The sequence below is a fragment of the Quercus lobata genome, chromosome 4 (genome assembly GCF_001633185.2).
Source record: "Quercus lobata isolate SW786 chromosome 4, ValleyOak3.0 Primary Assembly, whole genome shotgun sequence".
NCBI classification, from domain to species: domain Eukaryota; kingdom Viridiplantae; phylum Streptophyta; class Magnoliopsida; order Fagales; family Fagaceae; genus Quercus; species Quercus lobata.
In genome coordinates, this window is record NC_044907.1 from 83,419,524 (window position 1) to 83,563,702 (window position 144,179).

The 144,179-nt window shown below is 34.7% G+C and overlaps 1 protein-coding gene and 1 pseudogene across 1 annotated transcript; one reads left to right on the forward strand and one right to left on the reverse strand.

Annotated features, from left to right (window-relative positions):
* Nucleotides 1-14,846: 14,846 nt before the first annotated feature.
* On the forward strand, nucleotides 14,847-67,648 carry LOC115985964 (annotated as a pseudogene).
* Nucleotides 67,649-132,328: 64,680 nt separating this feature from the next.
* LOC115985965 lies at nucleotides 132,329-133,012 on the reverse strand. The gene has a single exon (XM_031108846.1). The coding sequence runs from the start codon at nucleotides 133,010-133,012 to the stop codon at nucleotides 132,329-132,331; it is 684 nt and encodes a 227-aa protein (XP_030964706.1).
* Nucleotides 133,013-144,179: the final 11,167 nt, after the last annotated feature.

Sequence of the window (144,179 nt, forward strand, 5' to 3'; positions counted from 1 at the left end):
GCTTGGTTTTTGAAGCATTAAATAAGTAACAAACTTGTAAGAATAAAAAAGGGTAGAATTGTAGACACCTCATTTTGCACCAGGTTAATAAACTTTAGTTCTGGTCCCAATGATCTTGACATGTTTACAAAAGGCAATTGAAGTTATTTAGATAGTTTGAAAGTGACCTAAAAACAATTTAGATCTACCATCCATGCGTAAGATGAAAAGTTTGTCAAATTTAGCAATTTTAGTTTCAATCGCGCTAGTTGTGAAAGTTAGTAAAATTGTTGACCCAATTGTAGCAATGAAATGGAAATAATTACCAAATGGTAGCCAATGAAGTACCTCTATGATGCAGGACAAAAATAAAAGACCAAGAAAATTACAGGATAAACCTAAGAAACAGTACTTAAGTTGCTTGGAATCAGCACCAAGCTAAACCCTTAGGAATTAGCACCTAAGGACCCTTAGGAATCAACCATTGAGTCCCTTCAAATACTAATCCCTATCTAATCTCAAATCTAATCCGTATCCGAATAAAAGTCTACAATTATCCAATTTATTATAAGATAAATACAAAAATTTGAAAATATAAAATCTAACCCATGCGATGCATGGGAAAATTACTGAAAATGAAATCTAATGAATGCTAAGTAATTTTGCAAAATTCCATTTAAATTAAAAGACAAATATTAGTGAATGTTGTTATTTTTAGCTGTTTGTGCTACATCTGGAGTTTCGTATCTAAGATTCTAAGTTACTACAATAATACTTGTGGCAAATGAAGCTCGCAATATAAGTATATTACTTTAGGCCAAAACTTATATTATCTTCAAGCTCCCCTTAGCCTTACAAAGTTCCTAACAAAATTTCTTTTGTATTGAATTTGATTTTAAAGGACGAATTCAAAATTAGTTGAATTAAACCTCACAAATTAGGGAAAAAAAAAATAACATTACAACATTGTAGTTGATTAATATACAAATAAACTACAAATTTGATATGATAAATCACTATTAGTAATTTAGAAAAAAAAAATTAATGTTGTTACCCATTTAACCTAAAAATTTCTATATTCTAAAGTTGTCAAACACCTGTTAACAAATAGCTATTGATATAAAATATTCAATAATTCCTCCAATACTGCAAGTTGTTCATGCTGTAAAAAATTTGAGAGAATAACACAGCAAGCATCTTAAATTATTTCTTGCTTGGATCCTACAAAACAATATATATATATATATATATATATATATATAGAGGGACAATCAATCAAAGAGACAACCAATTATGATATTGATGGTGGCAAAGTAAAAGATTAAAAAAACTGAAGAAGCAAGTGGTTTGGCTAACATACCAGGTAGTTCATTTATATCAAAAGACATAAAAATCTTACAATCGAATAGAATCCATCTTAAAAGTAAATAAATACATGTGATACAATCAGATAAATAAAAGGTTTGTCAAGATGATCAAGTTTGGCAATGAAGAAGACACAACAGCTATTGTTAAGTGTAATCTTTATCCTAAACTTGTGATAATGATGAAGATGCAACAACTGCTAACTATGCAAATCTAGCATAATCTTATTTTGATTCAACTATAGTAAAAATGATGATAATTACCATAAAAAATTATATATATATAAAAAAATCTTTTATGATATAGCACATCAAGGGGAATAAATAATAAATAAACCTATGAACTAAGCAAATTTCAAGCACACATAAACAGAAGTAGAATACCCACTAAAGTGTTTCATTTCCTTAGACAATGTGGCTCAAGTCACAGCAAGCCCTGAAAAGAAAAACTATGAAGATAAAAAAGACATTGTGGCACTTCACACCAAAGGTTGGGTAATAATGATAATATTTACTCCATCTATCCCAATTTGTTATTTAATTCAAACATTACTCCAAAATAAAGGAGAAATAATATGTATGCCTTTATAGAGATATTTTATTTAATGTTAGCTCCTGTAGAGTTTCTCTTTCTCTCATACTGTAAGGCAAGATAATGCTGTTGCACATGCTTTAGCCTAAAGAACAAGACTTTCTTTTACTTTACTAGTTTGGATGGAGACTATTCCATCAGCCATTGATGCTTTTCTTTTTGCTGATTTTCTTGCTTTTTAATCAAATTTCAAGCATGGTCTTTTTCCTTTTAAAAAAAAAAAAAAAACATTGAATGCATAAATAAACAGAAAAATTTGTGTCTTGTGACTTCTTTTGTTATTCTTTTAATGATAAAATGATAAACTTACCTTAATATAGACGTGGAACACCATGAACTTCTTCTGACATATGCTTATGCAAATTTGCAATAGTACTTAAATTTTAAAATTAGTATACATTTTTTTAATTAAGATATAAATATGTGGATGAATTTAAAATTGATCAATACAAAAATATAATTGATCGAATGCTCTACATTATATCATCAAGAATATCCTATTTACTTTTTTTCACTTGAGCTAGATTAATACGTAATATTGCATACTAAACCAAATTAAATAAATTCAATACCACCAAAATAAAATAAGGACAATGAAGTGCTAAATTTTTTTTTTTCTATTTCTTTGTTGTATATTTGATGTTCTGCACAAAACCCGATATTTCTCTTTTGCTACAAAGGACATAAGTTTCGGTTCTACATAGACACTTATAGCAAAGGATATTCATACCAACTAGTTCATGAGAATATCATCAACTCCAATTATTATTAGTATTTGAGAATACCAACATTTCTTCCCATCCAAACTCTATTAGAAATTAGTATAATAATTTCCATCAGACTATATATTCATGTTGGAACATATATTGAGTTTGTAAAAATTGAGCAAATCCACCTTAAATAGAGGCCCAAGAATGCCAACATTAAGAACTTCTGATATGTAACTACCAACTTTTGTGGGATTCACCATGCTAAAGAACTTAATAACATATCACCAATAAATTTTAATTATTTCAACCAACCCAAACAAATAAAGAGAGCAATAAAAATTGCCACCAATAGCTATGAGTTGCAATACAAATTTTGGTCACCAATAGCAATGAGTTGCAATACAAATTTTTGGTAATTCACACCACACTTGAGTTATACTAATGCAACAACAATACAAATTTCCAATGTCAACAATACTCTACATGAACTGTTTAGCCTCTCTTATTAAACAGTATCTACATAAATTGGTCAACCTCTCTCATTAGACAATATCTACGCAAACTGTTCAGCCTCTCTCACTTGTAGTTTCTACTTCAGTAAACAATTCTTTTCCAATGTCAAGGATACTCTACATATATCATCCACTTTGGAGCCTAATATTCTTTTGGTTACCTAAACTATTCGGCCAACAAGGGAATCTCCTTCCAAAGCAATAGGCGTGTAATTGCTTTATTTATATCCATGTGATGGCCAAGAGTACAATCAAAGCTAATAGAAGGGATTTTAAATCGATTTCAATGATGAATGAGGGATTCACTTAAATGAGGAGATTAAGAAAAAAAAAGTATCATGTCTTGAGTATAGTATTGAATTTTAAACTCTATAATTCAATTTGCTAACTACTAAAACACTTTAGCAAATTGAAAATGCGCAGGCACGGATTACACCATTCAATTGAATTTTTGCAGGCATGGATACTGCTAAAACTCTATCACATGGATACTACTAAAACTCTATTACACTGATTGCACAATATAAACCAATAATGTTACCGTCTCAAACATTAAAAAAATAATAATAATTAAAAAAAAAAAAAAACAAATCAATTTTAAACATAGAAACAAACAATCATGTATTAGTACAAATACTTAACCTAAATACATAAAAACTCATATATGACCCACAACACAAAAGATGTAGTAACAAAATTAAAAAAAAAAAACAACAACAACAATAAAAAAGAGCAATACTATTAATCTAATCCTTACATTGAACTACTATGTAGGACAGTCACAAGAATAGAGTTCAAGAGCAACTGGGATTTAGAGATACTTGAATTGAATCATCCAACCTTTTAGTATTAATATAATGTGAGGAGAGGAAGAGATGAAGAAGTTAGAAAGCCAAAGTCTGGCTTTAGGAACTAAAGGGTTACTGTCTGAAATTGTAACCGTGAAACACAAAGGGTTGCCATCTAAAATTGTAACCGTGTAAGAGATAAGGTTGAGAATTATTTTCTTTTTATTAGTATTTTTAAATTTAGGAAAACTATTTTTAAATTGAATTAATATAGTGTGAAGAGAGAAAGAGATGGAGTTAGAAAGCCAAAGTATGGCTTTGGGAAGCTAAAAGGTTGCAGTTTGAGATTGTAACCATGGAGCACAAGGGGTTGCCATTTAAAATTGTAAACGTGTAATAGATAGGGTTGGGAATTATTTTCTTTTTACTAGCATTTTTAAATTTATGAAAACTATTTTTAAATTGTAGGAAAAATTCAAGAAAAAAAAATGGTAATGACATGGCTGTTGATGTGGCTCAACTTGAGCATAGGAACATTAAATGCTATGATTTAGCTTTTAGTAATAATAGATAGGAAAACTATTTTTAAATATTAGGACATATTCAAGAAAAAAAATGGTAATGACATAGTTGCTGATGTGGCTCACCCTGAGTGTAGCAATATTAAATACTATACTTCACCTTTTAGTAATATATAAATTTTTACTAGTATTTTTAAATTTATGAAAAGTATTTTTAAATTGTAGGACAAATTCAAGAAAAAAAATGGTAATGACATGGCTGTTGATATGGCTCAACTTGAGCATAGGAACATTAAATGCTGTTATTTAGCTTTTAGTAATAATAGATAGGAAAACTATTTTTAAATAGTAGGACATATTTAAGACAAAAAATGGTAATGACATAGCTGTTGATGTGGCTCAACATGAGTGTAGCAATATTAAATACTACGCTTCACCTTTTAGTAATATATAAATTAGAGGAATTGGCATGTCAACAATTTTGACTTCATCAAGCTTTGGATCTTCTTTCATGGTAGAGGATTCTTCAAGTATAGAAGCTTCTTGCTGTTTAGACTCTATAGTAGACTCTAGATGCTTGAAGGTTGAGGATGTGGTTGACACTTACACCTCATTGTCAACATCAAGTTCTGGTGGTACTTGATCTCCCTTCATTTGAGTTGCCAAGTCTTCAAACAGTTTTCATTAGATTTCCTAAGTCTTGGCGTACGGCAGATATTTCATGAACTTGTCCTTTGATTTTGAAAATCACTATAACTAGTCGTGGCCCTGCGCATTGCGCATGGTAATCCATTTAGGGTGGTCTCATTAAGTCTATTTGTTTGAAAATTGGACTAATTTAATTAAGAATAACGTATTTTATATTCATATTTTCATTTGATATAGGAAAAATCACAAATGTAATATATAATTTTTGTTGTATCAAAATGAAAACAATACAATTTTTCCTAAAAATTCAAAAGTTAAGTGAGCAAAAATATTCAATTTTTTTATAAAACTTATTTATAACATTTTGTATATCATTAAAAAGTATATAAATTTAGTAATTATTCTTTTAGGTTTTCTTAAAAAAAATTATCAAACCCAATTTCTTCTACCCTACACACCAAAAAATATATCTAAAAAATTAATAAAACTCAACAAAACTACAATTTAAAATAAAAATAAATAAAGGGAAAAATAAAACTCACATTGTAACCAAACTTCTTCCCAATATGTAAAACATATCAAATGTGATGTAATCAAGCCAATATCAAACGCACAATCAAATTCAAAACATTTAATAAGGTTTTAAAGTTACACAATAGAAATATGTGGTTGATTCTAAGCAAAAGTGCTGGTTGTAGCTTTATATGTAATGATTTTAAAATTTTTTTTCGTTAATAATATTAAAAAAAAATAGAAATGTAAAAATAAATCAATAAACCAAGACTACAATTCCAACGGAGTAAAAAGTAGAGAAAATTTTTTGACAAAAATAAGCAGTGTTGTGTAAATATTTTCATAATCTAATCCAATATGTGAATAATAAATAGATAAACAAACACCGCTTATAGAGCTAGAACTGGAAAATAGAGAGATAAATATAACAACATACAAAAACTAATTCTAATTGAACTCAAATACTAATCCCTATCTAATCTCAAATCTAATCCCTATTAGATAAATATAAAAATCTGAAAATATAAAATCTGAAATAATTTTGGTTTTGCTCCTGCATCACACTGGCTAGCGTGCGAATCATATTTAGCATGGTCAAAAAGAATTTACAAAGAATGGAAAAATGTATCAAAATTACAGCATGCCTTTGACTTGATTTCCATCATTTTGTTGGAGATGGTAGTGACCCTTATTTGCCCAGTGCATGATCCTACTACTACCTTATAAATCAGTTTATTCTTTGTAATCTTACCTGATATTTTGCTAGGTTGATCAATCTCATAAAAATTAAGCAAATGCTCTAAAGGTTAGAAAATGGCGTGGATTGGGACAAGAATGTCTCACAACCATGTGCAAAAATGCTATGGCATGCGTGTGGGTGCCTTCTCTTCCTAGTGGTTCTGTTTTCTTTCTACTTATATTTGACAGTTTAGGAAAGTACACCACATTCATAATACCACACACCTTTCTAGCAAGGCAATTGATATATAGGAAATAATGTGGAAGACTCTTTTGCAACAACCTCTCGTAGTATGACATACTTCTTCTTTTTCTTTTCCTTTTTTTCTAACTAAAATGCAAATTACACTCTCTAATTAAGTCCTTTAAATTTTAAATTTATTCAATTTAGGCATTTCATTAAAAATTTAGGCATTTATGTGAGATTTATTTTTTTAAAAAATCCATTTTCATTAGTTAATTGTTTTCTTAACGAAAATTTTTATTCAAATTAGACTAAAGGTCTTAATTGAATAAATTTGAAACTTAGAGAACTCAATTAAACGAAAGTAAAGTCAAAAGACTAAAATGATTTTCAGTAAAACTTTGAGGGTGCAATTTACATTTGAGAGAGAGAGAGAGAGAGATGCTACAACTGCGAGCCAAATTAGTAAGAAGAGTATGCAAAATTGTTGACTACAAAACCAAAAAGAATATAATTGCCCATACTAACAAGAAGAATGCATAGCCATAGTATTTTTCTTGATATCATTTTTTAAGGAAAAATAAAATTAGAGATTATTTTTATATGATGCGTTGAACTAGTTACAAATTTGAATTATTAGGGATTTTTAATTTTTTGTTTTGAATAGGCTTTTTGGTTAATAATTTGTTAGTTTGTTATTGTTTGGTCTAGTCTTGTTTTTGTTTGCGGCTATTTTTTTGGTTATTTGTGTTTATTTTTATTGTTGTTATTTAAGGGTTTTTTTTTTTCTTTTTTGGTTAAGTCGTTAAGGATTATTTTTTGGGGCTGGAATTATCTTATAAGGCAAGCTATTATTGGTGAGTAAAAACATGATATAAGTATTGGATCTAAATTAGAATTAGTGATAGCATACCACAAAAGATTTCTTGTGAAATTATTCTGAAAATGTTGTGGATGTAGCATTAGTATTATTATTTTTAAACATAAATTCTTGCAATACTCAAGTTAGGGTCTTCAGTTGTACTTTTCTCAGTAGCTTGACTCGCACTTACAACTAATATCATTCATTGTTCTCTACATCTCTCTCTCTCTCTCTCTCTCTCACATCATTTTAGACTCTCAATCATTTTATTACTCTTATCGTAGGATTTTAAATTGATAGGCCAAAAACGTATTGATCCCTTGTGATAAATTAATTGATTAATTAGCTAAGTTTATTAATTAATCAAATTAACATGCAATATATGTGGCAGTACAAACAAATCACCAATTAAATTAAGTATGCAGTGGAAATGAAATTGACACGGTGATTTGTTTACGAATGGGGAAAACCTACACAACAAAAACCTCACCTGGTGATTTTAACGTCACCACCCTCGAGAATTCACTACAATTATGAAAACAAGCAGTTACAAGTAAAGAAATTCCAATATCTTATATCAATCTACAGTTGAACCCTTACCCCAATAACCAATTGGACTTGTTTTATAGTGACAATCTCTCATTTTCAATGCACAGCTCCCAGTACGTGACTAACTAATTGCACGGATTCCAGTGTGCGACTTAATCACCAACTTGAGAAAGATGTTGGCTGCAAAGTTCTTCAGTTCTTCAACATGATGAAGATCATGAAGTTGCTTTGTCACAAAACCCTATGGTATACAAACATAGCAGCTTCTTCAAAAGAATGAAGAATTAGGGCAAAACTAGGTTTCCGGTTACACTTCTTCACACTTATGGAATTGTGCTCTTGTGCAATTGTGTGTAACTTTTTTCTGCCCTTAAAATAATCCTTACATATGTTTAGGGTTGTGAGAAAAGAAAGCCCAAACATACATTCATGGATTGGATGAAAATCAGCTTGAAAAATTGAACTTCATAAGTCTCGACAAATACCCTATCTGTCGAGCAATTGTCGAGCCTCGGGCTAAAACAGCTCTCTTTAAACCTCGATAGATGCTAGCTGTCGAACTAGCTGTCAAGCTTTGATGAACAACACTTTCTCACTTGATTCTTGGACAGACTTACATGACTTTAACACTTGAACTTGAAACCTTGTTTCTTGAAGTATTAAACACATCCTATATCTACCCAATTAAGTAAAGTGTGTTCTATCAAAGGATTAGCCAATTAAATAAAAATATTGACATATGTTCCTAACATTGAATCACATATGTCCTAAACATCTCCCCCTTTGGCAATCCGTGACAAAACCACAACAAACAAATGAGATATGAGAGAAGTCATAAAACACTCAACTCATATTCACTTGTTGAATACAATAAAATCTATCCTAACAGAAACTCTTGAAAAACTTTGCAAGAAGAGAGTTTATGGCAAGTGAACTTTGACAACCTGTATTTCTAAAATACTTTAAACAAAAATCATCAAGGTATCTTAGTGTGAAACAAAAATAATAGATTGCATACTGTAACGCTCGCCTCACTTAAATTACTTTTGGAGTAAAATTGATGAATTACTTAATTTATTTTGAAGGTGATATTATTGTAATATCTACAAAGAAAATAAATAAAAGAAGATGTAAAATTTTTTTTTTCATAAACCTCGACAGATGCCCTATCTGTCGAGCTGCTGTTAAGCCATGGGGCTGAACAACTCTTCAAGCTCAATAGATGGCTAGCTATCGAGCTTTAATGACAAGCACTTTTCAGTTTGAATCTTAGACAGACTTGCATGGCTTCAACACTTGATCTTGAAATAAAGTTTCTTGAAGTATTAAACACATCCTAAATCTACCCAAATACAAGTAAAGTGCATTTTGTCAAAAGATTAGCCAAATACATAAAATAGTGACATATGTTCGTAACAAGTGAATCACATATGTCCTAACATTATTCACCAAAGCTCCTCCACTAGCTGCATCAATCATGCTCCTATCAGTGGGTAGAAGGTGCTCATAGAAATGTTGGATAAGTAGCTGCTCACTACATTGATGATGGGGGCAACTTGCTCATAATTACTTGAAACGTTCCCAATATTCATGTCGGGACTCTCCATTGTGCTGCCTTACTCCACAAATTTCTTTTTGAATGTTGGGCATCTTTGAAGTTAGGAAATATTTCTCCAAAAACAACCTCTTCATCTTGTTCCATGTTTTAATACTCCTAAAGGGTAGATAATAGAGCCAATCCTTAGCCAAATCCTTTAAAGAAAACGGAAAGGCTCTTAATTTAATTTGATCTTTAGTCACCCCCATAGGTTTCATACTTATGCACACCATGTGAATCTCCTTTAGATGCTTGTGAGGATCTTCACTTGCAAGGCCATGAAGAGTGGGCAAGAGATGTATTAATCCAGATTTTAATTCAAAAGTAGTAGTAGCATCTAAAGTAGGGAACTTTATGCATAATGGTTGTTGATTCAAATCAAGGGCGGCAAGCTCTTTCAAAGTTTGATTTCCAGCCATAACTTCCTCCTTTTCTAAATCAGAATTGCCAACAAATAGGGAATCAAAAGCTAGATTGTGCTCCTCAAAATTTCTTCGAGCTTTCTTGCTTAACCTACACAAAGTTCTCTCTATTTCTGGATCGTACTACAAATCACCTTGATTAGAAGATCGAGTTACAGTCATAAACAATCAAGCAAACTTGAATAAACCATGAAAAACAAATCAGGAAAAATCTAGAGTAATGAAAATAAATAAATTAAAATTCTATGCTAAAACACAAACAATCAAAGTGAATTTTATTTATTTTTTCTGAAAAGTTCAGGAATGAAATAAGGATCACAAGAAGAACAAAAATCAATTAGAATCACTCCCTGGCAGTGGCGCCAAAATTTGGCGTGCTGTTGCAGGCAACAAAAAATAAAACTTATACTCCTAAAAACACATGTAGTGGTGTGAGTAAGGATTGTTCCCACGGAGAGTGTCTAGCCTAGTTTTATGTTACATGAACGAGAGGGGGGGGGGGGTTTAAGTATAACAAAATTTTTTAAGAAAAACAACTAAGGAACAATTCAAATTAAAATATAAAAATCAATCAAAAGAACAAATCTTGGTCTAAGTCAACATCCACCATTAGAATATTATAATTGATCATCAATGCAAGCATATATCAATTCACACTTTGAATATTCACTATTGGAACTATTTTCCTATTTCTCCTTAGTCGCATTTAATTAGAAAACAAGGGATCTAATTAACCCTAACTACGAAACAACCCAAGACAAGCGCTAAAAGTTTAATGTAGTAGCAACCTTAAGAATTAGAGAGATCGATGAAGCTAAACAACACAAGCACAAGCAATTGCATTTAATTTAGTTGAGCATTCTTCCTAAGATCTAATAATTTTTGATGTAGCAAATCATTAAATCTTGGTTGCTTCACAAATTAGAGAGATTAAACAATTACGGATTTGATATCTAACCTAGCAATGGATTGCAATGAATAATAAACTAGTAGGCCTCCTAGTAATTAAACGAGACAATCATGAAAATAGGCATAGAAGAACATCTGATATTCAAAGCATAAATTGAACAATAAAAACAAATTAGATCTCACAATTTTATTGATTTCAAGGCTTCAATTTCCTTCGACCAAGGATAAAAGTTTAGCCAAGCAGGGTCATGATGAAAACTCAAAGGAGAAGTTAGAGAAGAGGGTAGAGAGAGGCGTGTCTCAAGTCTCTGATTTCTTCTCTCCCTTTTACACATTAATTCCCCCTTTTCCAAGCTTACAAGATCACCTAAAAATATTCTAAATATTATCCTAAAATAACAACATCCAAATCGAACTAATTAAAGAAAAAATAAATAAAATAAAGTCCTAATATAACTAGGAAAGTGGTGTCTTCATCTAGAAATTTCGTGCACTAGTGAAAATAAACTGAATCAAAACTGCATATTAGAATTGCAGGCTAAGGAACATTTTTGAACGTCAGCAGTGCAGGTGCAACAATTTCAAGCCCAATTTCAACCTTGATGAAGCTAGTATCTCTCAAAAATAAAAACATGAAAGTTATAGAGATGTATCTTGGCATTCCATAGCATCTTGAATCATCTCAATCGGAGCTTTGATGAGAGAGTTATGCTGAGATTACCAAGCAATGTCAAAACTGTCCAGAATCGCCTAATTAGCTTCGTTTTGCACTTAATGCCTCCATTTGCTTCCTAAATCAAAATATAAGAATAATGAGTACATTTAGGCACCAAATGATTATATAAGACTAAACATGAAGGGAGAAAAATATGACATTTAGCATTCTCATCAGCAACCTATAGAGCTTCTCATACTTCTCAAAAACCTTGTATAGCTTAGCATAAGCAGTGTGGATGTCATCCTGATCATCCATCTTCTCAAACTTTGATTCCATCATCACTTCTTCCTCATCAACTTCATCTACTTTTCCCTCAGTAGACTCAACAGTAGCTGTAAAAGCACTTACAATCCCTTCTTGGTCATCGGAATCTACTTCTTGTTCTGAATCACATAAGGAGGCAACTAGGGCTTTGCTTTTGCCAATGGATTTGAGGTATGTATGACACTCTTGCTTCATATATTCAAATCCATGACACCTATAGCACTTTGGTATAGCAGGAACACCATTGCCTTAACCAACATCCTTAGATTCTCTCTTGCCCTTGTCTTACGACTTATATTGAGAGAAAGCAATCTGTTTGCGATCCTTATCACCAGCTTTGACATTTACATTTTTAATGAACTTTTTGAATTTTCTAGTGATATATGACTTTAGCTTGGTAGCCTCATCATCAGATGACTCATCATTGTCATCATTCTTGGTCTTCAAGGCCATGGTCTTGCCTTTGACACCTTTGCCAACCCTTGCTAACCCTATTTCATAGGTTTACAAGTTCCCAATCAGTTCAGTCAAAGGAATAAAGTCAAGGTCCTTTGATTCTTCAATGGTAGTAATCGTGGCATGGAATCTCTCTGGAAGAGATCTAAGGATCTTCCTAACAATCTTAGGCTTTAGAATATGTTTTCCAAGATTGAATGCTGATTCACTATGTCCCTCAGCTTGGCATAAAATTCATCAAACGATTCATCCTCTTCCATCCTAATTTCATCAAAATTGGTAGTGAGCCTTTAAAACTTAGAATTCTAAATAGTTAAGGATTGCCAAAAAGCTCTCATGCGTACTTTCCAGTATGCATAGTTAGTACCATCAAATCAAGGAGGAATAATAAAACATTTCCACGATCCATAACAATAGGGGTCAAAGGATCACACAACAAAGATTATGTTAGTTTCTAATACTTTAGGAACTAATGTATTAGAACTTCAATTTGTATATGTTGGCAAACCATGATCAAAACATTTAGTCTAGGTTTAGACTTGCTCAAAGTCTGTTTTAATATAAGTTTGGAATCGAGTAATTACAGGAAATTACTGTTCAATTTTAGCAAGGCTTAATCGATCGAAGAATAGACTCGATCAATTGAGAATCGTGGATTAAAAATTTTCTACAATATTTCTAAACACAACCCAAGCCCATATGAAGTGTAGGGTTAAGTGTTTCACTCCTAGTATAAAAAGAAAAAAACCTAGCTACGTTTTAGAGGTCTTTGGTGTGTTGTGTGTTTAATCTTTTGTAAGATCTGAGAGGTGTTTACCTCATAACACATGCATAGTTCTACCAAGATCAAGATTCACATCAAGAATTGGTAGGTGATTCAGTTGCTGCATAAAGAACTTTCAAGAAGATCTAAAACCTTTGAGTGGAGTCTCAAAGTCATAATCAGGAGAACTTGTGGTTGCTGTAGATCAAGGAAAGAAGTAGTTTGTGAACTCAGAGCTATCACATGATTGTGGTAGTAAGTTTTCTGCACGAGGTAGCAATAAGATATTAGTGGTCTAAGTCTTATTGTACAAACTTCAATTCTTTCATAGTGGATCTGTTTTTACCTTGAGAATAGCTAGGTTAAATCCTCCCTAGGTTTTTTACCGGTTTGGTTTTCCTGGGTCATTAGATCTTTGTGTTCTTTACTTTCCACATTATATCTATTTTGCACATATTTGTTTAACCTAGATTTGAATAACAAACTTGTTAATCAACTTGGCTTAATATTAAGTTAAACATATTGTGTTAAGGGGTCTAAAACCTAACAAGTGGTATCAGAGTAGGTTAGATCCTGTGTTAGATTTCTTGATCTAAGAGTTGATCCTTGACGGCTATTGTCATGGAACATGGTCACTCTCTTGTGATCCCTCCACACTTTGATGGGAATAATTATGCCTATTGGAAGGTTAGGATGAAAACCTTCTTGAAATCTATAGTTGAGAGAGTGTGGAACTCTGTTGAATATGGATGGGAGAAACCGACTATTCCTATTAGTGAGTGGTCAACATCTCAAAAAGAAGCAGCCGCTTTTAATGGCAAAGCTATGAATGCTATTTTTAATGTTGTTTCTATGGAGGAATTTAGGAGAATCTCAAATGTTGAGGTTGCTCATATTGCTTGGAAAATTCTCTAAACTATGCATGGAGGCATAAAAGCAGTTAAAATAAACAAGTTGCAGTAGTTAACAACTAGGTTTGAAAGCATTAGGATGTTTGAGGATGAAAGTTTTGATGAATTCTATGCTAAACTAAATGATATTATTAATTCCGCATATAATTTGGGTGAAATTTATGATCAGCCTAAGATTGTTAAGAAGATTCTTAGATCCTTAGCTGAGGACTTTAGACCCAAAGTAACTACCATTACTGAAAGTAAGGATGTGGACTACATCCCTGTTGATGAACTTATAGGATCTCTACAATCCTATGAGTTAGACCTACCCAAAACAAACAAATCCAAATCAATGGCTCTTAAGTCAGTTGATGATGTTGATGATAATGAATTCGATGATGAACTCTATTTTACAGAGATTGCATATCTTTCGAAGAACTTTAAAAACTTTCTCAAGAATAACAATAGAAGGGCAAGAGGTAGAAACAATGCTGAACCTAAGAACTCTAAGAAAAATGAACCAACTAAAATCAATAATACTGAAAATTTAAAAGAAAAAGTTGGTCAATGTTCTAGTAATTCTCTAAGTCAACAATGTTTTGGTTGTCAAGGGTTGTGAAATCAGAAAGTCCAACATTCTTGAGAACAAAGGGTAAAGCTATGGCTATAACCCTTAGTGATAGTGAAGTTTCTGATCATGAGTTTGGAAGCGATGAAGATGGAAACTTTTTTGTTTTCACAGCTACTACTGTAGTTAATGAAAGTGTTTTGGTTGAAGAGAACCCTTTTAATGGAGAACTCTCTGATAGTGCTAACTTGCAAGAATCTTAAAACAAGCTATGCAAGGTTGCTGCAAAGGATGCAATGAGTGTGGATTTAGGGCTAAAGAAAATAGCCACTCTTGAACAAGAAAAGAAAAACTTGTTGCTAAATTTGCTTGATGCTAATGAATTGGTAAATAAGGTGAAGGCTGAAAATATCACGCTACTTGATAGAATTAAGAATCTAGAACTAGAGTTGACTGTTGCTAGGGAACAATCAAATAGGTTTGCTAGTTCTAAAATTGATCACATGTTGAGTATTTAGAAATCTCTCTTAGACAAATTAGGTTTAGGTTTTGTTGATAGCATCTCTGTGTCTGAGATAGAAGTTGTTAAGCCAAAAGAAGAAGTTTTTGCTCCTAAGAAGATTAGGGGTATCTTAAAGAGTCTAAGCCTAAGAGTCCTAACTTCCCAAGGATAAGAAGCATGATAAACCTTTGTGGGTTTGTCATTTTTGTGGAAAAGCTGGGCATACTTGCCTAAACTATTTTAAGTTGCAAGCTGTTAAGCGAACAAATAAGCAAAAAGCACTTGTGCCTTAAGCACAAAATCCTATGGTACTTATTGGTGAATTGGTAAAGGTTTTAAACCTTTATATCAATGCTGGAGTTGCTCATCATGCTAATCTGAATAATAACTCCAAAACCAAAGTTGCATCTAAGAGGTTATGGATACAAAAGGCTCAATCTAATTGAGTCTTTCTAACATGGTCCTTGTGCTTCATCTCAAAATCCTTTGTGACCATTTTCTTGATTTCTTGTTTTCTTTTGTTTCTAGGATTTGCATTGCATTACCTTCATGCATTGCATATTATGTTGTTTTTTGTTTTAATAAAATAAAATAAAAAATGGAAAGAGGAATGTGGAAGAATGTTTTTTATTTATTTATTACATATCATGGATGTGTAGTTAAGGTTGGCCATATTATCTTTGCATAACATGCCTATGTACCTTGGTTAGCTTGGACAAGCTTATTTTTCTGCACTTTGCTGGTTCTAGGTATGTAGTGCATGTTGTGTGTGAGTTGTTTATAATTTTTGATCACATGATCTTGATTTTGAAGTAACATGCTTTTTATTGTAAGGAATAAAAAATGGCATAAATAACCATCTCACTACTTTTTACTAGCCAATCATGAACACCTTAGTGCATGTCATAAGACTTTGTGCTCGAGAAAGTGTAGCACATGCACAAAAAGAAAATAAGGTGTAGCCTTAAAATAAAATTGAAAAAACAAAAAACAAAACAAAACAGAGAAAGAAATAAAAAAGAAAAATATATGTATAAAATAAGGTTAAATAAAAAATGCATAATTGCAAGCTTGTTTTCTAGGAGATGTGGAAGTTATATGATGTAACTCTTTAGGTGATAGTCACTTTCAAATTTATGTGATGAATAATGTAGAAATTGTGATTGATTACTATCTACATATCACCTCACATGTATCTCTTGTTGTTACTAGCTGCACACACTTCACAAGTTATTTTTTGCTAAACTTAGTACATGAAATTGTGTGTGAATTTGGTTTAGCCATCCAAGATTATATATTCTATGATTTTGATACAAAATATGTTCTAGGGTTGAAAATTTGGGGGTAAAAATTTTAAAAATCTTGTTTTTGAAGTTCTGGGTTGAGAATTAATGTTTTTGAAAAACTTTTAAACCCATTCTCATGCATTCCATTCATGAAATTATTTTGGTTGAATGGTTTCTGCATAATCTTCAATAGTTTTTCAAAAAATTCAATTTTCCAGAATTTCAATGGATCGAATGTGTTTTTTGACCAATTGAAAATCCCTTGATTTTTTAAAAAACTTGGCCTCGGGTTGGTTCAATTGATCCTCGATTGGTACTCAATAAATCAAATCTGTTTTATTCAGATTTTGACTTATTCAATCCATTTTTTGACCGATCAAAATATTAAATTTTTTTAAAAGGGGCTCTCTATCTGGTATGATTCATACCCAATCGGTACTCGACCGATCGAGTTTCGAAAAGAAAGAAAAATAAAAAGATTCTCAACACGTGTTCTTATTTTTTTTGAGAAACTCTTTTCTTTTCATCCTTTTCTCTCTCGACCGATCCAATCCAAGAAGCTTTTTGTAAATCTTTAAGGGTTTTTGTCCTAAAGTGTGGGTAAGACCTAAATACCCTTCCTTTTTCAATTTATTTACATCTTTCATGCATTTTCTTCATTTTTTTCGAACTAAGAATTTTTGGGGATTTTGATTTTCTGGTTGTTTTTAGTCAAATTTGATCAATGGGTTTTTGTTCTTAGATGATATATACATGATTCCCATGCATTAATTTGATAAATTTTGTGATTTAAAAAGAATTGGAAATTCTAGGGCTTGAAATTTTGCAAAATTGGAGGTTTTGTTCAATTAAGCTTAAATTGATGAAATTGACTTGTAAAATTGATTGATTAAACCATTATATGATGTTTTCTAACTAGTAAAATGTTTAATTGATCCATTTGATTTGGTTTTGAAAAGTGAGTTTTTTCAATATTTGGGGTTTTAGGTTAAAACTCTTTTGTTCAAGTCAATTGCCAGTAAATTTGGTATAATTGAACAATTTTTTGTGCATTAGAGCATGCATCATTTGTGCATTAATTACATACATCATATAGTTTGTCACTTGTTAATATACATTGTGCTCTAACCCTTTCTAATGTAGTCTTCCCTTGGTTTTTGTGTTTTGCGTTTTGTTTTTATTTTCCTTTCTACTCTTAGAGTCATGGTTAAGAAAACTAGAGCAAAGAAAAAGACTACCTCTTCCTCCTCTTCTGACTTTGAATGGTCTAGATTTCAGTTTAAGTATAATCAAGAAGCCTATAAGAAATTGAACATTTTTAGGTTTGTTTGGGCTAAGAGAAAAGTTATCCTAGATGAGGTTAATCCTGAAATTCATAGGAACTTTAAGAGTCAAGGTTGGTTACCTCTTTAGGATGTTGAGCATCCTCCTCCAGCTGCATTGATTAGAGAGTTTTATTCAAACCTCTCTATTCACTTTGATTGCTCCAATATTCACTATGTGAAGACTTGGATAAAGGGTGAAGAATTTTTCATTACCCATGAGGTAGTGGCTATAGCTCTCAATGTACCTTTGGTACAACAGCCTGTGTATCCTTACACAGAGTTTCCTTGCATGGATGGCATTATGTCACTTCTTACTGGTACTACCATTAGTTGGGGTACTGATCCTAGGATTACCAAACATAAGCTTACTGAGCTCAATCATTTGTTCTTTAGAATTTCTTGTCATAGCATCTGGCCTATCTCTCATATACATACCATTCCCATTGAGAGATGTGTGTTTTTGTACGTTGTCATCATTGATGCTCCTATTAGTTTTCCTACTCTTTTCATTTATTCTCTTGTAGAGGTTCATAGGAGTAGTGCTAAGTCTCATGTTTTGTTTTTCCCAATTTTAATTCATAGGATTCTTTTAGATTTAGGTTTAGAGGACTTCCCCACTTCAGAGCCAGTTCATATCATTGCTCCTATAGGTGCCACCTTTCTTAGGCAAAGGGCTGCTCAGTTAAAAGCTAGCTCTAAACGCCCTAGAGTTGAGTCATTTATAGGTGATGCATCTAGAGGCCCTCCTACTGGCAATCCTACTGCTGAGGATTTTATGGACCCCACTACTGTCGTGGATCCTCCACTATCTACATTTTCATCTTCTTCTATGCGTACCTTGCTGGAGGCGTGTCTCACAATTCAAGTGGCACATGGACAATTTTTTTTTTTTTTTGGATTTGCTTAATGAGGTTGTAGCCTTACAAGTAGATTTAGCTAATGCTAGAGGTGCTTCTCCATCGGCTCCACCCTCGAATCAGTCATGATTGCCCTTTGGCAATACGTCACAAAAAGGGGGAGTGCCTATTAATAAGGGGAGATAGGTTTTTTTTTTGTTTTTTTTTTTGGGATAGATCTGTTTTTGGTTGTAGATTGTATTTAGGGGGATATATTTTGATGATGTGATTGTACATGTTAGGGGTAGACACGTTTTTATATTTTTTACATGCTTTTGTATTTTTTTCATGTTCTTATTTTATTTATGTTCTTGTTTCACAAACTATGATACATTGGTTATGATTTATATTATGAGGTTATTCATGGTATATGTCTTTCATTTTATGTTTTGTGAAAACAAGAAATTTATTTTGGTTTACTAGTATTTTTCACACATGCATTTATGGTTTGTTTAGTGTTTCAGGAATTTACAGGTTAATTCATTCGAAGTTGCTGTCTACGCTTGCAACTGATAGGTAGTTAGTTAGTTTGAATTGTATTTTGAGCAAAAATGTGTAATTGGGCTATTTTTACTTTGAGCATTTTATTTCATGTAATGTGTTTTGTCACGGATTGCCGAAAGGGGGGATTGGTATGTTCTAAGACATTAGGAACTGATGTATTAGAACTTCAATTTGTATATGTTAGCAAACCATTATCAAAACATTTAGTCTAGGTTTAGACTTGCTCAAAGTTTGTTTTAATGTAAGTTTGGAATCGAGTAATTGCAAAAAAATTACTGTTCAATTTTTGCAAGTCTTGATCGATCAAAGAATAGACTCGATCGATCGAGAATTGTGGATTAGAAATTTTATGCAGAATTTCTAAATGTTGCCCAAGCCCATATGACGTGTAGGGTTAAGTGTTTCACTCCTAGTATAAAAGGAAAAATCCTAGCTACATTTTAGAGGTCTTTGGTGTGTTGTATGTTTAATCTTTTGTGAGATCTGAGAGGTGTTTACCTCATAACACATGCATAGTTCTACCATGACCAAGATTCACATCAAGAATTGGTAGGTGATTCAGTTGCTACATAAAGAACTTTCAATAAGATCTAAAACATTTGAGTGGAGTCTCAAAGTCCCAAGTAGGAGAAATTGTGGTTGCTCAGATCAAGAAGTAGTCCGTGGACTTGGAGCTGTCATGTAGTCATGGTAGTAAGTTTTCTACACGAGGCAGCAATAGGATATTAGGTATCTAAGTCTTATTATACAAACTTCAATTCTTTCATAATAGATTTGTTTTTATCTTGAGGATAGTTAGGTTAAATCCTCCCCAGGTTTTTTACTGGTTTGGTTTTCTTGGGTCATCAGATTTTTGTGTTCTTTACTTTCCGCATTATATTTGTTTTACACATATTTGTTTAACCTAGATTTGATTAACAAACTTGTTAATCAACTTCGCTTAATATTAGGTTAAACATATTGTGTTAAGGTGTTTAAAACCTAATAGATTAAATCCTAATTAGAGTGTGCCTGCTTTGATACCACTTGTTGGGTTAAAATAGCTTGACCCTAGTTAATTAATTCAATTACCCAAATTGTTTAATTAGGTTCAATCGCATGCGAATTGTGAAGGCACCAACAAATCACCAAAAATACTAAATACTGTAGAAAATAAATTAGACATGCTAATTTGTTGACAAATGGGGAAAACCTCGCAAGGCAAAAATCCCATTGGGTGATTTTAAGGTCACTACTCCCAAGAATCCACTAATTAACAATCAAGCGGTTACAAGTATAAGGAATCTTACCAACTACCCTAGCCTATCTCTAAATACCAACCTACAATTGAACTTTTGCTCCGATACCCAATTGGACTTGATCTTGTAATAGCCTTCTTTCCTTTGATGCATAAATCTTTAATTTATGACTAACCCTTTGCACGGATCCCAAGTATCTGGCTAACTCCAACAACTTGAACAGATATTTTTGGCTACAAAGTTCTTCACTTCATCAACAATGAAGATCTGGAAGCACTCGGTTACAAAACCCTATGCCGTACAAACGCAGTAGCTTCATACAAAGAAAATAAGTCTCTTGTTCTCTGTATCCATGTGACGGCCCTTAAAATAAGTCTTATATATGTTTAGGGCTGTGAGAAAAGAAACCCTATACAAATACATAAGACAGGGCCAAATTTTAGATCTGGAAGTTCTAAAATCTTAGTTCTCAATAGATCAAGCTTCTGTCGAGCTATCTATCGAGCTTCACATTAAGTCTTGATAGTAGGCATCTGTCAAGCTATCTGTCAAGACTTAGTGAACAGCTTTTCTTCACTTGTTTCTTGGACCAATCTTCATGTCTTTAATACTTGAATTGAACAACATGTTTCTTGAAGTAGTAAACCCATCTTAGATCTACCCAATTACAAGTAAAGTGCATTTTGTCAAAGGATTAACCAATTACAATAAATTATGACTCTAACAAATCTCATGGAAACTAGTAACCTCATACTTTTAGGTTAACCAACCATGTTGCAACTCAAAGTAGATTCAAGAACCCTTTTCCTCACACTTTTACCAAAGTAGAAACATATAGGAGATTGATTAAACAACTTTACTAACATCTCACTACGCTTGACCTAACAAACCAGTGCATATGTTTTAGGCTTTTAGATTTCAAATAAACCTAAATTACTTGATTCCTAATTAAAGTCTCGTGCGTATACATGCATTGCGAGTGTCCTACCTTTTTTTCATTTTTAATTTCTTTTATAATTATTTACTATTTTAAAATTAATTAATTAAAATTATAATAATCTATATATAATATAAAACTGAAGCCTTTGACTTTTTTTTTTCTTTACTTCATAAAAGTTTTCCCTATAGAATTTGGAGCTCTCACATTTTTCCACTTCAGCAATATGGTAAATCCATAATAGCTTGCCACATTGGCACAGTAAATCCATTGTCCAACCTCCACCCTTTTGTTAAGGTAGTAGAGGTGATTGACCAAGAGAGTGATTTCACTAAAATTAAAATTAAAATAAATATTTTTTTTGAGTGACTAACGTGTAAGGAACTAAGAGTCTATTGTAATTTTTTTTAATTAAAAAGAAAATCAATTAGCCAATAACTATAACATTTGCGGATTTTAGTCAATTCAAGTAGTAAAATATTTATCATTGAATAAAATATACAGGGTTTGAATCTCACACATAATAAAAAACTATTTAGTGTTTTGAATTGACGGTAGTGAAAAGTCATCATAGAACGAATTTCATAATTTGAAAAATTACATTGTATTAAAAAAAGTAAAAAATAAAAATAACTTCATAATGTGAAAAATGAATTTCACTATTTGAAAGGTAATTGGGACTAATTAAAAGTGTTATACTAGCTATTTGATGCGAATATTGTGAATTTGCATTTTAGACATTAAAATAAGGTATTTCTCATCTGCAAATCCACATGCTGGAAAACGAAATGTGATGCGATTCTTTGAATTTTCACCTTAGACATTCAAATGAGATATTAATAAATATGGATTTTTTTAAAAACGAATTGATAGGCCAAAAACGAATTGACCCCTTGTAATAAATTAACCAATTATTTTAACCAAGTGAATTAATTAAGTTAATTAACATGCAAATGCGTGGTAGCACAAATAAATCACCAAATAACTAATTACACAACGGAAAATAAATAACACGGTGATTTGTTTACGAATGGGGAAAACCTAACGGTAAAAACCTCATTGAGTGATTTTCAGGTTACCACTCCCGAAACTCCACTATTATCACAACAAGCGGTTACAAGTAAAGGAATCCCAAGTACCTTACCAACCTACAATTGAACCCTTACCCCAATACCCAATTGGACTTGTTCTGTAGTGATAATTCCTCCTTTCGATGCATGGCTCCCAAGTACGTGACTTCAATCACCAACTAAGAAGGTTGTTGGCTGCAAATTTCTTCAGTTTATTCACACGATGAAGATCAAGAAGATGCTTGGTCACAAAACTCTACGGTGCACATACAAAGTAACTTCTTCAAGAGAAAGAGATGAACTAGGGCAAGAACTTCATCTCTAGTCACAATTTGCTTGAACAGAGTTTACTCAAGCTTGTGCAACTTGTGAACTCTTTGACAGCCCTTAAAACAATCCTTTTATATGTCTAGGGTTAGGAGAAAAGAAGGCCTAAGGACACATCTACGGATCCAAAGAAAAATAGATCAGAAAATCTGTTTTTGTCAACCTCGACAGATAGAAGCTATTAAGCATCTGTCGAGCTAGCTGTTGAGCCACGGGACTAAATCAGCTTCTTAAACCTTGACACATGCTAACTGTCGAGCTTTAGTAACTCTGCACTTTCAGCTTGTTTTCTTGGACAGACTTGAAGGCTTTAACACTTGATCTTGAAACATGGTTTCTTGAAGTATTTAAACACATCCTAAATCTACCCAAATACAAGTATAGTGCATGTTGTCAAAGGATTAGCCAATTACATAAAATATTGACATATGTTCCTAATAAGTGAATCACATATGTCCTAATAATCTCCCTCTTTGGCAATCCATGACAAAACCACAACAAACAAATAAATATATGAGAGAAATCATAAATTACTCAACTCATATTCACTTGTTGAGTACAATAAAATCTATCCTAATACAAACTCTTGAAAAATTTGCAAGAAGAGAGTTTATGGCAAGTAGACTTTGACAACCTATATTTCTGAAACACTTTAAACAAAACTCATCAAGGTATCTTTGTGTGAAACAAAAATAATAGATTGCATACACGTAATAAGAAGCATATGCATAAAAAGAGAAAAGAACCAACACATGTAAGTGTAGGTGAAAGAAACATACATCCACATTTAAAGAGAATAAGTACAATGTATGTCAAAAAAAAAAATGGTCACAAGACCTAAAGTACAAGAACAATGTATCTATAAAAGAAAGAAAAGAAAAGATACATAAAATCCTCAGTACATACCTCATATCAACACTCCCCCTAACAAAATGTCCTATTCTAACTCTCCCCCTATGTATGACTACTCTCATATCAAAACTACTCCCCCATTTTGTCACGAATGACAAATGGTAAGAGTGTCAAGTAGACATCTCATCGGTAGAGCTAGCATCTCCATCATCATCATCCAAAGCATCATTATCATCACCATCATCATCATCCTTAGAATTAGAAGTCACAAGAGGAGGTGGTGGAAGAGAAGCCTCAAAAGTATAACCACCCATGGATGCCTGTCGCCATGCAATACGACTAACACAAATGTTCACTTGATACAACTCCATAGAAAGTGTATCTAGGTGAGCATCCATGCACCGCAACTGCGCCATGATGTCTCCTAAAGTCATATCACCCGAAGAAGAGGATGGAGTGGATATGGATTGAGCAGATCGAGATGGAGTCAGACGGGTGGAAGGTGCTGAATCTGTCGGTCACAACCTAAACTGAGCCTCGCTATATTTAACGGTAGCGTAATCTATGGCACACATGAAGGTGAAAGGGTTGGACGCTGGAAGAGTGACAGAAAAATGGCGTAAGATCCTTGCGATAGCAGAAGGAAAGATGAGCTTATCACGAGACGCCGAATCTAGATGAACATCTATGATGGAAAGAATAAAATGAGAAGGGAAAACAATCGTAAGATGCTCAAGAAGGGACAACAGAAATTGAGCACGAGGCTCGGTGATAGAATTATAATGGGAGAGAGGATGTAGTACAAAGGTCATCACCATGTTCAAAAACCATGGGCCTTTTACAAAGGTCGAATAGTAAGTGACCTGGTGCTCACCCCACTAGGAAGGATGCTCACAAAAAGCTGATTCGAGCTCATCCTTGGACACAATCCGCAAACGCTCATAAATAGGATAGTCAGGAAACTTTACGCAAGGAACCCTAAGCACATCTGCAACAAGCTGCGGTGTGACAGGAATGTGCGTACCTCGAACGTGATGAAGAAAAGAGGTACTAAATGATCAATCCCATGCATGTTAGAATAAAACTCCTAGATAAGCACGAGAGGACAAGTGACCGAGACGTCACACAGTGACTCCCATTCTCGACTGTGTGGGAAGGTCGACGTCGGTGAAATCCGCTAGAATGACTTGGCATTCATAATGAATGCCCCGTCTAGAAAAGTTCTCCGAGAATGCCTTATGGGCATCATCATCATGGAACCGAAGAGAGAAAGGTGCAGAATCAGAAGACGAAGAGGCACCAGAATGAAGTGGGTTCTTGGCCAGAGTGGACCTACGCTTAGGTGCCATAGACACAACTAACATAAATAGAATAGAGAGGGGGAAGAAAGAAACAATTAGAAAAGCTCCAAAATAGTTCAAATAACAAGTATATTGAAAAGTAGAGAACGTATGCATGGGAAATGCATGAACATATGAAATGCAAAAGAAATTGTATCATGGGCTCAGCCCAATCCAATTCTACCAGCACACAATCAATCACACACATCTAAAATACATGATAATACTGTTATTATGCTAATGTGATGCAATGCATGAGATTTTAAACTCATTTAAGTAAAAACCCATCCCAAAATTTCAACAAACACTCATCAATTTTGAAAAACCCCCCAAAATTTTCAAAATCCCCAAAATCTAGGTTTCAAAACATGAAATGCATGTAAATGAAGGAGATTAGAAGCTTACCAAGTGAAGGAAAAATTGAAAAAGCTTGAAGAAACCTTGAGGAAGAATATTGGAGTGAGTGAGAGAGGTTTGGGAGATGAAAAGACAGAGGTATTGAGAGAGAGATCGATAAAAATGAGTTGCGGATCGCACAAGGAGAATATATAGACCATCAGTAAATCTCGACAGATGAAGGTGTCGAGAGGTATCGAGAAATTTGTTAAGGTAGGTGTCGAGGAAAAGGCCATTGACAGATGCAAGTGTCAAGCATGTGTCGAGGAACAAACCACCATATTAAGAACAGAAGCTCGATCAATCGACCTAGCTGTCAAGAAGCTATTGAGGAGACAAGAACTTTCTCGATCGATCCACCAGGTGTTGAGGAGGCATCGAGATTGTGATTAAAAAAAAAAAAAAAAAAAAAAAAAAAAAAAACCTTGGAAGCTCGACAGATAGCCAGGTGTGAGGAGGTGCCGAAGAGCTGTCGAGCAAGCTTTTAAAAATATTTTTTCGAGAAGAGAAAAACACAGATATGAATGCAATCAAACATGCAACACAACCAATGATCCAAACACCATATAAACCTATCAAAATCATCTCTCAATAGCAATTTTAAGCACATGGATCCCAAAAAAATACACACACACACTAAACAAGTATAACCAACTTTTATATTTCAAAAAACAAGTCAAGATAGTTTAGTGAGCATACATTAACACATGTAAAACCTTGTGATGGCCAAATCACATTGTACTTGCGCATGTATCAAGAGTAGTAAAGAATATTACGTGTTACGTGTGAAAAAACATCGCAAGATTGCATAAGTGTATACATGTTATGACGATTTGAGATATGAGAAAATCACTTTAACTCACACACAGTCGTAACTGCTTGATGGGGACTATCACCTTTGAAGTACATCCTATAACTCTCATATCTCCTAGAATGTACGCTTGCAATAATATTTAAAGTATTTTTTATCTTTTTACTTTTTATTTTCTTTGCATATTATTCTTTTAAGCAAATCATGCATGGGCATAAGAGATAGAAAAGAAATACCCAATGATGGAAAGCATTTGACATTCCAATTTTGCTATGCCAAAGCCCACAAATGTCATTGACACTGCACTTTTGCTATGCCAAAGCATGTAGGTGTCATATTATGATTGGCGGCCAACAATGGTGAGATAGTTATTTATGCCTTTCTCTTAGGGTTTTTTAGTCATTCCCATTAAAAAGAGTGATACGAGTGTTAAGTACAAGAGATAACTTAATCTTACTCATCACAAACAAGAGCTACAAAACTCATTTGCTTAGCTGTGCATAGAGATGCTCATCTAAGTTACAAAAGATACAAAGTTTAGAAAATTTTGTTTCAATGGCCATCCAAGGTACACAAGTACCAATATACACATAACACACTATTTTTGTATTTTTCTGATTTTTCAATTTCAAATTTTTTTTATATGAAAAACAAAACAAAACAAAACAGAAAAAAAAAAAAAAAAAACATGTTAAATAAAGCAGAGCATAAAAACTAGACTGACACAAAACTTGAAAGCAAAACACACAAGTAATGCACACACAAAAACAAAAAGAGAGAAAGAGAAAAAGTGATAGAATCACTTGGACCCATTTTCCTGCCACACCCTGGAAGAACCTTTCCTTTGATTAAACCCTTGAACCGGTGATGAGGGGGAAGAATTAAAACCGTTCAAGTTCGAAAGGAACTTGAGGGCTTTGAGAAGATCTCCTAGGGGAGCAAGAAAGGATTGGAGCTGATTCTGGCTTCCAGATGCTATCATGTCGTTGCTCTGTTGAGTGGCAAGCCACTTATAGTAATTTGGTCGACTATGACCGGAAATTCCACAATGATAACAGAGATGCTGCTTCTTTTGTTTAGGCTTTTGAGAGTTAGACTTCTTAGCCCTAGGGTTCTTAGCTTCCTTCTTCTCAAGCTTAGGGGGTGCTCCTAAGATAGATTTACCCTTGTCTAAGTTCTCACTAGCTAATTCAGCTTTAATCTCATTGTTCTTAATTATAACATTATTAGCAAGAGGAACAAAAATAGTAGTACTAGTAGAAGCATAGCCTAAACCTGTTCAATCCAAAGTAGATTTCTTAATGCTGAGCATTTCGTCAAGCTTCGCACCTGAAGTCCTTTCCAATTAAGCTCTGACTTGAAACAACTCCACTTCAAGCTTCTTGGTCTTCTTAGCCAAGAAATATTTCTCGAACCTCAGTGCTTCAATAGTCTGATTAGCCTCATCAAACTTTATGGACAACTCCTCACGGTCAAGCTCCACATCATTGAGCTTCTTGGTGGTTACCCTATACAGTTTCTCATACTTCTCAGGAAAAAGCTTATATAGTTTCTCATAGGCTGTATGGATGTCATCTTGATCATCCATTTTCTCAAACTTGGATTCTACCAATTCCTCTTCTTCAACCACATCTTCAACAATCCCATCAGTAGGATTAACAGTGGCAGTGAAGGCATTCAAGATTCTGTCATCCTCATTGTCAGAATCATCCTCAGGCTCGGTGTCACTCAAGGTAGCAACAAGTGCCTTGCTCTTCCCAACGCTCTTGAGAAAAGTAGGACACACGTGTTTCATGTGACCGAAGCCTTAACACCGAAAACACTTAGGTCCTGCGGAAATAGTGTACTGACTGCCATCCCTTGCATCCATCTTCCCTTTATCTTGGCTCTTGAACTGAGAATAACTGGATTGCCTACGATTGTTGTCGAAGCCCTTTCCATTGGCGTTCTTTATAAACTTCTTGAACTGCTTGGTGATGTAGGACTTCATCTTAGAATCTTCATCATCTGAAGACTTGTCTGTCTCACTGCTTTTGGCCTTCAGTGCCATGCTCTTTCCTTTACCCATCTTGCCAATCCTAGTTAAACCTAGCTCGTAGGTCTGTAGATTTCAAACCAATTCTGTCAAAGGAATCTTGTCAATATCCTTTGATTTCTCGATTGTCGTAATCTCGGTATGGAATCTTTCGAGTAGAGATCTAAGCACTTTTCTCACAATCTTGGGTTCAGGAATGGTTTCCCTAAGATTAAAAGCAGAGTTCACTATGTCCTTTAGCTTGGCATAGAACTCATCAAATGACTCATCCTCCTCTATCTTAATCTCTTCAAAGCTTGTAGTGAGCCTCTGTAGCATTGAATCCTTAACAGCCTTTGTTCCCTCATAGTTAATTAGCATATAAATACGTAGTAGCACAAACAAATCACCAAATAACTATTTATGCAGTGGAAAATAAATAACAAGGTGATTTGTTTACGAATGGGGAAAACCTAATGGTAAAAACCCCACCGGATGATTTTCAGGTCACCACTCTCGAAACTCTACTATAATCACAACAAGCAGTTACAAGTAAAGGAATCCCAATTACCTTACCAACCTACAGTTAAACCCTTAACCCAATACCAAATTGGACTTGTTCTGTAGTGACAATTCCTCCTTTCGATGCACAGCTCCCAATTACGTGACTAACCAATTGTACGGATCCTAGTACACAACTTCAGTCACCAACTAAGAAGGTTATTGGCTGCAAAGTTCTTTAGTTCATTTACACGATGAAATTCAAGAAGATGCTTGGTCACAAAATCCTACGGTGCACATACACAGCAACTTCTTCAAGAGAAAGAGATGAACTAGGGCAAGAACTTCATCTCCGGTCACAATTTTCTTGAATAGAGTTTGCTCAATACTTGTGCAACTTGTGAACTCTTTGACGGCCCTTAAAACAATCCTTTTATATTCTAGGGTTAGGAGAAAAGAAGGCCCAAACACACATCTACAGATCCAAAAAAAAAAATTAGATCAGAAATTCTGTTTTTGTAAACCTTGACAGATAGAAGTTGTCAAGTATCTATCGAGCTAGTTGTCAAGCCATAGGGCTGAAACAACTTCTTAAACCTCGACATATGCTACTTGTCGAGCTTTAGTAACTCTGTACTTTCAGCTTGTCTTCTTGGATAGACTTGAAGGCTTCAATACTTGATCTTAAAACATGGTTTCTTGAAGTATTTAAAGACATCCTAAATCTACCAAAATACAAGTGAAGTGCGTTTTGTCAAAAGATTAGTCAATTACATAAAATATTGACATATGTTCCTAATAAGTGAATCACATATGTCCTAACACAAATCAACTTTGTAAGGTTGAATTTAATCAACCATCTTGTTGGTTTTATTCCGTGCCAAATTTTCTTGTATTTCAGCAATTAGTAACCCTGTATTTAGGTGGGATTCTTGTAAGGGTAGTGAGTGAGATAGTGTGAAGAAATGCTTAAGAGTGTGCAAGAGAAACAAGGACTCGTGACTAGATCTAGCTGGTGACTTGCGGCTGTAAGCCACTAGAAGTTGTACACGTGCCAGGCATACCAAAAGTTGAAGCACCATGCTAGCTAGAGCACTACAGGACAAAATAGGACAACTGGCCGTTTAGTTACCTCGCGGCTGGAACTCACGACTCAGTCAAGCCGCGAGGTTAAGCCACGAGCCAACCCTGTTTTGAAAAACCTGACTCTTCACATTCCATTCTCACCCTAGTATAAATACCCCTTATACCCACGAAAGAAAGAGAGCTTCCAGAGATAATTTTGAGAGAGAAACCCTAGAAAAAAACAAGATTGATTCATCCCCAATCTTCATTAAGAGACTCTTCAAATTCCTCAACGCTCTTCCTCTCCATTGTTAAATCCTTGAAAGGATTATTACCAAAACCTTTTCTCACCATATCCATTTCTATGAGAGGGTTGTTTGGTACTTTAGAAAGCAGTTAGGAAGGAACCAATTTCACATTAGTTGATGCTATGATCAAGTAGCGGAATCCGGGAAGTTAAAAAAGAAATAGGTTCGGCACAACCTCGTTGGATCAAGAAGCTTGGAGGGCTTAGGTACACTGGGTATATTAGGCTTGGAGGATTTATTGTTGTTCATGTAACCTAACTACATTTTCTAGTGGATTCCTTACTGCTTGGAGGGCGACGGAGGAGAGGTTTTACGCCGAGGGCTTTGGTTTCCTCTTCGATAACACATCGTGTGTTGTCCTTGTGTTTGCATCTATCTTCCCTTAATCTTTGCCATTTAATTTCTGCTGTGGGTGTGATTTTATTTGGTTTAGATTGTTTATCAATTCTGTATTAAGCTTATTCATGTTTCGCACACTTATTGTTTGTCATAAAGCTTGAATTGGTAATTTTGTTATTGGGGGTATAAATGTTCATAGTGTTTTATACACTATTTGAACTTTCAAACTTCAAGGTCTATGAAAAACACCTGGACATTACTTCCCTACAGCCAGAGCATATTGGGCCAGAGATTAAGATTGCCACCTTGAAACCTGGATGAGTGGTATAAATAATTTTTTTACTATATCTCCCAAAAAAAAATTAAATAAATATATCAATTTTTGCCCCAAAATTGGGGGCCGTTTTCTAGTAAGAGGCCCTAGTGAAAGGGGGGGGGGGGAGTTTTGCTGTGTGTTGTCGGTGACTAATTTTTTGCTTTAGTTTCCTATCTTGTTTGTTAATAGATTTGTGGATTTGACCAGTTTTGTAATAGCCGAAAAAAAAAATTTTAAAGGAAGGGTATTTAAGTAAATCTTTATTGGGGTCAATTTTATAATTTATAGTTATAAGGGAGTTCTTAGAAAATAATGTTGAAACCCTAACTATATGTAAGCTTATTAAGAGTCAACGTATATGGAGAGATATTTTGAGAAAGGAGACTACTCAAAGGACTGAAGTAGAGAAGGATTGACAATACTCTTGAGGTAAGAGCTTAAGAAATTTTATTCTTTTGTCAAATTTAGACTTTATGAGATATTAGAATATTTTCTTATGCGAGTATTCTGGCCAACAGTGAGACTTTCTTTAGCCATGGCCACATGGGTGTGTTCTACGAAATTTTCTGGAAGGGTATTTAAGTAAGTCTTTTGTGGGGTCAATTTTATAATTTATAGTTATAAGGGAGTTCTTAGAAAATAAGGTTGAAACCCTAACTATATGTAAGCTTATTAAGAGTCAACGTATATGGAGAGATATTTTGAGAAAGGAGACTACTCAAAGGACTGAAGTAGAGAAGGATTGACAATACTCTTGAGGTAAGAACTTAAGAAATTTTATTCTTTTGTCAAATTTAGACTTTATGAGGTATTAGAATATTTTCTTATGTGAGTATTCTGGCCAACAGTGAGACTTTCTTTAGCCATGGCCGTATGGGTGTGTTCTACGAAATTTCTTAAAGGAACTGAATCGGATTGATGGAGGAAAAAAAAATGCTTGACGAAAGGAAGGAACACCAAGTTCTTTCTAATATATTATTATTTGTTTATTTATTGGGTAGGGAAAGAATAGAGTTTCAATAAAAGCTTGTGTCAGAGATTTATCCTCATGCCAAAAGAAAACTAGAGGCGGCAGTGGTAGTAGGAAAAAAGAAAAAAAAAAGAAAAGAAAAAAAGAACACGTGTAGAACTATAGAAGATGGTCTAGGCAGTACTTTTTACTCTAAATGATTTTATGTATCCTAGGTTTTTTGTGGTAGTAGAGGGTATATATATATATATTGAATACATGAATTTTTATTTTGAGATAATAAAGAGAAATTATTGGATATTTTAGTAGTCTCTCTATTGGCCGGGTACTGTTATAAGTCATTTGTAAATTATTTGATTATTGAGTAAAAATATTTGAAAATTGTTCTAGGTGATATCTAAGGATTTTAGAGGAAGTGTTAGGGAAAAGTGTCTTTTGGAATAGCTTTTGGAGGTACTTGGTTACAAAACCCTAACTAGGTCACTTTCTGCAAATATTCTCCTTTTATAACGGCCTTTAAAATAAGCCTTATATATGTCTAAGATTGTGAGAAAAACCCTACATATACATGTCAGCATGAGCTGAAAATCATATTTGGAAATTCAGATTTGGTAGATCTTGACAAATTCAGCTTCTGTCAAGCTTCATTCTTAAGTCTTGATAGATATTGTTTCTATCAAGGTGTCTGTTGAGCTTTAATGAATAGTATTTCTGCACTTGTTTCTTGATCCAATCTTCATGGCTTTAATACTTGGCTTGAACAACATGTTTCTTGAAGTACTAAACCCATCCTAGATCAACCCAATTAAAGTAAATTGCATTTTGTCAAGAATTAGCCAATTACATAAAATATGTCCTTAACAATTTTGGTGTGCAAAATGGGAAACAAAAACAAATCTCCCTATTCCAAGGTTAGAGGCACTCACATTAACTACATACTCTCCAAATATTTACAACATATTCATCTCACTATAACTACTATACAATTGCAAACTACTTCAAATAGGATTCAAATTGAAGTTTCTGATGCAGCTGACAAACAACTTTTATGATATTTGATCGAGATGCTAAGAAAATCCTAAACAAATTTGTAAGAGATCTTGCTAAAAAATAAATTGAGGTACAACTTATTTAAGTTATTAAATTATTGTAAAACTATTAATCATAATATTTATTAAATTCCTCATATGTAGATTGATATTACAAAAGGAATCCCACATGATCTGAAGAAAATTTTAGGAAGAAAATACATTTTCCTACTTCTTTTGAATGAATTCAATCTAAAGAATGGTTTTTGTGGTGGCTCGGCCCAATAGGATGAAAGCTTTGGGCTAAGGTCCCCAATTTACTTGTCTTTCGGGTCAGGAGTATCCTATGGTGGGAGGCCCAAATTTGGCGTTGCTAGCCCCTGCTACAACTGAAGATTTTTAGTTATTGTTTGGTAGTCCACTCTTGACGATTCGAGTAGGACCCCTTCCCTTCCTGAGATAAGTGCTTCCCCTTCTTTTCTCTCGTGCTTGTCTTTCTCTTTCTTCCCCAATTTTTCCAACCAATAAACTGTATGCCTCCTTTTCCTTTTATTGTCTATCTCTAGTGGGCTACCATCATGAGAGGTGCCCTGCCCCAAGTAGGTGGACCCCTTTCTGCTACATATTCCTGGTTAGATGGGACCTACTAAATATTCCTAAAATGACATTCTTGGAACTTGTGCTAGACGCCAGAATCATGTTTAGCATGCGGATTCCCCTAAGGTCACTATCTTTTGTCTACGGCTATCCTTGTTAACGTTTAGCAGTGTTCAGTTTAGAAAATGCTCAGCATTTAATGACGATGCTCGGTAATGCCTAGTACAACAACGAGATAGGTCAAGCTGGTCTCAGGGGGTAGACTACTTTTGGGCTAGGCTTTTATTCAGGGTCCATACAGTTTTGAAAACTACACAATTGCTAAGATTTTTGATGCACCTTCAAATTGCAAAAAGGTATGGAAGAAAAAAAAAATACAATCTAATATGTAATATTAATTCTTTTTCTACACTATTCCTAAAGTAACAAAAAAATATAAAAAAATTTACAAAAAACTATCATATCACATTTAGATTGATGTAAATAACATGCTAAAATTTAATATGAGTGCAGAGACTCATGGCTGGACTCACGGGTGACTCGCGACTGGCAAGCTGCCAAAGTTGGCACACATGTGAAGCATGCAGGGGAGCTAAAGAGTCATGCCAGCTATTGCACTACAAGACAAAAGTTCTAGGCCAGCCAGGCTGTTAGCTCGTGGCTTGAACTCGCGACTCAACCCAGTCACGAGGCCAAGTCGCCAAATCACCCTGTTTGAGAAAAACTGACTCTTCGCATTCCTTTCTCACCCTACTATATATAGATCCTTATACCCAAAATATTTAGAGAGCTTCTAGAGAGAATTTTGAGAGAGAAACCCTAAAGAAAAACAAGATTGATTGATCCACAATCTTCACATAGAGACTCTTCAAATTCCTCTACTCTCTTCCTCTCCATTATCAAATCCTTGAGAGGTACATTACCCAAACCTTTTCTCACCATACCCATATCTGTGAGAAGACCATTTGGTGTTTGGGAAGCAGTTAAGAAGGGAACAATTTCAAATTGGTTAATGCTATGGTCAAGTAGCAGAATCCGGTAAGTTAAAGAAGAAATAGGTTCGACGTAATCTCGTTGGAGTAGGAGCTTGGAGGGCTTAGGTATATTGGGTAGATTAGGCTTGAAGGGTCTTCTGCTATTCATGTATCCCAACTACATTCTTTAGTAGATTGTTTACCACTTGGAGGACGACGGAGAGGTTTTACACCGAGGGCTTCAGTTTCCTCTTCAATAACACATCATGTGTTGTCCTTGTGTTTACAACTCTCTTTCCTTAATCTTTTCCATTTAATTTCTACTGCGGATGTGATTTTATTTGGTTTAGATTGTTTATCAATTCTGTTTTAAGCTTATGTTAATATTCCACACATTAATTGTTTGACATTAGGCTTGAATTGGTATTTTGTAAATTGGGGGTCTATACGTTCATAGTGTTTTATACACTATTTGAACTTTCAATTGGTATCAGAACGGGTACACTTGTTGTGGTTTAAATACCTAAGTGTGATCCTTGACCCCTTGTGTTTATTTGCCATGGATAGTGCTTTGTATGCCTTTTTGTATGATTTGGTTGGTGATGAACGTAACATGCCATGTGTTTGTGAAAATGCCTCTATGAGTGATAATTCTCATGATTGTGATGCTATGTTACATGAATTTTTGGATGTTGTTAATATTCCTAACATCAAACTCTTGAAGAAAAAGGCTAAGAAGTTTAATAAGGATTTGAGCAAGTTATTTTGTGAAAATGATGATTTGATTGCTAAGCTCAATAAAGCAAACAAATTGGTTGAAAAATATAAGAAACCTGCTGAAAATTCTCTTGAAAAGCTGAAAGAGTTTGAATGTTTGAATATGGACTTGGATGCTAAACTTGTTTTGTCTAACAAACTTGTTGATGAGCTAAAATGTGAAAATGAATTTCTTAAGATGCATGCCAAGTGTTTGATCGCTGAACCTATTGCTAAAAAGGATGATAATATATGTTGCAATCATGTTGTGGTACTCAATTTTGTGCCTATTATGGGTTCTACCTCAAAGGACAAATCGGTGTACATTCCTCCACATAAAATAAATCAAAAGGTAGAGAGAAAGGCTATTAAGTCAAAGCCTCCATTTAGGTCTCAACCTAAGGTTTTGGATGGATCTAAGTTTGTTCCAACTTACCACCATTGTGGTGTGATTGGTCATATAAGACCTCAATGTCATAAGTTGAAGAAGGAACAAAACCATGTTGCTAGATCCCTTCCTAAAAAGCCTAATGGACCTAAACATATTGTGTGTCACCATTGTGGTGCTTCCAGTCATCTAAGACCTCAATGCTTTAAATTTCATGCTGTTAAAAGAATCAAAAGAAAAGAGAAACTTGAGCTTCATGAAAGTTGTGCTAAAAAGAGTAAACTGGATTTGAGTGAAAATAACATGTTGTTAAAGAAAATGTTTAATGCTCTTAACTCCTTGACTATATGCATCTCCGGTTCTCATTCTTCTAACCCTCATCTCACTTCTCTTGAGACACTCATTCCAAACAATCTTTCCATTTGGATGAGGAAGGGTTTCTATGGTTAAGCTTTTACTCTTTTGGTCCTTGATCTAATTCTTTCGATCTTTCGAGCTTTTACTCTTTTCATGCATTTTGTGCATCTTGCATTTCTTTTTATGCATTGTTTCTATTTTGATCTTACTTTTATGTTTTAGTTTTGTGTGAGTAAAAAATCCAAAACCACATAAAAAATGAAAAATTCAAAAAGTTTGATCGTATATGTTTGAGTACATATCACATGTGAGTTTTGCCCTGTACCTTCGTACAAATGACTTTATGCATTTACGAGCTTTGCTTGTTCTTTATGCACTTATTTCTTTATGGGAAAAATCTTAAAATCTATGTGTGATTATTGTAAATTGATCTTCAAACTTGTCATGAATGATTGGTCAAAAGTCTTGATGATTTTGATACTTGCATAGACTTATGCCTATATATCTTCTCACACTTTTTATTGTTTTCACTTAAAGAGCTCAACAAATGTAAATCTCAAAAAAAAAAAAAAAGATAATGAGTTACAAAAGCCGTCGCACATACTAGTATTTGACTAGGAAAAAGGGAAAGCGACTTGTATTGAAAATGTATGATGCCTAAAAGCCAAAGTCTTGTTCATCAATTTGAAATATCAAAAATTTCAGGCATCAATCTCAAAATGAGATGTATTGATTTAAAATGATCAAATGTTATGAATTGTAAAGAAGTTAAATGAAAAGTTTCAAAGATATGTAACCATTTTCTTGTGGGAGGTCATATATGTTTATTTCTATAATTGAGATAGACCACTTGACTTAGTACTAGTTGTATATGATTTGATTGAATTGGTCATTGAAGTTTCATTCTAGACTAAGGACTATTCCACATTTGATACACACACACAACACACATGCCTAATGTTTAATGAATGCCTTATTCATTTGTTCAATTGTACTTGTCTAAATGTGATATGTGTGTGCTCAACTATATATAGATCTATCCAAAAAGATTTTTGATAATTTTATATGTTTTTGGAAGTGATTTCTATCACTCTTTATGTTCATGTTTAGTGCTTATTTTGTTTTTCATTGTTTAAACATGTTTCGTTTCGAAAACAAGTGTCAGAATTTTTGGCTACTTGCGCGAGCTGTGAACAAGCTGCGAGTTTTGGCTACTCGTTTTGGCGAATTGCAAGTCACAAGTTCAAGCTACGAGTTCACGCAGAAGGGTTTCACGACTCACTCGCGACTCAGCTCACGACTCGCCAGTCACGAAATTCCCAGAATCAGCTTTTTAAGAGCTTTTCGTGGGAAACCTGTTTTAAACCTCTCTCATCCTCTTTTAAACCCATCTTTCAATATCTTTACATCAAAATCCAATCAATTTGAATGGTTTTTCATTCCATTAACATCTTTAAGGTAATTACAAACTTATTTCATTAATTTTGATCCCTAGATTATGTTTTGGAGAGTTTTGTGCTCTTGGTTGAGATTTTCATCATAGGGGTTGGGAAAACTTAATTTTTGTCAAAATTTTTCATGGGATTAGTTTCTTTTGTTGATTTGCGTTGGATGTTGGCCCTTTGTGGCAGAAAGAATATGTATTAAGGGTGGATTTCATGATGCTCATGCATTATTTCACATTATTGTTCATAGTGTACATGCTAGGTGTTTGATAAAATGTCTCTTAGGCATTTTCTCGCTTGTTTGGACTCCGATGAGTACCAAACTTTGGGGTTTCTCATATTTCCTCATTAGGAGCATGTTTGGTTCATTGGTTGTGTATTTAACACACCTTGCCCCACGTGTGCATTTTTCATGCATTAGTTATGCATTGCACATAGCCACCTCTTGCACACACCTTTGCTACCCTTGTCATGCATTGGTTAATACCTTATTTCTTCATCCTAGCATGTCATGTTTATCTTATACTTTGTAGCACTTTGTTCTGTCTTAGGATTGGGCTTCATTTTCTCATTCATCTTGCACCCCTTATGCATCATTAGCATTGTTAGTTCCTTCATCTCTTGCCCTCTTTTCTCCTTGATCCCTTTGTCTATTCATGTCAAAAAGGGGGAGAGTATACTCTAGAGTAGTGTACTAGATAGTTTTGTCATTTCTATATAACTCTTGTGCACATCCTTAAGGGGAGAAATTATATTTCTTGTGCACTTTTATAGGGGGAGAAATATTCCATAGGAGAGATGTATATATCAAGGGGAAGAAGACATTGTGTTAATTAGAAAATTTTGTTCTATTTTTTTTCTTGTTGGCTTTATGATGTTTTGAGTTATTCTTTGTTGTTCTTATCGCATCATGTTTGTGTTTTGGACATGCATATATCCCTATGCTATTGTGCTTCATTGAATGCATGTTCGGATGATCATTTACTTTACTATGTGATCATTGTAGTCAATTTTATATGACTGTTTTCGTGTATGATCAAGTTGCTCACATGTTTCACATTATGTTTACTTGATCACAATTTACTTGTTACATTATACTTGTCCTTTTATTACTTGCTTTACCTTGAGGGTCTAATATGTTTTGTACAAGTGTTTCAGGTTATAAGTATATATGTTCCAAATGCATCACAGCTTCCCATCATTTTGAAGGGGAGAAACTTTAAGCACTTTTAGTTTATATTGTTTAACTTTATATTCAGTATTTTATGGTTTGTGCCCATGTTGCTTTTGTAAACTTATAGAATTTGTTTCCATATGATTTCTAGGCTTTTATGGTTTGTACCATGCTTATGTAGCCTTTACATTTTGTTGTCTAACACTTCTAGCTAAATGTTATCATTTTCCTTAAGTATTCTCACTCTTGTGCCCTAATAGGATTTTGTTCCTAGATGCATATATTTTATGTATTGTGCATTAGTTGAGTGTTGGGCATGCAAGTGATTTGCATTGTTCTTATTGGCTTGTATGTCCAGATGTTCATTCCAAGTGTGGATGAGCATTTTCGTCACTATTTTATAGTGTTGCCTATTTGGTCAAGCCATGGTTTATTTCTCATCTCATTTTGGTTGATCGCATTATGCTTGTCTCATATGCAATTACAAGATTTTCTGCATGCAATGATGATACTGTGTTGTTATGTTTCAAGAGATTCTTGTTCATATGATTCAAGAGCTTATTAGATTCTAGAGTTAGGTGTGAGTGAGTTTTGCTCAACTGTTCCTAACTCACATATTAAGTCTAGAGTTTGTTTTAGGGTTTTGTCATGAAATAGCCAAAGGGGGAGATTGTAAGGTTGAATTTTATCAACCATCTTGTTGACTTTATTCTGTGCCAAATTTGCTTGTATTTTAGCAATTAGTATCCTGTATTTAGGTGGGAATCATGTAAGGGTAGTGAGTGAGAGAGTGTGAAGAAATGCTCAAGATTGTGCAAGGATGCAGAGACTCGTGGCTGGACTCGCGGGTGACTCGCGACTGGCAAGCCACCAAATTTGGCACACATGTGAACCATGCAGGGGAGCTGAAGAGTCATGCCAGCTGTTGCACTATAGGACAAAAGTCCCGAGCTAGCCAGGCCGTTAGCTCGTGGCTTGAACTCACGACTTAGCCCAGTCGCGAAGCCAAGTTGCTAGACCACCCTGTTTGGGAAAAACTGACTTTTCACATTCCTTTCTCACCCTACTATATATAGACTCTTATACCCACGATATTTAGAGGGCTTCTAGAGAGAATTTTGAGAGAGAAACCTTAAAGAAAAACAAGATTGATTCATCCACAATCTTCATATAGAGACTCTTCAAATTCCTCTACTCTCTTCCTCTCCATTATCAAATCCTTGAGAGGTACATTACCAGAACCTTTTCTCACCATACCCATATCTGTGAGAAAGCCATTTGGTGTTTGGGAAGTAGTTAAGAAGGGACCAATTTCATATTGGTTAATGCTATGGTCAAGTAGCAGAATCCGGTAAGTTAAAGAAGAAATCAGTTCGGCGTAACCTCGTTGGAGTAGGAGCTTGGAAGGCTTAGGTACATTGGGTAGATTAGGCTTGGAGGGTCTTTTGCTGTTCATGTATCCCAACTACATTCTTTAGTGAATTGTTTACCACTTGGAGGGCGGCGGAGAGATTTTACATTGAGGGCTTCGGTTTCCTCTTCGATAACACATCGTGTGTTATCCTTGTATTTGCATCTCTCTTCCCTTGATCTTTTCCATTTAATTTCTGCTGTGGATGTGGTTTTATTTGGTTTAGATTGTTTATCAATTCTGTTTTAAGCTTATGTTAATATTCTGCACATTAATTGTTTGACATTAAGCTTGAATTAGTATTTTGTAAATTGGGGGTCTAAACATTCATAGAGTTTTATACACTATTTGAACTTTCAAAAAGCATTGAAGAAACAAAAAAAAAAAAAAAAAAGATTTTGCAATGAAGCTTTTTATTACATCACATAATAAAAATCAATAATATAGAATGAATTAACATGATTTTATCAACTTCTATGGTAAAATATTACTCAAAAGTTTTTTTTTTTTTTTTTAATTGCTCATTGCTTAAACAGAATAATTATAATGGATATGTGTATGTAATTTATAATTGTTACTTCTTGTGATAGACTCATTACTAACAAAGTTTTATAATAAAGATGCTATAACATATGAACAATATTCTGAAAAAAAAAATAAGCATAAAATATTACAATATTATCCGTACATCGCACAAACAACTTACAAGTGATCCTTTAACAAACCAAGGCCTAGCCTCAAATTTATTGAATTCGCTACCGTAATATCAAAGCCATAATACATCTCTGATCAACTCTCAAGAAACAACATTATAATACATCTCTCAAATAGAATATACAGAACAAGTAGAGCAGTGGCACATTATATAATGAAGATAAGAAAAATATTTTTAATTACCAGACTTGCAATACGGGAGAAAGTACCTCGCCATTTCCACGTTTTCAATGGTTTAGAATGTCTATAATAACTGTTCAGCCTCCTTTAGATCGCATAACTAAAGTAAAACTTGCCTGAACATTTACATATAAAATTTCATTGACAATTAAGATCTTGGTTTTTGGTTCTATACTATTTTACATTTATGGAAATGAAGGTACTATAGCATAACACTAGTCTAAAGACAAAACTTCGAAAATGGAAAAAAAAATATTATAATTGATAACAAATTTCTATTACTTATCTCTTACTTGCTGCTGTTTCAAAAGATAAAAGAGATAAAAGAAAAGGGGCACTAACATAAAGGGGCACTAACATTTTTATTTACATGAACACAAAAGAAAAGTCAGTTAGGTGTTTGCCCTCTCAGAGCTGAACAATTTCTTTCCTCAATCTTTAACTTCAATAGAGATCCAGATTGGGCAAACCATAAAACGGATAGTCTTGATCAAAATGGCCAAATATATACTACATATGGCTGGAATTTTCAGCAAAATAGCATTATTTTCTAACTCTCTAGCAAAATACCACCCTTTTGAAACTCGATATTAGTGAAATCGAGTTCTATAGTTCTAAAAAACAGGTGTTATTCTACTAGATAGTTTGAAAACGGAAAAAATTACCTTATGCCCTTTTCACCCAAATTATATAGCCTTATGCCTCCCCTTCCCAAACTAATTAGGGAAATGCTCCTCTTTTGAAACTCGACTTTTTCAAAATCGAGTTAAGCCCTATAATGACGTTTTCAAGAACCTATAATGGCGTTTTGTAACTCGATTTCATGGGTATCGAGTTACAAAACGTCACTATAGGTCCTTATAACGTCACTATAGGTCCTCAAAAACATCACTATAGGGCTCCAGAATTTTTTTTTTTTTTTTTAACTCAATTTTGAGAAAATCGAGTTACAAAAAAGGGGCATTTCTCTAATTAGTTTGGGAAGAAGGGCATAAGGATATAGAATTTGGGTGAAAAGGGCATAAGGCCATTTTGTCCTTTGGAAATAGTGCTATTTTACTGAAATGTTTTGGCCATACGTGGTATTTGGCCATTTTGGCTAACATGGAAATATAAACGGAGAAGAAATGGAAAAAGAAAGATTAAACAATCAGCAAATAAGGTATGCTTCAAAGCAATAAGGTATGATTTTTTACTTCTTAACAAGGGAGTCAATCTCGTACCAGAGGCCGTTTCGGTTTGGCCAATGGTACAATATATTTCGGTACCGGTCAATACCGGTGTACCATTTTGGGTTTACCGCTATTTTATATATTTAATATATATATATATATATATAAACTAAATATTTTTTAGAAAATAATAACATTCTAAAATTTAAAATCTATTGTGAAAATGTTGTAAAAATATTGTGAATATACCATTTTTATTTTTGTTTTGGTACACATGTCTCAATTTTCAACTGCATTGTTAATAACTCACCTTTTTTTCACCTCCACTCATCCTCTTTTACTTTTGCAATTTATCTTTCTTTATTTTTATCTTGATTTTATCTCCTCCACATGTTAACCTTTACTAAGTCTTATCTCATTTCAAATTTCAAAAAGCAAGTCATCTCCTTACTTTGGTCCGTCATCACGTGGGCACCCAAAGGAAAACTCAAAATCTTTGGGAAACAGTAGAGATAAAAAAACGAAGAAGAAGAACATCAGAGGAACACAGACGTTGCAGAGACCATGAAGAAAAATGGAAAGCTAAGCAGAAAAGAGATCGAGATACGTGAAAGATGCATCAAATCATGAAATTTGTTGAGAAATTATCTTAGGTGAGTGAAAAATTACAAAGAAATCTGCGTTTCTGTTTTGGGCCAGTATCCATTTTCCGGCCGAAATTCGGTATTCGGCCGGTACAACCGGAACACTCCCGGTACTGCCGGTATTTAAACCGGTACAGAATGAGGTCGTTTCTATATCGTTCCAGGCATTGGTACAGAAAATATCGGCCATACCGGTCGGTATGATACGATACTGACTACATTGCTTCTTAAAGATCATATAATAAGAAGAAAGGTTGATCCCACGGAAACACAATCAGGTGAACCATCTTGTAATTATCTTATATCCAGATCAAACAAATAGAAATATGAATTTATAATTTCCCATTTCAATCTAAATTTCGTGTCTATCTTAAAGTTAGAGTTTGTTTTCAAAAACATTGAACTTCATCAAGATATTAATTTAGGTTCTTGACTGTTGTTTCCAATTGTAAGGTTGAATTTAATCAACCATGTGTTGGCTTTATTCCGTGACAAATTTGCTTGTAATATAGCACTTAGAAACCCTGTATTTAGGTGAGAATCATGTAAGGGTAGTGTGTGAGAGAGTGTGAAGAAATGCTCAAGACAGTGCAGTGAAGCAGAGACTCGCAGTTGGGACTCGCGGGAGGCTCATGGCTTGCAAGCCGCCAAAAGTTGCACACGCGCAAAGCATGCAGGGGAGCTGAACAGTCATGACACCTGGAGCACTGCAGGACAAAAATCTAGACTGGCCATTAAGTTAGCTCGCGGCTTGAACTTGTGACTCAGTCAAGTCACGAGGTTAAGTCGCCAGCCAGCCCTGTTTTGGAAAAACTGACTCTTCGCATTCCATTCTCACACCAGTATAAATACCCCTCATTCCCACAAAATATGTGTGGCTATTCAGAGAGAAAAACCCTAAGAAAGGTTTCTTCAAAACACCCACCCAATTAGAGAGAGCTATTCATTCTTAGAGATAAATCTTTATAGTCTCTTCTCATTCCCTCCCTCATTGTCATACCTATTGAATGGAGATTTCTATCCAAACACTACCCACACCCATTTAGAGTGTTGAGTGTTTTTGGAGTTTTGGGAAGCATTGGAAGATGCCAAGGATGGCGGATACTATGGTCAAGTAGCAGAATCTGGTAAGCTAGAAAAGAAAAAGGTTCGGCACAACCTCGTTGGAGCAAGAAGCTTGGAGGGCTTAGGTACATCGGGTAGATTAGGCTTGGAGGGTCTATTGCTATTCATGTATCCTTACTACATGTTTTAGTGGATTATTGACCGCTTGGAGGGCGGCAGAGAGGTTTTACGCCGAGGGCTTCGGTTTCCTCTTCGATAACACATCGTGTGTTGTCCTTGTGTTTGCATTTCTCTTCCCTTTATCTTTGCCTTTTATTTTTTGTTGTGGATGTGATTTATAATTGACTTAGATGGATTTCCAATTCTGTTTGTAGCTTATGTTCATTTTTCACACACTTGTTGTTTATCATAAAGCTTGAATTGGTTATTTTGTATTTGGGATCTAAACGTTCAAGGGTGTTTTATACACATATTTGAACTTTCAATTGGTATCAGAGCGGGTACACTTGTTGTGGTTTAAATACCTAAGTGTGATCCTTGACCCCTTGTGCTTATTTGCCATGGATTGTGTTTTGTATGCCTCTTTGTATGATTTAGTTGGTGATGAATGTAACATGCCACGTGTTTGTGAAAATGCCTCTATGAGTGTTAATCCTCATAAGTGTAATGACATGTTATTTGAATCTATGAGTGTTGTTGACAAACTCTTGAAGAAAAATGCTAAGAAGTTTCAAAAGAATTTGAGCAAGTTATTTTGTGAAAATGATGATTTGATTGCTAAGCTCAATGAATCCAACAAATTGGTTGAGAAATATAAAAAAATTGCTGAAATTTCTCTTGAAAAGCTGAAAGAGTTTGAACGTTTGAATATGGACTTGGATGCTAAACTTGTTTTGTCTAACAAACTTATTGATAATCTTAAATGTGAAAATAAATCTCTTAAGATGCATGCCAAGTGTTTGATTGCTGAACCTATTGTTAAAAAGGATGATAATATTTGTTGTAATCATGTTGTGGTATCTGATTTTGTGCCTAGTGTGTGTTCTACCTTAAAGGACAAATCGGTGTACATTCCTCCACATAAAAGAAATCAAATGGTGGAGAGAAAGGCTGTTAAGTCAAAGCCTCCGTTTAGGTCTCAACCTAAGGTTTTGAATGGATCTAAGTTTATTCCAACTTGCCACCATTGCGGTGTGATCGGTCATATAAGACCTCAATACTCCAAGTTGAAAAGGGAACAAAACAATGTTGCTAGATCTCTTCCCAAAAAGCCTAGTAGACCTAAACGCATTGTTTGTCACCATTGTGGTGCCTTTGGTCATCTAAAACCTTATTGCTCTAAATTTCAAGCTTTTAAGAGAATCAAAAGAAAAGAGAAACTTGAGCTTTTTGGAAGTTGTGCTTTGAAAGCTAAACCAGATTGGATGGAAAATTGTAAGTTGTTGAAGAAAGTGGTTAATGCTCTTACCTCCTTGTCTATGTGCATCTCTGGTTCTCATTCTTCCAAATAATCATTCCGTTTGGATGAAGAAGGGTTCCTATGGTTGAGCTTTTACTTTTTTGGTCCTTAATCTAATTCTTTCGATCTTTGTTGGACCCTTCATGCATTAAATGTCATATCTTCATGCATTTTGTGCATCTTGCATTTATTTGTATGCATTTATTTGTTTTTGATCTTACTTTTATATTTTAGTTTTGTGTGAGTAAAAAATTTAAAACCACATAAAAAGTGAAAAATTCAAAAAGTTTGATTGTATATGTTTAAGCACATATCACATGTGAGTTTGACCTTGTACCTTTGTACAAATGGCTTTGTCCATTTACGAGCTTAACTTGTTATTTTTGCACTTATATCTTTGTGGGAAAAATCTTCACATCTTTGTGTGATTGTTGTAAATCGATCTTCAAGCTTGTCATGAATGATTTGTTAATAGTCATGTTGGTTTTGATACATGCGTAGACTTGTACTTATATCTCTTCCCACTCTTTTATTTTTATTGCTTAAAGAGCTCAATAAATGTAAATCTCAAAATGAAAAGAGATAATGAGCTGCAAAAGCCGTCGCACATACTAGTATTCGACTAGGAAAAAGGGAAAGCGACTTATATGAAAATATATGATGCCTAAAAAGCCAAAGGCTTGTTCATCAAATTGAAATATCACAAATTTCAGGCATCGATCTCAAAAATGAGATGTATTGCTCAGAATGAGTTGTATTGATTCAAAATGATCCAATGATATGAATTGTAAGAAGCCAAATGAAAAGCTTCAATCTTATGTAATCATTTTCTTGTGGGAGGTCATATATGTTCATTTCTATAATTGAGATAGACCACTTGACTTAGTACTAGTTGTGTATGACTTGATTGAATTGATCATTGAAACTTCACTTTAGACTAAGGGCTATTCCACATTTGATACACACACACTACACACATGCCTAATATTCAATGAATGTCTTATTCATTTGTTAGATTGTACTTGTCTAAATGTGATGTGTATGTTTTTGGAAGATTTTTTATCATTTTATATGTTTTTGATAATTTTATATGTGATGTGTATGTCAAAAAGATTTTTGATCATTTTATATGTTTTTGGAAGTGATTTTTATCACTCTTTGTGTTCATGTTTAGTGTTTACTTTGTTTTTCATTGTTTAAACATGTTCTGTATTGAAAAACAGGTATCAGAGTCTTTCGCGGCTCAGCTGGCGACTCGCCAGTCGCGAAACCCCAGTCGTGTGTTCATCCAGAAGCTTTTGGCGACTCACTCGCGGCTTGCTTGCGACTCACTCGCGACTTACGAAAATTTTCACGACTGAACCTGGCGACTCGCCCAGTCGCGAAACGCCCAAAATCAGCTTTTTATAGAGTTTTTTGTGGGAAATCTGTTTTAAACCTCTCCCATCCTCTCTTAAACCCCTCTTTCACTATTTTTACATCAAAACCCAATCAATTTGAATGGTTTTTCATTCCATTAACATCTCTAAGGTAATTATAAACTCTTTTCATTAATTTTGATCCTTAGATTATGTTTTGGAGAGTTTTTGTACTCTTGGTTGGGATTTTCATCATAGGGGTTGGGAAAACTTAATTTTTGTCAAATTTTTTCATGGGATTGGTTTCTTTTATTGATTTGCATTGGATGTTGGCCCCTTGTGACAGAAAGAACATGTATTAAGGATGGATTTCATGATGTTCATGCATTGTTTCACTTTATTGTTCATAGTGTGCATGCTAGGTGTTTGATAAAATGTCTTTTAGACATTTTCTCGCTTGTTTGGACTCTGATGAGTACCAAACTTTGGGGTTTCTCATGTTTCCTTATTAGGAACATGTTTGGTTCATTGGTTGTGTATTTAACACACCTTGCCCCACATGTGCATTTTTCATGCATTGGTCATGCATTGCATACAGCCACCTCTTGCACACACCTTTGCTACCCTTGTCACGCATTGGTTTATACCTTGTTTCTTCACCCTGGCATGTCATGTTTACCTTATGTTTTGTAGCACTTTGTTTTGTCTTAGCATTGAGCTTCATTTTCTCATTCATCTTGCTTCCCTCATGCATCATTATCATTGTTCGTTATTTCATCTCTTGCCCTCATTTCTCCTTGGCCCTTTGTCTATTCCTGACAAAAAAGGGGAGAGTATACTCTAGAGAGTACACTAGAGTGTTTTGTCATTTTTATATGACTCTTGTGCACATCCTTAGGGGTAGAAATTCTATTTCTTATGCATATTTATAGGGGGAGAGATTTTCCATAGGAGAGATGCATGTACCAAGGGGGAGAAGACATTGAGATAATAAGAAAACTTTGTTTTGTTTGCCTTCTTGCTGGCTTTATGGTGCTTTGAGTTATGCTTCGTTGTTCTCATTGCACCGTGTTTGTGTTTTGGACATGCATATATCCCTATGCTATTGTGCTCCATTAAATGCATGTTCGGATGATCATTTGCTTTGCTATGTGATCATTGTAGTCATTTCTATATGACTGTTTTGGTGTATGATCAAGTTGCTCACATGTTTCTCATCATGTTTACTTGATCGTAATTTACTTGTTACATTATACTTGTCCTTTTATTACTTTCTTTACCTTGAGGGTCTAATGTGCTTTGTGCAAGTGTTTCAGGTTACAAGTATATATGTTTCAAGTGCATCACAGCTTCTCATCATTCTAAAGGGGAGAAACTTTAAGCACTTTTAGCTTATATTGTTTAAGTTTTTATTCAGTATTTTGTGGTTTGTACCCATGTTGCTTTTGTAAGCTTTTAGGGTTTGTTTTCATTATCTGTAGGCTTTATGGTCTGTACCATGCTTTTATGCAGCCTTTTATACTTTTTTAAATCAGTATTTCTAACTAAATGTCATGCATTTTCTTATTAAGTACTGTCACTCTTGTGCCCTTGTAGGATTATTCCTAGATGCATATACTTAGTGTATTATGCATTGGTTGAGTGTTGGGCATACAAGTAACTTACTTTGTTCTTGTTAACCTGTATGTTCAAGTGTTCATTCCAAGTGTGAATGAGTATTATGATCACTACCTTGTGGTGATTGCTTGTTTGATCAAGCCATGGTTTGTTTCTTAACTCCATCTTTGCTTGATCACATATTGCTTGCTTCATATGCATTTCATACTTTTCTGCATACAATGATCATGGTGTATTGTTATGTTTCAGGAGATTCATGTTCATATGATTCAAGAGCTGCACAACTTCTAGATTTAGGTGTGAGTGAGTTTTGCCATTGTTCCCAAACTCACGTTTAAGTCTAGAGTCTGTTTTAGGGTGTTTTAACACGGAATAGCCAAAGGGGGAGATTGTAAGGTTGAATTTAATCAACCATGTGTTGGCTTTATTCCGTGACAAATTTGATTGTAATATAGCACTTAGAAACCTTGTGTTTAGGTGGGAATCATGTAAGGGTAGTGTGTGAGAGAGTGTGAAGAAATGCTCAAGACAGTGCAGTGAAGCAGAGACTTGCGGTTGGGACTCGCGGGAGGCTTGCGGCTTGCAAGCTGCCAAAAGTTGCATACGCACAAAGCATGCAGGGGAGCTGAACAGTCATGACACCTGGAGCACTACAGGACAAAAATCCAGACTGGCCATTAAGTTAGCTCACGGCTTGAACTCGTGACTCAGTCAAGTCGCGAGGTCAAGTCGCCAGCCAGCCCTGTTTTGGAAAAATTGACTCTTCAAATTCTATTCTCACACCATTATAAATACCCTTCATTCCCACAAAATATGTGTGGCTATTCAGAGAGAAAAACCCTAAGAAAGGTTTTTTCAAAACACCCACCCAATTAGAGAGCTACTCATTCTTAGAGAGAAATCTTTGTAGTCTCTTCTCATTCCCTCTCTCATTGTCATACCTATTGAGAGGAGATTTCTATCCAAACACTACCGACACCGATTTAGAGTGTTGAGTGTTTTTAGAGCTTTGGGAAGCATTGGAAGATGCCAAGGATGGCGGATGCTATGGTCAAGTAGCGGAATCCGGTAAGCTAGAAAATAAAAAGGTTCGGCGCAACCTCGTTGGAGCAAGAAGCTTGGAGGGCTCAAGTACATCGGGTAGATTAGGCTTGGAGGATCTATTGCTGTTTATGTATCCCAACTACATTTTCTAGTGGATTATTGACCGCTTGGAGGGTGGCGGAGAGGTTTTACGCCAAGGGTTTCGGTTTCCTCTTCGATAACACATCGCGTGTTGTCCTTGTGTTTGCATCTCTCTTCCCTTTATCTTTGCCTTTTATTTTCTGCTGTGGATGTGATTTATAATTGGCTTAGATGGATTTCCAATTCTGTTTATAGCTTATGTTCATTTTCCGCACACTTGTTGTTTGTCATAAAGCTTGAATTGGTTATTTTGTATTTGGGGGTCTAAACGTTCAAGGGTGTTTTATACGCATATTTGAACTTTCACCAATATTATACCTTTTATTGGAAGATGTATTCTAACAAAAGGCTGCTTTGTTTATTCAATCCCTGCAACAAAGTCCCTCCCAAATAGCATAATTCAGCCAATGTGTCTTCCTTACTTATTAGCTTTTGTATTTCAGTTAGCCTTCACATTTAGCAATGATAAGAAACCAGGACAAAAGTTTTTACTAGCGGATGCCAGAATTTATCTAATATGACCATCTTTGCCACAATCCAATAAATCAACATTACGTTGGCCCACTGTGCATCCAAAAAATCAATCACAAAGCAGCTGAAAATTTGAAATGAAATTGAGTTAGATAAACTAAATTCTTTCTTCTTTTTGTTTTGTTTTGTTTTTTTTTTTTTTTTTTTTTTTTTTTTTTTTTTTTTTTTTTTTTTTTTTTAATGAAATGATAAACTATATATATATATATAACCTGAAGCGTAGCATTTATTGTTACCATACTCTTGTTATGTTAAGCCACATTAGTAACCATATCATCCACCTACTTACAACTCTCTCTCTTAACTTTTTTTTTTAATTAATATCCCAACTTATTATTACACTTTCTTCAACTTTTTCCTTTCCATTTAACCTTTTCATTTCCTCGCTACTAACTACCTTTAATATTTCTCTTCTCCTATCCTCTTATTTTCTTTTATTTTTGGCTCTTTTTATTGTCATCCTTTTACTATAAATTTCCAATTTTCTCTCACATTCAATGCATAGTTTTTCCACACACTTCTCTCTCTTTTTCCCAAAAATTTTCCCCCTTTTTTGGTAGATTTTTTATTTAGTTTGATAAGTTTTTGTGTTCTTTAAAACTATAATTTAGGTTTATATGATTTAGTTTTGTATTTTTAAGTTGTTATCTTTTTTCTTTTCTTTATTTCATAGATGTCATCATCTTGTATTATAAAGATAGAATGTAAGAATACAATATTATTCTATTATATAGCATGACTTGGATAATTTGGTGTTTATTACTATATCTTATATATATATATATATACTATTTTTCTTCACATCTTATTTTCTATAATTTTTTATTCTCTCTCTCTCTCTCTTGATTTTTTTTTATTTTTTCTTGCAGCTCTACTTTAGATTGATGAATCATTGTGTTTTTAAAAAAATCTATTTTGGGTTAATAGGTTTTAGTGTTCTATTTTTGAGTTTCCCATCACAAGTAATCTCTCTCCCTTTTATAGTTTTGATTTGATTTTTGTTTGAGTTAATACTTAGTTCTTTTGGAAGTGAGAATTTTATTTTATATATATGAAAAAAAAAATCTTGGCTATGCATTTAAATGTGTCTATCAATTATTAGAGTAATTATTAAGTGCAATTTTATTATGATTTTTTTATTATCATAATAATCTCCTTTAAGAAAATGAGGAATTTAAATGATTTATTTACAACTTAGAGAGTTTAGTTACACATAAAAATAAAAAAATAAAAAATTAGAAAAACATAATGCACTATAAAATAATTTATAATTTCAAAGAATATAGACTATCTCATAAAGCAATAATATCAAGAAATACACCCAACATAATATTGGTAGAGATACAAAGATGAATAATTTTAAAAAATAAATTATATATTATACCACAATTACAAAATAAGATGCGTGAGTCAACAACTAGTTAAAGCTAAAATTTTCGTGCACTCACTGTCAAGAAATATTCCAAAAGAGACGGAGAAAACGATGGTCTTACTAGCTAGCTAGTATACTTTAATATTCACTACAGTGGTATATCTTAAAGCTATGATTTCAGCACAAAGTGCAATGCTGTCCAGATTATTTGATGGTTGAAAGTAACGTTTCAACAACAATTTTCAACCCGTTAATCAAAATGGTGCTAAGTCAACAGCATCCTTTACTATATTTTCTAAACTATTAAGCTTGAACTTGTCATTAGTATTTAACATAAAAGTTGCATAAGGAGAGGGCCAGGCTATGTGCATCAAACAGCAAGCTGAGCACTTAGAAAATCGAGAACACAGAACATCAAGCATTGTCTTTCTTAACAGCTTGTATCTCCCAACTTGGTAGTGTAGCCACTTTGCCTTTCATAATACAGAGGACATGACTTCACAAATTGTGTGATAAAGGACTACGGATTTCAACAAAGCCATCGAACCATAACAGCCTATTGCAATTTGGTTCCCCATTCAACGTTGCAATTTGGTTCCCCATTCAATATTTTCAATTATATGTAAAGATTCATATAATTGAAACAAATTGAAAACTGTAAGAGATTTTGATGAGCTAAAACTTCAAAATGCTAGTAGCACAATTGTAAGAAGAAGAAAAAATTGAACACGTACATAAATATCTGGAGCCATGCTGAGGAAGGAGCCACACAAGTGAAGAATGTTCATGTTCAGAAAATAGCCTTTGCTGCAACACTACAAGAATTAGCTTGGAATAGGGTTTAGATTTCTAAAAATCATATTGCATAAATATACCTTGGAATTTCTGAAAGTTCAAAAACGTGTATAAACACCCTTGAACGTTTAGACCCCCAAAATACAACTTAACCAATTCAAGCAATATATCAAACAACAAGTGTGCAGAAACTTAACATAAGCTATAATATGGAATTGGTTAAAAACTATCTAAGCCAAAACAAAATACAATCCACAGCAGATAATAAAAAGGCAAAGATAGAGAGGAAGGAAGATGCAAACACAAAGACAACACGCGATGTGTTATCGAAGAGGAAACCGAAGCTCTCAGCGTAAAACCTCTTCGCCGCCCTCCAAGCAGTAAACAATCCACTAGAAAATACAGTTGGGATACATGGACAACAATAGACCCTCCAAGCCTAATCTACCCAGTGCACCTAAGCCCTCCAAGCTTCTTGCTCCAATGAGGTTGCGCCGAACCTTTTTTTTTTCTAACTTCCCGAATTCCGCTACTAGACCGTAGTATCAACCAATGAAGATTGGTTCCTTCCTAACTGCTTCCCAGAAATCCAAACAGCTGTCTCACAGTGATGATGATGGTGAGAACCAGGTTTGGTATAATGCCTCTCAAGGATTTGACAATGGAGAGGAAGAAAGTTGAGGAATATGAAGAGACTCTAAGGTATAGATTGTGGGTGAATCAATCTTGTTTTTCTTTAGGGTTTCTCTCTCAAAATTCTCTCTGGAAGCACTCTCACAATCGTGGGTAAAAGGGGTATTTATACTGGAGTGGGAGAGGAATGTGAAACGTCAGGTTTTACAAAACAGGGGTGGCTCGCGGCTTGACTAAGTCGTGAGATCCAGTCGCGAGATAACCGTATGGCCAGTTGTCCTGTTTTGTCCTGTAGTGCTCCAGCTTGCATGACTGTTCACCTTCCAGCATGCTTGGCACGTGTGCTGCGTCTGGCGGCTTGAAGCCGCGAGTCACCCGCGAGGCCCAGCCGCGAGTCTCTGTTTTCTTGCACACTCTTGAGCAATCTTCACTCTATCTCACTCACTACCCTTACATCAAACCCACCTAAATACAGGGTTACTAAATGCTGAATTACAAGCAAATTTGGCACGGAATAAAGCCAATTAGATGGTTGAATAAATTCAACCTTACAATCTCTCCCTTTGGCTATTCCGTGACAAAACCCTAAAACAGACTCTAGACTTAATATGTGAGTTGGGAACAGTTGAACAAAACTCACTCACACCTAACTCTAGAAGCTGTGAAACACTTGAATCATATGGACATAAGACTCCTGAAACACAACAATATACATTGATCATTGTTAAGCAGAAAATCGTAAAATGCATATGAAACAGGCAATATGTGATCAAGCAAAGATGGAGTTAAGAAACGAACCATGGCTTGATCAACCAAGTGAACACCACAAGGTAGTGATCACAGTGCTCATTCACACTTGGAATGAACACAAGGACATACAAGTTAACAAGCACAAGGCAAGATACTTGTATGCTCAACACTCAACCAATGCATAATACAAGGTATATGCATCTAGGAGCAATCCTACAAGGGCACAAGAGTGACAGTACATAAATCAAAATGCAAGACATTTAGATTGAAGTACTGATTTCAACATAGCATAAAGGCTGCATTAAGCAAGGTACATACCATAAAGCCTACAAATTATGCATAAAACATTAACCCTAAAAGCTTACAAAAGCACATGGGTACAAACCACCATATAACAGTTTACAAAACACAATATAACAACTTAAACTGAAGAAGAATGTAAAGACACTCCCCCTTAGGTAATATCCTCCCCCTCTGATCATGCCTATCACTCCCCCTTTTTGTCATGGAATAGGCTATTCATCCTCTTCCAGCTTTCTCTGAATTTGATCCAATTGAGTTTGAAGAGAGGTAAACTTCATATCCCATCGAGTGCTGTGATGGTGTAGAGAAGCTGTGAGTCCAGACATCTTTGTATTCAACTCGTGGACAGAGGATACAATGCGATCAAGTTTCTCATCTATGGAGAGAGTGCTGAAATGAGAGCCACTGTGAGATGCAGAAGTTTCTGGTTTGGCTCTCTTCCGACTATGTCCAATGCTTACATTGAATGTACGCATGTTGATTGGACTTGGTTTTGAGATAGGAGATTCATCTGCCGTTGGATAAATTCCCTTGAGCTTCAAGATCCGTGAAATGAGACTGCAGAAAGGAATGCATATCCGAGACTCAGTTCGAAGAACCGTTTTGCGCAGAACATGAAAGATATGAGCACAGATGTCTATTTCCACATCAGAGATTAGATCATGAAGAAACAAAGCACGTCCGAGGTTCATATACCCAGTGCTTGATAAAGGGTACAAATTGTGAAACATCACAATTGTAAGCACTCTCAGTTTTGGAGAAAGAGAGGAAACACTGATGGATTTTCCATTGGGTGAGAACTCCAAGTCTTGACCAAGACTTTCTTTGAGAAGCTCCTCATCAGGACAGAGATCATCATAAACCGGTGAATGTCGGAAAATTGGTCTGTTGATGTGAAGGATTTCTCCCAGATATGCAGGAGAGACAGAAAAGCTCTTTTTCCGAACCCAGCACTTAAGTTCATCTCCTTCCACAATTGCGTTAGCATAAAATTCTTTTACCAAATCTTCATACGCGTCATCCAGATCAGAGAGAAGGTAATTCCAATCCTTGTGAGCAAACCATTTCGGAATGTCAGTGTCATTAAGTGAGGGCTGGTCCACAGCTTTTTCTAGTAATGGTGTGGCATGAAGAAAGTAATTCTCATAAGACTGATAGGCTGCATATGATCTGAACTTGTTGGGATCGAATCTCTTTGATGAAGAGCAAGTCCCTTTTGTTTGAGGTGGATAATCATCAACATCAATTACAGGTTCCTTCCCTTTGGAACTACCTCCTTTCACAGCAGCTTTCTTGAATGGTGACATGACTAGTCTGTATTATGAACAAGGGAAATAGCAGAACACAATCCAACAGACTTTATTAGCAGTGGGTTAGTGAAAATTTAGGGATAATGAAGAAACCCTAATAGCTGGATGAAAATGACCAGAAAATAACAATGAGGGACACAAATGGCCCAAATTGAACTACACAGTAGAGAGGGTCAAAATAAAATCACACAATCAGCTGAAAAAGAACCCACATTCAACACAGGATCATTTTGAAATAACATATCAACAACAGATCAGACAAGATGACAAACCAACAAATAGCAAACCCTAGCTAAGCACATGATGAAGAACAAAACCAATAATTTAAAATAGCTCAAAACAGAAACAAAAGCTTCCATAAGCTAAGCATGGACAAAGAGTAATAGCAGAGCTAAAAACCCATCTCAAAATCACAATCAAATGTGAATAATCCGTAGGGAAAAAAAAAACCATAACAACAAGTAGAATAGAGTTCAAGACAGACAAGCCATACCTGTTACTCGATGATTTTGAGCTGAAAAGAGGCAAAAATGGAGATCGAAAATGGAGGCACGGTGTGAATGGTTAAGAGCAGATGAGAAAGACAATGAACAGTCACAAAAAGATTGAGGGAAAAACAAAAAAGTTTAAAAACTGCCCCTGTATTTCCAAAACACGCGATTTTCGCGACTGAAACGAGTCGCCAAAAGGTCGCCAGATCAAGCCATCAAAACACTCAAGGACAAAAATTTGAAAAAAATTTTCTAAGTGTTTGTCGCAACTGGAAGGTCTACCCACGAGTGAGTCGCGAGCTGAGCCGCGAAAATCTCTGAGTAAACCGTGCGACTGGACCTTCCACTCGCGAACAAGTCGCCAAAAATGACCCGTGAAGACGCGACTGAGGCATGCAACTTGACATACCTGCGACTGAACCGCCAAAACAGGGCAAAACTGGATTTTTGAAATTTTCAGATTTTTCAAACAAAATACTTTCCAAAAACACCTAAAACACTCAAAAATCTTTTTGTGCTTGAATTAACAAAGATTGAGCATGTGAAAACACATTTCATCAAGTACAATCACACAAATGAATATGGCATTTATTGAACATAAACTTATGTGTTGTGTGTGGATATCAATAATGAGATAGTCCTTCATCTAATGTGAAGCTTCAATGATCAATTCAACCAAGGCATACACAATTAGCACTAGATCATGTGACCCATCTCAATTATAGAAATATGTATATATAACCTCCCACACAACTTGATAACATAACTTGGAGCTTAACATTTGACTCCACTTTCAATCATAACATTTGATCTTTTTGATCTTTTGAGGCAATCATCTCTCATTGTGAGAGTGATATATGACATTTCACTTTAAAGAACAAGCCTTTGGCTTTTTGAATAAACATTCACTTTAATATAAGGTCGCTTACCCTTTTTCCTAGTCAAATACTAGAATGTGCGACAGGCTTTTGCAGCTCAATATCTCTTTTCATTTGGAGATTTACATTTGGTGAGCTCTTTTTAGCAAAACAAAAATAAAGAGTGGGAAGATATATAGACACAAGTCTATGCATGTCTCAAGATCAACAAAACCATTCACTAATCATTCATGACAAGTTTGAAGATCTATTTACAACAATCACAAAGATTTCAAGATTTTTCCCACAGAGATATGAGTGCAAAGAAACAAGCAATGCTCGAAAATGCACAAAGCCATTAGTACAAAGGTACAAGACAAAATAAGTTTTGAGACAAAAACTCAACAATGTCAATCAAGCTTTTTGATTTTCTAATTTTTATGTGATTTTTGGATTTTTGACATAAAAGAAGAGAATGATTGAACAAACATAGAAAGAAGCAACAGTATTCACAAATGGACAAACAAACAATAAACATGTTGCACAAAGAGCTAACAAAGAAGTGTGTGCCCCAACACAAACAAACTTATCATATTATAAATATGTGAAGCACACAACACACAAGAGAGTCAAGGAATTGTACCAACACCAATGGTCTTACGGAGTGATTCAAACCGTGGACCATCGAGAGGCTTGGTGAAGATGTCCGCCTTTTGATTGTCGGTGTGTATGAACTCCAGACACACAACTCTTTCCTCTACCAAATCCTGAATGAAATGGTAACGTATCTCTATGTGTTTAGATTTTGAATGCTGGACAGGATTCTTAGAAAGATTGATGGCACTGGTGTTGTCACAGAAGACACACATCGTTTCTTGAGGAATTCCATAGTCATGAAGTAATTTCTTCATCCAAAGAAGCTGAGTGCAGCAACTTCCAGCAGCGATGTATTCTGCTTCAACAGTAGATAGAGACACGGAATTTTGCTTCTTGCTCATCCACGAGACAAGATTGTTACCAAGGTAGAAACAGCCACCTGAAGTACTTTTCCGATCGTCTACACTGCCAGCCCAGTCAGCATCTGAATATCCAGTAAGACAAGCATTTGAGTCTTTTGAATACCACAGACCATAGTTTGAAGTACCATTCACATATCGAATGATTCGCTTAACAGCAGTCAGGTGAGATTCCTTCGAATTAGCTTGGTACCTGGCACAAACGCCAACACTTAAAGCAATGTCCGGTCTACTGGCTATAAGATAGAGCAAACTCCCTATGATGCTCCTATACAATGTAGGACTTACTTCGACTCCAGATGAATCAACATTCAGTTTAGTGGATGAGCTTATGGGAGTGGAGGCATGTTTTTTGGAGTCTAGTCCAAACTTCTTGACAATGTTTCTGGCATACTTCTCTTGAGATACAAATATACCCTCATTCTGTTGTTTGACTTGAAGACCCAAGAAAAATGTGAGTTCCCCCACAATACTCATCTCAAACTCCTTCTTCATCTCCTCAGAAAATTCAGTAGCACGATCTTCGATGGTTGCCCCGAACACTATGTCATTAACATAGACTTGTGCCACAAGGAGATAATCTTCATCATTTTTGACAAACAGAGTTCGGTCGGCATACCCTCTTTTGAAACCTCTATCTAGAAGATAATGTGTAAGACGATCGTACCAGGCTCTAGGCGCTTGTTTTAAGCCATAAAGGGCTTTCTTTAATCTTAATACATGATCTGGAAAATGAGGGTCCTCAAATCCTTTTGGTTGCTCAACAAATACTTCTTCATTTAGATATCCATTCAGAAATGCACACTTTACATCTATTTGATAAAGTTTGAAATTCAAAGTGCACGCAATGGACATGAGGATTCAAATGGATTTGAGTCTTGCCACCGGAGCGAAAGATTCATCAAAATCTACTCCTTCTACTTGAGTGTATCCTTGAGCTACTAACCGAGATTTGTTTCGAATTATCTCTCCATCTTCATCAGTTTTGTTTTTAAAAATCCATTTTGTGCCTATAACATGAACGTTCTCAAGCCTTGGAGCAAGTTCCCACACATCATTCCTCACAAACTGATTCAGCTCTTCATGCATTGACTCAACCCAATTCTCATCTTGAAGAGCCTCTTCAACCCTTTTTGGTTCAAATTGTGCAAGATAGCAGTGATATGTTACATGATTGGCTAGCAGAATGTTTCCTTTCCTGAGGCGAAGACCGTCATCAAGAGATCCTATGATGTTACTTTCCGGATGATTCTTGATAACTCTTGAAGATGGCCTTTTTGAAGTGGAAACTTCATCACTTCGAGAGATAGGAGGATGAACTTCTGGAGGAGTAAGAGGACTTGATGTTCTAGACATCGATCTCGTTTCCATTCTTGGGTTGATGGGAGTCGATTCTACTTCTGGTATAGGTTCTTCACCTTCTATATCCAAAGCTTCTACCTCAACATCGGGCTCTTTGGTGCTTGGCCCTTCTACATCATCAATCATTTCCACCTTAGATAAGGCATCATCAATCTTGACATTTATGGACTCCATCACAGTCTTTGTTCTCTTGTTAAACACTCTATACGCTCGACTTGTAGTAGAGTACCCAAGAAAAATACCCTCATCACTTCTCGCATCAAACTTTCCAAGATTCTCCCGATCATTTAGGATATAGCATTTACTTTCAAACACCCAAAAATACTTCACTTTAGGCTTCTTCCCATTCCATATCTCATAGGCAGTCTTCTTTGTACCAACTCGAAAGAAAATCCTATTGCCAATGTGACACGAGGTGTTGACAGCTTCTCCCCAAATTTTTTGAGGTATTTGCTTGTTAAGTAACATGACTCTTGCCATCTTCTGAATCACACGATTTTTTCTCTCTACCACTCCATTTTGTTGTGGAGTTTTGAGAGCTGAAAATTCTCTTTTAATTCCATTCTTCTCACAGAAGGACTCGAATCTTGCATTCTCAAATTCCCTCCCATGATCACTTCTAATTTTGGCAATCGGAATCCCTTTTTCGTTTTGTAGTTTCTTGCACAGAATCTCCAACCTCTCACATGCTTCTGATTTTTCTCTAAGGAATTCAACCCAAGTGTATCTTGAGTAGTCGTCCACAATGACCATAATGTATCTCTTCCCCCATAGACTTTCAGTTCTGGTAGGCCCCATTAGATCAACATGAAACTCCAAGCACCGAGAAGTGGCAATCACATTCACCTTGTGATGACTTGCCTTAGTTTGCTTCCCCATTTGACACGCACCACAAACGGTCTTCTTCACTTTTCCAAACTTAGGAAGTCCCTCGACTGCTTCAAGTTTGGAGACTTTTGCTACTTGTTTGAAGTTGGCATGCCCAAATCTGTGATGCCACAACTCCAACATATCCACACGAGCACTTCTACACAATATGGGTGCCGTGGGAACTATTCCATAACAGTTATCTGTAGTTCGATTTCCCTCCAAAACCTGAATCCCCTCTTCATTGATGATCAAGCATCCTTTCTTAGAGAATTGTACCAGGAAATCATCATCACAAATTTGAGTAATGCTCAGCAAATTCGCCTTCAGCCCTTTTATGTACAGCACATCTTTCAACAGCAGCAAACCAGGTATCTCAATGGTTCCTTTGCCTAGGACTTGAGCATGACTTCCATCACCAAAGGTCACATAGTCACCAACCTTTTCTTTGAGTGTCTTAAATAGTGACTTATCCCCTGTCATATGGTGAGAACATCCACTGTCAAGATACCACAAACACGCATTAAACACCTTCAATGAGGTATGCACAAATAGGTTCACATGTGACAAACATTCTTGACCTTCAAACACAAACTCATCATCAGTTTTCATGCTTCTTTCAATTTGATTTTTCATTTTCAGATTCTCAATCATCTCACACAACATTCTATTCTTTCTTTTATATTTCTTAATCAATGATTTAGATTTAGATATGCTACTGTGTAAGACATGATTCTGATTTTCAAGATATTCCAGCATGTGAACAAATACTCTAGCATGTTTCTTAGTTTTTAACGACTCTACGAGATCATTAGTAAAACACCTTTCAGACATATGCATAGAGTCATTTTCACAAACACTTAAGCTACAATTCAGCATGGTATTTTCCATAACAACAACCACAACACAGGGGTCTAGGATCACACTTAGGTAATAAAACCACAACAAGTGTACCCGCTCTGATACCAAATGAAAGTTCAAAAACGTGTATAAACACCCTTGAACGTTTAGACCCCCAAAATACAACTTAACCAATTCAAGCAATATGTCAAACAACAAGTGTGCGGAAACTTAACATAAGCTATAATATGGAATTGGTTAAAAACTATCTAAGCCAAAACAAAATACAATCCACAGCAGATAATAAAAAGGCAAAGATAGAGAGGAAGGAAGATGCAAACACAAAGACAACACGCGATGTGTTATCGAAGAGGAAACCAAAGCCCTCGGCGTAAAACCTTTCCGCCACCCTCCAAGCGGTAAACAATCCACTAGAAAATACAGTTGGGATACATGGACAGCAATAGACCCTCCAAGCCTAATCTACCCAGTGCACCTAAGCCCTCCAAGCTTCTTGCTCCAACGAGGTTGCGCTGAACCTTTTTCTTTTCTAGCTTCCCGGATTCTGCTACTAGACCGTAGCATCAATCAATGAAGATTGGTTCCTTCCTAACTGCTTCCCAGAAATCCAAACAGTTGTCTCACAGTGATGATGATGGTGAGAATCAGGTTTGGTATAATGCCTCTCAAGGATTTGACAATGGAGAGGAAGAGAGTTAAGGAATATGAAGAGACTCTAAGGTATAGATTGTGGGTGAATCAATCTTGTTTTTCTTTAGGGTTTCTCTCTTAAAATTCTCTCTGGAAGCACTCTCACAATCGTGAGTAAAAGGGGTATTTATACTGGAGTGGGAGAGGAATGTGAAACGTCAGGTTTTACAAAACAGGGGTGGCTCGCGGCTTGACCTCGCGGCTTGACTAAGCCGCGAGATCCAGTCGCGAGATAACCGTATGGCCAGTTGTCCTGTTTTGTCCTGTAGTACTCCAACTTGCATGACTGTTCACCTTCCAATATGCTTGGCACGTGTGCTGCGTCTGGCGGCTTGAAGCCGCAAGTCACCCGCGAGGCCCAGCCGCGAGTCTCTGTTTTCTTGCACACTCTTGAGCAATTTTCACTCTATCTCACTCACTACCCTTACATCAAACCCACCTAAATACAGGGTTACTAAATGCTGAATTACAAGCAAATTTAGCACGGAATAAAGCCAATTAGATAGTTGAATAAATTCAACCTTACAATTTCTAAATGTTGTACCTTGAAGGAGTAAATATGTATATTTTTGTATGTTTTGCCCTCTGTTTTACACAATTATTGCTGCTCCTCCTCCTCCATCTCATAGATGGACCGGTAATCAATCTCAACGCAAGGGATGTTATTGATCTTGAACCACTCTCCCTCTTTGTCTTTCTTGCAACGTTGTTTCAGCACTGCACAATCATAAATATAAAGTTTTAGAAGCAAAGGAGGTAGGCCCTTCTCTGGGAGGGATGCAAGTTTGGGGCAGTTGGAGATCCACAAATCTTCAAGAGCAAAGAGGTTTTGAAAGGCCTTGGAGGATAGTAACACTACATTTGGAAAATTCAGGATCCACAACGAGGTGAGAGAGGTAGGAAGCAGCATCATCATCTTTCCATCTTCCTCCTTAGGAAACGACTGCCAATCTTGAAATTCATTACCATGAATGGAGAGACATCTAAGAGACGTGAGTTTGTGCAATCCCCGCTCAAATACTTGCTTACAATTAGTCACCCTTCTCAACAAAAGTTCCTTTAGATTGGTAGGGAAGCCTTCATCTAGAAAGGATACGATGCTTGGACAATCATGTATAAATAATGTTTGAAGACAAGTGAGGTTATGCATGCGGGGCAACACCTCTAGTTTCTCACAGTGAATGATCCAAAGATTTCTTAGGTGAGTGGGGATAAACCCTCCATCCGGGAATGAAACAAGACTACAACAGTTTTCTATGTGGATCTCATTGAGATGGCAAAGTTTGTGTAGGCCCTCCGGTAAGAATTTAATCTCTTCACAATTACTGATTTTAAGATATTCAAGAGACGCATTATTGTGTAACTTGTCTGCTAGTAACTCTAATTTTGGGCAATTATATACTTTTAGGTATTTAAGGGCCATAGGTAACTGGTCTCTTGATAATAAGGATGTCAGCTTAGAGCATGTCCAAATCTCAAGGTGTTTAAGCGATGCAAATAGGTCACCTCTTAATGATATACATTTTAGAGAAGGGCAATCACTAATAAACAAGTGCTCAAGAAGAGATGCATTACTGTCAATACTCTCCACTTTCATTAATAAAGTAGCTGCTTCTCCCTCATCTATCAAAAACTGCAAATTCTCACAACTTTGTATCTTTAGCCTTTTCAAAATTGGAGGTAGCTGGCGTCTTGAAATGAACGTTAAAGAATTACACTCCTCAATAGTTACACATTCCAAGCATGTACAATTGGACATTGGCAAGGATTTTAAAGCACCACAACCTTTAATATACAATACCTTTAAATTAGATGTCAAACTGATGTTAATGAGACTAGGGCACAACCAGATTTCCAGCCTATCAAGAGAAGTGAGACTATCTTTCTTCAAGAAACTATTGGATCACCACAAACGTTGTTGGCCGAAAACCCTTAAACTCCACCAATAGAACCAACCACAGGTCCACTTTGGAACGATACAGCTTCACAGTTGGCTCAAAGCCGTACCATCAAAGCCCACCCTGACTATGTCACAACACCACCTAACACATCAGGGTCATTGTGCTTCTCAACACAAAAAATTTGATCAATGGTCAAACCCACTGGTCCTTAAATAACAGGTCAATTGTTCTTCCACAAACTCCTTACTTATCTGCAATAAAATATAGTATCCCCGATGCGTTTGATCAAAATCCACCTCCAGATAGTCATGACATTGAGCATTATGACATATACAGTGTTCCTGAGAATAAAAACACTACCTCTAGCAATGCCACTTATAAGATAGATTTCAATTTCACAGTGGATATCATACTTCAAAATGCAAACACTACGACCAATGGTACTAGTGAGACTGATAAAGAACAGACAGCACAGGCCCTTTCTAGAGCAGCAAGGGCATCAAAAGTCACAGCGCAAGATCAAGGTGGGTGCCATGATGAGGCCATCGGGGTGGTAATATCGGAATTGCATGAAATTTGACAAGTTAAAGGGAAATCGCATTCTGATCTAGACTTGAGATTCTTGAGCATCACCTAAATTTAAGAAAATTCCTTTGTTAAGGTCCTGAAAACAGTGTTTTAACTTTTAGTTTTGAAAGCTCGAAAATGTGTGAAAACACAAAAGCAGTTTAGACCCCCAAATTATAAATTACGGCTCGGTTGATTTTACTCTAACTTAAACTAAGTGCGGAATACAGTAAATGCGAGTGGATAAATAATATAACTATTATAAGCCATATTCATCAAATCACAACAGTAAAATGAAAGTTAAAAAAGTAGGGAAGAAGAATGCAAACACTAGATAACACGCTGATGTGTTATTGAAGAGGAAACTGAAGAACTTGACGAAAAACCTCTCCACTACCCTCCAAGCGGTAAATCAATCCACTAGAGAATAAGTTGGAGTCCACAAATAACAAAAGACCCTCCAAGCCTAGTCTACCCCATATACTCGAGCCTTCCAAGCTCTTGCTACCAACTAACTTTGCCAAGCCTTGTCTTCTCTCTCTCTCCAGATCACGTAATTTAGCCCGATTACATTCACCAAACAAATGGCTTCTTCCAATGCTTCCCAGCAGTACCAAAACCTCACTTTACACTTAGGATGGGTGTGGTAAGTGTTTGGGCTATCAACCTCTCAAGGATTTGGAAATGAAGAGGTAAGAGTTGAGGAAAACCACAATGGATTGTGTAGAGAATTGTGAGTATAACAATCTCTCACTCTCACTCTCAAGGGTTGTGACTTTTCTCTCTGAAAAGTACTCCTCAACATATGTGGGTAATGTGGGTATATATAGTGTGGGTAGGGACACGGTGTATTAGGTATGACAAATTGGCAAAACAGAATGTTTTGCGGGTATCTCGCGGGAAGGCCTTACCTGTGAGACACTCGCAAAAACCAACTGTCACCATCTGTCATGACTCTTCGCATTTCAGTCATGTGCTGAACACATGCTTCACTTCGCGGGAAGGCTACTCACGAGCTACCCGCGAAAACCTCTTTGGTCTTCAATTGTCTCGAGTCTTCACACTCTCTTTCACACACAACCCTTACAATAAAATCCCACATAAAATACAGGGTACAAAAGATTGAACAAAATTACAATCAAATTTGGCACGGAATTAAAGCCAACACAAAATAGTTCTAAATCACAACTTTACAATCTCCCCCTTTGGCTATTCTGTGACAAAACCCCTAAAACAGACTCTATACTTAAACATGAGTTTGGGAACAGTGGTAAAACTCACTCACACCTAATCTAGAAGCTGTGAAGCACTTGCTTGTATATACCTGTAACTTGAAACACTTGCACACAAACAAAACTTTCATTAAGCTTATGACAAGTTGAATACACGATAGATATATGAGCAAGTAAAATGCGATCAAGGTAATAAACACTATATAAACAGTTAAGCATATCTTGATCAAACAAGAACAGTCATTAAAGAATGACTACAATGAATATTTATCTAGTAAATGATTATCCAGACACGCAATGCAGAAATCAATTGCATGTCCAACACACAACCAATGCGAAATACAAGAAGTATTTGCATCAAGGATACAAGATCCAACAATGGCACAAGTGTGTAGTACTCAAGATAATGCAACAAAATCTAAAAGTACTTAAAAAATGCTACAAAGCAAGGATGTAAAAGAAAGTACTGAATATAAACTGAAAGTTTTAAACCAAAGTACTTAAAGCTTTAAAAGAAAGCAATGTAAATATAAACACTAATAATCTGCTTTCTCCTTTTGAGCTCACAAAACTCCCCCTTTCAATATGCACACTTCCCTACTTGTGATGCTCTCCTCTTTACTATATGCTATCGTCCAATTTATACATTGAGTTGTTCTCCCCCTTTTTGGCACAAATAGCTAAAGGCTCTCCTCTATCTTGCGTTGAATCGCATCTAACTGAGTCTCAATGGTTGTGAGATGCATTTGAACTTGGCTATTAGTGGAATAGATGACATTTGCAAGTCCTGAAATACGCTCATTAAAACCTTTAACCAAAATAGTCAATTTGTTCGTATGAGAGCTAGATTGTCCTAGCTGAGTGCTAGTAGTCTGAAGCTCAGGAATGTGAGGAGATGTAGTGTCGGTATGTCCAGAGGTAGTGTGAGCAGCTGAGCCATGAACGAAAGGAGTGACATGTGGAACAGATTCAGTCTTTGGTGTTTTGGACAGATTTTGCTTTTCCCGTTTAGCGGACGAGTGACTAAACTCTTTTGAGGAGACAGCATGGATATTGGGCGCTGCCGAACTAGGATCGTTCCATCTCTTGGTGGATGAACACCCTTAAGTACCATGATTTTCATGATGAGACTACAGAAAGGAAGACATAATCAATCAGAACTCCTGTGATGAGATCACATAAGAATTGTGCTCTTCCAAGATTGATGAACCCCATGTTAGACAGTGGGTAGAGATTGAAGAACATAATCAATGTGAGAGTCTTTAATTCAGGTTCAAACTTTGCAGTCCCAATGGTTGTTCCTTTGGCTGAAACCTCATGATCACCTCCAAGAATTCGTAGAATATCTGTCACTAGAGGAAGTCTGTCATCATATGGAGAAATGTCTACATTTGTCGGTCGATTGATTCGAAGGACCTTTGCAAGGTAGTCTGGAGTGATGATGAATTCCTTTCCTTTTACCAAGCACTTCAGTTCAACTCCGATGAATCTAGCATTCAAGTAACACTCTTTAACTAATTCATCAATCGGATCCTCGAATTTGCTGAATAGATTAGCCAATCTTTATCCACAAAGATCCTAGGTATAAAGGTGATCCCAGGGTGTCAAAACGGACAATACGTTCCACCACAATGGGGGCATCCTTAAAAATGCTGGAGAAAGTCTAAGAGTCTAGGGGAGCCTCGAATCTCTCATTGTTGGAGACTTAAGATGAATGTCGGGTCCTTTTTGAAATAGGTGATGATATAAGGTCAATCACAGGTTCTTTACCGCGAGAGGAATGGCAATACATCTGCAAAAAAAGAAACACAAAGAACAAAGCAACAAGTACACAAACACAAAACAGGAACACAAACTTGATTAGTGTCAAGTTAGTTCAAAAATAAGCATAAAGTCCTAAAAAGAACATAATCAAAGTCACAAAATCATGTTATAAGTGCTAAACATGTAAGCAACAAATATTTAGCATGAGTGATATGCAAAACATGATAAGTGAGCAAGTGTGTGCATCAAGTGTGTAGGTGGTGTGCCTATGTGATGCATGTGCAGGGCATGGCTAAGTACATTTGGGATAAAGTGTGCAAAACACGTAACTAATGATCAAAACATGGTAAACATGTATAATCATGGTAATTCCCAAAGTTTGGAACTCATTGTACTCCAAAACAACACCAAAATTCCATTTGGGCTTTTTGTCAAACACTTGGTATGCACCTATAAAATTAACATGTGGGCAACGCATGTACATGATTAAATCTTGCCTAAATACATGTTAAAATTCCACAAGGGGCCAACACAAACACAAACACACCAAATGGGACAAAGCCCAATCAAGAAATTGAAAAAATTTTCACAAAAAAAATAAATAAATAAAAAATAGAGTTCCCAACCCTTTTTCAAAAATACCCAATTCAAGTAAAACCTAAAAATTTTCTGCATAATCTAAGGAAATAAAGATAAAAGATGTTAAAAACATACCTTAGAGAAGTTTTTAAAAGTCAGAAAAATGTCCCGTTCATTTTAGGATGTCTCTTAGAGACAGTATTTTCAATTTTTGGCTAATATAGTTATTTTGCCACCTAATTACATTATTAGTGCGGATTAGGGTTTCTAGGCATTTTCATAATCGCCCTAGGGATTCTTTTACTATTTAAACATATTGTAGCATCTAGGGCAATTCTAGAACCCTATCACCTTATGGATTCAAGGGACCCCTCGTGGATTTGAGGTTTTCACTCAGAAGCTAACGCATTTAGTTTCTTTTCCATTCAAAAAGCACCCTTTTTTTTAGTAGCTTCCACAACATTAGAGACACATCCATGGCATATGCACAGCCATGACTTTTGGGTATTAGGCTATGGACAAGGTAAGTTTAATAATACAACTGATAATCTTGGTGTCTGATTATTCCATTGTCATATTGAGTTTCACCTCTTTATGGGAATGGGAGTTGTGTTCGAAGCTAGAGTAGAGCAGGTGGGAATGTTGCCAACGTCTATTATGGTCTGTGGTAAAATTAAAGACATGATCAAGCCTTAAGGTTTTTGTTAGGGTCATATTTTGTGTAATTGGCTAATCCTTTGACAAAATGCACTTTACTTGTAATTTGGTAGATCTAAGATGAGTTTTATACTTCAAGAAATATGTTGTTCAAACCAAGTGTTAGATACATAAAGATTGGTCTAAGAAACAAGTGAAGAAAAGCCGTTCATTAAATCTCAACAGATAACTCGACAAATGCCTGCTATTGAGACTTAATGAGAAGCTCAATAAATAGCTCAATAGAAGCTCGATCTATTGAGAATTACGATTTCAGAATTTCTAGATCTAAAATTTAGCCCAACCTTGCATATTTGGGATTTCTTTTCTCACAACCCTAGACTTATATAAGGCTTATTTTAAAGGTTGTCATTTATGGATACAGAGACCAAGAGACTTATTTTCTTTGTGAGAAGCTACTGTGTTTGTATGTCATAGGGTTTTGTAATTGAGTGCTTCCAGATCTTCATTATTGATGAAGTAAAGAACTTTGTAACTAACAACATCTATTCAAGTTGTTGGAGTTCGTCACATACTTGGGATCCGTGCAAAGGGTTTGTTACAAATTGGAGGTTTGTGCATCAAGGGAAAGAGGGCTACTATAAGATCAAGTCCAATTGGGTATTGGAGCGAAAGTTCAACTGTAGGTTAGTATTTCGGGATAGGCCAAAGGTAGTTGGTAAGATTCCTTATACTTGTAACCACTTGATTGTTGCTTAATGGATTCACGGGAGTGGTGACCTTAAAATCACCCAGTGGGGTTTTTGCCTTGCAAGGTTTTCCCCATTTGCCAACAAATCACCGTGTTCAATTTATTTTCTACTTCATTTAGTTTATTTGGTGATTTGTTGATGCCTCCAAAATTTTCCTGTAATTTGTCATAATTAATCTATTTAAGTAATTGAATTAATTAACCAGGGTCAAGCTATCTTAACCCAACAATTTTTAAGATGAGTACATCATATGTACTGTGTACTACTGATCAAGCCCCTTTTCCTTGAATAAGCTATATTGGCTTCTATGTACTCATTTCATGCTTCCCCCCTACCCCCCCCCCGATTTTTAGTTGTTTATTTGATGCACTCCTTTCATGCTATTTAGTGCATTTATTATTCAATTTTCTAAAGTACTAAATTATCTTTTTTTTTAATTTTTTTTTTTTTTTTTTATGAAAGGCATTTCATTTCTCGAGCTGAATAATGAGTTACATCATGTTGCACTAGGCTGAAAGCCAAGGGTGTAATTTCTTTCATCTATTTCCTCTGTAATGATTGCATGCCTGGGCAATGCATGAGCGACTACATTATTCTCTCTTCTATTAGGTTCTAATGTTTAGGACTTTATGTATTTAGAACTCTAATTTGTATTGTTGGCAAACCATGATCAAAACAATGTGTTTAGAAGTGTTTAAAGCTAGCTCAAAGTTGTATGTCAATGTAAAGTTGGAATCGAGTGTAAAGCAGAAAGCACTGTGGCTTTCGGCCTGGCTCGATCGATCGAAGTTTAGGCTCGACCGATCGAAGCTGGGCAATCGCTTTTCTGCAGAATTTTCCAACTCAGCCCTAATTGTTTTAAAACATTTTTAGGGTTTCTTATTTGTCCTAAGTATAAAAGGCAAACCCTAGCCACGTTTTAGTGTTGCTCATATTGCGGTTTGTGTAAATCTCTTGTGAGATCTAGAGGAGCTTTCCTTTACACAAACTTAGGGTTTTCAAGGAGGAGATATTCTCTACACCTTGATGATCAAAACAGTTGCTGCCATTAAAGCTTAAAGAATACACAAGCGAGGGTGCTTGTAGCTGGTGGGAATCCAAGAAAGAAGGAGTCCGTGGATTCGGACTTGCACGTGGTCGTGTCAGTAAGTTCTACTGGTTGGTAGCATTAGGAAGTCGAGCGGGGGTGCTTGTAAGTCCTTTTGTATGAACTTCGATTCTTTCTAATAGTGGATTCAAGTTTACCTTGAGGATATCTAGGTCAAATCCTCCCCAGGTTTTTACCGGTTTGGTTTCCTGGGTGATCATATCGTGTGTTATTTATTTTCCGCTGCTTTGCATGATTTGATCTTTATTATTGTGATAACCTAGACTTGTTTAATTGGACTAAGTAACAACTTGGCTAATTACCTAGGTTTAATCAATTGTTTAAGGGGTCTAAAAACTGTCAAGTGGTATCAGAGCAGGTAGCTCTTTTGTTGTTGATCCTTTGATCTGAGCTGATCCTTGACCCCTGTTGTCATGGAACACGGACACTCTCTAGTTATTCCTCCTCACCTTACTGGAAAGTAAGGATGAAAGTCCTGAAATCCATTGATGAGAGGGTGTGGAACTCCGTTGAATACGGATGGGAGAAGCCCACTACTCCTATTAGTGAGTGGCAAACTTCTCAGAAAGAAGCAGTTTCGTTTAATAGCAAGGCTATGAATGCGATTTTTAATGCTGTTTCTATGGAGGAATTTAAGAGAATCTCGAATGTTGAGATCGCTCATACTGCTTGGAATATCCTCCAGACTGTGCATGAAGGCACGAAGGCTGTCAAAATAAATAAATTGCAGCAATTGACTTCTAAATTTGAATGCATTAGGATGTCTGATGATGAATCTTTTGATGAATTCTATGCAAAACTGAATGATATTGTTAATTCTGCTTTTAACTTGGGTGAAATCTATGATCAACCTAAAATTGTTAGGAAGATTCTTAGATCTTTGACTGAAGACTTTAGACCCAAGGTGACTGCCATTACTGAAAGTAAGGATGTGGACTCCATCCCTGTTGATGAGCTTGTAGGATCTCTTCAATCCTATGAGTTGGATCTACCCAAAACTACCAAATCCAAATCAATGGCTCTTAAGTCAGTTGATGATGTTGAAAGTGGTGGATTTGATGATGAGCTCTCTGCTACAGAGATTGCCTATCTTGCCAAGAATTTTAGAAATTTTCTCAGGAATAACAATAGAAAGGCAAGAGGCACAAACACTACTGAACCTAGAAATTTTAGGAAGCATGATCCCACTAAGGTTAATAACAATGATAAACCTAGAGAAAGAGTAGGTCAATCTTCCAATAATTCTTTGGGCTCTCAATGTTTTGGATGTCAAGGGTATGGACACTTGAAATCTGAATGTCCAACCTATTTGAAGTCTATGGGTAAGGCTATGGCTGTAACCCTTAGTGATGGTGAAGTTTCTGATCATGATTCTGATTGTGATGAGGATGAAAACTTCATTGCTTTCACTGCTACTGCTGTAGTTAATGAGAGCATATCTATTGAAGAGAACCCTTCTGATGGGGAACTCTCTGAAGATGCAGATCTTCAAGAGGCCTATAACAAACTTTGCAAAGTTGCTACAAAGGATGCTATGAATGTTGAACTTGGCCTAAAGAAAATTGAATCTCTTGAGCTTGAAAAGAAAAATTTGCTTGTTAAATTATTTGATGCTAATGACCTTTTGAACAATGTGAAAACTGAAAACATGCTTTTGCTTGATAAAGTTAAATCTTTAGAACTTGATTTATCTGTTGCAAGATCTGCTAGTTCTAAACTTGATCAAATGCTAAGTGTTCAAAAGTCTTCTTCTGACAAAACTGGTTTAGGTTATGTTGATAGCATCTGTGTGTCTGCTCCACATTCCACTAAGTTTGTTCCTTCATCTTCTTCCTCTGAACCTTCTGCGAGTGAGATAGTGAGTGATACTGTCAAACCCCCTGTGAGTGAGGTTGCTAAACCCTTAGAAGGTTCATCATCTAGGAAGATTAGGGTTGATCTGAAAGAATCTAAGCCTAAGAAGCCTACCCTATCTAAGGACAAGACACATGATAAACCTGCATGGGTTTGTCATTTTTGTGGAAAGACTGGACACATACGTCCAAATTGCTACAAGCTGCAAGTTGCAAAGAGAGCAAACAAACCAAAAGTACCTGTGCCTCAAGCACTTGATCCTATGGTACTTATTGGTGATTTGGTAAAGGCTTTAAACCTTTATTCTAATCCTGGAGTTGGAAATCATTCTCAAGTGAATAAGAACTCCAATGCTCGTGGTGCATCTAAAAAGTTTTGGATGCAAAAGACTCGTCCTAACTGAGTCTTCCTGACACGGTCCTTGTGCTTTGTTGCTCTACCCTTTTGTGACCATTGTTCTTTGGTTTTGTTCTTTTTTGTCTCTAGGACTTGCATAGCATAACATTCATGCATTTCATTCTAGGTGTTTTTTATTTTTTTTAATTAAAAAAAAAAAAAGGGAAAAAGGAAGCACATTTTGCTTTTGCACTATTCTTCTTGGTTTTTGAGAACAAGGTTGGTCAATTTATTTTCACATAACATGTTGTTTGTACCTTGTTTAGCTTTGATAAGCTTATTTATTGCACTCTACTAGTTGAAGATTTGTAATGCATGTTGTGTGGGAAAGATGTGTATGGTTGTTGATTACTATGTCTTAATCTTGAAGTCACATGTTTTTAAATGTTGGACTTGAACTTTTAGAGAAAGGCATAAATAACCATCTCACCACTGTTCACTAGCCAATCATGAACACCTTAGTGCATATCATAAGATTTTGTGCTCGAGAAAGTGTAGCACATGCACAAAAAGAACATAAGGTGAAGCCTCGGTAAAAGTGCTTAATTCTTAAAATCTAATTGGTGTGTACTATTAGGCTTGATGCCAAACTCACATAAACTTAAAATTGGCATGTATATTATGAGGCATAAATACAAGAAACTTACATGATTGCAAGCTTATGATTTAGGAGATGTGGGAGTTATATGATGTAACTCTTTAGGTGATAGTCTCTTTTAAATTCTTTGTGATGAATTTTGTAGACTTTGTGATTGATTGCTATTCACATATCACCTCACATGTATCTCATGTCTTTGCTAGTCGCACACACTACACGAGTTATTCTTTGCTAAACATTGTACATGTTATTGTGTGTGTTTATGGTCTGACCAACCAAGTTTTTGCAATCACTTTGAATTATGTGCAAACTAAATTTGTTCCTTGAAAATTTATGGAGAATGCAAAATTTTTTTTGGGGAATATTGGGCTTAAAATTATTGTTTGGAAAATCATATCATCTCATACTCATGCATTTTTTTTCTTAAATTTCAATGCTTTGAGTTAAATCTTTTTGTTTTTCAAAAATTGTGTTTTTCCAGAAAAATTTGGTGAGCCTCTGCCTGATTCGATCTGTCCATTCTGTTTTTCGACCGATCGAAATTTTTAAAATTTTAAAATTTTTTGAGAGAGGAAGTCTCTGTCTGTTTCGACTGGTCGAGATTGATTTTTGACCGATCGAAACTCGTGTATCAGGTTTTTTAAAAAGCAGAATTGGACTTTTTCAAAGTCACTATTCAAACTTTTTCAAGCTTCTCTCTCTCTCCGCGTTGGCTCTTGGCTCCACCATCAATTTTTTGTCGTTTTCCTTTAAGATTTTTGCAAGGTTTTTGTCCTTAGAAGCCGGTAAGACCCTTTTGCCCTTCTTTTTCAAGTTTATTTCTTGTTTTCATGCATTTTTCATGCATTCTCATGGGTATTTTCGGCATCTTCAAAATTATTGGGGTTTTTGATGATTCAAGCCAATTCTTGTGTAATTGATCAATGGGTTTTTGTGCCATGATGTTATATTGATGTTCCCTATAGTTTAATTTGATCATTTTTGTGGTTTTTGAAAAATTGAAAATTCTAGGGTTTTGAATTTGATCCGAATTGGGGATTTTGTCAAATTGGCTTAAATTGATGAAATTGGCTTCTCCAATTGATGTAATTGGTCATTATTGTTGTTACTATATCATGAGTAATGATCAATTCATCAATTTTTTAAAAAATTGATCAAGTGGTTTCTATATTTTGGGGTTTTTGTATTAAAAACCTTTATGTGCAAGCCAATTTTGTAATTTGAATCTTTTTGACTCAATTCACTGTACTAGCACATGCATCATGACATTTAAATTTGTTCATGCATCATATAGATTTTGTTTCTATTTTTTGTTTTTGTGCTAACTTGCAGTCTGCCTTTGGTTTTGGTTTTGTGGTTTTTGTTCTTCCGCTCTGTGTTTTGATCCTTATCTTAACACCATGCCTAGGAAAACTAGAGCTCATAGGACCACTTCCACTTCCTCTGAGTCTCCACCTAGAGTACAGCTGTTTAAGAATGATAAGTGTAGAGAAGCCCATGACACCTTGAACTGTAGGCGTAAGATCTGGTCTGAGAGAGCTGTTATGTTAGATGCGCTTGATCCGGCCATTAGGGCCAATTTTGAGTCTAGGGGTTGGTTGCCTCTCGTAGCGATAGATCATCCACCTCCGACCGCCCTGATTAGAGAGTTCTACTCGAATCTTTCTTGCCACATCTATGATTCCAACACCCTAGTTAGGAGTTGGAAATGAGGTGTAGAGTTCACCATTACCCCTCGGGTGGTGGCTGAGGCTCTTGGGGTGCCGGTTGTTCAGGATGCTGACTATCCCTATGACGAGTCACCCTCTTTAGATGTTGTCATGTCTTACATCACTGGGTCATTTATCCAGTGGGGTTCTAATCCTTGGATCACGTCCGCTGAGCTTACCGAGACTGCCTATCTCTTCTTTAGGATTGCGTGTCATTCCTTGTGGCCTATCTCTCACTTCCACACCATCCCTTTGGAGCAATGTGTGTTTTTGTACGCCTTTGCTTCTGGAGCGTCTATCAGTTTTCCTCACTTGTTCCTTCATTCTTTGAACGAGGTTCATAGGAGTTTTGCCATAGGGCATGCGCTGATTCATCCTATTTTCATTCATAGGATTCTGCTCTATTTGGGTCTAGATGGTTTTCCGTCAGGTGAGCCTGTTCATGTGATAGCTCCTATAGGTGCCACCTTTCTTCGTCAGAGGGCTGCTCAGTTGAAGGTCCCTCCTTCTCGTCCTAGACGAGCGTCATCTAGTAGTGTTCCCCCTCCTCCCTCTTCTACAGGTACAGCTGCTGCTGAGCCTTTAGGTGCTGCTGCTGATGCTGATGCTACTATTCCTCCACCGACTACTACGGATGATTCAGACATTCGTCGCACGTTGGATCATGTCTTGACCATTCAGGCGGCTCAAGGACAAATTTTGGTGGACGTGCTTGATGAGATCCGTGCCTTGCGTGCGGAGTTGGCGCAGTTTAGACCACCTCCCTTTTGATGATGGATATCTTGTTTGCCCTTTGGCTTTCCGTCACGAAAAGGGGGAGTACTTGTAGTGTTTTTTCTTTCAGGGGGAGACTTTTTGATGGGATATTCATGTTAGGGGGAGTTTTATGTTTTTGTTTGCCCTTTGGCTTTCCATCACAAAAAGGGGGAGTACTTGTAGTGTTTTTGCTTTCAGGGTGAGACTTTTTGATTTTGGTTGGAGCTTATGGAGTTTTAGATTGTATCTAGGTGCTTCACTGTGTACTTAACATTTTTCGCTCTTACCTTGTTTTTGATGGGATATTCATGTTAGGGGGAGTTTTATGTTTTTGTTGGTACTTTATTTGTTTCTTGTTTTCAACTGCTTATTGATTTATATTTATGAGTTATTCATTGATATATGTCTTTATTTGTGTGTTGTTTGATATCAATAAATTATTTTGTTTACTTGTATTATTTCCACACATGCGGTTATGCATTTTGTTTAGTGTTTCAGGAAATATACAGGTTGATTCAATTGAGCTGCTGTCTATACTTGCAACTGATGGATAGTAGTTAGGATTGAATTTTTGTTTATGAGCATTATTTTGTAAAGGGCTTTTAATTTATAAACTTTGAGCTTCTAAGTTGCGTTTTGTCATGGATTGCCAAAGGGGGAGTTTGTTAGGTTCTAAAGTTTAGGACTTTATGTATTTAGAACTCTAATTTGTATTGTTGGCAAACCATGATCAAAACAATGTGTTTAGAAGTGTTTAAAGCTAGCTCAAAGTTATATGTCAATGTAAAGTTGGAATCGAGTGTAAAGTAGAAAGCACTGTGGCTTTCGGCCTGGCTCGATCGATCGAAGTTTAGGCTCGACTGATCGAAGCTCAGGCAGATCGCTTTTCCGCAGAATTTTCCAACTCAGCCCTAATTGTTTTAAAACGTTTTTAGGGTTTCTTATTTGTCTTAAGTATAAAAGGCAAACCCTAGCCACGTTTTAATGTTGCTCATATTGCGGTTTATGTAAATCTCTTGTGAGATCTAGAGGAGCTTTCCTTTACACAAACTTAGGGTTTTCAAGGAGGAGATATTCTCTACACCTTGATGATCAAAACAGTTGCTGCCATTAAAGCTTAAAGAATACACAAGCGGGGGTGCTTGTAGCTGGTGGGAATCCAAGAAAGAAGGAGTCCGTGGATTCGGAGTTTGCACATGGTCGTGTCAGTAAGTTCTACTGGTTGGTAGCATTAGGAAGTCAAGCGGGGGTGCTTGTAAGTCCTTTTGTATGAACTTCGATTCTTTCTGATAGTGGATTCAAGTTTACCTTGAGGATAGCTAGGTCAAATCCTCCCCAGGTTTTTACCGGTTTGGTTTCTTGGGTGATCATATCGTGTGTTATTTATTTTCCGCTGCTTTGCATGATTTGATCTTTATTATTGTGATAACCTAGACTTGTTTAATTGGACTAAGTAACAACTTGGCTAATTACCTAGGTTTAATAAATTGTTTAAGGAGTCTAAAAACTGTCATCTTCCCAAAAATTCTAGTCCTCATTACTCGAGGAAAATGATTGTTTGCATTTGAAATGGATCCATTTTGTTGTGAAATTAAATATTATAAATCTAAAAATATATGGACTGTAACGTTATAAAAATACCCTCTCCATAAACATTTTCCATATATTCTGTTAGGTTCTAAGACTTTAGGAACTAAATGTATTAGAATTGATCAGTGGGTTCCAGTTATCTCAACTGGTAAAGTCTTTAATGGTTGTATAAGAGATCTGGGGTTCAATCGCCGCCTACACCAAAAACTAGCCAGAGGAAAATAAAGCAAAAGCAATTCCCGTAGTAGCGGCGAGCGAAATGGGAGCAACCTAAACCGTGAAAACGGGGTTGTGGGAGAGCTACTACTAACAACTGTAAGTGAGAAAGAGCCGGAAGAGCTAGTCACTTGAGTCTTGACTGGGACTTTTTACCCTAGCTGGGAGAATCTAGTAATTTAGTCAATTCATAACAATCTCTGTAAATCAAGGGGCAAAGCTTCTACGGCAGCTTCCCCCTCATGTAGGTGTCTTGGTCTGATAAATAAGAGTTATTATCAGAAGTGAACACCATAGGTTGAAACTCTCTAAAAAAAAAATGTATTAGAACTGATCAAAACAATGAGTCTAGGTTTAGGCTTGCTCAAATTTTGCTTAAGTGTAAGTTTGAATTGAGTGTTTTGCAGGAATTTATTGTGTAAAACTGCAAGGCTTAATTGATCGAAAATAGGCTCAACCGATCGAGAATTGCAGCCCAAGCCCATATGATGTGTAGGGTTAAGTGTTTCACAACTAATATAAAAGGAAAAACCCTTTAGAAGTCTTTGTTGTGTTGTGTGTTGAGTCTTTTGCGAGATCTGAGAGGTTTGTACCTTCAAACACACACATAGTGCTATCAAGATCAAGATTCACATCAAGAACTTGATGGTTGTTTCAATTACTGCATAAAGAACATTCAATGAACAACAAAACCTTTGAGTGGAGTTTCAAAGTCACAAATAGGAGAACTTGTGTTTGTTGCAGATTTAAGAAAAGAAGTAGTCCGTGGACTCGGAGTTATTACGTGGTTGTGGTAGTAAGTTTTCTACAGGAGGTACCATAAGGATGTTAGTGGTCTATGTCCTTTTGTAAAACTTCAATTCTTTCATAGAGGACCTATTTTTACCTTGAGGATAGTTAGGTTAAATCCTCCCCAGGTTTTTTACTAGTTTGGTTTTCCTTGGTCATCAATTCTTTGTGTTCTTTACTTTCCACATTATATCTGTTTTGCTCATAATTGTTTAACCTAGACTTGAAAAACAAACTTGTTAATCAACTTGAAAAACAAACTTGTTAATCAATTTGGCTTAATATTAGGTTAAACATATTATGTTGAGGGGTCTAAAAACCTAACAAGTGATATTAGAGCAGGTTAGCTCTTGTGTTAGATCTCTTGATCTACGAGTTGATCCTTGACCCATATTGTCATGGAACACAGTCACTCTCTTATAATCCCTCCACACTTTGATAGAAATAACTATGCCTATTGGAAGGTTAGGATGAAAGCCTTCTTGAAATCTATAGATGAGAGAGTGCGGAACTCCATTGAATACAGATGGGAGAAACCGGCTACTCTTGTTAGTGAGTGGTCAACGTCCCAAAAAGAAGTAGCCGTTTTCAATACCAAACCAATGAATTCCATTTTTAATGTTGTTTCTATGGAGGAGTTTAGGAGAATCTCAAATGTTGGGGTTGCTCATACTGCTTGGAAAATTCCCCAAACTGTGCATGAAGGCACAAACGCAATTAAAATAAACAAGTTCAGTAGTTGACAACTAGGTTTGAAAGCATTAGGATGTCTGAAGATGAAAGTTTTGATGAATTCCATGTTAAACTAAATGATATTGTTAATTCTGCATATAATTTGGGTGAAATTTATGATCAACCTAAGATAGTTAGGAAGATTCTTAGATCCTTAATTGAGGACTTTAGACCCAAAGTAACTGTCATTACTAAAAGTAAAGATGTAGACTCCATTCCTATTTATGAACTTGTAGGATCTCTAAAGTCCTATGAGTTAGACCTACCTAAAACTAACAAATCCAAATCAATGGCTCTTAAGTCAGTTGATGATAATGGATTCAATGATGAACTATCTTCTACAGATATTGCATATCTTGCCAAAAATTTTAGAAACTTTCTCAGGAATAAGAATAGAAGGGCAAGAAGTAAAAACAATGCTGAATCTAAGAACTCTAAGAAAAATGAAAAACGACTAAAATCAATAATACTGAAAAATCAAAAGAAAAAGTTGGTCAATCTTCTAGTAATTCTCTAGGTCAACAATGTTTTGGTTGTCAAGTATATGGTCATGTGAAATCAAAATGTCCAACATTCTTGAGAACAAAGGGTAAAGCTATGGCTATAACCCTTAGTAATGATGAATTTTCTAATCATGAGTCTGGAAGTGATGAAGATGGAAACTTCTTTGCTTTCACAGCTACTACTGTAGTTAATGAAAGTGATTTGGTTGAAGAGAACCCTTTTGATGGGGAACTCTCAGAGAGTGATGACTTGCAAGAAGCTTATAACAAGCTATGCAAGGTTGTTGCAAAGGATGCAATCAGTGTGAATTTAGGGCTAAAGAAGATAGCGATTCTTTAACAAGAAAAGAAAAACTTCATGATGCTAATGAACTGGTAAATAAGGTGAAGTCTGAAAATATTTACTTGGTTATAAAATTAAGAAATTAGAACTAGAATTGTCCGTTCCTAGAGAACAATCAAATAGGCCTGCTAATTCTAAACTTGATTACATGTTGAGTATTCAGAAGTCTCCCTTAGAGAAATCAGGTTTAGGTTTTGTTAATAGTATCTCTAAGTCAAAAACTCATTCCACAAACTTTGTTCCTTCTTCTGAACCATCTAGATAGAAGTTGTAAAGCCAAAAGAAGAATTTCCTACTCCTAGGAAGATTAGGGTAGATCTTAAAGAGTCTAAGCCTAAGATATACCTTTGAGTTACAAGCATGATATACCTTTGTGGGTTTGTCATTTTTATGAAAAAGCTAGGCATACTTGTCCAAACTGTTTCATGTTACAAGCTATTAAGCAAGCAGATAAGTAAAAAGTACATGTGCCTCAAGCACAAGATCTTATGGTACTTATTGGTGAATTGGTAAAGGATTTAATCCTTTATACCAATGCTGGAGTTGCTTATCATTCTAATCTAAATAATAACTCCAAAAACCAAAGTTGCATCTAAGAAGTTATGGATGCAAAAGGCTCAACCTAATTGAGTCTTTATGACATAGTCCTTATGCTTCATCTCAAAATCCTTTGTGACCATTTTTTTTTTTTTCTAGGATTTGCATTGCATTAAATTCATGTATTTCATATTAGGTTGTTTTTGTTTTTCTTTAAAAAAATTAATAAAATAATAAAATAATAAAATAATAAAAAGGGGGCAGGAAAGAGGAAAGTGGAAGGATGTGTTTTGTGTTACACATCATGGATTTGTAGTTAAGGTTGGCCATATTATCTTTGAATAACATGCCAGTGTACTGTGTTTAGCTTAGATGAGCTTATCTTTCTGCACTTCGCTAGTTTTAGCTATGTAGTGCATGTTTGACTGAATTGTTTATAGTTTTTGATCACATGATCTTGATTTTGAAGTCACATGCTTTTGACTATAAGGACTAAAAAATTCTAAGAGAAAGGCATAAATAACCACATCACCACTGTTTACTAGCCAATCATGAATACCTTAGTACATATCATAAGATTTTGTGCTCGAGAAAGTGTAGCACATGCACAAAAAGAAAATTAGGTGAAGCCTTAAATTTATAAAAAAAAAAAAAAAAAAAAAAAGGTCTGTATACAATAAGGCTAAATAATAATTTTTTTTTTAAAAATGCATGATTGCAAGCTTGTTTTCTAGGAGATATAGGAGTTATATGATGTAACTCTTTAGGTGATAGTCACTTTCAAATTTATGTGATGAATAATGTAGAAATTGTGATTGATTACTATCTACATATCACCCCACATGTATCTCATGTTGCTACTAGTTGCACACACTTCACAAGTTATTCTTTGCTAAAATTAGTACATAAAATTGTGTGTGAATTTTGTTTGTCCATCTAAGACTATATATTCCATGATTTTGAAATAGAATACGTTCAAGGGTTGAAAATTTGGGGTAAAAAGTTTGAAAATCTTGTTTTGAAGTTATGGGTTGAAAACTCATGTTTTTTAACAACATTTAAACTCATTCTCATGCATTTCATTCATGAAATTACTTTGGTTGAGTTGTTTTTGTATAATCTTCTGCAGTTTTTCAAAAAATTCAGATTTCTAGAATTTCGATCAATCGAATGTGTATTTCAACCGATCAAAAACCCCTTGATTTTTAAAGCTTGGTCTTAGGTTGGTTCAATTGCTCCTCGATTGGTACTCGATCAATCGAATCTGTTTTATTCATATTTCAATTAATTGAAGTTATTTTTTGACTAGTCAAAAACTTAAGCTGAATTAAAGGAAACTCTTTGTTTGGTTCTATCGGTACCCGATTGGTACTCGATCGATCAAGTATCGAAAAGAAATAAAAATAAAAAGGTTACACATCATGTGTTCTTCAACAGTTCAAAAATATTTCTTTTCTTTTTGTCCCTTTCTCTCTCGACCGATTCAATCCAAGAATGTTTTTTGTCGTTTCCTCCTCAAATCTTCAAGGGTTTTTGTCCTTAAGTGTAGGTAAGACCTAAATACCCTTTCTTTTTCATTTACTTTCAATTTTCATGCATTTCCTCATAATTTTCGAACTATGGTTTTTTTTTTTTTTTCTGGGATTTTTTTTTTCTGTTTGTTTCTGTTCAAACTTAATCAATGGGTTTTTGTTCTTAGATGATATATACAAGATTCCCATGCATTAATATGATAAATTTCTTTGATTTGAGAAGAATAGGAAATTCTAGGGCTTGAAATTTTCAAAATTGGGGTTTTTGTTCAATTAAGCTTAAATTGCTGAAATTGACTTGTGAAATTGATGGATTAAGCCATTATATGTTGTTTTCTAACTAGTATAATGTTTAATTGATCAATTTTATTTGGTTTTAAAAGTGGGTTTTTCAAAATTTAGGGTTTTTGGTTAAAATTCTTTTGTTCAAGTCAATTATTGGTAAATTTGGTAAAATTGAACAAGTTTTTTGTGCATTAAAGCATGCATCATATGTGCATTCATTAAATGCATCATATAGTTTGTCAATTTCTTGATATATATTATGCTCTAACCCTTTCTAATGCAGTTTGCCCTTGGTTTTTTGTGTTGTGTTTTGTTTTTGTTTTTATTTTCATTCCTATTCTTAGAGCCATGGTTAGGAAAACTAGAGCAAAGAAAAACACTACTTTCTCCTCCTCTTCTAATTTTGATAGGACTAGATTTTAGTTCAAGTCTAATAATAATGCCTATGAGAAGTTAAACATCTTTAGGTTTGTTTGGGCTGAGAGAAAAGTCATTCTAGATGAGGTGAATCTTGAAATTCGTAGGAATTTTGAGAGTCAAGGTCAGTTACCTCTTCTGGATGTCGAACATCCTCCTCTTGTTGCATTGATTAGAGAGTTTTATTTAGACCTCTCTATTCACATTGATGACTCCAATATTCACTTTGTGAAGACTTGGATAAGGGGTGAAGAGTTTGTCATTACCCGTGAGGTGGTGGCTACAACTCTCAATGTACCTTTGGTACAGCAGCCCGTGTATCCTTATTAGTACTACCATTAGTTGGGGTACTGATCCTAGGATTACTACTCATGAGCTTACTAAGCTCAATTATTTGTTCTTTAGGATTTCTTGTCATAGTATCTAGCCTATCTCTCATATGCATACGATTCCCATTGAGAGATATGCGTTTTTGTACGCTTTCATCATTGATGCTCCAATGAGTTTTCCTACTCTTTTTATTCATTCTCTTGTAGAGGTCCATAGGAGTAGTGCTAAATCACATGGTTTATTTTTCCCTGTTTTTATTCATAGGATCCTCCTAGATTTAGGTTTGGAGGACTTTCCCTCTTCTGAGCCTGTACATGTCATCGCTCCTAGAGGTGCCACCTTTCTTAGGCAAAGGGCTGCTCAGTTAAAAGCTAGCTCTAAACACCCTAGAGTTGAGTCTTCTATAGGTAACGCATCTAGAGATCCTCCTTCCGGTGATCCTGCTGTTGAGGAGTTTGTGGATCCCACTACTGCTGTGGATCCTCCACCGTCTACACCTACATCTTCTTCTATCACTACCATGTTAGAGATGTGTCTCACAGTTCAGGCAGCATATGGACAGCTTTTATTAGATTTGCTCAATGAGATTGCGGCCTTACAAGCAGATTTAGCAACAACTAGAGGTGCATCTCCACCAGCTCCACCCTCGGATCAGCCATGATTGCCCTTTGGCAATAAGTTACAAAAAGGGGGAGTATATAGGATAGGGGGAGATATTTTTTTTGGGTGTAGATTGTGTATATGGGGAGATTGTTAGGTTTTGGTGTAGATTGTGTTTAAGGGGAGACATGCTTTGATGATACGATTGTACATGTTAGGGGGAGACATGCTTTTGTACTTTTTATGTTCTTGTTTCACAAACTATGATATATAGATTATGATTTATATTATGAGGTTATACATGGTATATGTCTTTTATTTTATATTTTGTGAAAACAAGAAATTTATTTTGGTTTACTAGTATTTTCCACAAATGTGTTTATGGTTTGTTTAGTGTTTCAGGAATTTATAGGTTGATTCATTCAAGTATGCTGTCTACATTTGCAACTGATAGGTAGTAGTTAGTTTGAATTGTATTTTGGGCAACAATGTGCAATTGGGTTGTTTTTACTTTGAGCATTTTATTTCTTGTAATGTGTTTTGTCACGGATTGCCAAAGGGGGAGATTGTTAGGTTCTAAGACTTTAGGAACTAAATATATTAGAACTTCATTTTGTATATGTTGACAAACCATGATCAAAACAATGAGTCTAGGTTTAGGCTTGCTCAAAGTTTGTTTAAGTGTAAGTTTGAATCGAGTGTTTTGCAGGAGTTTACTGTGTAAAATTGCAAGGCTCGATCGATCGAAGATAAGGCTTGATCAATTGAGAATCGTAGCCCTGAAAATTCTGCAAAATATTTCAAACGCAATGCAGCCCAAGTGCATATGACATGTAGGGTTGAGTCTTTTGTGAGATATGAGAGGTTTGTACCTTCAAACACATACATAGAGCTATCAAGATCAAGATTCACATCAAGAACTTGATGGTTGTTCCAATTGCTGCATAAAGAACATTCAAGGAACAACAAAACCTTTGAGTGGAGTCTCAAAGTCACAAGTAGGAGAACTTGTGTTTGTTGTAGATTCAAGGAAAGAAGTAGTCTATGGACTCGTAACTGTCACGTGGTCGTAGTAGTAAGTTTTCTACACGAGGTAGCATTAGGATGTTAGTGGTCTAAGTCATTTTGTAAAATTTCAATTCTTTCATAGTGGATTTGTTTTTACCTTGAGGATAGCTAGGTTAAATCCTCCCCAGGTTTTTTATTGGTTTGGTTTTCTTGGGTCATCTGTTCTTTGTGTTCTTCACTTTCCGCAATATATCTGTTTTGCTCTTAATTGTTTAACCTAGACTTGAAAAACAAACTTGTTAATCAACTTGGCTTAATATTAGGTTAAACATAATGTGTTAAGGGGTCTAAAAACCTAACGTATTCCATGAATGATATTCTTGAGGTGGTATCATATAACAGCTGCATGGTGCCTCCTTTCACATACCCCTACACAAACATGTGGGGGTAAAAGCGAGGGAGTGGGATATGGTACCAAAAAAAAAAAAAAAATCATTTATTAGTGCAAGAGCTAGTAAAGGCAATTGGTTGAGAGAGTGATTTCACACAAAAAATAAATAAATAAATAACAGTGAGTGACCGACATGCAAGGAATTAAGAGTCTATTGTAATTTTTTTCAATTAAAAAGAAAATCAATTAGCCAATAGCTATAACATTTGCAGGTTTTAGTTAGTTCAACTGATAAAATGTTTTATCATTGAATAAAAGATATGGGGTTCAAATCTCACACATAATAAAAAACTCTTTAGTGTTTTGAGCTAAAGATAGTGAAAAATCATCATAGAATGAATTTCATAATTCAAAAAATTACAATGTATTTAAAAAAGTAAAACATAAAAATAACGTCATAGTGTGCGAAATGAATTTCACTATTTGAAACGTAATTGGGATTAATTAAAAGTGCTATACTATTTGATGCGACTATTGTCAATTTGCATTTTAGATATTGAAATAAGGTATTTCTCATCTGCAAATCCACATGCTGGAAAACGCAATGTGATGCGGATGCTATGAATTTGCACCTTAGACATTCAAATGAGATATTAAATATGGATTTTACTATGCAAATCAACTTCAAGGTCTATACTACAAGTATGTACAATAGAATCTTATATAGGTGCACAATACGTGTGAAATACAACTAAAGAGTGTACTACAAATATAGTTACTACAAATATAGTATACTGGGTTCAAGCCTAATGGGGTAGACTAACGTATATACTAAGGACAATAATTACTAACTGTTTCGACTAATAAGTCCAATGTTAATAATCACATATTGTAGGAGAAAATGTGCGAGAAATAGCAAAATTATATAAAATAAGGTGAGTAGAAGAATGCTAAAAAGAAAATGTATAATTGTAAACAACAAATTATCCAAGTTATGCTGCGTAATATAATAACATTATGTCATTATATTAAACCATTGGTTAGCTTTTAACAATCAAACAAAAAAGAATTAAAAAAATATAACAAATTAAAATATAACCAAATTCATCAGCACAAAGTAGAGTTCAACAAAAAAATTCATCCACCTATATTAGATGTGCAACAAAGAATTAAAAATTCACCCCCAAAGAGAGAGAGAGAGAGAGAGAGAGAGAGAGTATTCACCTGTTTGTATGGGAAAAATATAGATAGAATGGAAGAGAGAAAAGCAAATATTTATAGTAAAAAATTGGGGAGAAGAAGAATCAAAAGAAAAAGAATATGAAGGGATGGAGGAATTATAAAGTTAAGGTATAGAATAGTAGGAACATAAAAAAGTAAAAGTGAGGAAAATGTAAGAGGAAGAGTTATTGTAAGGTGATAAATTAATAAGGAGAAAAATAATTTATAAAAAGGGAAAATGTTAGAAATAAGTGGATGATGTGACCACTGATGTGACTCAACGGGAGGGTAGCAACAATAAATACTATGCTTTAGCTTTTAGATATACTAGTCACTAACCCGTGCGATAATGGGAAAATTACTAAAAATGAAATCTAATGAATACTAAGCAATTATGCAAAATACCATTTAAATCAAAAGACAAATATTAGTGAATGTCATTATTCATCTAGAGTTTCATATCTAAGTCACCACAATACTACTTGTAACAATTGAAGCTAATAATATAAGTATATTATATGAGGCTGAAACTTATATTATCTTCAAGCTCCGCTTAGCCTTACAGAGTCTCTAACAAAATTTCTTTTGTATTGAATTTGAATTAAACCTCACAAATTAGAAAGAAAAAATAAATAACATTACAACATTGTAGCTAATTAATATACAAATAAACTACCAATTTAACATGATAAATCACTATTAGTAATTTAGAAAGCAAAAATTAACAAAATTAAAGTTGTTACCCATTTAACCTAAAACTTTTCATATTCTAAAGTTTTCAAACACCAATTAACAAATAACTATTGATATAAAATATTTAGTAAGTCCTTCAATGCCGTAAGTTGTTCATGCTGTAAAAAATTTGAGAGAATAACACAACAAGCATCTTAAACTCTTTCTTGCTTGGATCCTACAAAACTATAGCAATTGAGACAAAACATGCCATTAAAGAGACAACCAATTATAATAGTGTTGGAGGCAAAGTAAAAGATTAAAAAAAACTAAAGAAGCAGGCGGTTTGGCTAGCATTCTAGCTACTTTAATTTATATCAAAAGACATAAAAATCTTACAATCAAATAGAATCCATCTTAAAAGTAAATAAATACACGTGGTACGATTAGATAAATAAAAGGTTTGTCAAGATGATCGGGTTTGGCAATGAAGAAGATGTAGTAGGTATTGATGAGAGAATCTTTACCATAAACTTGTGATAATTGATAGTTTTTAGACCCCTTAAAAACACAATTGGATTAACCTAGGTAATTAGCCAAGTTGTTACTTAGTCCAACTTAACAAAACTAGGTTATCACAATCACAACAATCATATCATGCATAGCATCGGAAAGATAAATAACACAAAGATATGATCACCCAGGAAACCAAACCGGTAAAAACCTGGGGAGGATTTAACCTAGCTATCCTCAAGGTAAACCTGAATCCACTATCTTGAAAGAATCGAAGTTCATACAATAAGACTTACAAGCCCCCACGCTCGACTTCTTATTGGTACCCACCAGTAGAATTTACTGACACGACCACGTGCAAGCTCCGATCCTTCTTTCTTGGATTCACCACTAGATACAAGCACACTTGCTTGTATTTCTTTAAACTTCAATGGCAGCAACTGAATTGATCATCAAGGTGTAGACAATATCTCCTCCTTGAAAACCCTAAGTTTGTGTAAAGGAAAGCTCCTCTAGATCTCACAAGAGATTTACACAAACAGCAATATGAGCAACACTAAAACGTGGCTAGGCTTTGCCTTTTATACTTAGGACAAATTAGAAAACCCTAAACGTTTTAAACAAACTAAGGCTGAGTTGGAATTCTACAGAAAAATGCCTCTGACCCGATTTTCGATTGATCAAGCCTAAGCTTCGATCGATCGAACCAGGCCGAGAAGCGTAAAAGCCTTCTGCATCAACTTATTCCAACTTTACTTAAATGAAACAACTTTGAGCAAGTCTAAACATGACTAAACATATTGTTTTGATCATGGTTTGCCAACAATACACATTAGAGTTCTAAATACATAAAAACCTAAGTCTTTAAAACCTAACAAACTCCCCCTTTGGCAATCCGTGACAAAACACAACTATAAGCTCAAAGTTTACAAAGAAAAGCCCTTTACAAAACAAATGCTCATAAAACAAACTCAATCCTAACCACTATCCATCAGTTGCAAGTGTAGACAGCAGCTCAATTGAATCAACCTGTATATTTCCTGAAACACTAAACAAAATGCATAACCGCATGTGTGGAAAATACAAGTAAACAAAATAAATTCTTGATTTCAAACAACACACAATAAAGACATATATCAATGAAAAACTCATAAATATAAATCAATAAGCAGTTGAAAACAAAAAACATATAAAACAATAAAAGTAACTCCCCCTAACAAGCATATCCCAACAAAAGTATGGCAAGAGCTAAAAAGGATAAAATACAATGTGAAGCACCTAGATACAATCTAAACTCCACAAGCTCCAACCAAAAAAAAAACTCTCCCCCTGAAGAAAAAACTCTACAAGAGCTCAAATCAAATATGTACTCCCCCTTTTTGTAACGAAATGCAAAAACGCAATCAAAAACCATCATCAAAAGGGAGGTGGCGGTGAAGATCGTCTAAACTGAGCCAACTCTGCATGCAAAGCACGGATCTCATCGAGCACGTCCACCAAAATCTGTCCATGAGCCGCCTGAACGGTCAAGACATGATCCAACGTACGTCAAATGTTTGAATTGTCCGAAGTAGTCGGTGGAGGAACATTAGCATCAGCATCAGCAGCAGCAGCACCAGACGTCTCAGCAGCATCAGCACCTGTAGAAGAGGGAGGAAGGGGAACAGCACTAGAAGGCGCACCTCTAGGACGAGTAGGATCAATTCTCAAGTGAACAGCCCTCTGCCTAAGAAAGGTGGCACCTATGGGAGCAACAACATGAACAAACTGACCAAAAGGGAAACCATCTAGACCAAGAAATAACAAAATCCTATGAATGAATAGGATGGATAAGCGCATGCCTTACGGTAGTACTCCTATGAACCTCATTCAAAGAATGAAGAAACAGATGTGGGAAACTGATAGATGCACCAAAAACAAAAGCGTACAAAAACACACATCGCTCTAGAGGGATGGTGTGGAGATGAGAAATAGGCCACAAAGAATGACACGCTATCCTAAAGAAAAGATAGGCAGTCTCAGTAAGCTCAGTAGACGTGATTTGAGGATCAGAACTCCACTGGATAGAAGACCCAGTGATGTATGACATGACAACATCTAAGGGTGGAGACTCATCATAGGGATAGTCAGGCTCCCTAACGACTGGAACCCCAAGAGCTTTAGCCATTACCCGAGGAGTAATGGTGAACTCAACACCTCGTATCCAACTCCTAACAAGAGTATTGAAATCATAGACGTGGCAAGAGAGATTCGAGAAGAACTCTCTAATCAGGGCCGTCAGGGGTGGATGATCTATCTCTAATAGGGACAACCAACATCTAGACTCAAAGTTAGCCCTAATGGCAGGATCAATCTCATCTAAAACCACAGAACGCTCAGCCCAAATCTTATGCTTAAAGATCAGTTTCTCAAAGGCCTCTCTACTTTTGTCATTCCTAAACACCTCACTCCTAGAGGGAGACTCAAAGGAAGTGGAGGGGGTCCTATGGGCTCTAGTCTTCCTAGGCATGGTGCTAGGATAAGGACCAAGACACAAAGAAAAAAAAAAAAAAACAAAAAACCAAAGGCAGACTGCAAGTTAGCACAAAAACAATATAGAACAAAAATCTATATGATGCATGGACAAATTAAATGTAGTGATGCATAGCCCAATGCAGTGCAATTAAGTTCAAATTAAGTTCAAGTTCACAAATTTGGCTTGAGCATAGAGTTTCTAACAAAAACCCCAAAATTTTGAAAAACCACTTGATCAATCTATAATAAATTTACGAATTGATCATTACATAAGATAGATGACATAAAATAATGATCAATTACATCACGACAACAAGCCAATTTCATCAATTGAACCAATTTGAACAAAAACCCCAAATTGGGTTCAATACAAGCCCTAGAATTTTCAATTTATCACAAAACCCCAAATTGATCAAATTAACCATCATATAACATGATTATAACAATATAGGAACAAAACCCAATGATCAATTTCAGTAAAAGAAGCTTGATTCAACAGAAATCCCAAATTTGTAAAGGTCCGAAAATCCCAACAAAATGAATGAGTTTATGCATGAAAACATGAAAATAAATGCAAAGGGAAGGGTATAAAGGTATTACCAGCCTTGGGAGAGGGAAACCTTGCAAAAAGAATGGACGAAAACAACAAAAATTTGAGATTGAACCTTGACTGAGTCGTATGGAGAGAGAAAAGGTAAAGAACTTTTTGAAAAAGTGTTTGACTGAACTGAAAATCAGTTTTTAAAAAACTTCCCATACGATTTTTGATTGATCGAAGTATTGAGTTAGATCGATCGAAACAGACAGAGGCTCACTTAAAGTTCTAAAAACTAATTTCGATTGATCAAAAAACAGACTCGATCAATCGAAATAGATAGAGACTCACAAATTTTTGAGAAAAAACACAGTTTTTGAAAAAGTTTTAGAAACATCCCAAAGCATTGAAATTGAGGAACAAAATGCATGAGTATGTGATGATATGATTTTCAAAAACAAGAATTGAAGCCCAATTTTCCCAAATTTAAAATTTCTTACATTCTCCATAAATTTTCAAGCATCAAATCAGTTTTGCACAAAACTCAAAGTATTTGCAAACTTGGTAGGTCAGACCAAAGACACACACAATAACATGTACAATGTTTAGCAAAGAGTAACTTGTATAGTGTGTGCTACTAGCAAAAGCTTGAGATACATGTGAGGTGATATGTGAATAGCAATCAATCACAAAGTCCACAAAATTCATCACATAGAATTTAAAAGAGACTATCACCTAAAGAGTTACATCATATAACTCCCACATCTCCTAGAACATAAGCTTGCAATCATGTAAGTTTCTTGAATTTTGCCTCATAATATACATACCATTTTTAATTCATTTAGAAACTTATTAAAAAGCCAGAATAATGTACACACCAATTTTAATTATGTGATTTGACATCAAGCCTAATAGTACACACCAATTTTAAGCATTAAGCAATTAAACCGAGGCTGCACCTTATGTTCTTTTTGTGCATGTGCTACACTTTCTCACGCACAAAATCTTACGATATGCACTAAGGTGTTCATGATTGGCTAGTGAACAGTGGTGAGATGGTTATTTATGCCTTTCTCTAAAAGTTCAAGTCCGACAGTCAAAGACATGTGACTTTCAAGCCCCAATTTTCTTGGATTTTTTGTATATGTTGAGATATGGAAATGTGGTTGTTGAATATGGTTTTGTTGAATATGGTTTTGTTGATGTTTTGATGAGTTTGATATATGGGTTTTTTTGGTTTTGTTAGTTTAATGATTATTCTACATGTTTTACATGTTTGTTCTTCATTTTTGTGCATTATACTTTGTTTTGTGTTGTGTTATGCGTACCATATTCATGATAAAATGTCTCTTAGATGTTTTTGTGTATATCTATGGATTTCATTGAATACAAAGATTGTAGGGATAATCATTTTTCTTTGATTTTGAAACATCATATGATTATGTGTTTTTACACTTTGCCCTAGGTTGCACACTTTAGCATATGATGCACACACACACGCACACACACACTTTGACATGTTGAGTGTTTAATGTCATGATTCTATCATGTTTTGATGTTTAATGTCTTCACATGTCAATTTCTTTTGAATTACTCTTTAAATTTCAGTTTCTAGGGTTTTAATTCAATGTCCATTGTGTTGGTACTAACTTGTTACTAATCAAGTTTGTTATCAAAATTTTGTGCTCTATTTTGTGGCATTTGCTGCTCTGTTTTACAAATGGCTCCAAGGAAAACCACTGCACAGTGTGGTGACAAGAGGAAACGCATGGATGAGACCCAGTTTCGCTCTACCCAACATTTTAAGCGATACAACCAGAACTTTGAGAAAGCTCCAATCATTCAAGAGCAGTTTGTGGATCTTGTTGATTTAAAGTGCTACTTCATCCCAAGTTGTTTCGAAGGAAGAGGTTGGGAAATGCTTCTTATTGATCTCCCCAGGGTTTGTGAACCACTAATTCAAGAATTATACGCTAATGCCATCCTACGAGAGGATTATCTTGACGGTTGGGTTAGCCATGAATTCAAACTCGAAGTGGGGGACATTGATGATGTTCTTGGACATGGAGACCTAGATCATGACTTCACTCCTTTCAAGGATAGAATGCTCTCCATAGAGACAGTTCAATCTTATATTGGTGGTGTTAGAGAAGGAAGATGTCTCAACACAAATGCCTTTCTACCGGATTTGCGGTGCCTTACATACATCATGATGTTCAACCTCTACCCGGTAAGGAAGATGACCACCATCAACAATGCTAGAGCCATCTTCCTCATGGAGCTTCGGGAGAATATCTACATTGACATTGGTGCTCATGCATTCTCCATCATTGCCAATGCAACAAGGTCGACCTCAAGGCCAAAGCTTATTCTCCCTAGTATAATCATGAGGATTCTTCATGAAAAAGGTGTGGAGACTCCCAAGACATAAGCCTCATGCCTATACCTCTTGCTAACAATACTCTAACAATTACAAGGAGCAAAGTTTTTCTTCCAGGTGATGAGGAGGAGGGTGATCCTGAACAAGAATAGTCTATGGGCACCGAGACTGAAGCGGAAGGACAACCATCTTCTTCACGAAGAGGTGGTGGTAGAGGAAGGAGTAGAGCCTCATTGTCTTCAGCAGTGCCTCCAGATGCTTTTCAGATCATTCTTGAGAGGATTAACGGCTTAAGAGAAGTCCAAACTGAGCACTCCGACAAGCTAACCACCATTCAAGACCAAATCAACTTGCTTATAGCCAAGTTTGATAGCTTTACGAACCAGCCTTAGCCCTTTGGCCATTCCAGTCAATAAGGGGGAGTAGTATGTAGTAGCTCTTGAGGGGGAGCCTTATCTTGAAGGGGAGAACTTTTACAAGTTTTATAGCTTTTATGTTTTTAGTTATTATTATGGGATTTCATAGCACTTATTTTAGTACTTTATGGTTTTAGTACTTTGGTTTGGTTTTTAAGTACTCTATGACTTTAGTACTTGGTTTTAAAATACTTGGATATGGTGTGTTATGAATGCCTAAATGTTTTAGATATTTAAACTATGCTTTATTATGTACCTTTGCTTTGTAGCTATTTAGTACTTTTAGATTATGTTTGCATTATCTTAAGTACTCTTGTGCCCTTGTTGGATCTTGTATCCTTGATGCAACTACCTTAGTGTTTTGCATTGGTTGAGTGTTGGACATGCAAATGATACTTTGCATTGAGCTTATTAGCTTACATGTTCGGAAGTTCATTCATTGTGTGAATGATCATTGTGGTCATTGAAAGTTCAATTAGTGTATAAAACACTATGAACGTTTAGAGCCCCAATTTACAAATTACCAATTCAAACTTAAAGTCAAACAATTAATGTGCGGAATATGAACATAAGCTTAAAACAGAATTGATTAAAAATCTAAACCAAATAAAATCACATCCACAACAGAAATTAAATGGAAAAGATTAAGGGAAGAGAGATGCAAACACAAGGACAATACTCGATGTGTTATCGAAGAGGAAACCGAAGCCCACGGCGTAAAACCTCTCCGCTACCATCCAAGCGGTAAACAATCCACTATAGAATGTAGTTGGGATACATGAACAGTAGAAGACCCTCCAAGCCTAATTTACCCAATGTACCTAAGCCCTCCAAGCTCCTACTCCAACGAGATTACACCGAACCTGTTTCTTCTTTAGCTTACCAGATTCTGCTACTTGACCATAGCATCAACCAATATGAAATTGGTCCCTTCTTAACTGCTTCCCAAACACCAAATGGCCTCCTCACAGATATGGGTGTGGTGAGAAAAGGTTTCGGTAATATACCTCTCAAGGATTTGACAATGGAAAGGAAGAGAGTAAAGGAATTTGAAGAGTCTCTATGTGAAGATTGTGGATGAATCAATCTTGTTTTTCTCTAGGGTTTCTCTCTCAAAATTCTCTCTGGAAGCTCTCTGAATATTGTGGGTATAAGGGTATATATATAGTAGGGTGAGAAAGAATGTGAAAAGTCAGTTTTTCCTAAACAGGGTGGTCTGGCGACTTGACCTCGCGACTGGGCTGAGTTGTGAGTTCAAGCCGCGAGTTAACAGCCTAGCCAGCCTGGGACTTTTGTCTTGTAGTGTAACAGCTGGCATGACTCTTCAGCTCTCTTGCATGCTCCGTACGTGTGCTAACTTTGACGGCTTGCCAGTAACGAGTCACCCGCGAGTCTCTGCATCCTTGCACAATCTTGAGCATTTCTTTACACTCTCTCGCTCACTACCCTTACATGATTCCCACCTAAATACAGGGTTACTAATTGATAAAATACAAGCAAATTTGGCACGGAATAAAGCCAACAAGATGGTTGATAAAATTCAACCTTACAGTCACTATTTATAGTGATTGTTCTTGTTTAGTCAAGTCATGCTTTATTGTTATATTCATTATTGCTTGATCGCATTGTGTTTGCTCCATATGCATTTCAAGATTTCTGTTTACAATGATCTTCTTGTGTTGTTGTTTTCAGGAAAACTTGTCCATATAGTTCAAGAGCTTTACAGAATCTAGAGTTAGGTGTGAATGAGTTTTGGCAACTGTTCCCAACTCACATTTTAAGTCTACAGTCTGTTTTAGGGTTTTCTCACAGAATAGCCAAAGGGGGAGATTGTAAGGTTGAATTTATTCAACCATGTGTTGGCTTTATTCCTTGCCAAATTTGCTTGTATTTCAGCAATTAGATATCCTGTATTTAGGTGAGAATTATGTAAGGGCTGTGTGTGAAAGAGTGTGAAGATTTCAAGTGTGTGAGCATTCAGAGTGATTCTCGCGAGTGACTCGCGACTGGCAACTCGTAAAAATGCCACACGTGTGAAGCATGTAGGAAGCTGAAGGGTCACAATAGTTGGAGCACTATAGAACAAAAATGGACAGTCTAGCCTAGCAGTTAACTCGTGACTCAAACTAGCAACTCATCCTAGTCACGAATGAGTTGCCAGAATGCCCTGTTTGCAGAAAAATGACTTTTCACATTCCTTACGTACCCTACTATAAATATCCTTATACTCACAAAATGTAGAGAGCTTCCAGAGAGAATTTTAAGAGAGAAAACCAAGATTAACTCATCCACAATCTTAGACATTTGATTCTCCAAATTCCCCTACTCTCACCCTCTCCATTGACATATCTTTGAGAGATTCATTAGCCAAATCCTTATCTCATCATACTCAAATCAGTGAGGAGGTATTTTGGTGCTTGGGAAACCGTTCGGAGATGACCAATTCACTTGGTTGATGCAATGGGCTTATTGCAGGATTCGGAAAGCTAAAGAAGACATTGAAAGGTCGAATTTGTATGAAAACACAAGAGCTTGTTTAGACCCCCAATTAAAAAATACGGTTAGATTGCTTTTACTCTAACTTATCTGAGTGTGGAACAAGGGTAAATGAAGCGCAATAAACCGATAGCTACTCTAGTGCACAAACATGAATAACAAATAATAAAAGTAAAGCATAAGAGTAAGGTAAGAGAGATGCAACCACAAGATAACACCAAGACGCGTTATCAAAGAGGAAACCGAAGAACTTGGCGAAAAACCTCTCCGCCGTCTTCTAAGCGGTAATCAATCCACTAGAGAATAAAGTTGGAGTACACAAATAACAAAAGACCCTTCAAGCCTTGTTTACCCAATGTATTTGAGCCTTCCAAGCTCCTACTACCAACGGACTTCTTGGAGTTATGTCTTCTCTAGCTTTCCGGATCCCGCAATAAGCCCGATTGCATCCACCAAGTCTCACCAGCTTCTTTTGGTAAATCCCCAAAGCTTCCCAAGATCTAAAATACTCTCTACACTCTGAAAAGATGTGGGTTGTGTTTGAGTACAAATTTCCTCTCAAGGTATGATAATGGGAGAGGAATGAGAAGAGGCTAAAATGATTTTTCACTAAGGATGGATAGCTCTCTCTCTAAAAGATGGGTGTGTAGGTTGTAGAAAACCTATCTATGGTTTTTCTCTCTAAATGGCCTCTCATACATTTATGGGTAATGAGGGTATATATAGTATGGGTAAAGGGTAAGAAAATTACGCTTAAAATCCTCTAGGCAGAGAGTTTCGTGAGTATCTCACGAAAAGGCCCTACCCGTGAGACACTTGCGAAATCCTCCAAGCTGGCATGACTCTTCAACTTCCAGCATGTTGCTCTCACGTGGCTCTTTCGCGGGTTAGCTTCTCGTGAGCTTCTCACGAAATCCACCTGTTCTTCAATTCATGCTCATTCTTCACCAACTTAGTACTAAACCCAATACAATAAAATCCCACAAAATAGAAGGAACAAAACTAAAGCAATTACAACACTTTTTGTCATGGAATAAAGCCAACATAAAACATAGTTGTAAATCACAACTTTACAGGCACAGTTAGGCTAAACATTGTTAGAGCAAGCTTGGAGGGCTTAGGTGCATTAGGTAGATTAGGCTTGGAGGGTCTATTGCTATTCGTGTATCCCAACTTTATTCTTTAGTGGATCATTTCTCCACTTGGAGGGCGGTAGAAAGGTTTTTCGCCAAGTTCTTCGGTTTCCTCTTCGATAACACATACCGGTGTTATCTTTATGTTTGCATCTCTCTAACCTTTGCTCTTACCTTTTAATTGCTGTTGTGTTGTGATTAATTATGATTTAGAGTTGTTTATTTATTTGGGTATTGCTTATACTTGTCATTCCGCACATCTATTGTTTGAGTATAAGCTTCTGTTAGTTAAATTGAATTTGGAGGTCTAAACATTCATTAGTGTTTTACACACTAAGTGAATTTTCACTATAAATAGAGACCCTTCTTAGTCTTATAAGGGGATTTCACAAACATTCAGAAGTCTCGAAGTTCTGCTAGAATTAAGCTCCAAAGCCTCCAAGAACTTCAACCTTCAAATCTTAACAACATTCAAAGAGAAATCATTCAAATCATCTTCCTAGATCTCAAAGTGCATTGTAATCAAGTCCAAAAGTGTTCAAAAACTTCAAAAGATTGCAAGTTAGTAAAGATCAATGGATTCAAGCTTCCAAAGTCTCGAAGAACTTCCACTACAATCTTCGAAGATGAAGAACACACAAAGAACATGAAGAGCATTCAAAGAACACACAAAGAACGAGAAGACCAAAGGATTCCTTACAAACACATAGTTAGAGATTCATCATAATTCTACTTCAAAGATCTTTTGATCCTTTTATCAATCAAATTGAGAAGCATCTAGTGTTTGAATCAAGTTTATACTTGAATTGAAGATTTTTTCAAGGAGATTGAATCGGAGGAGTATTAAGATTCAATTTTAGAGAATTGAATATACTCATACATCAATACAAATTTACATTTCTAAAACATTGTCAATTGTTTGATTTTCAAATTTGAGATTTTGTGTTTACACATGCACCTAGCCAGATTACATGAAGAAAATGACAAAAAATGATAGATTGAAAATATATAGGACTCTACAAAAATATGAAAGTGTAACATCTGCTTCTTCTTGGTTTAGGAGTTTAAACCACTTAGAGGAAGCATAAACTCCCCAATCCCCGCACGGGCTCCTTTCCTTCTCTTATCAAAAAGCTTATGATAATTGCTTAAGTTTTCACTATTATCTTAGTTTTGATAGGTAATATCTTATCAATTTTATATTTAATTACACGTAAATATGTGAGTTTGAAATAATTCTTTGAAATAACCTCATTACGTGCATTTTTCTCTTGTAGGATATCAAAACTGTTGGGTGCATGGCAACAAGTTCTAGCCCACAATAGTATTATTGGTGGCAAGTAAGCTAGGTGATGTTCACTAATCCTATTACAAATAGAAGACTACATGTGAGTTCCAATTCTCGTGTTTGTAGGAGTTGTGCTTAATAATGAATATTTGTGAGAATCATTGTTCAATAAGGATTAGAAGTTGATGGTGGCTATGCGTGTAATATATAATGACAGAATTCTAGTTAAACTAGCCAAGTAGCCACATGCATGACAAGAATTCAAGTTAAGCTAGTGTTAGGAATCCATGTTTTCCTAGGATTCATGTGTGCCGCAAAAGAATTGATGAGAGCAGCAATAAGGGAGTGCCGCATATTGAAGAAAACAGTGAAATAGAAGCCACACAAGAAAAAAGAGAGAGCAGCCTAGAGGAAGCTACTTAGTGATAAAGAAGACAGCCAAGAGAGAGCTATGCATGGTGAAGAAAAATGTAAAGGAGAGATCAAAGTGTTGCCGCCTTTGATAGAGATAATTAGTGTGTGTGAGAGCAAAGAAAAATAAGAGAGATTTTTCTTTAGCCGTGAGATATACACAAGAATTATTGTAATTGATTTGCTAATAGTGTATTGATTCAAATTAGTCCTGTGGTTTTTCCCTGTAAGAAGAAAGGGTTTTCCATGTAAATATTTGTGTACTTGTGTGTGATTGACGTTTTGAATTGATAGTTTTGTTGATAACATTATTTGAGACCAAACAAAAACTAGTTAGCTTATTATGCAGACATGAAGCCAAAAGAATCCGAGGGTCAAGATCAATAGAGGCTTGGTTTTGAAGCATTAAATAAGTAACAAACTTGTAAGAATAAAAAAGGGTAGAATTGTAAACACCTCATTTTGTACCAGTTTATAAACTTTAGTCCTAGTCCCAATGACGAGCTTGACTTGTCTACAAAAGGTAATTGAAGTTATTTTGATAGTTTGGAAGTGACCCAAAAAGAATTTAGGTCTACCTTCCATGCATTAGACGAAAAGTTTGTCAAATTCAGCAATTTTGGTTTTAATCATGCTAACTCTAAATGGTAGTAAAATTGTTGACCCAATTGTAGCAATGAAATTGGAATAATTACCAAATGGTAGCCAATGCAGTTCCTTTATGATGCAGGACAAAAATAAAAGAACAAGAAAATTACAAGATAAACCTAAGAATCAGTACCTAAGGACCCTTAGGAATCAATACCTAAGGCGTTAGGAGTCAGCACCTAACAACTGGAAAAAATATGCAATACGAATTTCATTAATCACCTTTCTTCATAAATACAAATAAATGACTTTCTTATATAGAGCTAGAACTGGAAAATAAAGAGATAAAGATAATAACATACCAAAACTAATTCTAATTGAACTCAAATACTAATCCCTATCTAATCCCCATCCAAATAAAAGTCTACAATTATCCAATTTATTGTAAGATAGATACAAAAATTTGAAAATTTAAAATTTAAAATAATTTTTGTTTTGTTCCTACATCATACTCCCTTGGCTAGAGAAAACCCAACCTCAAGTTTTAAGGTGTTGATTGATGAAAACTCTGGCATATAACACTTGCTGTAGTTAAGGAATCGACTTAGGGAGCATTGAAAATAGATAAACATTGTCTTCCACCTCATGAAACGTTTCTAGAATTACAAACTCAATTAGTGGAATTGGCATGTCAACAATTTTGACCTCACCAGACTTTGGATCTTCTTCACGGTAGAAGATTCTTCAAGTATAGAAGCTTCTTGCTGTTTAGACTCTATAGTAGCCTCTGGATGCTTGAAGGTTGAGGCTGTGGTTGACACTTAACACTTCATTGTCAACATCAAGTTCTGGTGGTACCTGATCTCCCTTCATTTGAGTTGCCAAGTCTTCAAACAGTTTTCATTAGATTTCCTAAGTCTTGGCGTATGGCAGATACTTCATGAATGAGCGGAGCATTGTTGCACTGCCTCATACATGTCCTTTGATCTTGAAAATTGCCATAACGATCAAATTGTGCAACTGACTCTTTATTCTTGTGAAATACTGTGGGAAATATATAATGCAAAGGTCTTCTTTCATTCTTTCCCAAGTAATTAGAGACCAGTGTCTTCGAAAGTGTAGGTTCTCATAATGATTCCAATACTCCAACGCTCTACCAGCAATTCTGGTTTTAGCATACCACATATTTTGTTTGTCATTTGATAAATGACTTGTGCAAAGAACTGTTCTACCTCAAATATCAAACATTTGAAAATCCATGGGTCTTGATTTTTATACCAATAAAAAATAGTTGGTTGGGGTACTACCATGGTTCTCTAAAAACAATAGGCTACAGCAAAGAATTAAAAAAAAAAAAAAGAACCTGGATCGCTAAATTTTCTGCTGACAGCCCAACCTATGCTTCATGGGGTATGGTCTTATTGTGGTCTGAGCTTCCATATTATTTTGTTTTTTTGTGGTGGCAAGATGGTTTTGGCTGTATTACTTGATTTCAGGCAGATGGGTTACTGTGCTTTAATGGGAAACACGACAAAGTTTTTTTTTTTTTTTTTTTCAATCTGTTTGATGGGTGAGAAACACGGCGGGGAATTTTATTTTTATTTTTATTTTTTTAATGAAAGTGGATCTATTTGCTCTGATACAAGCATTAAAAGATCAACTTAAGATTCAGCACTTAAAGCATTAAAATACAAATAAATGAGTCTCTTATATAGAGCTAGAACAGGAAAATAAAAAGATAAAGATAACCAACATACCAAAACTAATCCTAATCGAACTCAAATATTAATCCCTACCTAATTTCAAATCTAATTCATATCCGAATAGAAGTCTACAATTATCCAATTTCTTATAAGATAAATACAGAAATTTGAAAATGTAAAATCTAAAATAATTTTGATTTTGCTCTTGCATCACTCTAAATCATCTTTAGCATGGTGAAAAAGAATTTACAAAGAATTGAAAAATGTATCAAAATTACAGCATGCCTTTGACTTGATTTCCTTCGTTTTGTTGGAGATGGTAGTGACCCTTATTTTCCCAGTGCATGATCCTACTACTACCTTATAAATCAATTTATTCTTCGTAATCTTACCTGATATTTTACTAGATTGATCAATCTCATCAAAATTAAGCAAAAGCTCTAAAGCATGACTATGAGTGAGAATTTTTTTTAAAAAAAAATGGCGTGGATTTGGACAAAAATGCTATGGCATGCGTGTGGGTATCTTCTCTTCCTAGTGGTTCTGTTTTCTTTCTGCTTATATTTGACAGTTTAGGAAAGTCCACCACATTCATAAGTCCAAGCACCGTCGTAGCAAGGCAAATGATATATGGGAAATAATGTGAAAGACTCTTCTGTTGAGTCGGAAATTAACTTGGAGGTGGAGATGAGCTGTGAGTACGAGGCAAGTAGCTGGCTTTGTAAAGACTCGTAGTATGACGTACCTTCTTCTTCTTTTTTTTTTTTTTCTTTTTTCTTTAGTTAAAATGCAAATTACACTCTCTAATTGAGTCTTTTAAATTTATTTAATTCAGGAATTTTGTTAAAAATATTTCATTAAAAAAATATTTTTATCATATAAAAAAATTGTAAAGTAATTAACAAAAATGATTTTATATTTTTATATAAATGGAATTTTTTTAATCGAATTAAACTAAAGGTCTTAATTGAATAAATTTGAAACATGGATAACTTAATTAAACAAAAATAAAGTTAAATGATTTAAATGAATTTTAGTTAAACTTTAAGGGTGCAATTTGCATTTTAGAGAGAGAGAGAGAGAGAGAGATTTGCTACAATTACGAGCCAAATTAGTAAGAAGCGCATTCAAAATTGCTGGCTACAAAACCAAAGAGAATATAATTGCTAATACCAAAAAGAAGAATGCACTGCTACGGTATTTATCTTGATATCATTTTTGAAAGAAAAAATGAAATTAGAAATTATTTTTATATAATGCGTTGAACTAGCTACAAATTTGAATTATTAGGAATTCTTAAATCTTTGTTTTGAATAGACATTTTGCTTAATAATTTGTTTTTGTTTGGGGTTATTTTTATTTTTATTTGTGTTATTTGGGTTCTTTTTTTTTTGTTATTTAAATTTTTTTTTTTTTTTTTTTTTTTTTTTGTTTAAAGGGTTAAGGATTAGGTTTTGGGGCCAAAATTATTTTTGGAGTAATATTATGTTCGTGACATTTTCACAACAAATCATGAGTTTTTCTCAACTACACGCTCTGATCTTATTCTAAATATGCACAAGCAACAGCTCTACTTTTCTCAGTGGCTTGACTCGCACTCACAACTAGTATCATTCGTTGTTCTTTGTGTCTTTATTTATTTTTTTATGACCACATATTCAAATTATATTTTATTAGATTTTGTATATAATTAGGTTTCTTACGGACTATCCTAGAAAAAATTATTAGTAAGAGGTATCAATGGCGGAGCCACGTTGCAACGAAAGGGGGCCTTGGCACCCCCAAAATTTTTGGAAAAAATTTAGTAGATATATATTTTTGGAGTTATCCTATCCTGTATGAAATTTTTTTTTAAAGCTTATCATTTTGGCCCCCTTACTCGGATATTATTGAAAAATGCTAAAGTTACAACCTTTTTAACAATATTTTTTACAAAATGCTAATTATTAATAACAAAAGAAAAACAATTAGACATTTTTTCATCATCTTAAGATCAATAATAGTTATTTTAACCATGGTTTTGAAACTCGGACCGTTCAAAGAACCGGACAAAGGAGAGGTTCAAGGTTTTTGAAGTTTGACTTTTTGAGGTCTGACCGAGGTCGAACCACGATGATGTCATAATTAAATTAATAATTATTTAAAATATAAATAAATAATTAAATTAGTAAAACATTGAGAATATATATTATTTTAATGTATATAAATTTAATTATTTGATATATATTCCTATAAATTATCAAAAATTCCATTTTTTTTTTTAATCCTCAATTATAAGTTATACATGATCCAATAGGACTCAACCCATTTTATAATTAATAAAAAAATTAATCAATGATAATCATGAAGAGTGAAGAGGAAGTGACATGAGAAGGGATGTTTTTAAATTGAGAGGTGCTAAGTTAACAATATTTTCACAGCAAATTATAGGTGGATAGTTGTTATTGGTTCAAATTTGAACCTAACATTAAAATTACTTTTTTGCTTTAATAATAACAACCAATAACAACCTACCGCTTAAAATTTGTTATAAAAATGTTGTGAAAATATTGTAGACATCTCATTTCTCTTTTAAATTTCTTATACTTTTCAAAGAGAAATGATATGTCCATAACATTTTTACAACAAATCCTAAGTAACAGGTTGTTACTGGTTGTTATTGTTGGGTTAAAAAAGTAATCTCAATGCTAAATTTAAATTTAAACCAATAATAACTAACCACTTGTGATTTATTGTAAAAATGTTATGGACGTAGCATTTCTCATTTTCAAATTATCTAAGTACAATTCATTTTTCCTTATTTTGTTTCTATTATTTTTTTTTTCTTCCTTTTTTCTCCACCATTTGATTGATTGATTTATCTCCTACACCGTTTATAATTCTACATCCTTATCTCTTTCTTTTTTTCTTTTCTTTTTTACTAGTATCTTAAATTTTTCTCATCCACCCATTTAAAAATTTTACCTTCCCAATGCCTCTTTTACTTTCCCAATGCCTAGTTGCCTACACGTTTCTTCAGTGTTCCCTCTTCCTCTCTTTTGATGAACCCTCTTCTCTCTTTCTTCTTCACAAATCTCCTCAGTCCTCACAAAACTCTTCCTCTCTCAACCTCACTCATGGAAACAATCATGTTTTTTTTTTTTTGGGTCAAAAACTCTTGCAGAGCATTGCATTGTCACTGTGCAGTGGCCAGTGGCTGCTCCTTTCTTCTTCTTCCTTTTTTTTTTTTTTTTTTTTTTTTTTTTTGTCAAAAAAATTTCACAGAAGCACTCATTTACTGAAAAGAAATTTTCACCTGAAACTATCCAGAACATTGATGCAAGTACAACGTTTGACAGAATGTTATGGTTGAAGCTTCAACAATGGTGATTTGGTGCTGTGAGTTTGTAATGTTTTTATTTTTTATTTTAATAAAAATAGCTCTGACGTGAACCGTGAAAACCGTTCATGGTTCTCAAACCTAGGTGGTTCAACCGCGGTTTAAACGGTTCCCTGCTTTTCTTATTTAGAACGGTTTTTAGGGGTAAAAGAACCGTAATTGTGAGAGGTTCGCGGTTTTCCTAGTCGGACTGTACGGTCCGGTCCGGGTTTCAAAATCATGATTTTAACAGATATCTCACCAAATAATAAAGGGAAAAAAATTATAATTTTCACCCTAATACTTCTAGGGCTTACTTGCACTACAACATTAGAAAGATTGAAGATTGAAAGCCTTGATTCTTCGCACCAGCACATAGTTACAAATATTTTGCTCATCAAAGATCTTGACACCTCTCTCTCTCTCTCTCTCTCTCATTTAATTAAAGTTGCTAGATACGCACCGACGCTAGCCATGTCTTGTAAGTGCTTAGTAGATTTGGCAATGGGATTGGTTTTGCCAGAATTCTAGAACCCTTCATCGTATAACTTGTAGTTGGCCTGGGCGGCAATGAGGTAGGTCCTCAGGTAAAGCGGCTAAACAGCATCGAGGGAATTCAAGGCATCTTTGTACTATATTATTTTATACAGATAAATGTCGAGATATTTATTAAAAAAAAAAAGTTTAAGAATAATAGATGTTCTCATATCACAATGGCACAAGAAAGTGCTCTACAAGACACAAATACAACAAACATGGCCTCCCCAATAAATTTTTATTTTCTTTTATAACAATTTCTTCATACCACTTTCATTCACTCACATAGAACTCACAAGTTCTTTTTCATTTAACTAAATTCGCTAGATACGCACCTACGCTAGCCATGTCCTCTAAGTGCTTAGTAGATTTGGCAATGGGATTGGTTTTGTTAGAACTCTGGAACCTTCCATCGCATGCTTGGTAGTTGGTCTGGATGGCACTGACATAGTTTCTCATGCCAGCGTAGTCCTTGTTAGTGAGGCTTTCCAAGGCGCGTTTGCTGATTTTTATTGCACCGTCAAAATACGTTATGCAATTATCAATTTCGGTGGACTTGGGTTGCCTTTGAGCCACCGTCTTTGCAACTTTGGTCTCAGAAATCAATTTGTTACAGGCTGCAACCACGGCATCACGAGGGTTAGTTCGAGTATAGACAATTGAATCACAAACTTGCTTATTAGGAGAATTGTCACAGAGGCCAGCGCCATGAGCGTGGCCAGTGAGGAGGATGACAGCTATCGCTAAAAAGACATATGAGAAAAAGGTATAGTCCTTGAAAACCATGGTTTTTGTTAGATTTAATAACTACAAGGCTTTCTCTGTTGTTGGGGTTCAATGAAAGATGACTTATGAAATGGTTGAGAAGTGATTTATACCATTTTCAGAAGGCTATTTATAAAAGAGAAATGTTGTCCACATTTTTTATAGCGGAGTGTTTGACTAGAAACTACCTTGAATTTTTTTATTTTTTACGAATTGAGAGGATAAGAGGGGTGGTTTGTGGGGTTTACCTTAATTAGAGCAAAATATTTTGGTGTGTGTTTTGCTCTTTTAAGGAACAAATTGAAGTGACAAGTTGGATATATTTTGGTTCAAATAGTTACTCAACATCAACGTGGTTATCAACAAAAGTTAGCTATCTTTAATGGACTATAAAATATGAGGGGTTAAGGAATTTGATGATCCTTTTTAAGATTTTACCATTGAAGATCAATTTTTTTTTATTCAACATCAACTATTTTTGAACAATATGGATCATTCAAATTTTCTGGCCCACTTTTATTGTTTCATTTTATACTCTATTAATCACTATTTATTATGTATTGATTTGACTTTCCTTATAAAATAACCAAAGTTAAAAATGAAAAAAAAAAAAAAAAAAAAAAAAAGAAGAAGAATAATCAACCACATGGCAAGTTATAATTAGTGGAACACAAAAATTGCCACAGAGAATTTGTGTTCCACTTTCTAACATGCTTTAGAGAGTGAAATTTTCTACCAATCACAAATTTGCCACGTCAGACCACTAAATTCATGCAGTACATTTAAAGCAGATAATTACAAAGAAGCCACATATTATTTAGTGGGTGTCACTATCATTATTCAGAGGCCAATGACAATATTCCAAGTGTCCAGGAATAAAAATTACAAAGAATACATAAGAACCAATCAAAGGTTAGCACGTGTTAATTTAAATGACATAAGCAGTCTAATTAAAAGCTGCCATGAGTTATTTTAAATTAAAGCACTATGGCTAATCAAATAATGTCATGTGTTATTTTAAATTATAGCACTATGGCTAATCAAATAATGCCATGTGTCCATTGGAGGACAAGACATAAAGTCCCTCCATTTAAATTATGACACATGTCATTAATGATAGCCAATCACGTGTCGTCACACCTCCCCAAGACTCCTATAAATAAAGACCCTTCTCAGTCTGATAAGGGGATTTCACACACATTCAGAAGTCTCAAAGTTCTGCCAAAATTAAGCTCCAAAGACTCCAAGATCTTTAAGAACTTCAACCTTTGAATCTTAACAACATTCGAAGAGAAATCATTCAAGTCATCTTCCTAGATCTCAAAGTGCATTTGAATCAAGTCCAAAAGAGTTTAGAAACTTCAAAAGATTGCAAGTTGGTGAAGATCTATAGATTCAAGCTTCTAAAGCCTCGAAGGACTTCCACTACAATCTTCGAAGACGAAGAACACACAAAGAACACGAAGAACCTTCAAAGAACACACGAAGAACGTGAAGAATGCGAAGAACGAAGGATTCCTAACAAACACATAGTTAGAGATTCATCATAATTCTACTTCAAAGATCTTTTGATACCTTTTTCGATCAAATTGAGAAGCATCTGGTGTTCAAATAAAGTTTATACTTGAATCAAAGATTTTTTTTCAAGGAGATCGAATCAGAGGAGTATTCTTTTGTAACAAGATTCAATTTTAGAGAATTGTACTTACTCATACATCAATACAAATATACACTTGTGAAATATTGTCAATTGTTTGATATTCAAACTTGAGATTTTGTGTTTACACATGCACCCAACCAGATTACATGAAGAAAATGACAAAAAATGATAGATTGAAAATATATAGGACTCTAAAAAAATATTAAATTGTAACATCTGCTCCTTCTTGGTTTAGGAGTTTAAACCACTAAGAGGAAGCATAAACTCTGTAGTCCCCACATGAGCTCCTTTCCTTCTCTTATCAAAAAGCTTATGATAATTGCTTAAGTTTTCACTATGATCTTAGTTTTTATAGGTAATATCTCATCAACTTTATATTTAATTACACATAAATATGTGAGTTTGAAATAATTCTCTGAAATAACCTCATTACATGTATTTTTCTCTTGTAGGATATCAAAACTGTTGGGTGCATGGCAACAAGTTCCAGCCCACAATAGTATTATTGGTGGCAAGTGAGCCAGGTGACGGTCACTAATCCTATTACAAATAGGAGACTACATGTGAGTTCCAATTCGTGTGTTTGTAGGAGTTGTGTTTAATAATGAATACTTGTGAGAATTCTTGTTCAATAAAGATTAGAAGTTGATGGTGGCTATATGTGTAATATATAATGACAGAATTCTAGTTAAACTAGTGTTAGGAATCCATGTGTTCCTAGGATTCATGTGGGGCGGCAGACTTGCTTATAAAAGCAAGGAGTAGTGTGCCGCATAAGAATTGGTGAGAGCAGCAACAAGGAGTGCTGCATATTGAAGAAAACAGTGAAATAGAAGCCACACAAGAAAAAAGAGAGAGCAACCTAGAGGGAGCCACTTAGATATAAAGAAGACAACCAAGAAAGAGCTATGCATGGAGAAGAAAAATATAAAGGAGAGAGCAAAGTGTTGCCACCTTTGAGAGAGATAATTAGTGTGTGTGAGAGTAAAGAAGAATAAGAGATATTTTTCTTTAGCCGTGAGACATATACAAGAATTATTATAATTGATTTGATAATAGTGAATTGATTTGAATTTCTCCCGTGGTTTTTCCCTTTAAGAAGAAAGGGTTTTCCATGTAAATATTTGTGTTTTTGTGTGTGATAGTTGTTTTGAATTGATAGTTTTATTGATAATATTATTTGAGACTCAACAAAAACTAGTTAGCTTATCATGCAGACATGTAGCCAAAAGAATCTAAGGGTCAAGATCAATAGAGGCTTGGTTTTTGAAGCATTAAATAAGTAACAAATGTAAGAATAAAAAAGGGTAGAATTGTAGACACCTCATTTTGTACCCGGTTAATAAACTTTAGTCTCCGTCCCAATGATGAACTTGACATGCATACAAAAGGTAATTGAAGTTATTTTGATAGTTTGGAAGTGACCTAAAAATAATTTAGGTCTACCTTCCATCCATCAGATGAAAAGTTTGTCAAATTTAGTAATTTTGGTTTCAATCATGCTAACTGTGAATGGTAGTAAAATTGTTGACCCAATTGTAGTAATGAAATGGAAATAATTACCAAATGGTAGCCAATGAAATACCTCTATGATACAGGACAAAAATAAAAGAACAAGAAAATTACAAGATAAACCTAAAAATCAGCACTGAGGTCGCTTGGAATCAGCTCCAAGCTAAACCCTTAGGAATTAGCACCTAAGGACCCTCAAGAATCAACCCTTGAGTCTCTTATATAGAGCTAGAACTAGAAAATAAAGAGATAAAGATAACAACATACCAAAACTAATCCTAATTAAACTCAAATACTAATCCCTATCTAATCTCAAATCTAATCGCTATCTGAATAAAAGTCTACAATTATCCAATTTATTATAAGATAAATACAAAATTTTGAAAATATAAAATCTAATATGTGCAATGCACAGAAAAATTACTAAAAATGAAATTTAATGAATGCTAAGCAATTATGCAAAATACCATTTAAATTAAAAGACAAATATTAGTGAATGTTGTTATCTTTAGCTGTTTGTGCTACATCTAGAGTTTCATATCTAAGATTCTAAGTTACTACAATACTACTTGTAGTAACTAAAGCTCACAATATAAATATATTACATGAGGCCAAAACTTATATTATCTTCAAGCTCCCCTTAGCCTTACAGAATCCCTAACAAAATTTCTTTTATATTGAATTTGATTGTAGAGGACTTATTCAAAATTATTTGAATTAAACCTCACAAATTAGAAAGAAAAAATAAATAACATTACATTATTGTAGCTGATTAATATACAAATAAACTACAAATTTAATACGATAAATCACTATTAGTAATTTAGAAAGAAAAATTTAACAAAATTAAATTTGTTACCCATTTAACCTAAAACTTTTCATATTCTAAAGTTGTCAAACACCTATTAACAAATAGCTATTGATATAAAATATTTAGTAAGTCCTTCAATATTGCAAGTTGTTCATGCTGTAAAAAATTTGAGATAATAACACAGCAAGCATCTTAAACTCTTTCTTGCTTGGATCCTACAAAACAATATATATACATATATATATATATATAGAGAGAGAGAGAGAGAGAGAGAGAGAGAGAGAGAGAGAGAGAGGGACAACCAATTATGATATTGTTGGAGGCAAAGTAAAAGATTAAAAAAAAAAAAAAAGGGGCTGAAGAAGTAAGCAATTTGACTAACATACCAGCTAGTTAATTTATATCAAAAGACATAAAAATCTTACAATCAAATAGAATCCATCTTAAAAGTAAATAAATACATGTGGTACAATCAGATAAATAAAAGGTTTGTCAAGATGATCAAGTTTGGCAATGAAGAAGATGCAACAACTATTGATGAGGGTAATCTCTATCTTAAACTTGTGATAATGATTAAGATGCAACAACTACTAATTATGTAGATCTAGCATAATCTTATTTTGATTGAAACTACATAAAAAATGATGATAATTACCATTAAAAAATCATATAAAAAACAATCTTTTATGATATAGCACATCAAGGGGAATAAATAATTGTTGGGGTGAAAGGCCTAGTAGTACACATCTACATATGTATTAGGCCAGGAGCCCAATCCGAGGACATTAAGTAGTCCAAGGACAAACAAGCACTGTCATAAGGATCCATGTTAGTAGGTAAGAGGGTAAGGTCTAGTCATGATCGCCCATGAGGGGGTCCGAGGAGGAATGTCACCTCGGCTGAGCAAAGTCGAGGTTGGAAGGTCTGCCATCAAGAGCAACATTCCAGACCGTCCCATAGATAAGGATAAGTATCATGAAGGAACAGGACAGAGAAAAGCTGCGAAATATCTAAGGAAAAGCTGTTACCACCTCATTGAATACTCTGCAGTTGACTCTCTGGCCGTATTAATGAGGAAGTGATACTTGAACAGTAGTTTTCAGCCTTCCAGCTACTACCCAAAGACTTTAGGAAGGTGCTGATGAGACAAGAACCAACACCATTAATCTGATCTGCATATGGAGGGTAGAGATGGAAGGGAAAAATAGTATAAAATAGAAAAAATACCCTAAGAGAAAGGGATCGGAGAGTTAAGAAAGAAACATTGTAGCAGTCAAAACTGTATTTGTAACCAATTTCAAGTAATATATACAAGAGTTGATCTCCTCGGACTGTGCTGAGGATGGATTTCCCTATCTAAATCCATTCTACTTTTACTTATTTGTCTTCTAAATCCATTCTAACTGTTATCCAACTCATTAGAACCTAGTTTTCCAACCCACTCTTTACAAATTCATTGTATTGGGCTGTTTGGGCCTAACTCCTTTTATCACTTGGGCTTGGGATCCAAATAGCGTCCCTACAATAATAAATAAACCTATGAAGTAAACAAATTTCAGACACATATAAACAGAAGTAGAACACCCATTAAAGTGTTTCATTTCCTTAGATAATGTGGCTCAAATCACAGCAAGCCCTAAAATGAAAAATTATGAAGATAAAAAAGACATTGTGACACTTCACAACAAAGGTTGGGTAATAATGATAATATTTACTCCCTTTGTCCCAATTTGTTATTTAATTCAAACATTACTCCAAAATAAAGGAGAAAGAATATGTATACCTTTCCAAATGGGCTCCAAAGGAAATCATAAAATGACAGCTTTATTTTTTTCCCATGTATGCCACATTCCATATGATACATATGTTAGAAAACCCAATCTTTTTAGAGATACTTTAATTAAAGTTAGCTCCTGAGGAGTTTCTCTTTCTCTCATACTGTAAGGTAAGGTAATGCTATTGCGCATGCTTTAACCTAAAGAACAAGACTTTCTTTTCCTTTACTAATTTGGATGGAGACTATTCCATCAGACATTGATGCTTTTCTTTTTTCTGATTTTCTAGCTTCTTAATCAAATTTCAAGTGTGGTCTTTTTCCTCAAAAAAAAAAAAAAAAAAAAAAGTAAATGCATAAAGAAACAGAAAATTTGGTGCCTTGTGACTTCTTTTGTTATTCTTTTAATGATAAAATGATAAACTTACCTTAATAGAGACGTGGAACACCATGAACTTCTTCTGACATATGCTTATGCAAATTTGCAATAGTACTTAAATTTTAAAATTAGAATATATATTTTTTTTTAATTAAGATATAAATATGTGGATGAGTTTAAAATTGATCAATACCAAAATATAACTGATCGAATGCTTTACATCATATCATCAAGAATATATCCTATTTACTTTTTTTCACTCGAGCTGGATTAATACATAATGTTGCATACTAAACCAAATTAAACAACTTCAACACCACCAAAATAAATAAGGACAATGAAGTGCTAAAAATTTGTTTTCTATTTCTTTGTTATATATCTGATGTTCTGCACAAAACCTGATATTTCTCTTTTGCTACAAAGGACGTAAGTTTCGGTTCTACATAGACACTTATAGCAAAGGATATTCATACCAACTAGTTCATGAGAATATCATCAACTCCAATTATTATTAGTGTTTGAGAATACCAACAGTTCTTCAAATTCAAACTCTATTAAAAATTAGTACAATAATTTCCATTAGAATATATATTCATGTTGGAACATATATTGAGTTCGTAAAAACTGAGCAAATCCACCTTAAACAGAGGCCCACTATATATTCATGTTGGAACATATATTCTGATATGTAACTACCAATTTTTGTGGGATTCACCATGCTAAAGAACTTAATAACATATCACTAGTAAATTTTAATTATTTCAACCAACCCAAACAAATAAAGAGAGCAATAAAAATTCCCACCCACAGCTGTGAGTTGCAATACAAATTCTGGTCACCAATAGCGGTGAGTTGCAATACAAATTTCTGGTAATTCACACCACACTTGAGTTATACTAATGCAACAACAATACAAATTCCCAATGTCAACGATACTCTACATGACGCAAACTATTTAGCCTCTCTCACTTGTAGTTTCTGCTTCAGTAAACAATTCTTTTCCAATGTCAAGGATACTCTACATATCATCCACTTTGGAGCCAAATATTCTTTTGGTTACCTAAACTATTCGGCCAACAATGGAATCTCCTTCCAAAGCAATAGGCATGTAATCGCTTTTTTTATATTCATGTGATGGCCAAGAGTACAATCAAAGCTAATAGAAGGAATTTTAAATCGATTTCAATGATGAAGGAGGGATTCACTTAAATGAGGAGACTAAGAAAAAAAAAGAGAAGTATCATGTTCTGAGTATAGTATTGAATTTTAAACTCTATAATTCAATTTGCCAACCACTAAAACACCTTTACAAATTGAAAATCTACATGCATGGATTACACAATTCAATTGAATTTTTGCAAGCACGGATACTGCTAAAACTCTATCATTCAATTTTCTAACTACTAAGACTCTAGCACATGGATACTAATAAAACTCTATCACACTAATTACACAATATAAACCAATAATGTTACCGTCTTAAACATAAAAAAATAAAAAATAAAAACCCAAATCTATTTTAAACATAGAAACAAACAATCATATATCAGTACAAATACTTAACCTAAATACATAAAAACCCATATATGACCCACTACACAAAAGAGGCAATAACAAAATTAAAAAAGAAAAAAAAAGCAATAAAAATGAAAAATACTATTAATCTAATCCTTACATTTAACTATTACGTATGACAGTTTTTAGACCCCTTAAACAATTGATTAAACCTAGGTAATTAGCCAAGTTGTTACTTAGTCCAATTAAACAAGTCTAGGTTATCACAATATAAAAGATCAAATCATGCAAAGCAGCGGAAAATAAATAACACAAGATATAATCACCTAGGAAACCAAACTGGTAAAAACCTGGGGAGGATTTGACCTAGCTATCCTCAAGGTAAAATGCAAACCCACTAGAAAGAATCTAAGTTCATACAATAAGACTTACAAGCCCCCACGCTCGACTTCTTATTGCTACCAACCAGTAGAACTTACTGACACAACCACGTGCAAGCTCCGAATCCATGGACTCCTTCTTTCTTTGGCCTTTGCAAAACACAAACACCCCCGTTCGTGACTTTGAGATCCCACTCAAAGGTTTAGCAACACAAACACTCCTGTTTGTGACTCCAAGACCACCCTTGAAGGTTTAGATCATCAACACCTTTGATAACAAGAGAATGCAGCAACTTCTACAATACCGGATCTTGAGATTCTTCAAGGAATAGCACCGGTAGAAAACATAAGAGAGTTTTTTAGGAAGAAAACCCTAAATACAAAAGAGGCACACTCTTTTCTCTCTGAAAAGCCACACAAAAACGTGCTTAGGGTTTCCTTTATATACTGGGAGAAGTAGATTAGAAACCCTAATCCTAAATGGGCTTGAACTGCTATTTGGGCTTAATTAAAATTCTGCAGATACGACTTTCGATCGATCGAGCCTGTCTTTCGATCGATCGAGCCAGACAAATTATGAAATCTTCTTCCTGCAGCTTGTATGTTCTTTAATCTTGACTTGAATCACATTGAGCATTGTCTAATAAAACTTGTAGACTCTAAGATCTATATCTAGACAAGTTTGTGTTCACGATTTGCCAATTGTTCTAAACATTTAGAACCTAACAAACTCCCCCTTTGGCAATTCATGACAAAACTTTCATACAAAATGAAATGCTCAAATACAAGAACAACCCAATACAATAAAATGCCCAATTACATCACAAATCCCAATCTAAGACTCCTAACCTAGAAGTTGCCAATAAGAGGTAGAAGGTCTTGATCAGAATGTACTTGTCTTCCCTGAAACACTCAACAAACACATCACTGCATGTGTGGAAAGAAAGACATATAAACAATAATATGAAACAAAATATAAAAAACAAAAGTAAATTCTAACTCTCCCCCTAAGTTAGATACATCAAAAAGTTTTTATATTCTCCCCCTTTGAAAAACAATTTTATCTCCCCCTAAACAAAACAAACAGGTCAACTATGTCTCCTCCTTTTTGTCACGTATTGACAAAGACTACCTAATCAGAAGATAGATAGAAAATATACGCAATAGAGTAAGACAAAATAGAGACAACTCCTTCTAAGAAGAGCAACAACTCCCCCTAAGAACCACAAAGGTTAAAAAAAATTTCTCCCCCTATAAAAATAGGAAAAACAAAACAAGTTTTGGAAAAAATAGTTTTGGGGAAAAATAAAGGGGGTGGGGATAAATAAAAAGACACAAACCAAGTTTAAAAAAAAAAACTAAGTTGAGGATAAACATGAAGAAAAAATATTCTCTCTTTCAATAAAGTGCAAACATGGCACTATGTGACCCATAAACAATTGCATGAGTAGAGAAAATATTTGCACATTAATTATCCATCATATCTCTTAAGAAAAATATTTTCTACAGTTCACACATACAAATAGCATATACTAGAAAGTACATAACTCAAAAATTAATCAATCAATTTTTAAATCAAGTTAAGTACCCAATTTAGCAAAGTGTATGCATGTTATGTGTGAAAACAATGAGAGATATGACTTGCAAAACTGCAAGATGGATACAAAAACAATGCAATACATGTGAATCCTAAACATAAATGATGCATGGAAAAATCAAATTTTTGAAAAACAGAGCAATCTAATGCAGAAACTCCTCAAAGCACAATATTTTATAATAAAAAAATGAATGAGTATGAGACAAAAAGTTTTTCAAAAACACTTGACTTCAACCCAGATCTTCCAAAAACAAGATTTTCAATCAATTTTTCCTTAAAGCGCAAACATTAAACATATTTTGCATTAAAATCAAGGAACTTTTAATCTTGGATGGCCACAACAAGATCACACACAATATAATGTACCAAATTTAGTAAAGAGTAACTTGTGTAGTGTGTGCAACTAGCAAAAGTTTGAGATACATATGAGGTGATATGTGAAATAGTAATCAATCACAAAGTCTACAAAATTCATCACATAGAATTTAAAAGAGACTATCACCTAAAGAGTTACATCATATAACTCCCACATCTCCTAGATCATAAGCTTGTAATCATGTAAGTTTCTTGAATTTATGCCTCATAATATACATACCAATTTTAAGTTATGTGAGTTTGGCATCAAGCCTAATAGTACACACCAATTTTAAGTATTAAGCAATTTAAACCGAGGTTTTACCTTATGTTCTTTTTGTGCACGTGCTACACTTTTTCGAGCACAAAATCTTATGATATGTACTAAGGTGTTCATGATTGGCTAGTGAACAGTGGTGAGATGGTTATTTATGCCTTTCTCTAAAGGTTCAAGTCCGACAGTCAAAGACATGTGACTTCAAGATCAAGACAAAGTGATCAAAAACTATAAACATCTCCCACACAACATGCACTACAAAGTTTCAACTAGTAAAGTGCAATAAATAAGCTCATCCAAGCTAAGCAAGGTACATAAACTTGTTATGTAAAAATAAAATGGCCAATCCTTGATTATAAATCCAAGATGTGAAATACAAAACACAAAAATCTTTTTGGTTTTTTTTTTTTTAAAAATTATGACCAAAAACTAAAAGCACACATTATGCTAAATGAACAATGCAAATGCAATGCATGACAGTACTTAACTAAGTTATAGAGGGTACACAAACAAGAAATATCAATTTCTTAATTAACCCTTGAGTACATGTACAAACTAGTACATACTCACACAAAATCAGAAATAGCTTAGCACTTATTTAACATATACTATTCAAGTTTCTCCACAATGTCAAGCATGTTCTAAATCAAGAGAGAGATATCATAACTCATGTAATCCTCAAAAAGAAAAACTAGACACAAAATAAAATATTTTTGTCTTTTTGAAATTTTTCAATGTTTTTGGATTTTTTTTTTATTTAAATAAAAAAAAATAACCTAAAAAACAAAACAACCAAAAACAGAAACAAGACATGTTCACAAACAATTGAAAGAATTAAATTAGGGACAAGTCAACAACACTCACCTTAGAGAATTTTTTCTCACCCATATAGCACAAGTCTTCGGCTTTGTAGGTGAAAATCCATGAGAAGCAGAGTGTATTTGAGGGATTACACCAATCTTTTGAGAAAGACTAAAATCCTACAAATTCCTTTCACAAGCCAACAAGCTTAAATTTTTCAAAATAATATGAAACAATTTATATGGACTTATGGCAGGAGAAATATCATCACAAATCCTAGACTGAAACACAGAATGCTTAAATTTCAGTTTATGACAATTAGGACGAATGTGACCGGAGACACTACAAAAGTGACAAACAGGAACAAATTTAGGAACATCAGTATTCCTAACAAAAAGTCTAGTCTCAGATTTTGGTTTTTGCCTCAACAAAGAACAATTTGGTCTAATATGACCAACTACACCACAAAGGTGACAAGTAGGCACAAAAACAGATTTATTATGCTCTCTAACAGTAGGTTTAAACTTAGGTTTAGAAACTTCAGCGTCTACATTAGAACTTTTACCTTTATCTAACCTAGCAAAATAAGTATTTTCTTTATTATTCCTCTTAAAAGGAGGGATATAAACTTTCTCAGTTTTAGGCTTAAGAGAAGCAGAAATACTTCTGTTATCAACAGCAGGCTTGGTACAAGTCAAATTTTCAATTTTAGCTTTAGATTCAACTAACTCTTGTTCCAAACTTTTCATCTTCTCATCTTGAGAGGAAATTTGATTTCTCAAAAATTCATTCTTTTTATTAGATTCATCTAATCTAACAATCAATTTCTCTTTTTCAAGATTATCCAATTTTAACTCTTCCTTGAATTTCTTAGCAATTTTCATAGATTTCAATAATTCCTTACGAAGAGTTTCACAGGCATCAATAAAATCAACAGAAGCATGAACAGAAACATGATCAGAAAGACACTTCAAATTATTCATGACAACAGGGGTCAAGGATCAGCTCTTAAATCAAAAGATCTAAAACAAAAGAGCAACCCGCTCTGATACCACTTGTTAGTTTTTAGACCCCTTAAACAATTGATTAAATCTAGGTAATTAGCCAAGTTGTTACTTAGTCCAATTAAACAAGTCTAGGTTATCACAATATAAAAGATCAAATAATGCAAAGCAGCAGAAAATAAATAATACAAGATATGATCACTCAGGAAACCAAACCGGTAAAAATTTGGGGAGGATTTGACCTAGCTATTCTCAAGGTAAAAAGCAAATCCACTAGAAAGAATCGAAGTTCATACAATAAGACTTACAAACCCCCACGCTCAACTTCTTATTGCTACCAACCAGTAGAACTTACTGACAGACCACGTGCAAGCTCCGAATCCACGGACTTCTTCTTTCTTTGGCCTTTGCAAAACACAAACACCCCCGTTCATGACTTTGAGATCCCACTCAAAGGTTTAGCAACACAAACACTCCTGTTTGTGACTCCAAGACCACCCTTGAAGGTTTAGATCATCAACACCTTTGATAACAAGAGAAGGCAACAACTTCTACAATACCGAATCTTGAGATTCTTCAAGGAATAGCACCGGTAGAAAACATAAGAGAGCTTTTTAGGAAGAAAACCCTAAATACAAAAGAGACACACTCTTTTCTCTCTGAAAAGCCACACAAAAACGTGCTTAGTGTTTCCTTTATATACTGGGAGAAGTAGATTAGAAACCCTAATCCTAAATGGGCTTGAACTGCTGTTTGGGCTTAATTAAAATTTTGCAGATACGACTTTCGATCGATCGAGCTTGTCTTTCGATCGATTGAACCAGACAGATTATGAAATCTTCTTCCTACAGCTTGTATGTTCTTGAATCTTGACTTGAATCACATTGAGCATTGTCTAATAAAACCTGTAGACTCTAAGATCTATATCTAGACAAGTTTGTGTTCACGATTTGCCAATTGTTCTAAACATTTAGAACCTAACAATGTAAGACAGTCACAAGAATAGAGATTAAGAGCAACTGGGATTTAGAGATACTTGAATTGAATTATCTAGCTTTTTAGTATTAATATAATGTGAGGAGATGAAGAGATGAAGGAGTTAGAAAGCCAAAGTCTGGCTTTAAGAAGCTGAAGGGTTGCCGTTTGAGATTATAACTGTGGAACACAATGGGTTGCCATTTGAAATTGTAACCGTGGAACACAAAGGATTGCTGTCTAAAATTGTAACCGTGTAAGAGATAAGGTTGGGAATTATTTTCCTTTCATTAGTATTTTTAAATTTAGGAAAACTATTTTTAAATTTTATTAATATAGTGTGAAGAGAGAAAGAGATGAAGGAGTTAGAAAGCCAAACTTTGGCATTAGAAAGCTGAAGGATTGCCGTTTGAGATTGTAATCATGGAACACAAAGGGTTGCCATTTGAAATTATAACCGTGGAACACAAAAGGTTGCCGTTTAAAATTTTAACCATGTAATAGATAGGGTTGGGAATTATTTTCTTTTTATTAGTATTTTTAAATTGTAGGACAAATTCAAGAAAAAAAATGGTAATGACATGATTGTTGATGTGTGGCTCAGCCTGAATGTAACAACATTAAATGCTATGCTTCAGCTTTTAGTAATATATAGATATAGATTTTTAAATTTAAGAAAACTATTTTTAAATTGTAGGACAAATTCAAGAAAAAAAGACTAATGACATGGCTACTAACGTGGCTAACCTGAGTGTAGCAATATCTGAGCATAGCAACATTAAATACTATACTTTAACTTTTAATAATAATATAGGAAAACTATTTTTAAATAGTAAGACAAATTCAAGGAAAAAAAATGGTAATGACGTGGCTGCTAATATGACTCAACCTAAGCATAGCAATATTAAATACTACGCTTCAGCTTTTAGTAATACTAGTGTTTAACCCGTGCAATGTGTGGGATCGTTTTGCATATTAACGAACTTTGCATCCAACATAAACTTAGTTATCATACTTCTACTATATATATTCAAACTTAAACAACATAGTATATTTAAGCATATAGTGTCCAATATCCCCTAAAAGTTTTAAAAATTGGTTTCTTCAAATCACTCGTGTGTACTTCCCTGTTGTGAGAGACTTAAAAAAAAGAATCTAACTTTAAGTAATTAAAACTTACATGAAAATTTCAAATAGAAAATCTGCTATTCCTAGGAACCATAATGAATCACATCGAACTAAAACTTGCAAGACAATTTCAAATACCAAATCTACCATTCCTAGGAACCACAATGAAATAAACCATGAGATTAGAGAGTTTTACAACCAAAAAGTTTAAAAGAGAAAAATGGCTACTAGTTTGTGAAACAAAAAGTCAAAAAAATATTAGTCAAGTAATAATATGCATAATCAATAGTACATTGGAATCTCAAATTGTAAAACCAAACCAATATATAACCCTTAAAAGGGACATCGAATCCAACTTTTTAACCGCAAAAGAAAAAAGAAAAAGCTATAGTGTATAATCAAGCCACAATATATAAACAAAACAAAATTCCACTTGCAAAAAATAAAATGCATGATCAATAGGTAGATGGGAACCTCAAAGTCTAAAACCAAACCAATTCATAAGTCATAACCCATAAAAACATGGAATCTTAATCTTGACCCTAAATTTCAATTGCAAAACAAAAAAAGAAAAAGCCCACAATCCTGAAAAAGCTGCAATGATACTGAGATATTTTGTTAACAACAAACCTCAGAGTGATAAATAAAACAGATATATTAGATTATACACACACCCAAGTTATGGAATTCATGAAACTTTTCACCCATTATTATGTAATCATCTATTCATAAAATAAATAAATAAATAAAAGTAAATCATCTATAAGTACTCAAATCCAAAACACAGACATACACAATAAAAACAATCATACCGTAGATTATTCTTTTGAAGGTAGTCATATATATGTTTTGTTTTATTTCAATAATCTATAGGAAGTGAATCTTATGATTCACAATATTCAGTATTGTGGAATTGACTAATCTCTGTCTTATTTACACTAAATGTATCACTTTTTGTAAATACAAGAATTCGAGTCCATTTTCTATTGTCAGTCCTACTCAAACTGTGGAAGCTTTCCCTCCAAAAAGTAGCTAAGGTGGGGATTCTGCATCTAGGAACTTGCAAGATGGAAAAACACATGGAACCTGTCCTCATCTTAACTCTAAAACTATAGAAGAGCAAGGTTCCTATACAGTTGTAGATTCCACATAACACAATCAATCAAGTTTGACCTGAGGAAGAAAAAAAAAATTGATAAGAGAATGATTGGAGGGAGAAAAAAAGTTATCACAATGAACCAACTACAAATTATCTACCACCTCAAGCACTGAATGAAATATTGCAAATACTTAATTTTTTTTAGTATTCTCCTCAAAAAAATTCCAAATCTTCATTAAAGTAGAAGAGCCCAACAATCTGACATACATCATCCAAAATACGAAGACTATCAAACTCTAAGATGCATACTATAAGCCAATTAACAATGTGTCTATTACCAAACCAAACCACCTTTCAAACCCAAGAAAAACCAGAATAAAAGGCTTCCAATCAGACCGACAAAGGGTACATACAAAAAATGTACATAACTCTATAGTGGAGGAGTAGTCACTAAGAAAGTCCTCACAAATTTTGTACACAATCAAAATTAATCCCACTTCTATCTTAACAAAAAATACTCCAATGCTAAATAACAAAATGATACCAAAAAGTATAAAAATATACCTTAATATAAAATAAAATAAAAATGCCATAGGAGACTATTTATTTTTTATTTTTTTGAGAGAAACCATTAAAGCCAATTTGAATCATTTCTCTCCACTTGAAATGAAACTAAATTGAAATTAATTTGAGCTATAAATACTCCGTGACAATTTGCTGTCATTGTATGTGGGGTTTGATAGAGGACACTTTTAGATTATTGTATCCGAATTCAAGAGGTATATTCTTGAAGGTATTTTTTTACAGTAAGGGAGATTCGACTGTGTTATTTAGAACACAATACTTCAACTCACAGGTGAAAACATTTGTCATAAAATTCATCAATAAACATAACAACATAGGTATCACAACATCAATCAATAACATAATATTTTTTATAAAATCAATCAATAATCAAAACAACATACACTGATAACTTGAATAACACAGCCCAACAAAGGGAGGCAGGTAATCTCAAAAGTATTATCACACAATCTTCAAATCAAAGGGACCTTATCAGGAAGGCCATGGCTTAAGAACCAAATTTGGATTTTATGCTATTGACAATAGCATCGTCTACTTGGAACACCTGAGTTAACGCTTCATTAGGCATTGGGGGTTGTGAACCAAAGAGAGTTGTTGAGGCAATCACTACCCCTGGCATGCAACTATTGAAAGAAGTGAAGACAACGCATGATTGCCAAAGTTAGCACATTGCCTTACTATTTGGATTTTCTTTTTTAATAAGTCTACTATTTAAGCCAGATGACTATACCATCCCAAACCCAATAAAATGGCACATTTATTCATGACCAATCTGTTGTTAGATCCTATAAAAAAAATATTTAAAAATCTGCAATTGAAAAACATTTAGCAAAAGAATTAAAAATAAAATCTACAGTCAACTAAAATTTAGCCAAAAGAAAAAAATTAGCAATAAAAAATATGGGAAAGTAATCAAAGAAAGAGAAAGAATACAGAAGAAAAAAAAAAAAAAAAAGGTGCAAAAAACATAAGAAAAAGAGAACGGTTGTAGAGGCCCTTAAATGCCAACAACTGGTAGCTCTTTCATCTCCTTATAAGTTTTCATTTTAATTTCTTGTACTCTTCCCTCACCTTAACTAATTAGTCACATAATAAATAATCTTCATTTTGATGTTGGCCCATATGCTTAATTTGAAAATAATAGTTTGATTGTGTTAATTTGATCATCTTCATTTTGTTTTTGTTTTTGAATTTTTTGTTCTTTGTCATAAATCTATGTTTTGAAGTTTGGTTTTACTTTCCATTTGATCAATTCCTTCCTTTCTCCCGACAATAGTTCCTCCAACATTTTCTACCTTAACAGTAGAACCTTAAATGTACCCATCTATTTAAAGTTCCAGTTAAGTTCTTAAAATCTCCTTTTCTAAGATTTTCTTTTCCCAAAGAACATTTGCACTTATAGTCTTATTTATGTTGCTATTAAGAAAATCTTTGTTCTAAATCAAAGCAATTGCAAACAGAAAAGAGATTTCATTAAACAATGAAATAAAGAGGAAAATTTAGGCTATCATACCTTTCATTTTATTGTAGAGAACCCAACAGTAATTCACCTATTAGAGAACCCAGTAACTTTTCTGACCGGGAAAATATTAAATTAGTGATTCAGATAAATGACATTTGAAAGTTTGAGAAGATATGCTAACTACCTGTGAGGCGTTCAACAAAACCAAACGATGCCAACAAATTGCAATTAGCAATATTTACAAAGTTTTTTTTTTTTTTTTTGAGATAAAGATAGAAATTTTATTTGATAAAAGGGAAATACATGTAAAAACACATAACAACCCTGTAAGCATAAATACAGGGGAACAAAGACCTGTTCTACAGAAAACAAAATATGCAACAAAATAAATACAGCCCATGGACATACAATACAGAAACAGCAACAGATATTACACTCAGCCCCCTGTAAACAACATTCAACAGATATTACACTCACAGCATTCTTAATTTTCATCAATCTTGTATTCCCAAATAAGGTTGCACTGAACAGAGAAGCAATCTAATAGAGGCAAATGAATTGCAATCTACACTTACAACCGTGTTCAAAATTAGAATCACATATATTACAACACTTGCAATTCATGTTGATATAAGAGACTTAGGATGCTCAGAGATTAGAAAACCATAACCTATATACAGAAAAATTAAATCTCTCATAATTTGAAATAAAACAGAAAATTAAGTAAATAAGAAAAGGGTATGAAGAAAAGAAATTGGTGCGTAATTCTTAACCGTTTTTTATGCTACAATTAAATGAATTCTAATTTCAGGTGCAAACAAGAACTAAATCTAACAAAAATCTACCAAACAGGGGAAAAAATTTTCTAACCAAAAAACAATAATTGACAATTTCAGGTGCAAACAAGAACTAAATCTGACAAGAATCTACCAAACAGGGTAAAAAAAGTTCTAACCAAAAAATTAATAATCAAGAAAACAAAACCCAAGAAATTTAAATTAATAACAGAAATTCCAATGATTTTCCTTTTCACCTACAAACCCAAAAAAAGAAAAGCTAAAGAAAAACCCATTAATTTTAAGAACAGAAATTCCAATGATTTTCCTTTCCATCTACAAACCCAAAAAAAGAAAAGCTAAAGAAAAACCCATTAATTTTTTATTACACAGATGGGAATTTAAATCAATCAATGACAAGTGAAATCTACAACTGAATCCAAGAGAGAGTTAAAAACAAAAACCTAAATTTGTACATGATAAACGTGGAGTGAAATGCTTGGAAGCCGGATCCACATCAACAACATCCCCTGCTACAGGCACTGGCTACAATGCTCTTTGAATCCTCGTCGTACTTCTCATCGGAATAGATGGTGGTTACAGAAGGTTGATCGGAAGCCTTATCGGTTGGTTCTTCCTCGTCTTCTTCCTCTCCAAGGTGATCTGGTGGGCGTGACAGTAGTAGTAGTGTCGTCGTCCAGGGTTTGTTTAGGGTGTTCTTCTATAATAGTAGTAGGGTTGAGGTTGAGTTGGTCTGATGAATCGATGGCCGTTGTGTGAGGGAATCGGAGATTGCATGAGAATGGCACCTCTGATCACTTACTTCTTTCTCATCTAAGTTCTGGATTTTGATTTTGGGGGAAGGAGATGGTTTTGATCTTTGGGTTTTTGAGAAGAGAGAGTAGTTACAGGTTTTAATTTTAGTTTTTAGAAGAGAATCGGGTTTTGTTTTGTGGTAAACAGTGTTTTGGGTCTGCAAAATCGTTTTGTTGAAGCTTTTTGATTTCATCGCCTCTCTCTTTCTCTGTTACTCTCCGTGCCTCTCTCTATTTCTATCTTGGTGTACATCTAATTTTAACCGGTTAATTTTTTTATTTATAATGAAAGGCTTTTAAACAGTGTTTTAGCATTATGAAACAATATAGCACCTGTTTGGATTCAAATTAATTTGGTGTTTGCGTTTTGTAATCTGTGTTTTTCTTCTTCTTTTTTTTCTTTTTTTTTGGTTCAGCCCTCAATTGTTGACAAGTCAACTATGAGTAGTGCACCCATGCACTATTTACGAGTCCCACAAATTACACTTTTCAGCAATTTTTTCATTAAAAATGGGTCCCACAGCACTATTTACACATTTAAAAATTATTTCGCTACAGTATTTTCAGTTTCAGCAAAAATAAGCTGTATCCAAACAGACTCATAATGCATCACTTTTTAACTTAAACGTGTCTGAATTTTAGATAAGCATTTTTCCTATTTGTCAGCACCTCCTTAATTGTAAGAATCAACTTTCTCTCAGCTTCTACTATTATATATAGTATATATGATATAGATTAGTGGAACTGGCATGTCAACAATTAGACAATGCTCAAGGTGATACAAGTCAAGGTCCAAGAATAAGCAAGCTATAGAAAGGAGAATTCAAAATTTGTCTGGTTTAATCGATTGAAGAACAGGCTCGACCGATCAAAATATGGGTCTACAGAATTTTAAGTCAGCCCAAACAGCAGTTCAAGCCCAAAAAGGATTAGGGTTTCAGATCTACTTCTCCTAATATATAAAGGAAACTCTAAGCACGTTTTTAATAAGGCTTTCTAGAGAGAGAAGAGTGTGCCTCTTTTGTATCTAGGGTTTTGTACCCAAAAAGCTCTCTCATATCTTCTACCGATGTTATTTTTTGAAGAATCTCAAGATCTGGTATTGTAGAAGTTGTTGCCTTCTCTATTCATCAAAGGTGCTAATGATCTAAACCTTCAAGGGTGGTATTGGAGTCACAAACAGAAGAGTTTGTGTTGATAAACCTTTGAGTGGAGTCTTAAAGTCACAAATATGGGTGCTTGTGTTGTAAAGGCCTAATAGAGAAAGAGTTTGTGGATTCGGAGCTTGCATGTGGTCGTGTCAGTATGTTCTACGTGTGGTAGCAATAGGATGTTAGTGGTCTAAGTCTTATTATAAACTTCGATTCTCTATAGTGGATTTGCTTTTTACCTTAAGGATAGTTAGGTTAAATCCTCTCCAGCTTTTTTTTACCAATTTGGTTTTCCTAGGTCATCATATCGTGGTGTTCTTTATATTTCCGCTGCTTTGCATGATATGATTGTTTTGTTTTTACCTAGATCTGAATAATAAACCTAAGTATTCACTTGGTTAATTAATTAGGTTAAACAATCTACTTTATAGGGATCTAAAACCTAACAGTTTTGTTGGAGATGGTAGTGACCCTTATTTGCCCAGTGCATGATCCTACTACTACCTCATAAATCAGTTTATTCTTTGTAATCTTACTTGATATTTTGCTAGGTTGATCAATCTTATAAAAATTAACAAATGCTCTAAAGGTTAGAAAATGGCGTGGATTTGGACAAGAATGTCTCACAACCATGTGCAAAAATGCTATGGCATGCGTGTGGGTATCTTCTCTTCCTAGGGGTTTAGTTTTCTTTCTGCTTATATTTGACAGTTTAGGAAAGTACACCACATTCATAATACCACACACCTTTCTAGCAAGGCAAATGATATATAGGAAATAATGTGAAAGACTCTTCCGCAACAACCTCTCATATTATGACATACTTTTCTTTTTTTCCTTTTTCTTTTTTTCTAGCTAAAATGCAAATTACACTCTCTAATTGAGTCCTTCAAATTTTAAATTTATTCAATTTAGGCATTTCATTAAAAATTTAGGCATTATGTGAGATTTATTTTTTCAAAAAATCCATTTTCATTAGTTAATTGTATTCTTAACAAAAATGTTTTATTCGAATTAGACTAAAGTTCTTAATTGAATAAATTTGAAACTTAGAGAACTCAATTGAACGAAAGTAAAGTTAAAAGACTAAAATGAATTTCAGTCAAACTTTGAGGGTGAAATTTACATTTTGGAGAGAGAGAAAGAGATTTACATTTCTAGCTCATCTTTCCTTCGGCTATCACATACATCCTCACACACCTGCACGTCACCTTTCCTTCCTCTCCTCTCTTCTATGTCATGGGTGCCATAAGTAAGGAGTCTATTCAAAGGAGTGCAACGTAGCTTGCTACGAAGCAGCCTCGTGTGGAGCCTTCGGATGCAGCCCCTGCAAACCCTGTAACCCCTTCCTCTCGACCCTCTTCCTCATCTGCCCCTTCTTCCTCATCTAGGGAAGCTGTCTCCCTTGCTAACATCATGGAGCAATTTCAACACATGTGTGCTGATTTTGCTAGTCGTCTTGACCACCTATCCGATGAGATGTGTCAGATGAACACCAAAATCAGTCGCATCGCTCACCGCCAGTCTCGTCTTGGTGGTTTTGCACCCTCACCTTCCCCTGAGTATGCTGAGGAGTCCTCTTCTTCGAATTGTGGAGATGATGATGATGATGCTTCTAGCTCTGAGTATGATGATGAGATGACGACCTCTCAGTGATACACCCTTTGTCACTCGTGACAAAAAGGGAAAGTAGTTTTGTAGATGAGAGTGGTCTTGTTGTTAAGGGGAGTCTTGTTGTTAGGGGGAGAGCTAGCATAGGATATACTAGATAGAGGGAGAGTGTTTTGAGTGTGTTGAGGGATGTAGTGAGGTTTTGGTGTATTCTTTTCTCATTACATGTACCATGGTCTTGTGACAAATTTTATTACATACATTGTATTCTTTGATATATATATACATATATATATATATATATATATGAGATGATGTATGTTTTTCTTCACCTTTGTCTCACATGTGTTGTTTCTTTTCTATTTTTATACACATGTTTCTTCTTGTATACAACTTGTCTATATTTCACACTTGATGCCTTGATGAATTTTGTTTAAGTGTTTCAAATAAGACAGGTTGTAAGTCTACCATGCCATGATCTCTCTTTTTCGGACTTCTAAGAATTGCACTTTTTCAATAGAGCATTAACAAGGAAGAGTTTATTAGGCCATGAGTTCATTGCATTCTTTTCTTTTTATGGGGGCATATATTTACTCAACAAATCATTCATTCATTTCATTGTTATTACTATGCACCTTTTGCCTTTGAATGACCATCAATTCCTTAAAATTACTAACTTTTTTAGATGAAGATCAAAGATAATTGAAAGAGACTCTAGATCAATGAAGTTCTAAACATGACACAAGTTTTGAGACAAATGAATATTTATGAACACTATTAGGGTCATGTTTTATTATAATAGGCTAATCCTTTGACAAAATGCACTTTACTTGTAATTGGTAGATCTAAGATGGGTTTAGTACTTCAAGAAACATGGTGTTCAAGTCAAGTATTAAAGACATGAAGATTGGTTTAAGAAACAAGTGAAGAAAAGTTTTTCACTAAGTCTTGACAGATAGCTCGACAGCAGCTCGATTTATCAAGAATTATGATTTTAGAATTTCCAGTTCTAAAATTTGGCCTAGTATTGTGCAATTGTTTAGGGTTTCTTTTCTCACAACCATAGACATATATAGGGCTTATTTCAAGAGCCATCACACATGGATATAGAGACCAAGAGACTTATTTTCTTTATGTAAAGCTACTACGTTTGTATGCCATAGGGTTTTGTAACCAAGTGCTTCCTGATCTTCATTATTGATGAAGTGAAGAACTTTGTAGCCAGCAACAGCTGTTCAAGTTGCTGGAGTTAGTCACATATTGGGATCCGTGCAAAGGGTTAGTAACAAATTGGAGGTTTGTGCATCAAAGGAAAGAAGACTACTACAAGATCAAGTCCAATTGGGTATTGGAGCTAAGTTTTAACTATAGGTTGGTATTTCGGGATAGGCCAGGGTAGTTGGTAAAATTTCTTATACTTGTAACTGCTTGATTGTTGATTAATGAATTCTTGGGAGTGGTGACCTTAAAATCCCTCGGTAGGGTTTTTACCTTGCGAGGTTTCCCCCATTTGTCAACAAATCACTGTGTCTAATCTATTTTCCATTGCACTTAGTATTTTTAGTGATTTGTTGGTGCCTTCACGATTTGCATGCAATTGAACCTAATTAATCAACTTGAGTAATTGAATTAATTAACCGAGGTCATGCTTTCTTAACCCATCAAACACAACAAGTTGGAAGAGACTCTATACCAAAGAAGTTCCAAGCACGACAAGAGTTTTAGAGATAGTAGAGCACAACATGATTTAAATACAAAGAGGACCTTGAAGAAAATTTGGAGTTGAAGAAAGGAGGTAAAAAACAAGGGATCATGGATTTAGATGACTTTGCACATCAATGTGTATTATCTTTGAACTTGCTTTGCATGAATCACCTACCATCTTCATTAATTAGTCCAAATATGAATTTAGAATTCAACTATCTCTAGTCAACTTGATCATTGTCTTTGTTTGAGCATGCATACCCTACTTCTCTCATCTTGTATGCTTCTCAATCAACTTGTCTCTTATATATAATCACATTTCCCTCATCATAGTTGTTTTAGCTTGGAGCTAGTCTCATATTCTCTTGTATGCTCATTCCTTTGTCATTTTCATTTATGATTTGCCCCTAGCTTGGATTAAGTTCACCATTTTTCTTGTTGCTTTTCTTCCCTTCTTTTCAAGGTGCCCTAACTTTTTCCTAGGCTACCCTTTCAAGTTTTCAACCTAGCAAGCATTTTTTTCTTTTTCTTTTTTTTTCTTTCACAACTAAGGCTAGGCTTTCCAAAATTTGTAAGGTTAAACAATCTCAATTGATCAAAGAGGAATTGTTTATGGACCGTAATAAGGCTAGGATTCAAAGCTTAAGAAGGAAAGAGCATTTGTGGCTCAAATTCAATTGTATTCTCATGGTATCCTAATTGCCAAGGATTACTACTTATCTTGTGCTTGCACAATTTTCCTTTTCTTCATCCATTCTTCCTTGTCCATTTTGATTCTCACTTTTATTTCCTTTTCCTTTCTTCTTTTCTTGTATCTCCCCTTTTTCTTTTCCTCGTTTTTCTCTCTTTATTTCTTTTTCCATGCCCCTTTTTGTGAAAAGGGGTATCCTTTCATTTATAAATCATCCTCACATCCCTCTACTGTTCATCCATAAAATTTGCCCCTAGTATAAGGTTGATCATTTCCAATATTAGAGTATGCTCCTAGTGTTAAAAGTAACCCTTTCAAATCATCATCTCTTAATAACATACGCCTAGTGTAGGGGGTAATCCCTTGGCATGGGCATAAAGAAGGAATTCATCTAGGATCAACAAGGTTAACAAGTGGAAATAACCTCTCATTGTAAAAAAAGGGAAGCAGAAAGATGGCCTCTCATCCCTTCAACCTTGATTGCTTAGCCTTTCCAAACTTAGGTTAGTCTTTTCATCTCATCAAGTTTTCATCATTGTTGTGTCATCCATGTGAAACAACAAGTCATTCCTGTAAAAGACCATCTTCGAAGAGCGATCTATCATCCTCGAACGAACCCATCTCTGTTTCGTTTGTCTGTTTCTGTGTCAATTTGGTTGTTTCAAGTTTCTACTTTCGAGGAGAGGAGGTGATAACTGGATAAGATTCTTAATATACTATACTTTACAAAGAAGGAATGGGCTTAGGATAGCATAACTCTCTTAAACTCTTTGGGGAATGATCCAAAAGTTATGCACTTTATGCACACATGGTTGGTTGTCTGAGGATTCTGAAGTCTGTCAAATTTGTGATCCAAAAGTTTCTAATATTCCCAAAAAAAAATAAAATAAAAATGTCTATTAAATTTGTGATGCTTAGCTTAACGTCAAACGTCTCTAAGCTTATCTCTTTCGCTCCTCTCTTGAGTCTTGATTGAAAATTTGAAACCCTGTAGCTCTAAATAACGTGTGTTTGCCTCTGGGTATGATCGTTAACGCTGTTGTACACGTGACTTTGAATTTAATCAGCAGCAAATGATTTTGTGTGTATGTGTGTAGTTTTTGCTTGATGGTATATGCAGTATTTGGAGCTAAATGGTTTCTTTGACCCTTTGTGAAAATTTAAGAAATTTTGTTTTAGATATAATTTTTTTCTCAAAAGCCAGCTTTTGGCTTTTGAGTTTCAATATTCTTTGAAATTCTTTAATAACAAGATGAAATAGTTGTCTCATTATCTGCATCTACGTATTCAAACGGGATATAAAATTAATGGGCAAAATTCAAATTATGAAGTTATGTAAAATTCAAAAACCCTCAAACTTTAAAGGTATGTATTTGTACTTTACCCTAAGAAAAAAAATAAGTGGTCCAAGGAGTGGTATTTAATAAAAAAAGAAAAACTAACACAATATTTCTTTAGATCTGATTTTTATTAGTTTCCCATGCACAATTTAACGACTAGTTATATTAGAAAAAGAAGTATTGAAGAGCGATAAGATAACACATGCCTGCATGTGATCATATCGCCCAGCAGATACAAGAACTTATCTCAATATTAATTTTGACTAGTTTCTCAAAAAAAAAAAAAATTTGACCAAACCTTTACATCTGTCGAACACGACATGTTTCCATGATGTCCAACCATGAACACGATCTCTATGGATTTAAGAATCTTGTTGGTACAAACAAATCATGAAAAAAATTAGTGCATAAAGTAGTCCATAGACCATATCCTAGGGTGTTTATGTGATAGAGCCCTAGAATGGAAGAAAAACCAAGGAAGTCAATACCGTACTGGAGGCTGTACCGATTTGGCTAGCAGTATGATATATTTCGAATATTGGTCAATACCGGTATACCGTTTCGGGTTTACCGCTATTTTTTACTATTTTATACTATATACAAAGTTATATTTCTAATAACTCAATATATCACTTTGGCAACTTTTTATATTTTTTGGTGGAGTTAGAGCATTAGCAGCAGTAAGGCTAAATAGCTATATAGCTATTTTAGTTTTACCAAAACACAAAAATGCATGTTACAATAGTGGAGTCATAGCTAAAAATTTTAAAAATTTTATTTTAAAAATTATAATAAGTTACTAAAACAAATATTAATATTAGGTCATTTTAAATATACACTACTGTAAGTTTCTTTAAGACCTTCTCCCCTCTTCCCGTGTATGTGTGTTAAAAATACTTAGACCGAGGAGCTCCAGCTAAATAATTCTAAGGCACACGCTTCAGGTTCTCCATTATGCCTTCTAGTGTGCTCAAGTCCACACCCATCCCCCAATAGGATTCTATAATGCCTCTGCATTCCTCATTCTTTGTCCAGAGGGCATCGAAGTGGAAGCGCTTAACATTGGAGACATGCTGAGGAGGAGAGTCAGTGAGAAGCAAAGCACAATGGTCTAAGGTTAAGTCCACGAGGTGGTAGACTCTCACCCCTTCAAATTTTCCAATCCACTCAATGTTTGCAAGTGCTCTATCTAGTCTCAAATGAATTTTGTTCTCTCCTTCTTGCATGTTACACCAAGTATAATCAACTCCCTGATAGCCCAAATCCAAGAAACCGCAAAAATTCACCACATTCCTAAATCCCTCCTTTGTTGCTGGGGATGGGTGGCACCCCCTACCTTTTTTGTTATTGACAATATTTCATTAAAGTCTCCCAGGCAAAGCCATGGGAGTTGATATTGACTATGCAAGAAAGCAAGGAGACGCCAAGACTCATACCTTCAGTGTGTTTCCAGGTGGCCATAGAAACCTGTAATTTGCCATTTAAAATTGCATTCGATCTCCCTGACAATGGCGTCTATATGGTTCCCCGAATAGCTGCTGATATCTAAGTTAACTTCTCGGGTCCAAAGCAAAGCCGCCCCACCACTTCGACCTCTATTGGGAACAATAAGACCATTTCCTAAGCCCCCGGCAGTTCCAGCTTAATGAATTCATTGCCCCCGGCGATGCTGCACTGCAGCCACTGCCGATCTCTCATCAAGGGTTGGTTGAGGTGTACCTACCTTAATGCATCTCTTCTTTAGGCAGAAGTTTTCCTCTTCATTTTCAAAGATGAGTTTGTGCTTGGCTCGTGTTTGTTGACAATGGTCCCAATTCAAACTTACTAACTGTTGCAGGCTGGGGGACGGGCTTAATAGGGCTAGAGACGTCCATAAGTTCTTTTTCCTTTTGGGCTTCTTGGCCCACAAGCGAAAGGGTGTCTTCAGCAAACTTTGCTGAGCCTAAGTCATGTAAGGGCACGACTGGGGGAGTAAAAAATTTGGCACGTGCCATTGAGCTACTCGAATCAGTTTGCCCCACACGTGTGGGATGGTCACTGTCCCTTAGGGTTTTTTCAAGTTGTTGCTTCTCCAATCTAATGGCACTAGTCCTCGCCAAAGAGCCTTGATCTTTTCCCCCTGTTTTTCCCTGTCCAACAACACTTTTTCCAACAATACTTCCGCTGCCACCTTCCATCCTTGAGACGAAAGAGTTTTTCGCCGTAGTATGGTTATTATCTTCTATCTCATCTTCATTTCGCCCTTCTCCACCACCATTGTTGCTTGTGGACTTGGATTTGTCTACCATGGCCTTTGAACTTCCATAGGCTCAGAGCCAATCTCCATACTGCTTTGACGAGTTCTAGTGGTCGATGCACTCCAAACAATGTTTGTCATCATGCCCCAATCGGCCATAGTGAAAGCAAAAAATGGGTAGCCTCTCATATTTGAAGCTAACCCAAAATTTCTCACTGTCGACACTTGCTACTCTTCCTCCTCGTCTGAGTGGCTTGTCTAGTTGGAGGTCCACCCTTATCCTCATAAATTTTGCTTGGTCTGAATGCCCCGTTCTACGGTTTGATTCAGTGAATCTCCCTAGACTATTACCAAGCTCTCTGCCCACTTCTATGGACATGTGCTCAAATGGTAGCCCCCAAATCTGAACCCAGAAAGGAGAATGGGAGAAAACAATGTTCGAGGCGGATAAATCTTTCCTCCATCTGCACAATAACAGCAAGTTGTTTTCGAAGTTCCAGGGCCCATTTTGTTCAACCCATTGTAGTTGGTATTCGGAGTTGAACTTGAACTGCAAAATGTTGTTTTCTACCTCCACGATTTGCAAGTCTGAACCCATTTTCCAAGTTGATCTCAATGTGTTTTTTAAAGCCCTCTGGTTCTGATGCCTATCAGTGAGAAGATGCCCAAAAAGGCTCAGCGAGCATTCCTCCAGCAGATCCGCTCTACTCTTGGATGTGATGGGTATTTCTTCCTCTTCCTCCTTGGTGAGGCGGAGGTTGAGTAGGCCCTCAACAACTGATTGCTCCATACCCAGTGTTGAGGGAGGGAATTATGGCATAGTTCAGAGAGAAAGACCCTGTAATGGAGAGTTAGGGAGGGAAGGCTCGACAAAAGGTGTTTTTTGCAAGAGGAAAAAACTCCTATAAGGGAGAGAAAAAACTTTATATCAAATATCTTCATGTGCATGTATATAATTCCAAAGTATAAATCTTAGCCCAGTCACTCTCAATGCCTAATTTGAGTCCTCTATCAACCCGTTATGCCAAAGCATCTAAGAAATCTCGCATTTGTTTCATCTAGGTTACATGATCATGGGAACCCAATAGAAATCATGCAATTAATGTCTCATTTCCAAAATATAGACCTCATCCAATTGAGGTGACAAATAGAATGTGTTATTCCTCTTCTCGCTCTGTAAGTGTCAAAGGCATTCGCATGGCTCCTAGATCCCAAGGAGTATCATGTCTCACATTTCTGCTCTTTATCCAATTAAGTTCTGAAGGCAATAGCTCATAAGAGTGAACTAACCTAAGCTTGAAGAGTGTTCCACAAACACTCAAATCACGCCACAATTATATTTCCAACACCACGTGTATATGAGCATAGACAAATATTTATATTAATAGTCAACTGCAAAATACCTAAAGCCAAACATGTGTTTTAGCACCATGTCCATGAGGAATATCTCAAATGTAGTTGACCTAACAAACCAGTGCATATGTTTTAGGCTTTTAGATTTCAACTAAACCTAAATTACTTGTTTCCTAATTAAAGTCTCATGCGTACACATGCATTGCAAGTGTCCTTTATACCTTCTTCTCTTTTTTCTTTTTCTTTTTTCATAATTATTAACTATTTTTAAAATAATTAATTAAAATTATAATAATCTATATATAATATAAAACCAAAACTTTTGACTTTTTTTTTTCTTTACTTCATAAGAGCTTGCCATGTAGGATTTGGAGCTCTCCCATTTTTCCACTTCTGCAATATAGTAAATCCATAATAGCTTGCCACATTGGCCCAGTAAATCCATTGTCCAACCTACACCATTTTGTTGTGATAAATATTAGCATTGATACAGCATGTTGAATATGCTAATATGAATGCAGAAGCGAAAGCATAAAGTATAGAACATAGTAACACACGAGAGTTACGTGGTTCAGCCTAACGGCCTACATCCACGGAGGAAACCCTAAAAGGCTACATCAATAATATATTAGAGTGTAGTCCAAATCCTGTGTTACAATAAATCATAACATGTGTATATATAGTAGACTAAACCCTAGACTAATAGACTTCTAGTACAAGTAGGAGACTTGGCTTGCACACAAAATAGAATTAACCTTGGGCTTATGCTAATGGGCTAATATATCTCTAACACCCCCTCTCAAACTCAAGATGGAAGCTTGATGAAATTTTGAGATTTGATAAGGTTGAGAAGATCCCTTAAATGAAGTTTGGCTCTGTTATAGTAGTTTGAGGAAGGCAATGATCTTGCAATGTCGATGCGACTTCTAACGGTGGCTTGACTATACCGGAGAGTTTTGACGGCAGCAGTAGAAAGCCAAAGAAGATGAACGCAGCGAAAAAACACCAATGAAGACAAAGATTACTCTTAAATATACCGTAAAGACAGAAAACTATGGCCATAGGAAGGTGGCTCTGATACCATGATAAATATTAGCATTGATACACCATGTTGAATATGCGAGTATGAATGTGGAAACGAAAGCATAAAGTATAGAATATAGTAACACACGAGAGTTACGTGGTTCAACCTAACGGCCTACATCCACGGAGGAAACCCTAAAGGGCTACATCAATAATATATTAAAGTGTAGTACAAATCCTGTGTTACAATGAATCATAACATGTGTATATATAGTAGACTAAACCCTAGATTAATAGACTTCTAATACAAGTAGGAGACTTGACTTGCACATAAATTAGAATTAGGCTTGGGTTTATGCTAATGAGCTAATATATCTCTAACATTAAGCTAGTAGAGGTGATTGACTAAGAGAGTGATTTCACCAAAATTAAAATTAAAAATAAAATAAAATAATTGAGAAAGTGACTGACGTGTAAGGAACTAAGAGTATTGTAAATTTTTTTAAAATTAAAAATAAAATCAGTTAGCTAATAGCTATAATATTTGCTAGTTTTAGTCAGTTTAACTGGTAAAATATTTTATCATTGAATAAAAGATTTGGGGTTTAAATCTCACACATAATATTTTATCTGTGTGCTGTGGTGAATGTGATTTTTTGCTTTGGTTTTTGGTTTGATTTCCTGTCTTGTTAATGGGTTTGTGGATTTGGCCAGTTTAATAGCTATGTTTTACTTTCAAGTATTGCTGGTGATCTTTGTCTCTTCTGCCTTCATTCTATGGTTTCTGTTTGGTCTGTTGTTCTATATGAGCTCTTTTTCTTTGTTGGGTATTGGCCATAAACAAATATTTTTGGATGGGTTTGTGATATTGAGAATTCTCCTTTCGTTGAACTTGTAGTGAAACTTAATACACCATTTGCTTGTACACTTCTTATAGTTATTGAATTAAAAGCAATCATGTTTAAGAGCTTCTCGTACAAGACTTTCTAGAAATTGGTCAGCTTTAGCTAGTTCTAGGCTTCAAGCTAAAATATTCATCCTCTTCCTCCAAACTTCCGAACATACAATTTCTACTTGGCAGTTGTTTCCACATTTACTTTGCATTGTATTTTTTCTTGTAAAATTTGATGATATTTTTCCTCTTGAAGAAATTGGTTTTAAGGTTTTGGTATTAGCTGTGGAAGATTAGACAATGGAAATAGATAGAATAGATGGCCGCTAAGCAAACCAGTTGAGACCACTTGCTTGCTCCCACAATATCCTCAACTGTGCTCATAACTGAGCCAATTGGTCGCAGGGTAATTTTTTTTCCCCTTAAATTGTTTGTCTCTTCTTTTGCTGGCCATTTGTCTATAGTGTGTTCTTTTGAATTATCTTGTCATTCTAGTTCTCTATTTTACTGTGCTTGCGAATTGTAATTGCTTATTTTAGTTTGCTTCTGGATTGGTGAATTATCTTGTCATTCTAGTTCTCTATTTTACTGTGCTTGCGAATTGTAATTGCTTATTTTAGTTTGCTACTCTGGATTGGTGGGCTATCATTGCTTATAAGCATTTTCTTTTTTTGGTTTTTATTTTATGATTATCTTTGTTGTTTTTTTAGGGGACACCAAAGTTCTTGTTGCAGTTTATGGACCAAAATCCAGAACAAAGAAGAATGAACAGCCTACTTGTACTGAAGTTATTTGGAAGCCTAAGACAGGGCAGATTGGTGAGTTTTGTATCTATTTTTATTGCCTAACTATTATATGGCTTATGTTTACCATTACACGTACGAGTTGAATAAACAATGCTAGTGACTAAAGCACAATCAATAACGTGAACAAAGCAATTGTATACAACGTACGTCTTGAGGCCATGAGTAGGTCCACAACAACAAATATTCATACGGACACACTCAGCACACGGCACAGGTTAAGTCTTCCTCTCCTGGCTCCTCCTTTCTAGACGGCTCTCAATAGGGCAAGCTAAGGTTTTGTCTTAGTAAGAGTGAAGAGGGGACTTAGTCTTATATATATAGAGAACATCCACCTATCATGGATTAGGCTTAAAACCCTACATTCTACCTCAAATCAGACTGTGACATAAACCCAATAAAAGGTGTAGCAAGGCCCAACACTGAATTCGACCACAACATTTTAACGGGCCCTCCAGGTATATTAATAGAGTCACATCCAACCCGTTTTATGAATCCAAAAATTCAATTAATGGAAACCTGATTCTAACATTACAATGTAATATGCCCGAATCTAACATTACATTAGCAAGAAGCACTTGTATAGTTTGTGGAGGCGTATCAGGGGGAATTGGGATAGAAACGAGAACAACATTTGTTCTATGGTCGGGGATGTGACACAGCAGAGTGCAATTTTGTGAGAATTTGAAAGAGTTGCATAAAGTTGTTTTCTTTTGCAATAGACAAAGATACTTCTATAGATTCTTACTTGGGTTCTTCATGGAATCTTACGATCAAACTTTCAAAATGTGCCATTTTAACAGATCCCACGAAACCATTAATGGTTGTTTTCTCAACATATAAATTTGATAGGATTTAGGATATATGTATTTTAATGCAGGAGTATAAAATATCTAAACTATCTTGAACGAGGGCGTGTTGCTACTATTAAGATGTCTGCTGTACTTAGAAGGAGCCGGTTGTTTTTTAATGTTATTGTAAGTAGTTTTCATAGAGTTCAGGAGTTGTACGATGTCAAACACCTTCCACCCAAAGTATTAATACAATCTCATTAGTTGCAGTGTTACTTGGTGCCATTTTTTAAGCTTATTAAGTATGGGCTGTTAACCGAATGAAAATGATATCCGCCTGAAAGTTTTTAATGTAACTTTGGGCTAGTACTATAACGCTGTTACATAGTGCAGTATAATGCAATTTACAAGTTGGTATACATTCATCAAAGGTACAACTGGATACGGGAGTAGAAAGGCATGGGAAGTGAGATTGACTCTTATTTTAATTATACGTATGCTTAATTTTAATCAGTAATTTAGGCATCCCACAGTTTGACCACTAACCCATTAGTTGAACCGGTGATCCAATGACTCAAATTTGACTTGAACTCTAAATCAGGTTAATGTTTAGTCTGGGTTTAATAATTATAAACAAAATGGATGATACGTAGCCATGGAGCTACTGAAACTAGTATTGCATCACAAACTTGAAAACAATTTGAAATATATATATATAAAATACTGTCATAAGCTTGAAAATTTTTGTTGCCTAAAAATTATGACAAAAAGGTTGTCTCTTGATGTTTTTAAGTCAAATTCAAAAAAAAAAAAAAATGTTGACTCTACTAAAACCAAGAATATAGAAATAAGAGAGAAATTGCCCACATGCAAATACAATTCTAATTATGCTAATTTGTCTCTCCCACATTTCAGTTGGTGACCATTCTAAAAAGAACTTAAACATAAACATAAATCTGAATTTAAACATATTAAATAAATAAATAATTTTACACAATCATTCCTTATTTGTATGTTTATGTATTATGCTATACACATAATAGAGAAAATAATGGTACTTTTAAGATGAAACACAATTTTGAATTACACAAAGAGGGACACCATTTGCACCCAAACTTCAAAAGGAAATGATTTTTGGACAATAGTGGATAACAACCCAACCCAAAACAGTTTTTAAAATCTTAATATCACTACTATTGCGTGAATAGCAAACCGGGTCTTCCATTTGACCTGTGAGATAGATAATTAGTAATATTACATTATGAATATAGACTAATCCTTCTATAGTATGAAAAATAAAACTTTAATGCTTGACATATGATTGAGATTGACACATTACCACTTTCAAGGTCTGAGATTAAATGTACTTTTAAAAGTACTGAGATTAAAAGTACTTTTAATCTCATACTTTAATTCAAAAATGTGTTTAACGTTTTAACTTATATCTTTTATATTTTCACTTTTTTAACCTTTTTCTCTCACATTAAAGATAGTATTGCATGGTATTAGATTCAAATACAAGTAGACCCTTATATTGTTTATTCGAATTAGATATATCATTTATACGAATTAGACAAAGATCAACAATATTAATTTCAAATTTCTTCCAAATTGATGATACAATACTAATTTTAGAATTTGCTTGGGATTATACTTTTATTTATAGCAGACACTAAACCATTTTGACATGTATAGCTTCGATATAAAAATTCATTGGAGTATAAATTGGAGTATAAACCATTTTGACCATTTTGACATACGATGCCAAGCCAGTTCTCGAATTTGCTTGGGATTGTCATCCGTTTCGTTCCTGCTACATGAATGAATGTATAAAATTATTTAATTTCTTTCATGTCTAAAATACAAGTTTATGTATATGTACATGTTTATGTTTATAATTAACAAAAGTTTGTTAGATTCATTATTGTTAAGAAATAATTAAATGCAAGTTGATAGTTTTATAGTTTAATGTTACCTGTAAAATCATTTAATTTCATTGGAGTATAAATTGAACTTTCATTTGTTGTAGACTTCGATAATAAAAACATCAAAATTAAAGGTAGAAAAGAAAAGTCAATGATTATACTTTTATAATAATAGACAGATTTAATAAGTTTTAGAGATTAAAGACTATAATGCATGCATAGTGTACTATGTAAACGCAAATATAAAAATAAAATTGATCATATTTTTCCAAATCAATTTATAGCAGACACTAAACCATTTTGACATGTATAGCAAACACAAAATAGTTTTTATCCAAAGCCAGTTACTCATATAGCCCTATCCATGCTAAAAACATAGTGCTACAGTCAAATTCATTTTTAAATAATATAGCTTCTTTGACCATTTTTTAAATTTAAAAAAAAAAAAATTTAAGAAAAGTTAGAAATATGTTTTTGAGACTCCAATTTCTTCTTTTTTTTCTTTTTTTCTTTTTTCTTTTTATTTTAAAAAAAAACTTTTTACTTTTAAAATGACAAAATTTAGCTACAAAATTGGTTGTATCATAAGGCTACAATTTTACTCAATAAAATAAATATTACTACGTATTTTCAAAATCTAATAGTTGAATTGTATGTTCTTTATGCTCTTAATACACATGTCAAATTTTGTATCAATTGGATATTATTTACCATATGATCTATAAATTTATATTTTATGCATAATTTTAAACAACAAAAAATTGCAACTTAAATAATTTATTGATGATATAACTATTGATATTTAATTTTCAAGAAATTTCGCAAGCATGGAGAATATAAGAAGAAGATATAATCTAATGGTGCATTTGTCAAAATTCACCTCCAATAAAAAAATATCGAGTAAGGTTGTAACTTTAGGCTACAACTAATTTTGCAGCTAAACTTTGTCCTTTTAAAAATTATAGTTCAAAATTATGATCCTATGAAGCGGTAGTTTCATTTTAAAATTAAATCATCCACTGAGTATTATTTAAATCTTCACCTCTACAATTTCAAATTCTTAAATTTCACAGATCTCTTTCACCTTATCTGGAACAATTCATCAAATTCTCCGCCTAGTCAGCACTAGTACGGTAGAGGGGAAGAAGCAAAAATTAGAATAGTTCCTTTCATTTTATACAACTACAGTTGGATTAAATTAAATCGAATCTAATCACATACTTAAAGTCAAAAATGAGAGAAAATTCAATTAAATTCTAAATTGGATTCCAACTGTTGTCTAATTTTGCATCATGCACCCTATTTAAATTTTTTTTTTTTTTTGGTACTAGGTGAGCTAATTATGTGCAAAAGATGAAGAGATTAATATAAATAAACTATAAAAAAAAAAAAAAAAAAAAAAAAGTTAATAAACATACAAAAAAAAAAAAATTAAACTAGTGTGTATATCCTAAAATAAAATGAAAACTAAAATATAAAATGTGAGAGAGTAAAACTCAACCATGATTTAAAAAATGGGTAACTCTTACACCTGGTATAATTTGAACCCATATATGTGTAATTGTAATTGTTTTTAATTGCATCGTGCAAATGAACAAGTTACACACTAGTCTATATATATATATATATATATATATAGCGAGAGAGAGAGAGAGAGAGAGAGAGAGAGAGAGAGAGCCCATGTAGGAAAATATGACATTCTACCAAATAGCGCATTCTTTGCAAAGAGAATTGAAATATTCTCAAATGCCACATCATAGATAAGAACAAATTAAATATTAAAATTTTATTTTCATTTGGTTCAATGTTTCAAGACTTTTCCTCCTTCATACACACACAGAAAACCCTTTGCACTTCTACTCTGTTATATATACCAATTCATATCCCTTCATACTATCACATGTCAAATACAACAAACCAAAAATGATGTCATTTACCTTCAATCTTTCGAAGGCACCTATCTAGTTCTAACATTGTTGTCTCATCCAATTCTAATCCATATGAGTTGGCTACAACAAAGGAAGGGGGGCCTGCATTTTATATTGAGTGACAATAGCAATTACAATTTTGATGTTAAGGTTGGATGTTGTAGATTTGTGGGTTTTGTAATTGATGTGATTGACTGTGGATGTTTGGGATGTGTATTTTATTATAGAATTAAGGAGAAAGAAAAACACATTTTATATCAAATTTTAGAGAAAAATGTCCACACACCTCCTAAACTTTAAGCCCAGCACAGAGGAGAGTGAATTGGGTGGCCCATCTAGGTTTTCATCGCTGGTTTATGATTGGAAGAGATGAAAGTTGTGGAGAGGTTTTGGTCGGATTATCTTTCACAAATTTGGTATTGTTTAATTCATTTGTTTGTCTTACTAACTCATTTGAACATAGAAGAATAAAGCAATTTACCAGATAATATATATGGATTTCATTTATACATACTTAGCTAGATCTAACAACTTCTTTTAAAGAGTACTGAAATTAAACAACAAAAAAAGAGAAAGAAGAGAGAAGACAATCTGGTTCATCTATCTTGCTAGCTTTTTTTCAGGGTATGGTGAGGTATGAGTTGTCTAATCTTTGTTGGAACTAAGATCCAAGTTTTGCCTCTAGTGGTTCTACCGCCTTTCTCTCTCTCTTTCTCTTCTCTGCCAATTAGTCTCTGCTCTCTCTTCTTTCTATCATGAAAATAGTGATTTAGTTAGTTTTTAAAGGTCATGTATTTCTCACATGCTCTTATTTTGTTAGTGTTTTAACATGAAACTAACTAGAGTATTGATTTAGCAAGCGTATATAGTTTAGGGACTATATTGGCCAATAAAAAAGTTCAAGGGGTGTCTTGGCAACTAGTTCAAAGTTTAGGAAGTGTATGTTTTATTCTAAATATTTCTCCAAAGTTGTTTTTTTATTTCTCATTACTTGAACTGAATAATTATAACGAATGTGTGTGCAATTTATAATTGTTTCTTCTTATGATGAACTCATTACTAACAAAGTTCAATGAAATTATATGTACAACATTCTCTAAAACCATTTTATAAAAAATATTACAATATTATCCATGCATCGCACAATCAACTTACTAGTTAGATTCTAAATTGAATTCCAATTGTTGTCTAATTTTGTGCCATGTGTCCTATCTAAATTTTTTTTCTTTTTTTGTTCAAGGTAAGTTAATTTTTTGCAAAAGACAGAGTTCAATACAAATAAACTATCAAAAACTCAATAAACCAAAAAAAAAAAAAAAAAAAACTTATGCGAATATCCACACAAGAGAGAGAGAGAGTAAAACTCATGTATATATCTATGGTTTAAAAAATATTTATCTTTTATACTAGATATAATTTGAACTCATATATGTGTGTAATTGTAATTGTTTTTAATTATTTCATACATATGCACGGGTTATACACTAGTAACAAATTAAGTTTAAAGCAATTAAGCTTCAGTTTATGAAAAGGTATCAAATCTACAACAAAATATTTTTCTAAGTATAGTTTCACAAAGAAATCCATCAGCATTGAAGCAAATAATGAATTTTAGCATAAAACCCATCTGCAACCACTACTAGCATAAATTCTTCTTCACTGCAATTAAATTATTTTATACATAACAAACACGCACACAAATAGATAGGAAGTGAAAGAGGGAAAGGGGGTACCAACAAGCAACAAGAGGAGAATCATGTGGAATAAGATTTTTAGAAGAAGCGAGTCCATTTGGCTAGCTTTCACGCAGAAGCAAGTCCATAATCTAGAGTTGCAAAGGAATGTGAAGAACAAAGTCTAGGCGATGACATGTTCGAGAAAATAGTGGGGAAAAAAAAGGCAATTGAAGTTCATAACAATTGAAATAAATAACAATACAAGCCTCAATATCCCACATCGATAAAATACAATTAAATTGTTTTATTTATAAATTGTTGCGATAACCTCACCAAAGTACTGAGCTTAGTAACATAAGCTTGTAACAGATTTTTGTAAATTTTCTGACTGGGTTAGGACTTAGGATGCTTTTTTTCTTTTGAGTGTTTTCTTTCGAATTTATAGCCGAATTCTTATTTGACTCTTTGGTTCTCTCTACGAACATATTATCTATGTGACTTCATCTTTTTCCCTCTCTTTGGCTCTCCCTCTAACCTTACCATTCTAACCATTCTAACCATTTCTCTCTAACAACATCGAGCAGCAATCAACCAAAGCATCATACTCAATTGCACTATAACAAAACCCCACTTTTAGATCCCAGCCAATACCACAATCAACCTAAGCATCCCTGAAATCTAAGGACCTGTAACAATCACAAACCTCGAACAACCATTCTGAAGCCCAATAGCCTTAAGCCTCCTTAAGCGACAAAACTTGAAAATCCTCAGAGTTGAAGGAATTTCAGAATTTAACCATGTTTAATGGATATTGTTCTTGATTTAGTTTTGTGAATTTGATCGTGATTCGTGGATGGGTCGTTTTTTTTTTTTTTTTTTTTTCTTTGGACCTGCACTGATACAAATTAACAAATTTCCAATGGGTTAATCCTCTATATTTCCACTAGGTTCCAAGGAATTCCCAGACGTTGGGTTGTTGTACAAATGAGCGGTAGATTTGTGGGGTGAAGATTGTGAAGTGTAGTCTCTGCTGCAAGATGGGGAGTTATTGGGTCATCTGCAAGGGGCAAGTATCTCTCTTCATAGAAGCAGAGTATAGGAAGGATTGCACTATTTGAAGGTCATAGATAGGACAATAAAATTTGTTTGTCAAAAAGAGAAGCAAGGATACAGAAATTTGCTTAGTGGGAAGAGTTTATTTTTTATTTGATTTTGGCATAATGGAGTTTTTAAAAGACTATGATTAATTTATAAAACATACAACATTAACCCATTCAAACTTGATGTTCAAGTACGCAAATATCAGGTAATTTATCTTAAAGATTTCTTCAATCTAGGGGAAGATGGAAAAACAAATTTTGAATTTGTTGAGCTTTTTTCCACTTTAAATTATAATAATATGTATTTTTAAAAAAAGAATTGGTTAGAACTCGTTGATTCTAGAAACAAACCAAAAAAATTGATTAAATTAGGTTTTGCCTTTTCCAAACAAAATTTAATTTTGTAAAGTTGTGATTTCCAACGACCCTTTGTTAGCATTAATTCCGTACCAAATTTTATTGTAAT

Excerpts from the sequence above, each read along its gene's own strand:
- LOC115985965 (XM_031108846.1), bottom strand. The coding sequence starts at position 133,012 with ATGGAGCAATCAGTTGTTGAGGGCCTACTCAACCTCCGCCTCACCAAG.